Source organism: Macaca nemestrina, chromosome 7 (assembly GCF_043159975.1).
Source record: "Macaca nemestrina isolate mMacNem1 chromosome 7, mMacNem.hap1, whole genome shotgun sequence".
Classification (NCBI taxonomy): domain Eukaryota; kingdom Metazoa; phylum Chordata; class Mammalia; order Primates; family Cercopithecidae; genus Macaca; species Macaca nemestrina.
The window spans coordinates 95,753,874-95,898,052 of record NC_092131.1 but is presented as its reverse complement, the minus strand read 5'-3'; the positions used below and the strand labels follow the sequence as shown (position 1 = coordinate 95,898,052).

The 144,179-nt window shown below is 37.9% G+C and overlaps 1 long non-coding RNA gene across 3 annotated transcripts; it reads left to right on the top strand.

Moving 5' to 3' along the window:
• The first annotated feature begins 54,716 nt into the window (after window positions 1-54,716).
• LOC105479371 (uncharacterized) lies at window positions 54,717-99,570 on the top strand. 3 transcript variants are annotated; one of them, XR_011625400.1, is made up of 4 exons: window positions 54,721-54,959; window positions 68,768-68,850; window positions 95,288-95,510; window positions 99,039-99,570. It is a non-coding gene; the product is annotated as an uncharacterized lncRNA (long non-coding RNA). The 3 variants fall into 3 exon arrangements; XR_985851.2 differs by lacking the exon at window positions 99,039-99,570 and adding an exon at window positions 95,801-96,031 and having other exon boundaries at window positions 54,722-54,959; XR_985850.2 differs by lacking the exon at window positions 99,039-99,570 and having other exon boundaries at window positions 54,717-54,959; window positions 95,288-96,031.
• The last annotated feature ends 44,609 nt before the right edge of the window (window positions 99,571-144,179 follow it).

Sequence of the window (144,179 nt, the reverse complement as noted above, 5' to 3'; positions counted from 1 at the left end):
AGGATCCTCCTATATTATGGAGTTTATTGTGATAGCTAAATAGCTGAGAGGAAGGACATCTCATTTGTTTTAACTATGCGGTTTCCTGTCTATCTATCCCGTCAATCTATCAATCAATCAATCTATCAATCTATCTGTCTATCCCTGTCTATCTATCTATCTATCTATCTATCTATCTATCTATCTATCTATCTATATCTGTCTATATCTATCATGTATCTATTCATCTATCAGCTATCATCTGTGTATCCCTATCAATTAATCTATCTATCTACCTGTCCATCCATCCATCTCTATCATCTATCATCTATTCATCTATCACTTATCATCTGTCAATCTCTCACTTATCATCTGTCAATCCATCTACCTACCTATCAAAAGCAACACATTTTCTTCCTGACTTTAAAAATATTTAAGTGGACCAGGCGCGGTGGCTCACACTTGTAATCCCAGCACTTTGGGAGGCCAAGGTGGGCAGATCACGAGGTTAGGAGATGGAGACCATCCTGGCTAACATGCTGAAACCCTGTCTCTACTAAAAACACAAAAAACAAGAAAAAAAGTTAGCCGGGCGTGGTGGCAGGCGCCTGTAATCCCAGCTACTCGGGAGGCTGAGGCAGAATGACGTGAACCTGGGAGGCGGAGCTTGCAGTGAGCCGAGATTGCCACTGCACTCCAGCCTGGGCGACAGAGTGAAACTCCGTCTCAAAAAAAAAAAAAATAATTAATTAATTAATTAATTAATTAAAATAAAAATAAAAATTTAGTGACACTCTCTCCACTCTTTTGATTAAGGAAGTCTGATTTTTAGGCTTTGGATTTTATTAGGTCTTCAATATAATAGTTTTTCCACATATCTCTCCTAAATTGCCATTTAAAAAACTGCTTTACTGAAGTTTAAAGTGCACATTTTGATACATTTTGACACACATATACACCCATGAAATCATCACCACAATCAGGATAGTAAATCTATCCACTACCACCAAGATTTACTTGCACTCCTTTGAACTTTCTTCCCAGTCCCCACCCCCTTCCTATCCCCAATCCCCAATCCTCAAGCAATCACTGATTTGCTTTCTGTCGCTATCAGTTAATTCAAATTTTTTAGAACTGTATATAAATAAAATCATTCGATGTGTATGTACTTTCTCTGTTCACTCAGTACAATTTGAGATTTAGCTATGTTTTTGCATGTGTCAATAGTTTATTTTTTTATTGCTCAGTACTAGTCCATTTTATGGATACGTTGAAATGTATTAATGCAATCCCATATTGATAGGCATTTGGGTAGTTTCCAGGTTTGGACTATTACAAATAAAGCTCCTATGAACATTTGTGTGCAAGTCTTTTTATGAGTATATACTTTTATTTCTTTTGGGTAAATACCTAGAAGTGGAATGGGTGTATCACATGGTATGAAATATTTAAATTTTTAAGAGAATGCCAAACTGTTTTTCAAAGTAATTGCACCATTTTATATTCCCACCAGGAATATATGAGAATTCCAGTTCCTCTACATCCTCACAGACATATTGTATAGTCAGCTTCCCCACCTTCAACCTGTCTCACCTCATTTCAGGCATTTGAATAGGTATTAAATGGTATTTTATTGTGATTTAAATATCATTTCCCTAATGACTAATCAAATATATTTATACGTTTATTTTACTTTCTTTAAAGTATTTGTTAAACTCTTTTGTACGTTTTTAATGAGTTATATTCTTAATGAAGATTGAAAATTCTTCATACAGTCTAGAAACAAGTCCTTTGTTTTGCAAGTATTCACTTTCCAATCTGAGAAAAGGAGAGGGAAAGAGAGAGAGAGAGAGAGAGAGAGAAATCTTTGTGGCCTTAAAGATTTCTAAGGAATAATAAAAAAAAAATCGTGATCTTTAAAGGAAAAAAAAATTAGCTTAAAACATGTTTTCTTCAAAATACAGTCTACAGATCTCTCCTCTCCTCCCCTCTCCTCTCCTCCTCCTCCTTCTCCTCTCCCTCTTCCCCCTTCTCCTCCCCTCTCCTCTCTCTTCTCGTGCCCCCTGGCATCTCTGGCCCACTTATGACCATTACTTGCCCCAGAGTTTCTGATACAAAAAATTTCCCCTTGTGACTTCATGCAATATTCCATTAAAACAACAGCTGCTGCCTACCTATTGGGCTCTCCTGGAAACAGAGGCTTTCACAATCTCCAAGCCTGTGACTGTATGCCAAGTTTCCCGTCATGCTTTTGGTAATGAAAACTGCACTCCACGAGCTCAGTACAGCTACTGAGGCTTCCCTAGGACATGATGGAGCCACACTTAGGCCCCCTGGCATATTTTACCTGCAAGAGTGGGTAGCTTTGTCTATCCTCAGACTTGTGGCACATGCCAGAGTGCCGGAGGAGGTCACCCCTCTTACAGAGCCCTTGGCTATCTGGAAGCCCTTGGGATTCCCCAAGTGAACAGTAATGGGAGTTCGCAGACTGTGTGGATGACACTGCTGACCATCCTACATGGTAGAGCTCAGTGAAATGTTGCTGTTTTTCATCCCTTAACCAGGAGATCCCTGGTAAAGGACAGTACCCAAGGAACAGACTTGGCCAAGCTTCAGGCAGTCATCTTAGCCCTGGATGCCCTGGCCAACAAAAGGTCTCATCTTCACATTGATTAGAAACTATTGGGCCAGTGTGTAGAAATTGTCCCATTCAGGTAAAAACATCTGGAAATTTCTTGCCTCACAGATAACCAAAATATAACTCAAAACCATGTCTGCATATATACTATGGCCACAATAAAAGTTCTTATCCCAACACTTTATCCTTTTTGGAGTTAAAAACATTACTCATAATAAACAAGACACATTTTATTTTTCAAAATACTTAATCTGGGTTCTTGGAGGAAGCATTCAATAGAAGTTTCATATCCCTAATATGTCCCAGAGAGCCAATTTATCTGAGAGATATCATGGTCTCCTCATAAACTCCTTTTCAAATTACTGTCCGATAGATCTCCTACCAAATGAGCCTCTATGTTGCCCCAAGCCTTAACCTGGCTTGATAAGTGTTCACTCTTACCACCATCCCACAAGGGCTAGAGGCCAGATTGAGGTACATGCTGTCTTGGGATGCATTGACTATAGATTGTCCCATAGGCCAGATAGCCACTCATCTGATATGAGACCAATTTCAACTTAAACTTCCATCAATAAACAAAAACCAAAACCATGTGAAATGCAGCTGCACCCCTATCTGTTGACTGTCTTATTACAAATGTTCTGAGTGCCTTAATTTGTTTACAATTGGGAGGCCCAAATCCTCCAAATAAGCCATTGTTTCAACCAAGCACAGAAAATGCTGAGACCCACCTCAACCTGAGTGGGTATCCACTTGAGAAAGGGTATCTCAAGCTCTACATTCCAGATGGTGTCACCCTGACCCAGGAGAGCTCACTGCTGGAGATGCCATAATGTCAGATGACATGGCCCCAACCAACAACCCAACCAATGCAGATGGCTTCACTTCCTGCACCAGAGATGACTTCACCTGAACAGTAAAATCTCCACCTCTGTGATACCCATCAACTGTCTCTTGAAAGGCACCAACTGGACATAGGAGACTTTTGCTTTTCTTCCTTTAACTTAGACATTCCATTATGTTTCTGAGCTTGCTGTCTGCTCAGTCCATGATCCTGGCATACTGCTTGCTCTCTGCCAAGCATATACACTACACTCCCTTGCCTAAAGAGAAACCTGGTAGAGATTACTACTAACAGTGCCATTCTAAAAAATAACAGAGATTATTGCTTTCCCCAGAAGGTACCTGCCTTATATCAGTCAATTTCTTGACCCTTAAGGACAGGAGTAGTGCCTTCTCCGACTACACTCCTCCATTGTGAATTCCTGCCTTGCATCGCCAGCCATTACCATTCATTCCCTTGGATTACACATAAATATCACTAATCTTTATTAAATTAGGAGTCCATACCCTCCAACAACATAACTGATGGACCTGCCACCTTGATCTTAGCATATTTCTAACATGTTTTACAACTCCATCAAAATATTTTTAGAGACTCCCCAAAATTTCAGCTCTATTTTCCTGGATAATGCCATAAAAATGGGAAACTTAGTTATGGGGTGAACAACAAAGACTCTTGGTACTCCTACTTGTATTCCTTCTTTCCATTTTCATGATAAAATATTTTCTATACTGTTTAAAGAAACAAATGTCCTGCTTTCTAAATGTCTCTATAATCATCACCCCAAAGCTTCCTTAATCTGTTGTCAAAATTTCAGAGGACCAACTGCATTATTCATGTTTTTTATTTTCTATGTTTTATGTTGTTTTGACATCCTTAGGAGTCCTTGCTGGCTGGGGAGAGAATGTCCCTCCTAGGGCTAGCAGATTCCTAGAGAAGGGAAACAACTTGTCAGTGAGCCTGCCTTTTATATACAAACTACACAATCCAGAATCAATACCACAACCACCTTCTTCCTCTAACTCTCACACATCAGGCCAATAGTTCCGCTACCTTATGTCAACCCAGGGTCAGGTACCAGACAACCTGGGGTAACCCCTTCTTCCCAAAGCCTGCTGGAATTATTCAAACTGGCCAATCTTAAACTGTTGACTCTGCCTTGCCCTGCCTTTCCTGCAGAATATACCAAAACACTGTGGCCTATGACTTTTCTGCCTCCTAACCGACACTAGTGCTTACCCCTGTGAATTAATTCTGGAATGTTTCTATTGCTGTATCTTAAAATCCATTAATTGTTTTCTCTACGATATCTAATCTGCTGTCAATCCCACTGCTATGGGCTGAATATTTTTCTTTCCCCTCAAAATTGTACGTTGAAACCATAACCTTTAATGGGTTCTTTCTAATCCAATGAGATGGTACTTAAAGGTAGGGCCTTTGGGAGGTAATTAGGTTTCAAGTCACAAAGGTAGAGTTCTCATGATGGGATTAGTCCCCTTATAAGACAAGACCAGAGGGTTAGCTCCTTCTCTCCTCCATGTGAGTATACAGCAAGACGATAGACGTCTGCAAACCACAGAGAGATCCTTCACCAGATACCAAATCTTCTGGCTCCTATATCTCAGATTCTCAGTCTCTAGAACTGTCAGAAACAAATGTCTGTTGTTTAAGTCCCCCAGTCTATGGCAATTTGTTATAGTAGACTGCGCTGACTAATATACCCAGCCAGTGTATATTTTATCTTAGACATCGTAAAATTGTTCTTAGAATTTAAATTTGGTTCATTTTTATATCTCCATGTTTCTACTTACCATCTGAACATATGGAATACAGTATAATTGTTTTAATGTCTATGTCTGCCAATTCTAAAATCTGTGTTAGTTCTCGGCTGGTTTTAATTGATTGGTTTTTCTCATGATGATACTTTATGTTTTTCTGCTTCTTTGCATTCCTGGTAATTTTTGATTAGATGCCAGACATTGTGAATTTTACCTTGTTGGGTGTTGAGTCATTTTGTGTCACTATAAATATTCTTGAGCTCCATTTTAGGATGCAGTTAAGTTACTCAGAAGTAGCTTTTGTGTGTGTGTGTGTGTGTGTGTGTGTGTGCGCGCACGCACGTGTGTGTGTGTGGTTGTCATGTTTTTAATATTTGTCAGACAAGGCCAGAGCAGTGTCTAGAGCCAATCATCCCCCACTAATGCCCTTTTTAAATACTATATTCAGCAATTTCTTAATTATGAAATTTCCAACCTGGCAATAAAGGACAGACACTCTCCTCAATCCTGTTCAAACACTGGGTACTATTTCTTCTGGTCCTTTTTTGTAGTTCCTTTCCTGGCTTTGAGTGGCTTCCTCACACACATGCACTGAAGAAGAGTCCTCTGCAGATCTCTGGCATTCCCTCATGGTTCAGCTCTCTACGGCCCTTGCCAAATTACTCTCTCTGGGCGTTCATCTCTGTCTCAGCTCAGGAAGTAGGCCATGGTCTGCCTGGCCATGGTCTGCCTGGTTTATGCCCCCTATGCCACAGCCACAAAACTCTCTCAAGAAAGTAAACTGAGGCTGTCACAGGACTTATCCTCTTTGTTATTTGTCTCCTACTAATTACTGTACTTCATTGTCTTGCATCTGATACCATAAAAAACATTGTTTTTGCCTATTTTATCTAATTGTTCTGGGTTTCTTTTCCAAGGAAGAAAGTAAATCTGTTTCCTGTTACTCTCTCTTACCTTCCTTCTAACATAACTCAACAATATTTCTATTTAAATATTATTACCCCACTTATTTTCTTTCCTTGGCTTTAATTATATCATAACCTTCTTTTATAAAGTCCCATCAAATACAATATTCTGTCTTTAATTTAATTTCCATGTGTTTGGACTGATTTTCTCCTCCATTTGTCTCTTTAATTATAGAGTAAAATTATTTTTAATAAATTTATTTAAATTTACATTTATTTAATTTAAAATTGTTTTTTACTTGCCTAATTCTAATTCTCCACTTTTCCTATTACTTACCCAACTGGCAAGTTAATACATCAGTTAAGGCAATCCCTTTCTCCTTTATTCCCTGTGTGTATATACAAACTAAGATAAATATGTTTGTACTCAATTCGAAGTTAGGTGATCAGCCATCAATACTACTGATTCTACTCTGCATTGCACTAGTACAGAGCATGGCTAGCACATAGATACCATTTTCTAGGAACTTAGAATCAAACAAGGAGCTTAGACTCAAACATAATAGCTATGACAAAATATTAATTTTCTGTCACTACTACAGTAACTAATTAGACGCATGAAGTGGGAAAGTTACTTTTAAAATGGAAAATTGCTGGAATTAAAGGAGACAAGAAAAGTACCTAGTAGATTAGTTAAATAAATAATGGCATAACCATAAAGGGGGATATTTCTGAGATTTAAAATGATATTACAGAAAAAAATGTCATGACATGGAAAAGTATTCATGATGTGTGAAGCAAAAATTCAGTCGAATTGTTTATATGGTGTAATTAATATGTAGTGATATGCCACTAGCACAGGAAATTCTGAAAGAAATGCCTCATGTTCAATGTTAATGTTGGCTGATGTTTAACTCTAGATAGTGAATTCACAGATTGGATTTCCTTTATTCTCATATGTATTTTCTCAATTTTAAGAAATGTAATAAAATTATTTTTTATTTTGTAATTAAAAATATTTTTAAGTTAAAGTTGCCCAACACAGAATCTGCCACTAAGTATGCATCATATAATTTTGGTCATTTTCATCTCTTTTATATCTCCTTCCTTCTATTCTATATATTATTGCTTTATTACATGATGCCTTTATTTTTAAATGTTTCTTATGTATACATCTTAAGTAACTAGCAAGACTATAAACTACTTGAGGACAGGGTCATAGTATTCTTACTAGTCTTGATTTTAATTAGTGTAGTACTGGACTTCATAAAGAGATTAAATATATCTACACACACACTGTGTGTGTGTGTGTGTGTATATATATATATATAGAGAGAGAGAGAGAGAGAGAGATTATTTGGAGAACTTTTTCTTATTTTGTCCTTATATTATTTTACATTAGGTATTAAGAAGAATCCAACAAGAAACAGGATTTTCTTCAATATTCTGTAAGCTTTGTAGAGATGGAAAAATTTCTACTGATTCCTTTTCTAAACTTTTCAGAAACTTGCCACATTTCAGAAACTTGCTTCTATGTGAATATGTTTTTTACTTATAATATTAGTTATAAATACTTATTTTTCCTTACTTTTCTATACAAGTCATTAGATTTAGGTTTGAAGTTGTCCTAGGCATAAGGCTTTTAAAAATCTATTGACAAGATTCCACTTCTGCCTGCCCTAATCCAGATGAAGGAAGTGAAAATACAGGAGGAACTTGCCACTTCATGAAATAATTTCATTCTGCAGCCTAAACTCGTTACTAACGTCTGTAACCCTTAATTAATTAAAATGACTCCAGCCATGGGATTCTGTGGTGAAGAGGTTCCTAGTAGTTACATGTATTCAACCTGAAATTCAGTTAAATGTGAAAGATGCTTAAACACACATCAATGAATAAAAAATGAAAACCTTGTTGAATTCACTCAACCATTTGCCTCTTTGTCTCCTATATCTCGTTTCTTCCTTTGGGATTTAACAATATTTTTTCCTAAATAAAATTTTAAAAATACATTTGTTAGGTAGATTTAAAGAAGGTGTCAAATGTTGATGAATTTTTGTCCTGAGATAATTTTTTTTTTTTTTTTTTTTTTGAGATGGAGTCTCGCTCTGTCACCAGGCTAGAGTGCAGTGGTGTGATCTTGACTCACTGTAAACTCTGCCTCCCGGGTTCAAGAGATTACCCTGCCTCAGCCTCCTGAGTAGCTGGGACTACAGGCACCCACCACCACACCCAGCTAATTTTTGTACTTTTAGTAGAGATGGGGTTTCACCATGTTGGCCAGGATGGTCTCAATCTCTGGACCTTGTAATCCACTCACCTCGGCCTCCCGAAGTGCTGGGATTACAGGCATGAGCCACCGCGCCTGGCTGAGATAATTTTTTTAGTTAAAAATTTCAAAAGGGCAATTCCAATTTATTTCATCAAAATGACATCATTTGGAACAATATCACGCTAGTCTGATAAATGTGGCTATTGAGAGGAGCAACCATATCACTGATATGAGATTCTTGCTTAAGTAGCGCAGTTCACCAAAGAGTAAACTCATTTATATCTAGCTCCTGATGAGCTAGATCATCAGGACCTCTAGAACTTAGACAAGATCTAGTGCAACAAATGTTAACAAGGTAGCCTTAGCCCTTGAAATCTACCACAGCATCTGAAAAGAAGTGACTGATATTTAAAGATGGAGGCAACACCACAGTAGTATTTTGATATACCTTTGGTAAGTTCTCATCCATCGCCTCTTGAATTTTTATTCCCTCATCTGTAGCTGTGGTTGAGGCCCTGTTAACTCATGTTAGTGTCCTGGCTTCTTTCTCCTTCAGGACTTACACTTCTTTCCCCCTGATTAATCTTCCCAAAACTTCACTTACATCATCCTCAATAAACATTTAGTGCATTGGGATGAAGTGTGGTGAATTTAACCATCATTTAAGGTCTTCTCTCATCTTTTTCAATCTTTAATTTATACCAAACACTTTTCATTCCAATCAATTTGATTAACTGTCTTCTCAAAAGACTTCACACAAATATTCCACAAGTGCCTAAAATCATCTGGAAACCATGCTGAGTCCTGGAATTGTATACTCTAGGTGGGAAAACAGTCCCCAACTTCAAGAAACTTACAAAGTAAAGTAATGGAGAGGTAAATCAGTAGACTGTTTCAGCACAAGGTGATAGGTTAGCTCTACGACTGAGGTATACATGAAGCCTGCAGTTATAGATAGGACAAATAAGTAAGATTTGGCAGTGACAGCACAAATAAAATCTCTGGTGAGATTTTGTCATTTTTCTCAATCAATGAAAGCAATTATAACAAGTACATGAAGATGGGTGTAAACCCTTAATAATGTAATGGGGAAAATGGCAGTAATGGGGAAAAGAGCAGTGTAGATAAAACAAAGTTCTATATTCTTTAATTCAATAAGAAAAGTGACTTCTTACACTTTCCACTATGATCTCAAGTGAACACACAAAACAGGCGAGGCTTTATAATCATTTTCTTAACATGAAGAAATAGAGTAGTTGAAGTTTGACCACGGCCATCCAGCTTTGTACATGTGTAGCCAAATAGGCTTCACACTAAAATCTTCCTGCTATGAACCCATTATTTTTTGATCATACCAGTAGATGCAATTCTCATCCATTGCCTCTTGAATTTGGAGACACTTGATTGGACAGTGGCAGCTGTAGATTTCCAAGATTTAGTGGTTATACTTTTATTCATGTTTTGATCAATCCACATTTGAGATGCAAAATAAAAGATATGTGGAACTTGAGTATTAAGATTTATATTGTTGATTGAATATAAAGAATTAGTGTGATCTTGATTTGAGACATAGATTTGGTTGCCTAGAATGATGATCTGGATATAAACATTGATTGTATCAGTGAGTTTTGGATCTTATCTATGTATATACGTCTACGTGTATATATTTCATGATGCTCAATGGAAAGTACAGCTGTGTTCCATTTTATTCAGTCTCTACTATGCAGTTTTATTAGGACCACTGAACAGAAGCTGAAGCCATTAGTAGTGGCAAGTTTTCCCAAAGTCCTCCTGCACAAATGGAATCAAAGAAAGGCACACGTTGCAGGCAGTGCTAGTACCATTCAGTGTCTGAGCTGCACCAAAGGAGCGACACTGTGGAAGGGAACTGGCAACAAGATACTTGGAAAACCTGGAAGAGCAGCCAGGTGCCTCTAAAAGAGCTCGGAGTCGGTTTTCTTTTTTTTTTTAATTTCTCTTTTAATCCAAATAATATTCACAGATTATACATAATAAAGTGATGAATAAATATAATGAAAAGAAGATGATCAATATATTTCACCCATCATTCTGATACTAGCATCAATTAGAATGCTTTAAATAATTTTATTAAAATTATAAATTAATATAACAGTATTACAGAAACTTTAAGAGAAATCAAGAAAAATTGTTCATTATACAATTAACCTACGAATACACTTAATCTGTGTTTATTACCTCGTATTTTCTTATCCTAGGCATATATATTTTATAATTGTAATTATAGTGTATTGAGAATTTCATATTATGCTTTTTTTCACATTTAATTATATGAAAGTACTTTTACAAGATGCTAAAGTGTTTTCATAATTACATATTTAAACAGTTGTATGATGCTCAGTTAATTCTTTCCATTTTGCTAAGTTTAGGATTGTAGGCTGTAGTTTTTGTTTTTATCACTTTTTTGGTTTTGAAAATCATAATGTCTTGTTTTACACACAGTTTCTATCCAAATTCATGGGTATTGCTTCAGGATAGACCCTCAGAAATGTATCTGCTTTGCCAAAGGGTGTAAATATTCTACAAACAATTTAAGTATGTGCTGCCAAAATGATACCTAAAAAGAGTTGTTGGTTTATAGTGTATGCATATATATGTGTTTATTTACAGTACAGATGTTTTACAACATAATCGCCTTCAAATTAAAATTCAAACCATTATTAAAAGCTAAATCACAATAAGTAGCAAAGATAGAGAAGAAAAGGAAAGTTATATGTGCAAAAAAATACAATAAAACAAAAAAAATGGCTTAGTGAAAAGCAAGGAAATTAACAAAGATGACTGTGATTCTATCACAAGAACTCAAGGATTTGTCCTGAAGAGGCCAAAGACAATTTGTGAATTAATAAAACAAGTACAAAGTGGTTGTTCTGTCCTTCCCTGGACCAAGATCTAATCCAGGACCACTCATGTATCCTTGTAACCTCTGATAATTTTGAAGAGTCCTAATCAATGGTTGCATGACTTATTTTTAAAATTTAAAAAATGTTGATTAAGAATTCTCTTGGGAATTTAGAATTTAGTGTACAAAAGTCACTTTAGAAATTTGAAAATGCAAGTCCGGGTAATAGCTCTTTGGCAAAACAAGAGTTTTTTATTGCTCTGAGATAAACATCATTGGTTGTCTATTTGGACTGCTCTGCCATTTAACCTAATCTACATATGGCTTTATGATGTTGCATCTTATAATGAATAATTATGCTTAAATACATGACATCAAAATGTCATCTCCTAAGGAACCCAAATTGCTCTGACCTTGTTCTAGTGGCATTGGAGACAGGGACAGTAGTCCTGGTGTTGAGATCTTTCCAGGTCTCCCACTGTGTGCTGTCCTGCTAGCTGAAACATCTGGATTCCAGAGTGATTCTGAGGACTATAGGACATGCAGCGCTGGCCTCTGATAATGTGTGTAAATTAATATGTACAGAAAAAGCCGAGGGTCTTATGAAAGCACAGATTGTTGGCCCCCATGCCCAAGGATTCTGATTCAGTAGATCTGTGATGACCTAGAAACTTGCTGGGGAGAGTATAGATCCCTGAAATGATGAGTCCAGTCATTTGTACTTACTTGTGCAAAGCCTTCCATGCAAGAATTGGCATTTCTAACAAGATGCCAGGGAATGCCAATGCTGTCAGTCTAGGGACGACAGTCTAAGAGACAACAATGGAGGGGAACAGAGTCTCTAAATCAAATGAACCTGAGTTCAAATCCTTATTCTGCCTCCTACAACTTACATAATTTGGCTTTCCAATTTCTGTGTGTGAAGAGGAAATCCTAGTACATACTTTGTTGAGAATATTATGAAGCGTCAATGGAATGAAGTTTCTAAATCTCATGGCTCTCTGAAAGCAACTGGTGCGTCTACCTGGCAGTCACCCTGGGGCTGCGGTGGGCATGACCTGCTGAATTTGGTATGAAATCTGAATATTTGTCATGATCTCAGGTCATCATCTATGTTCAATTCCTGTTTTCAAAACACAGCCCAGAAATAGTTCAGGAAAATTAGCTCACTTACACCAAGATATAGCGCCACCTCAGCTCATTCCAGGGCCTCATCTCCAGAAACTCAGCTAATATTTCTGTTTCTAGGGGCCTCTCGAGGGTCCCAGAATACCCTACTGATGCAGAGGCATGAGCTCAAGGATCCCACACGGACACTGGCAGGACCACTAATTGAGCAGAGGCGAGCTGATATTTGACCCATGCATTACAATCAAAGGTAAGCACTGGCCAAGTCTTTCCTTACCATTTGGTATTTAAACCAACTGCAATGAAACCGTTCTCTCTCCTACATGCTTTCTGTGTCTTTCAGTTCGTCTTAGAGTTTTAGGACCAATCGTGCCTTTCTATTTTTTTTTAATGTTGTTGAATTATCCACTAAGCTCAAACAATAACATGTTTGCAATAACATAACATCCTTCTCCACTTTCAAAAACCTCCTCATACCCACCTGTTCTTCAAAGCACTTCCTCTTGCAGTAATCACCTAACCCTCTGTGTATGACTACCCTGCATCCGTCCCCATTGTTTTGGCCTGTGCAGTCCTATGTCTTTCATCTGGAAGTTCCCCGTTGAGAGCTTTTGTTGTTTGGACACATTATAATACCTCTTACATAGCTTGGGGCACATTGCTGCTGTGGATAATAACAGTGATCTTAATAAGGACCAACAGTAAATAACAAACACGACAATAGATACAATATCATATGACAACTCAGATCACAAAATTGGCCTTGCAACCAGAGTCCTTTGGGAGTGGTCCAAACCACTTTGTGAGAAATGGCAGCGGTGGGCTGTCTCCAGGCTTTTAATCCGGCCTGCACCAGAGGTCTCCGACCTATCTGTGATGTGAGGCAGAAATGCTTGGCTCTGCCGAAGACAAATGCAAGGCCACACTCTGTGTTAGGAAACGCTCTTGGCTTGGTGCTATAAATAATAATAAAGATAAATAATAAAAAAAGTGAAATGTTTTAAATGAAAGGTGATGCACTGTGAACTTAACACACTGACCCTCTAGCCTTTCTGTTAACAAGGTAATCTGATTGCCATTGATTTTTTTCACCTCTGTTACTAAGAAGGTGATGAAATGGTGTCTACACAGATGTATTGAATCAGATACTAAACAAAGAGCAACAATTATCAGCAACCTTGCTTTCAGCCTGCTGATTATGACATTACTGAAAAGACAAGGTCTGGGTGACTTAAAAAATAAAGCAGCAGGGAGGGGTGTGCAGATAAAAGGAACGAATGCAGGTAAGTTTCTTCCCAGTACTTACATGTTCATTTCAGAAGAATTTCACAAGGAGGCTTTTATCTGCTCCATAGCTTTAAAAGGGGCCATTGGTACTTCTGCAGTTTACTGATAGGCATTCTAGTGTGATCTAATTAACTACTTTTATTATGCCATGGAGAAAATAGCACGGTGGAGATGAGTCACTAATGCACATGTTTTTGTGGTATAGATTGTGGCAGGGCATTGTGCAGAAAGAATTGTTTATTGGTCTATTGGGGCTTTCCAAGTAGCCCCCATGAGTGAGGTAAGACCTTAAATTATTCTGAAAGGAAGGCCACAGTTCTGACCTGTCAAAGAACTTTCTAGATGGTGTGTGATGAATGATTAGGAAAATTGTTTTGAAATGTATGATAAAGATGGAATTAACCTATGAATACTGACTTTGTGGACTATGCCAGATTAACTTTCTAATCTCAAATATTTCCAGGTTTTATTGTTTATTTCCTTTTCATTAGCCCAGTTGCTAAAAGGCCATGGTAAAGATATGTATGCCTAAGCAATTTTCATATCTTTGAGCCTGTGCTTTTGCCTAAATATGGATGCCTCAGTTATCTTATGACCTTTGATGACACAAGCTTCTATGGCAATATCTCATCATGGCATTTTCTCAAGGGCGGTGCTCCAACTCTTCTGCCTTACCCCACATTGGCAGCCATTACTAATTGACTGTGAAAGGGGAAAATGAAATAGTGTGACAAGATCTCTTTTTAGAAACTTCAATGTAGTTTGGGGAAGGTAGTCAACTAGAGTGAAACAAGCTCAACAGTGTTATTCATATGATGAATCTAAAACACTGTAAGAAAACCTGTAAAGGAAACAACTAGTCGCCACGATCGATGACTATAATTTCAAATAAGTATTGAATGTGTCAAAAACAATATCAGAATTAGGATTAATCCAGAGATTTGCTAAGTATAAATTATTTATTCAAGTTCAGAAGTGAGAAAATGGCAACACTGACATTTTTGACCAAACCTGTACTGTCTGAACAAATGTGATGAATGATTAGGAAAGCTGCTTTGAAATGTATGATAAAGATGGAATTAGCCTTTCCATAGAACTTTGTTTATTCCCCAAGACCTAGACACCTGCAGTTCCATCAAGGAGGTGATCATAAAGGAAGCTTAGTGTATTATGCATACCATAATACACTATTCCCTTCAGCCTCTGTCAGGTAAAAGTCTTGTACAAATCAAACTTAACAATATGAAGAAATACAGAAAGAGGTATAAGACCTCAGAGGTCAATGAACAAGGGAATGAGTGCCAACAATTACAGAGTTTCTTCGCAGGTGACAGAAATGTACTAAAAATGATTATTGTACAATTCTGTGAATATCCTAAAAACCATGGTGTTGTACACCTTAACTGGGTAAATTGTATGTCATGTAAGTTATATCTCAAATAAAAACATTGGTTTAAAAAAGAAGAAATAAGAGGAAAATTGGAGAAATTCTTAAAAATATTATCTAAAGTCAGGTTAGAAGCAAGATAACCTTACATTTGACACGAAAAAATGATAAAAACACTTTGCCCTTACTCAAAATGAATACAGATATGCACATTACCACATTACTGGCTGAGGTTGAGGGAGGTGAAGTGGAGGAAGTTTTTTGGGAGACCATTGGTTCTCAATCTTAAGCATACCTCAGAATCACTGCAGGATTTGTAAATGGAATTGCTATATCCTACTCTCAGAGACTTGCATCTGTATTTGTAACAGCTTCTCAGGTGTGATCAAAGCTGATGGTAGTAGAACAATCTTTGCAGTATCTGTAAATTTTAAGGCTCTTGCCAGAGGAAATATCTTTGAAGTCCATTAATGTGATGCAAGTTCAAACAGTACAGGTTTGGTCAAAAATGTCAGTGTTGCCATTTTCTTGCTTCTGAACTTGAATAACTTATACTTAGCAAATCTCAGTGTACTCATCTGCAAAATGCAAGTAATACTTTCCATGCAGATTAAATGAGATAACTTATGTACAGCTCTGCACTCTGATTCTAGTAAGTGCATAATACACAAAGCTTCCTTTATGATCACCTCCTTGATGGAACTGCAGGTGTCTAGGTCTTGAGGAAGAAACAAAGTTCTATGGAAAGAACCAATACTAGTACATTGGTACACAATTCAGAAGAGGATAACTCATTTCACAAGTATTAATAAAAATTGTTTTCTCGGTCAGAGCTTTCCCTGGAAAACTGAGAGTGGCCACTGGAATCCAAAGGTCATGGAACCCCAGTAATTATTAGTAGGCTAAATACAGTTGGGGTTAATTGTTGTATTGTACTTAAAACTTATTACACTAATGACATTAGTGGTAACACATGTACTTTTATTTCTCATGGGGCATTTTTAACCATCTTGATCACCTGAGCCCAAGAGTTTGAAACCAGCCTGGGAGACATATGGAGACTCCATATCTACAAATAATAATAATAATAATAATAATAATAATAATAATAATAATTAGCCTGGTGTGATGTTCCACACCCATGGTCAGAGCTACTCAGGAGCTGAGATGGGAGGATCACTTGACCCTGGAGGTCAAGGCTGCAGTGAGTTGTGATTGTGCCAGTCCTCTCCAGCCTGAGTGACAGAGCAAGACCCTGTCTCAAAGAAAAAAAAAAAAAAAAAGGAAGAAGAAGAAGAATGTTTAAGCCAATGATACTAGGATTGAAATGGGAAAGACAAGATATAATTTGGAGTAAGATCACAACTATCAAGAAAGATGGAATAGGCTTGGATTCCTGCCCCTATCACTAACCAGGAGTGTGACTTAGAACCGATGGTTCACAACTGGGGCTTGATTTTGCTGCACAGGGGACAGCTGAAAATGTCTAAAGACATTCTTGATGGTCACAACTAAGGAAGGAGTGCCACTGGCATTTAGTGGGCTAGAGATCTTGCTAAACTTCTTACAATGCACAGGACACTCCCCACAGCACAGAATTACTTAGCCAAAAGAGCAGCAGTGCTGAGCCTTAAACAAATTCTGTAACTCCTCTAAATACGGGATTTTTTTCCAATCTAAAAATCAAAAATAGCAATACCTACAGAATACAATTGATGGGGAACTCAATGACATCATTCATGTAGAAAACCTAGTTTGACTTTTAGTCAATTCCGTAAGTTAGTTAATATCTTTCTATCTCTCTCTCTTTTTTTTTTTTTCCTGAGACAAAATCTCACTCTGTCACCCAGGCTCGAGTGCAATGGCGTGATCTCAGCTCACTGCAACCTGTGCCTCCAGGTTCAAGTGATTCTCCTGCCTCAGTCTCCCAAGTAGCTGGGATTACAAGCACCCACCACAATGCCCAGCTAATTTTTTGTAATTTTAGTAGAGATGGGGTTTCACCATGTTGCCCAGGCTGGTCTTGAACTCCTGACCTCAGGTGATCCATCTGCTTCAGCCTCCAAAACTGCTGGGATTACAGGCATGAGCCACTTTGCCCGGTCGTTGGTTAATATCATTTATCTATTAGTACTCATTACCATTTTTAGAAATAGGAAAAGGAATGGCGGCTGCTAAGTTACTTTTAGACTTCCTTCAATTTTTTAATTCTTTCCCAAATTTCTCCAAAGAACATGATGAATTGTATAAAGGAAAAATATTTAAAATGCTATTTTTTAAAAAGATTGTTTTGAAGTTAATAAATAAAAGTTAATTTTTCTTTTTACTAAGAAGGTGGTATATTTGAGGTCTCATAAAATATGGCAAACTTAGCAGTTCTTATTTTCATTTGGAAATTATTCAGATGTCACAACATGCCCAGTGAAGACTGCTAGCATCCCAGACCCAACTAAAATTATTTGTTTTTGAGTTAAACTTTGAGAGAATGAAGAGTCTGGGCATGACAAACAGCTACTTTGAGGCACCATTTTATGAAAGATTATCCTTATTATGAGAATAGCAATTGGCTAATAGTTCTAAAAAAAAGTAATGGTCATTTTATTGAGGGCTTACAATGGTCTTGGGGGCCTGCCCTGAAAAGAAAGAAAACAGGGCTGTGGCTGCTGCTGCTTTATGTTTTCCTCCTCCTCCTCCTCCTCCTTTTTCTTTGTGAGATAAGGTCTCACTGTCACCCAGCCTGGAGTACAGTGACATGATCTCAGCTCACTGCAACCTCCACCTCCTGAGTTCAAGCAATTCTCCTGCCTCAGCCTCCTGAGTAGCTGGGATTACAAGCACCCGTCACCAGGTCTGGCTAATTTTTTGTATTTTTATTAAAGATGAGATTTCACCACGTTGGCCAGGCTGGTCTTGAGCTCCTGACTTCAAAAGATCTACCTACCTCGGCCTTCCAAAGTGCTGGGATTATAGGTGTGAGCCACTACTCCTGTCCTCCTCCTTCTCCTCCTCCTTCCTCTTCCTTCCTCCTCCTTCCTCTTCATCCTCTTCTCCTCCTCTTCTTCCTCCTCCTCTTCTTCCTCCTCCTCTTCTTCCTCCTCCTCTTCTTCCTCCTAGTGTTTTTGTTCCTCCTCCTCCTTGTATTCTTCCTCCTCCTTCTCTTCTACATCCTCCTCCTTCTCTTCTTTTTCTCATCTTCTTCATCTTCTTGTTTTTCTTGTTCTTGTTTTCTTGTTCTTTTTCTTCCTCCCCCCTTCCTCCCCCTCTTCCTCCTCTTCTTCCTGTTCCTCTTCCTCCTCTTTTTTCCTCCTCCTCCTCTTCCTCCTCCTCCTCTTTCTTCTTTTTCTGCTTCTGCTTCTTCTTTTCTTCTTCTTCTGAACAGAAAGAAAAAAAATACTTGAAACGTTGACTTTGATGCCACAGAGTCTAATTTAATTAAGAATGTAATATAGACTGGTCTCGGTGGCTCATGCCTTTAATCCCAGCATTTTGGGAGGCCGAGGTGGGCAGATCACCTGAAGTCAGGAGTTCGAGGCCAGCCTGACCAACATGAAGAAACTCTGTCTCTACTAAAAACACAAAATTAGCTGGGGGTGGTGGAACATCCTGTAATCCCACCTACTCGGGAGGCTGAGGCAGGAGAATCACTGAACCCCAAAGGCAGAGGTTGCAGTGAGCAGAGATCGTGCCATTGAACTCCAGCCTGGGCAACAAGAGCAAAACTCCATCTAAAAAAAAAAAAAGAAAGAAAAGAAAAAGAGAATGAAATATAAACATAAGCCTTTGTATTAGTCTGTTTTCACACTGCTGATAAAGGCATACCCAAGACTGCGCAATTTACAAAAGAAAGACGTTTAATGAACTTACAGTTCTACATGGCTGGGGAGGTCTCACAATCATGTTGAAAGGCAAGGAGGAGTAAGTCATATGTTTCATGGATGGCAGCAGGCAAAGACAGAGAGAGCTTGTGCAGGAAAACTCCCATTTTAAAAACCATCAGATCTTGTGAGATTTATTGACTATCATGAAGATCATGGGAAAGACCTGCCCCAAGATTCAACTACCTTCCACCGGGACCCTCCCACAACACATGAAAATTCAGAATGAGATTTGGGTGGGGACACAACCAAACCATGTCATTCTGCCTCTGGCCCCTTTCAAATCTCATGTCCTCACATTTCAAAACCAAGCATGAATTCTCAACAGTCCCCCAAAGTCTTAATTCATTTCAGCATTAACTCACAAGTCCACAGCCCAAAGTCTCACTGAAGACAAGGCAAGGCCCTTCCACCTATGAGCCTAAAAATAAAAAGCAATTAGTTAATTCCTAGATGCAATGGGGGTACAGGCATTGGGTAAGTACAACTATTCCAAATGGGAGAAATCTGCCAAAACAAAGGGGCTACAGGCCCCATACAAGTCTGAAATCCAGCGGGGCAGTCAAATCTTAAAGCTCCAAAATAACTTCCTTTGACACCATGTCTCATATCCAGGTCATGCTGATGCAAGAGGTGGGTTCCCATGGTCTTGAGCAGCTCTACCCTGTGGCTTTGCAGGGTACAGCCTCCCTCCCAGCTGCTTTCATGGGCTGATGTTGAGTGCCTGTGGCCTTTCTAGGCACATGGTGCAAGCTGTCAGTGGATCTACCATTCTGGGGTCTGGAGAATGGTGGCCCTCTTCTCATAGCTCCACTAGGTGGTGCTCCAATAGGGACAATGTGTGGGGGCTCTGACCCCACATTTCCCTTCTCCACTGCCCTAGCAAACGTTCTTCATGAGAGCCCTGCCACTGCAACAAACTTCTGCCTGGACATCAGGTATTTTCATACACCTTCTGAAATCTAGGCAGAGGTTCCCAAACCTCCAATTCTTGACTTCTGTGCACTCATAGGCTGAACACATGGAAGCTGCCAAGGCTTAGGGCTCCCATCCTCTGAAGCCACAGTCTGAGCTGTACGTTGCCCCTTTTAGTCATGACTGGAGTGCCTCGGATGCAGGACATCAAGTCTCTAGGCTGCACACAGCACAGGGACCTTGGACCCAATGCACAAAACCACTTTTTCCTCTTAGGCCTCCAGGCCTGTGATGGGAGGGGCTGCCATGAAGACCTCTGACATGCGCTGGAGACATTTTCCCCATAGTAGCGAGGATTAACATTGGGGTCCTTGTTACTTATGCAAATTGCTACAGCTGGCTTGAATTTCTCCTCAGAAAATTGAATTTTCTTTTTTCTATTACGTTGTCAGGCTGTACATTTTCTGAACTTTTATGCTCTGTCTCCCTTTTAAAACTGAGTGCTTTTAACAGCACCCAAGTCAGCTGTTGAATGCTTTACTGCTTAGAAATTTCTTCTGCCCGTTACCCTAAATCATCTCTCTCAAGTTCAAAGTTCCATAAATCTCTAGGGCAGGGACAAAATGCTGCCAGTCTTTGCTAAAACATAACAAGAATCATCTTTGCTCCAGTTTCCGACAAGTTCCTCGTCTCACCTGAGACCACCTCAGTCTGGACCTTATTGTTGATATCACTATCAGCATTTTTGTCAAAGCCATTTAAAAGTCTCTAGGAAGTTCCAAACATTCCCACATTTTCCTGTTTTCTTCTGATCCCTCCAAACAGTTCCAACCTCTGTCTTTTACTGTGTTCCAAAGTTGCTTCTACATTTTTGGGTATTTTTTCAGTAATGTCTCACTCTACTGGTACCAATTTACTGTATTAGTCCATGACGCTGCTTATAAAGACATACCCAAGACTGCACAATTTACAAAAGAAAGAGGTTTAATGGACTTACAGTTCTACATGACTGGGGAGGTCTCACAATCATGGTGGAAGGCAAGGAGGAGTAAGTCACATGTTTCATGGATGGCAAGAAGCAGAGAGAGAGAGAGAGCTTGTGCAGGAACAGTCCCATTTTTAAAACAATCAGATCTTGTGAGACTTACTCTCAGGCGAATAGCGTAAGAAAGACCTTCCCCGATTATTTAATTACCTCCCACCAGGTCCCTCCCATAACACGTGGGAATTCAGATGAGATTTGGATGGGGACACAGCCAAACCATAGCAGCCGCTGTCATAGTCCATTTCTGCTGCTATGATACATTACCACACACTGGGCAATTTGTAAGTAATAGAAACTGAATTTTCACAGTTCTGAAGGCTGAGAAGTCCAAAATCTAAGTGCTGGAAAGTTCCATATCTGGTGAAAGGTCACTCTCTACTTCCAAGCTGGCACCTTGAATGCTGACAGGTGAAAGAGCAAAAATGGCCTAGGGCGCTCCCTTTAACCTCTTTTATAAGGTCACTAATTCCAGAGCCCTCATGACTTAATCACCTCTCAAAGGCCCCATCTCTTAATAGGATCACATTGCCAATTACGTTTCAGCACATGAATTCAGGGGGCTCATTCGGCCCTCAGCACCCTCCACTTGTCTGGTTGCTGTGCTGTTGCTGAAGCTCCATGAGGCCAATGGGAAGCAGCTGTGCCTAGGATTTGGGCTATGAAATAATACCTCTGATAAGTCAGTGCAAGTCCTGGAAAACAGGTAGGCAGAGTAACAGAAAGGTCTGGGAATTATCTCAAGGAAAGAATGTCTCAAATATAAACCCATGGGCTTGACAGGTACATGGAATAAGCAAGTATGTACTAGACCAGACTCTCCTCTCTCTTCTCTTTCTCCTCAATCCCCATAAAATTGTGCATACCTTCTATGCATCTTTTTTTATTATTCTATCTCCTAAGCTTGCAAATATTTCTTTTTTTTTTTTTTTTTTTTTTTTTGAGACGGAGTCTCGCTCTGTCGCCCAGGCTGGAGTGCAGTGGCGCGATCTCGGCTCACTGCAAGCTCCGCCTCCCGGGTTCACGCCATTCTCCTGCCTCAGCCTCCTGAGTAGCTGGGACTACAGGCGCCCACAACCGCGCCCGGCTAATTTTTTGTATTTTTAGTAGAGACGGGGTTTCACCGTGGTCTCGATCTCCTGACCTTGTGATCCGCCCGCCTCGGCCTCCCAAAGTGCTGGGATTACAGGCGTGAGCCACCGCGCCCGGCCGCTTGCAAATATTTCTAAGTTAACAACTATATTGATGGGAAAAATCAAGCCTTTTAATCATTCACTCAGTCTGCTTTTGAAGCTGCCATCTTAATTTTATCCTCAAATTAGCCACATTTACCAAAGGCTTCCTCTTCCTTAGCATAGATTTAAACTCTTACAAGATAAAAATCAAAAGGAAGATTGCCAAAGCCAGTGGTCTTTCCTCAGTCCTCACCCCCTCTGATTTCTCAATAATATACCACACTATTGTCTACACCTTGCCTCATTATATTTTTCATCAGAATTTCATAGTAGACCACCATTCTGTTGTTCAATTACCTGGTGGAATTACCTCTCTGTGTCCTTAGGTGGAAACTCTTGATTGTGTCATTTTTGACTTTCTATAACTTTTATTGTTGTGTCTTGACAATTTCTGTAACATTTGATTTATATGATGAGACACCCAATCTATGTCTACAGTCCTGGTTGTTCCATGTTTCCAATTTGTACCTAGGGATTTTACTCTTTAAGGCCATATTTTCGTTTACTTAACTTGCCAATACCTGCTCATCATCATTCTCTAATTCTCTGTGCTATGATTTTTCTAAAACATCTCTAGGTCTTCTCTCTTTTTTTAAATTTTTTTTTTGAGATGGAGTCTCGCTTTGTTGCCGAGGCTGGAGTGGCACCATCTCAGCTCACTGCAACCCGAGTTCAAGTGATTCTCCTGCCTCAGTCTCCCAAGTAGCTGGGACTACAAGTGCGTGCCACCATGCCTGGCCAATTTTTGTATTTTTAGTAGAGAAGGGGTTTCACTATGTTGGCCAGGTTAGTCTCGAACTCCTGACCCATGATCTACCCACCTCGGCCTCCCAACGTGCTGGGATTACAGGTGTGAGCCACAGTGCCCAGCCTGTTCTTCTCTTTTTCAGTCTCCACAAAAAAAGTAGCATTTGTTCTTTCCGTAATGATTTATCAAGTCTGCCTTCTTCTCTGTATTCTTTCTGCTTTTTATTTTCTTTACTTTTCTCTTGTGCATCTATAATGATCTCCTAACTGATCTGCTGCCTCCAATCTCACTCCTGTCAATCAAATGTATAAACTGCTGTTTGAGGAGGAAAGCAACTTCATGTTATGTTGCATAAGAAACAAGTCCAGAATTTCATACCTTAAAATAACAGAGGCATATTTCTTACTTAAGCAACAGGCTTGCAGCTGGGCTCTGCTCATCTTAGTCAATCAGGAACCCCAGTAGATGAAGCACCCACCATCTTAAACATTGTCAGTTGCTGTGAATGAGATAAAAGCAGGCACTATTGGGTCTTGCATTGGCAACTGAAAGCTCCAGTACGGAAGTTCCATGAATCAGTTCCACTCACAACTCATTGGTTCAAACTGATCATACGACTCATTTAAGCTAATGCCAGGAAGGGCAACAGTGCTGTGGGCCCAAGACATAAAGCTGGAGATATCTGGTAAGCCTGGTAAATGATTCTTCCACCCTATATACTCTACATCTGTGGCTTTCACAGGATATCAAAATAATAGATCATATATTCAATAAGGCACAGATGTTGTGACACGTGTTTAGGGTGGGTGATTCCACATAGGAGTGAAGTATTCAAAATTAGCGTCTTAGGGATCAGAATTGAGATGCTGACCTCATTAGATCTAACCATATCACTATGGCTAATCAGAATATTGATATAGTTTTCTCGTCAGGGCATAATAAACAGATATCTCATTAGTAAAATAAGAACTCGAAGGTGAGGGTTATTATATAAGAAATATTATAATGTTTTTTTACAAGAATATCTTAGCTAACAATTTAAATTAATCTATAGAGTATCTTTGTATATTTCTAATATACGTTTACTACATAGTAATTACTCCCTCATTTATAATCAACTTTAGACATCTACACTCTCATTCTCACTAAAATGATGGTTCATGAAGTTTGTCCTGTTTACCTTTGTATTCCTAGCAAATATCATAGTGCCTGGCACATAAGTAGGTATTTTCATTTGCTTAATGTTAAATAAATCTGTCAGGGACATTAAAGAAAAAGTTGACACAATATATTAAATATTGATACCTCCTGAATAGCTGAAATTACAGGTGCCTGCCACTATGCCCGGCTAATTTTTAGTAGAGATGGGGTTTCGCCATGTTGCCCAGGCTGGTCTTGAACTGCTGAGCTCAGGCAATCTGCCCACTTCGGCCTCCCAAAGTGTTAGGATTACAGGTGTGAGTCACTACACCCGGCAAAAATGTTAGTGTATTAAACATTACATTTTTAAAGACATACACACAAGCACATATTCATACCCCTACAACAAATGGGTCTATGCAAAGACGATAGAAGTATATGCAGTTAGTTTTACTAATTCTCATTTTTAGAATAACAAAAACAAATTTTTTCATGAAGTTTTATTTTAATATTTTGTGACTTATCATCAACTTTTTTCATCAACCAACAAGAAAGTTGGATCATGAGAAAACACCGAATTGCTGTGGAGCATAAAAAGAAGCAATAATTGATTTGAAATCTGCAATTAGTTCCCAGGAGAAACATACCTATATGTGTGTGTGTATATATATACATATATATATACACATATATACACACACACACACATATGTATATGTAGTACATGTACACATATTCATACACATTCCTTGGCATCCATGGTTCTAATTGGCTACTGAAAAAGGTGAGGATAAAATATGAAAATATAACTTTGATATAAAATTTATTTTTCTAAAAATGTAAATTAAGAAGACAGGTGAGAACATAGGGAAACAAAATATTTTCACATTTATTTTCAAGAACATCACTTTCTTTTACATAAGTGTTTTATGCCTACACGTATTCCTATATTATTTTTTCTGTATTAGTTGTAGAAGAGATGTGAAGAAATATTCCAGATTATTTATCCTCTTGGCCTTTTAAAGTGGACAAAAAACCTAGCAAATACCAGAGCTGAAGAGAAATGGTGCTTGTGGGAGTTTCAGATCACTTTGCTAAGCTAATTAAGCCTGATATTTTGGACCAAGCTAAAGTACTTGAACTTTGGGGTGGTTATTCACACCAAACCTTCAGCCTCATGAAGCGCTTTACTAAATATTAGTGTTAGAAACTGCAGTGTCTTACAGTGGCATTTGATAGAGCAGCTCTGGAAAAATGCCAGTCTAAACTGGGAAAAGCTTTTTATTTTATTTTATTTTTTTAAGTAAATTAAACCCCAGAATGGATTTTCTTCCCAAGATGTGTTCTTGTTTTATCACAATGACCTTTCTAAGAAAAGATGAAGCCAGCCTCAGGTAAAAAGAAATGGCCACATTTCATCTACAGTTAGCCTCCGTGACCCTTGAACTTGGTTTTTCTATCTGAACCTCTTTTCATGCACCATTTCTCCTGGTGTCTGATAAGGGACACTCAAGTGCTTGAGCAAGGCCAGACTGGAACTTTGACTTTCATAAAATAGCCAGTAAACAAATTCTGTCCCACTTTAATTGGTGAGGTTATTCTTCTATGTATTTTTTTTTCCAACACCACAGGAGGTTGATAAACTGCAGAATTCAGGGCAGTAAAATGGAGACATTAAATCAGGCTCATTACTAGTTGGAGATCGCCGGTTCTCCTCTATGTTATGTTATATAAGTGTGTGTGTGTGTGTGTGTGTGTGTATGCACATCCTCACATACACACAACCACACACTTCTGTGTGTTTATACACACAAGTGATACCGTCTCATCTTTTTTTTCCCCCTATCTCTAACACAAAAGTCAAGGGGTTTGGGAGCACGCACAAAAAAAGAGATTTCTAAGAGAGCAGGCGATTGGGCCAGGGTCATTCGAAAGGGTAATTATTGTTAAATGTCAGGTTAACTCTGAAGGCCTCAGCTCATCCAACTGAGAGCAGATTAGCCCAGATGGAGACATTTTCAACACGGTGCTGTCTGGCCAATCAGAGACAGCTGGGATTAGCCAAATACCTTCTCTCATCTGCTTGCTCACAGAAAGGTCAGTTTCTGCTCATTGCTTCTCTTTTAAGATGTGCTTTTTTTTTTTTTTTTTTTTCCTTATTTATGGCAGCCGTGTGCAGGAAATCAGGTCCCTTTTATCAGTGAATTAAATATTCAACATCTAAAACCCACTTTTTGAGAGTCAACTTCATTCACTTTCAAGACCACTTTTATCTTTTTTTAAGTGCTGAGGATATACTGGGCACATGTACACACTGCATATTTTACCCCCAGCCCTCCCACCAGGCTGGAGGTCTGCCTGTCATGTTTTGCGTATTTTTGAAAGCTTACTTGTTTCATTTCATGCATTTTCTTCTTTAAGGGCGACGGTTTATGTTTCCTATCATTTTCTTCATAAAAAGAAGAGGGGAAAATGAAACTAACCCTGGAGTGCTCTAAAAGATAATCTGTTTTTATGTATAGCTCTTTCTCCCCCTAAGCAACGTAAATGAGCACATGCATAAAAATCAGTGACAAAATGAACAGTAAGGGAAACAAAAATCAGGGACTTGTGATTCTTCAGACTGTGTGTGTGCCTATAGGTGTGTGCTTACACACACAAACACACATACCCATACACTGTAAATTATCCAGAGGAGGTACATCAATATTTGCTGAATATAATAATTCATAATTTGTAAATGAATATGTGTGTGTCCGTAGGATAAATATGTCATATCTTTTCTATATGCCTCTTAAAATGTAGTTATTCTCCTATTTTAGAATGCAATCAATGTGAGACACTAGAACATATCCTCTGAAGAGTTTATCATAAAAGCTGGGTAAGGACCTTGTGAGGAAACCCTTGCCTTGCTGTTAATATGAACCCGTTTTTGTTATTCTGCTTCAATCCTGTGAGGTTTAATTCACTCCTGCTCCATCTCCTCCCACTGTTTTTATGAAGGTGAAGGTATTTTGGACGCTAAGATAAAAATGATAGCTAAAACGAAGTCTCTTCTCTAGAAAATTAACTACAGTTTTATAAAACAGTTGCTTTGAACAAATATTAGAATAAGACACATGGGGCAATCATTAATAATGATTATTTCCTTTTAAGAATATGTGTTATGGTTAAGCTTCATTAGCCATGTATTCTATAGTAATAAACAAGGAAATATTTTTAAAACTCTAGAACCTAGCACCCAGATCTTGGTTTTTGATATCATTCTCCAATAAAAAGAATCAGGTGTCCTTGGAGAAATGGCTGTTTCAAGGACTAGGGCACATCAAGATCAGCCTGTAATGCTAGAAAGGAAATACCAAAATACAACCCACATTGGTGGAGGCAGGTCAAAGGGGCACAGAAGCCGACTGATAGAGACAAACAGCCAAAGCTGAAATAATCTGCGAAACGAAAGACATAAAGTAACACTGGATTAGAACTCAAAGCATAAAATAAATATCCATGACTCTACTGATATAAATAAACAAATAGGAGAGAATAGACCAATCTTCCATGAGGAAGAATGTATGTAGATACTTCACCCTCAGGAAGGGGAGCGTACGTGTAGGTGTGCATAGCAACCTCCTTTCATAAGTGTAGTACAAACATGATGAAAAACAGTAACTTTACAGTGAAGAAGCTTGACAAACTCTAGCCTGGTGAACAAAGTTAACATGAGCAGTTACTAAGTTATACTGACAGTACATACCCTTGATACAATATGATGAGGATGGCAATTTACATCTGTGTTCTTCCTACCAAATTCACACAACTCCACTTTAATGATGAGAAAAAGAACCCAAAACAAAACATTAGAAAAATCCCAATTGAGGACAATTCTATGAAACATTTGACCAGTATTCCTAAAAACTTTCAGGGTCATCAAAAGCAAGGGAAGTGGAGAAATTGGCCTAATTTGAAGGAGTCTGTGGAAAAATGATGGTTAACTGTAAGTAGAACCCTAGAACACAACAAGAACGTTAGGAAAAAAACTGGGAAAACCTGAATAAAGTATAGACTTTAGTTAATAATAATGGCTCACTGTTGGTTCATTGACTATGACAGATGTACTTATATACATAGTCATTCATATAAGATGATAATAACAGGGAACCTGGGAATGAAGTGCATGGGAACCTTATGTAGTAGTTCTTAATTATTCTGTAAGTCTAAAACTGTTAGGAAATAAAACAATTATTAAGTGAAATCTATTTTAATATCTTGATAAATGAATTCAAATCACATCACATGCCTATATTTTCCAGTATTTTCAAAAACACTTAAATATTCACATTGCATTGGAAGGAAACAAAGTATTAAGTTCCTTGGAATAAAAACGGAGGGCTGAAGAGCTATCCTGAGATTTCAAAGGAGGAAATATGGCAAAGATTTAAAAAAAAATCAAATCATAAATCTCTTCATAGATAAACTGACTCAAGCTCCAAACAACTTGTTTCCTCAGAAATGTTGATTCCAGCTAAGACAATCCACTCTCGCCCTACTCCCATGAAATGAGTTTCCCTCCTCCAGTCCACTCTGGGTTTGAACCTGAAGTTTTACCTCCATGGGACTTCAGTCCAAAAAGCTAGACCTAGGAAATGCAGAAGGAGTTAATATAACACAAACATTACCATTAAATACTGGCTGATCAGCCTTTTAAATGTTGGTACTAATAGTACAAAATACATAATGCCAGGAGACCATACAGATAATGCAGAAACGTGCCAATAAACATAAGAAGGGATCTCGATTATTGAAGTAGTACAGTAAAAGCACGTTAGATTCAGAGGACATTAATATCTCAAGGCTTTATTTTATTTTATTTTATTTTATTTTATTTTATTTTATTTTATTTTATTTTTTGAGATGAAGTCTTGCTCTTGTCGCCTAGGTTGTAGTGCCATGGCACGATCTCAGCGCATGCAACCTCCACCTCCCAGGTTCAAGGGATTCTTCTGCCTCAGTCTCCTGAGTAGCTGGGATTACAGGCGCCTGCCACCATGTCTGGCTAATATTTGTATTTTTAGTAGAGATGGGGTTTCACCACGTTGGTCAGGCTGGTCTTGAACTTCTGACTTCAGGTGATCTGCCTGCCTTGGCCTCCCAAAGTGCTGGGATTACAGGCATGAGCCACCACGCTCAGCCTATCTCAATGCTTTACACATTTATGGGTATATATAATTTTCATGACAAATTTCAACAAAGTATTTCTCATTTCGTTAATTTGAATTGTGCTTCCAATTGTTATACTTGCTTAATTACTAAGTATGTGTTTTCTATGAACTCCACATTTTCTAAATATCTTTAGGTAGTTGATTCTCAAGAATTGTCAAATGTGAATAAATGCTAATGTCTGTAAGACAAATTTATTTCTGACTCTAAATTGTAGTGGATATAATGGTCCTTTCAGTTACCTTTAGTTTTCAGACCTAAAAATGCATTTGGCTGTTTTTGATTTTTTTTGGAAGGGGATGACCTTCCTTGCCAAATTAACATACAGAGATTGAAGCACATAATAACCATGAGGTTACAAAACTTGAAGTCTTTAAGACCTTTATCTTACTGGCATTTGAGTAACAGTAGAAATTCAAAATCTCAGAATAGGAGTTTACTTAGACAATGTCTATAAGAGAGCTGGGTAGGAAGTTCACACAAGAAACAGAAAATTCCTGAGTTTGCCCATTGCTCTTTTGTAGCAAAAGAAAACCACAGAGAAATATCTTTTAAGGCAATAAAAGGAAGGTGTCTTCTAGTAGAGACATATTTCAATTGTTATTGTTTTCTGAACTGACTGGATGATGCCGGATAATAATGGCGATATTTTTCACAGCGTCTTATTTATGTGTCTCTGAGTTTGCGTGTAAGTGTGGGTAAGTGTAGGTACTGCACAAATCAGAGTAACATTTAAGGTTAATATGGTCGAAATGAATTTGTTTACTCCCCAGTTGCATTGATTTCTAGATTCCTCTAAAATGACTAAATTGTTCACCCATTACAGAGCTTATTTACAGAGGCAGCTGGATACAAATAAAAAAAAAAAAGAGGATTACAAAAATGAGAATCTCAAGGAAGAATTGAGGTCAGTTTTATTTTTTGAACCTCTCAAATTTTGCTCAAAGTTGTTGAACAAAATTTACATTAATTTATTGGAGAAATGATTTAATATATAAAAGTATTCAAGCAGTTAGCCTTTGTAATGGTAGTATGTATATCAGAGGAGTTGAATTCACTTAATATGGGAGTCAAATTTCTGCAAGACTTTACTTAAGATTGTATTGGTTTGCAATTTGAGCTTGAAGTAATAATCTGTGAAACTAAAAGGCAGTGGAAACTGACTAGCTTTGACTGGCATAGCTATGCTATTATTTTGATTTCAGAAATTCATATGAAGGCTAATTTATGTAAGTGTCGGAAGCAGCCTGATGGGTCCCAGAGCAAACAGTGCATCTGTCCCCCCAGATTTACTGAACACATACTATATAGCAAACCACTTACAGCAGCCATCCCTAACCTTTTTGGCACCAGGAATGGTTTCATGGAAGACAATTTTTCCACGGACAAGGAGGGGGAAATGTTTTCTGGATGAAACTCTTCCACCTTAGATCATCCGGCAGTAGATGGAGCGGATAGCCTAGATCCCTGGCATGTGCAGTTCACAATAGGGTTCTATGAGAATCTAATGCACTGCTGCTGATCTGACAGGAGGCGGAGCTCAGGTGGTAATGCTCGCTGGCACACCGCTCACCTCTTGCTGTGTAGCCTGGTTCCTTTGGGTCTGTGAATTGGTACTGATCGGTGGCCCAGGGATTTGGGACCCCTGACTTATAGGTATTGAAAAATCAGAAAAATTCATTTTGCCTCCAAGAGACTTAAAGTGTGCTCTGTGTTTTTGTGCCATTCATAAAACTTGCCATTTATGCTTTAATTGCTTAATTAATCATGTCATACTTGCCCATCTCTGTAGGTTATATGCCCCCAGATAGCAAAGTTCATTCTCTCCTTATTTCCAGTTCTAGCAGCGTCTAGCACATAGTAAATATTTAAGAAATAGTTACCTGAACTAGAAGAAGAATAAATGAATGGGAGATTGCTAGTTGTAAACACAATATATGTTCTCTTTTTTTTTCTTTGCTATTGAAACATTTCACAGTAGTTCACTGGAAATACATTTCCTAGCCTTTCTTCTAGCTTCTAGTTGGTTGGGGAGCTTCTGAGAATCTTCCCTTTGCTCCTTTTTGCCCTACCAATCCTGGTTCTTGCTTCCAGTTTGATGCTTTAGCAACCCAGCTGGCATTCCACAGATACCCGGGAGCTGGAACATGAAAGCCAAGTTCTATGGATGTTGAAATAAAAAGATGAGGCCCATGACCCTGACAGTACCATGGAGCCCCCAACCAACAGGGAAGGCCTCTTTCCAGACTTCTCTAGAATAATAGACAAATAAGCTTCTCTCTTATTTAAACTACTAGTATTTTCTGTCTCTGTTACCAGTAGCTCACCACCAATTCTTCTAGTTCATTCAGACCACCATAAGCTTCTATCGCCAATAACTGGATATGTGTGGCAGATAAATTAATCCAAGTAAGAATAGTGTGTTATATTGTTCACAATAGCAAAGACACGGAATCAACACAAATGCCCATCGATGATAGACTGGATAAAGAAAATGTGATACATATAACCATGGAATATTATGCAGTCATAAAAATGAATGAGATCATGTCCTTTGCAGGGACATGGATGAAGCTGGAAGCCATTATTCTCAGCAAACTAATGCAGGAACAGAAAACCAAATACCGTATGTCCTCACTCATAAGTGCGAGCTAATCATGAGAACACATGAACACAGGGAAGGGAACAACACACACTGGGGCCGGTGGAGCAGGGCAAGGAGAGCATCAGGAAAAACAGCTAATGCATGCTGGGCTTAATATTTAGGTGATGGGTTGATAGGTGCAGCAAACAACCATGGCACATGTTTACCTATGTAACAAACCTACACATGTACCCTGGAACTTTGGAACTTTAAAAAAAAAAAAAAGGAGAGTGTGTAATAGTGTATTATTTACTTCCCCCACTATTAAAGACCTTTTCTGCTTGGGTTCAATCAGTGGCTTTCAACTGGGAGTAATATGCCCCCAGCCCCCAGGATACCTGGTAATGTCTAGAGATGTGTCATTATCACAACCTGAGGCTGATGTGGGGGTTGCTACTGTCATCGAATGGGTCTCTACCCAGACATGCTGCTAATGTCTTACAGTGCATAGGACAGAGCCTTACAACAAAAAAATCATCTGAACCAAAATGTTAATAGTGCCAGGATTTAGAAACGCTGGGTGAAATATCATATTAAATAAGTTGCCTAGTTGCCTACACAGTTCATCTAACCATTAACTTTTAATTATTATTTTTTAAATGTAAGTCTTTGTTGACTTTGTCTACACAGAAAATGTAGATTTTTCTCCTCAAATCATGAAATAATGTTTATTAAATAAAGGTATATTTTACTTTGGGTGATTAGATAGGGGGTGGGGATAATAGGCAAAGTATTGGCAGATGAATTCTCTTACATAAAAATAGTGATATGAGGAAACGTGACAAAGTGCCAAATAATGTAAATGGATCAATGGTACACAGACCCAGCAGTTGAGAAAATGGTGTTGCAGAGTGAACTAAAGATGGTTATGCAGCTTAGAAAACTTTTGATTGGAAATGAAGCTACAGTTGAATTGGAAATGGACACATAGGAGTAGTATCTCCTCTATGGGAAAGTGAGTGAAGTTGATCCTCTTGGATCCAAAGATGGAAAAGAGAAACAAAGAAAGGGAAGGAAGGGAGGAAGGAAGGAAAGAAACGAAGGAGGGAGGGAGGGAGGAAGGAAGGAAGGACATAAAGAAGAAAGGAAGGAAGGGAGGGAAAGAAGGAAGAAACAATTACCTGTTATTAAAAAGTAACTGAACCTATGAGCAATAAAACAAACCAAAATTAAACTAAATAAGAAAAAAATGCACAAAACCAACTTCAAGTATAGAATGACTCTGTACTTTCCAGCAAAATAAAACCTCACCTAGCATTAAACAGTTAATATTTATAGGTAAGTTTATAATCATTGCTATCAGCAGAAAATGCCAAGATAATCCGATTGCCATCACTTTAACCAAAGCCTGTGTCCTAAACCTTGTAATTTTCTGCTGTCATGCTCAGCCACTTTCAACACATTTAAATTAGAAAGGACTATGCTAATTTTGCTTCATAGCCAGGGTAATTGTTGTAAGACATAATTATCTTTTTTTTCCCCCAGTCGTTTTATTCTCTAGTTTTGTTTAAATTCAGTCTCAGTTACCTCATGTCCTTTTAAGCCTGAGCCATCTCCGGCCCCCACCCTTTTGGAAATATTCCTTTCATCTTCCTTAGCTGTAAAGAGCTTAGATGTCCTTTTCCAATAACTGTGTTATTCTTCTGTGATCTTCCTGAGGAATAGTGTGAGTCTAACTTGGTGAGTTAACTCTATATTTAATTTTAAAAGACTGCCCTTTATTTTTCTTATATTAATGCTTAACATACCACAGAATTGACTTAAGAAAAAGTAGTGAATGGATGACATTTGAAACATTTGAAAAGAGATATGGGAAGTGGGGCGGGATTATTGCTGCTTTAAAATACTTGGAAGTTAGATTTCTATAGCTTCAGTGGACTAAACTGGGCAAATGAGTGGAATGAACAGGGAAGAATATTTGGTCTCCAAGTAAGAAAAGAATTCCAGCCGCTGAAGCTGGAGTGGGTTTCCTTATGAAGCAGTGAAGTTCACCACTAGCAATATTAACCCACTGGTTAGGGACTGCCAAACTTAGAGGGAAAAGAGACTGGCAAGCTTCCCGCTTTGTATAGGCCAAGAATAAGGAACTGTGCAAAAGTAATGTTGATATTGATTAGATAGAACCAAAACTGACCAAAAGGGGAAAATAGATTCGTGAGGACTAAATAATATTTTACCAGTTCAGTGGGTAGTGTATTAGTCAGGGTTCTCTAGAGGGACAGAGCTAAAAGGATAGATGTATAGATGAAGAAAAGTTTTTAAAGGAGAGCTGACTCCTGTAATCCCAGCACTTTAGGAGGGCGAGGCAGGCGGATTATGAGGTCAGGAGATCAAGACCATCCTGGTTAACACAGTGAAACCCGGTCTCTACGAAAGAATACAAAAAATTAGCTGGGGGTAGTGGCGAGTGCCCATAGTCCCAGCTACTCAGGAGGCTGAGGCAGGAGAATGGTGTGAACCCAGGAGGCGGAGGTTGCACTGAGCCGAGATCGCACCACTGCACTCCAGCCTGGGCGACAGAGCTAGACTCCGTCTCAAAAAAAGAAAAAAAGGAGAACTGACTCACAGGATCACAAGGTGAAGTTCCACAATAGGCCATCTGCAAGCTGAGGAGCGAGGAAGCCAGTCTGAGTCCCAAACCTCAACAGTAGAGTAGTAGACAGTGCACTCTTCAGTCTGTGTCTGAAGGCCTGAGAGCCCCTCGCAAACCACTGGTGTAAGTCCAACAGTCCAAAAGCTGAAGAACTTGGAGTCTGATGTTCAAGGGCAGGAAGCATCCAGCACGGGAGAAACATGGAGGCCAGAAGACTCAGCAAGTCAGCCTCACCTACCTTTTTCTGCCTGCTTTATTCTAGCAGTGCTGGCAATGGATTAGATGGGGTGCCCACTCAGATTGAGGGTGTGTCTGCCTCTCCCAGCCCACTGACTCAAATGTTGATCTCCTAGGCAACACCCTGACAGACACACCCAGGAACAATACTTTGAATCCTTCATTCCTATCAAGTTGACACTTAATATTAACCATCACAGGTGGGTATCTTCTGTGTTAGCACTGGATGTAAGAGAAAAGAGGAGTCTTTAAATGCTCAATCATCTGTGAAATCTATATCAGCTGAATTCACCTCTATTTTTCCAGTGACTACCTTCAAATTCTTGCTAGTGATCTGCGGTGTCCCTAGCCTAAAGCATCCTAGCTCCCTGTCTCATGGCAAGTAAGCCACCCTCACTCCCATCAGGAAGAAGAGTGTCACTGTTTGCGTTGCTTTAAGATCCTCAATGGGTTGACTCATGGCATGTCATAAATGTATCATTTACATTAATGTTTAAAATAATCACCTGGGCACGGTGGCTTATGCCTGTAATCCCAGCACTTTGGGAGCCCGAGGTGGTTGGATCACCTGTAAGGAATTCCAGACCATTCTGGCCAGCATGGCGAAACCCCATCTCTACTAAAACTACAAAAAATTATCCAGGCGTGGTGGTAGGCACCTGTAATCCCAGCTACCTGGGAGGCTGAGGGAGCAGAATTGCTTGAACCAAGGAGGCGGAGGTGGCAGTGAGCCGAGATCGTGCCACTGCATTCCAGCCCGGGCCACAGAGCGAGACTCTCTCCAAAAAATAAAATAAAATAAAAATCACCAAGCTTTGAGCCTAATCATGAGGAGTCCAAGTCCAAGTGTTAAGTTTCCTGCTATTTATACGTCCAGCATCAAAGGAGGGGCGGACATGTACATGGCATTACTGCTGAGAGCCTCTGCTCCTCAGTGAGCTTTGCCCATCTCTCTAGTGTTCCTTTGAATGCTGCTGGAGTTTGAGTTGGAGTGAAGGGTACAAATGCAAGGACAGAGGGTCACTGATTAGTCATTGAAGCCCCAAATCAATCACTAGATGGCTCTGAATATGCTAACATATGCCGTTTGTTGTCTCATGGATTTAAGAGAGAACTGGACAAAGGAATTCAGCTCAGTCTGGAGACCTTCAGATTTGAGTAGGTTCTTGTCTTTGCAAAACACATTTAAAAACTGTGTTCAAGTTAAGTTCCACAACCTAAAATCATGTTCATTATACATATGCAGCCAGCAAGCACACATGCACATTCACATGCATTTATTTAAGGCCATGTACATTGTTGGCTCACTATTTAGATAAATACATTGTAGTGAATGTATTTTTTTAAAAAGTGGAGGCATTTTCTGGATCTCTTGAAGTTAGTACTTTATCCCTGTAGATATTGGCAAATAGGATGCAGGCATAAACTGACTTGGAAAAGAGAAAATCTGCTTTTTAAAAAACTGTATGATTAAAGGCCCTGGCACGTTATTCTTCCTCCACTGCTGTACCTCAGTCTCCTCACCTGTATAATGGGGGTGAAACCGTTGCTTTCTAGCTCTCAAGAGTGTCTCGAAGATTTATGAGACCAGTTTTCTAAAGCATCGTGAACTTCTTGAGAAAAGGTACTGTGAAAAATAAAGCGTCATTATTCATTTTGTTCTGGGACAGGACCCTGGAGGGGGATCCCTGAAAAAGAACAAATAGAGTCATTCTTACGGGAGACAAGAGAGAACTGCTGTCTTCTGAAATCTCAAATTCAGCAGAAAACAAGATTGCTGAAGACCCTGGTTAAGTTTTGTCCTTAAAACACTCTTTGCATGTACTTTTCCCTGTGTTTGACATCCTGGTTTATTATAATATCAACTCTGTAGGTAACAGAGCACATGCTGGGGGTGTGTGTGTGTGTGTGTGTCTATGTGGACGTGTGTGCGTGTGTGTAAAGGAGTGAGAAGGAGAGAAAGAATTAAAGGGTTTTGTAAGCAAACATGTTTGAGGAAATCCATCTTGGTTTATCTGAATTCCTGTGGAGTACCCATTTATAACAGCTTCTGGTGCTGCCTAGCTGTCTACTTGAAATTCAGAAAAGGTGCTTTGCTTTGGATGGCTTAATTTTTTATTTTTCTTTCAGTAGAGGAAATAAAAGTTATATGGACCACCAGGAAAACATCGGTATTAAATATATTTCCATTCATGGCAATAGGCAACAACTGCACGAAAATAAACCTTTTTCTTCCTTTTTGATTCTATGATTATAGGGCACTGATAGCAGGCACTTCGGAAAGTAAATACAGCTTTGTGAAGAAATAGTTTGGCAGGATTTTAAACTCCCTATTATTCTTATGCTCGCCCCCTCCCCTGAGGAAGTACCCAAAGGCTGCTGTGGGTTTCCTGGGGTCTTCTGTGGTGGCCTGGTGCATTCTCTTTTTCTCTTTACTTCACTAACTGCTGAACTCTGAAGACTCAATTGTAACTCACCTTTGACCTGAAGTGAGAAAAAGAACCATTAAGCCTCCTTTATATTTGACATTACAAGTACTGTAATGCCCCTTGGTTATTATCCAATCATGTAATAGAACCTTTAACGTTTGGTTTTCTTTCTTAATTTAAAGGATCCTAACACTGGACAGCTTGACAGTTCTGAGCCTGGAACTGCCCTGTTTAACAGTAGGGCTGTCTGATCTCCAGCTCCCTCTTCCCATGGATGGCCATCGGTACAGCTGTTTATAGGCTTTGAACTCTACATGGGGCTTTATAGGTTATTGATAGCAGAGAGCCTGATTCTACCTACTCCCCGCTCCTCCCCACCCTTCAAGAAAGGAGCTCGCCTGCATAACTCAGTTGGCAGCCTCAGGCAAGGACCCAGCTGCCCTGAGTGGGCCACTTGTCTTTCCTCCTCCCCGGGACATGCCAAATTTGTCATCACTCCACTGCACTTTCTCCTCTCGCAGCACTACACTATTGTGAGCATGCCAGGCTGCAGACATCCTGCCCAGTTCTAGAATCATATAAAGATCAGAATCAACCTCAGGGATCATCTAATGTCTTGCTATTCAAACCATGGTCCTTAGACCTGCAGCATTGGCCTAACCTGGGAGCTCATTGGAAATGCTGATTCCTAGGACCCTTGCAAACCTAGTAAATTACTCTCTGCTTTTTCTCAAGATCCCCAGGTGATTCATAAGCACATTACAGTTTGAAAAGCACTGACCTAATTTAACATGCCTTTTGATTTAATAATTGTATTGAATTCTGGCCTGTGCAAAGAAATAATCTGGAACTCTGAAAATTCTGGTTTAATTTTTTTGCCGGGAAATAAATATATTGGGCATCACTTCCTCATGTGATTACGATGTGCCCCTGGAATTTGGAAACATGGATAGATCTAAAGCAGTGGCTCTCAAAGTCTGGTCTCAGGACCACTAATAACAGTACCTCTTGTTAAAATGCGCATTCTTAGGCCACCCCCTAGACATAGGAAATCAGAAACTCCAGGCTTGGGGCCCAGGAATCTGTGTTTTGACAAGTCTTCCAGGTTATCCTGAAGCCAGTTCCGTAACCACAGGTTTAAGGTGTAAGAATGCCCCAACCCTCACCTGAGAAAAATAGGCCAAGACCTGCACTGTCCTATAGCTATTTTAATGGACATTCATTTAAATTAAATAAAATTAAAGACTTAGTTACTTAGGTGAACTGGCCACGTTTGAACTACTCAATAACCACAGGCCTACTGGCTGTCTGTGGAGCATACAGAGTGGCTAGTGATTACACATGGGAAAATACAGATATAGAACATCTTCATCATCATAGAAAGTTCCGCTGGACAGTACTGATTTAGAATTTGGATTAGAGGAAGACAGATATTAATAACAATAATAACCATAACATAAACAAGAATAGTAAAAATAGCAATTCCCAAATATGGAGTGGTTAGTACAGGTCAGATATTGAACCAAGACAACAGATGACATGTCCCTTTTCCTTACTGATGTCCAAATTATGATCTAATTGTTGTTTTTGAGTCTATGAAGGATATTGTTGGCATTGAAGAACAAAAAAGAAGAGCAGAAACAAGAGAAGCAAGAAAAAGACTTGCTTTCTCCATCAATAAAAAGACTTATTTTGAGGCATTGGGTTGGCTTTCAAGCGAGAGAACCGTTGATGGAATACAAAGAAAATGTCAAACCAGGATTGAGTTAAACCAGAAAAATATCACTTCTAGAACCTTTCCTTCTCTCCAAGACTAGAAAGTGCTATGGAGTGCTAGACCCCAAGAGTAATTAGTTAAATTGTCCATTTGGAGATCTCTTGGCTGGACCCTTTTGGAGTTTTGCATCTGGGGTTGAATCTTTCCTCAGTTAATCTCCTATAATAGCTGTATATCCACCTGTGACTAGGAAATACAGTTGCTCTCCTTTTGTGCTCAATGTGGTACCACACAAGTCCACCTACATTAACTCCCCTCCACTTGTCCCTTAGTTCCTTCTGCAGGCTTCCACGTTACTGACTCACCATGCCATGTGGCAAGTCCACTCTGCCACCTCATTTTGTTGCAAAGCTTTGCCAACTCCTGGCATGCAGGCAGTCAGTTCATGCTCTCTGAGACCTTTGAGAGCTAAACATGCAACTGTCAACATGGCAGCCCCTTCTCTGTGCTTGTGACCCCTATGCTCTGCTGATGACCCTTACCAACAAAATTCCTTGGGCACAATGGCTGTCTTCTCTGGACTCTGGGAAGGCATGCATACCACTTTTCATAATCCTTCATATCACTTTTGAGACTTGATCAGGCATTTACAAGCACCTTACCAAGACCCTGGGGTGAAGGATGAGGATGGAAATGGTGATATCAATCTAGAAGCCACAACTGTTATAGAAGTGGTGATCCACTTGGGCTTTTTCTGAGACACAGCTTTACCAACCCTCCTGATTTTCATTACTAGTCAGGGAGCTTAATATCTCCTTTGTAGAACTGAGGCTTCTCCAAAGATCAAAAGGTTAACTCAAAGGTCTCATGAAAGCAGCGCCTTCCATTATAAGCAGCAGGTCTGTCAGAAAGGCAAATTCCAGTCTCCTCCTAGAAGGCACAAACTTCTGGAAAGCCCCCAGGGTAGTTTCCCAGCCTCCAAAAATTAAGGTTTGGTTTTAATTACACTGGCGTTTTACCTTTTACCTTCCACTCATCCACTTTTCCTTCTCCATTTTATTTTGCCTTTTCACAGTGAGAAGTGAAGACGAGTACACAGGGGAAGTGTGGGGGCAAGGCAGCTTCCAGGCTCCCAGGAGAAACTAACAATTGCTCCTACCTGTGAATAGGAGAGTATGTGTCAACCCTCCCACCCATTTATATATATATATATATATATTTTTTTTTTTTTTTTGGAGACGGAGACTCGCTCTGTCGCCCAGACTGGAGTGCGGTGGCGAGATCTCGGCTCACTGCAAGCTCCGCCTCCCAGGTTTATGCCATTCTCCTGCCTCAGCCTCCGGAGTAGCTGGGGCTGCAGGCCCCGCCACCCAGCCCGGGAAATTTTTTGTATTTTAAGTAGAGACGGGGTTTCACCGTGTTAGCCAGGATGGTCTCCATCTACTGACCTCGTGATCCGCCCACCTCGGCCTCCTAAAGTGCTGGGATTACAGGTGTGAGCCACCACGCCCGGCCATATATACATTTTATCTTCTGTTCCATGTGCCCATTTCCTGGGCGCCTAGTAATAGACTCATAGAAGTTTCAAGCTGAAAGAAAGAGTTCTTGTAGCCCAGTGGATTTTCAGATGTGCTTTAGTGGCAAAAGTCTCCCTTCAAACCAAACTTTACACAGACACATATAAAGCAGAATAAAAAATAAAATAAGCATTGTTTAATGCTTATCTATGTAATAAATGCCATGTACTCTGTTAGGTGTTTTGCATGCATGATCTCATTTGTTCCTCCCTACAATAGTAAGAGAAGGTTGAAACAAGGAGGGTCGGGGAAGCCCTCCCCCTACTCACTCTCCCTGGGACAGACTGTTAGGCTCTGTTTAAATCATTGATCTGGCCCAGCCCTCATATCACACATGGGAACTCTAAGGCTAAGAGAGGTTAATCCACTTGTAGAAAGTAAGTTTTTGACAAGCCTAAAACTAAGGCTAAGGCCTTTCAGTTACCCATCCTACTTTCTTTGGGTTGCCTCACAATGCTTTTAATAGAGAGGTTGTTCATGTCCTCAATTAGGAGGTCTCATGAATAAACAGTTCCTTAGCTATGAAACTGGAAAACTCTTGACAAGATCACCCAAAATCAACTACTTACCTAGTGCTGACTTTCTTTTCTTTCTTCACCCCATAAGATAGGTTGCCATAGAGTCTTTAAGCTTTAGGATCAGAGGAAAATTTGTAGGTAATTGTTCCTGTAACTTGGGGTAAATGTCATTTTTTTTTTTTTTTTCGAGACAGAGTGTCGCTCTGTAACCCAGGCTGGAGTGCAGTGGCACGATCTTGACTCACTGCAACCTCCACCTCCTGGATTCAAGCGATTCTTGTGCCTCAGCCTCCAGAGTAGCTGGGGCTACAGGCACACAGCACCATGCCTGGCTACTTTTTATACTTTTAGTAAAGACGGGGTTTCACCATGTTGCCCAGCCTGGTCTCAAACTCCTGGCCTCAAGCGATCCACCTACCTCAGTCTCCCAAAGTGCTGGGATTGCAGGCTTGAGCCACCACACCCAACCAATGTCAAAATTTTTGACTGAAAATTTTGCCTTGAGCTACAGAAAGACTTTGGGAACCCTGTAAGTCTCATCAAATGCTTTCACCTATTAATGAAATGGTAATACTTTCCTTATATACACTAAATTGTATACTCTATGGAAAACATTCTATATGCATTTACTATGTTAAGTGTCTTGCACGCACTATCTAATTTGTTCCTTACTACAACACTATGAGAAGGTAGAATTACTTTCCCCATCTTACTGATGAAATAATAGAGGTTCAAAGAGACATTCATGGTCAAAGGCATGTGGCCAGTAAGTGAGATGGATATAGAGATATAGATTGTCTGGCTCCAGAGGCTGGGCTGTTGCTAACTTTGATATGCTGAAAATTGGGATACACAGCTTCTGAAATGTTATCTGTATGATCCTCATTTAAAGCAGTGGCATAGGGGGGAGCTTCCTTGTTCCCTCCATCTTTACCCACGCCATCAGTTCTGCAGAATCAACCCACTGGTACCGTGGATAGATAGTCTACATTGCTTCAATAAGGAGCAGCAACTTCTGCTGTTTCTCTTTTCTATGACCTAGACTTGCAGCTTCAAGTTGGATGAGGAATAGTGAGACTACTCTGTCCTCAGACTGAATGTCAAGCTGAGCCTCTTTGTCATGAAGGATATCATTTCTATCACCAGGACTGGCTCATTAACAGGTTTAGAAAAAGAGAAACCATAGGCATTGGTAGGGAACTATATATAGCCAAAGAATTGGAGAAAGCCACTGGTTATAACAAAGCTTGTAGACAGATGTTCAAATAATGCATGGCAACAGGTAAGGAAGAGACTCAGTAACTTTAATAACTCTTTTAAAGCACATTTTGATATATGTCCCCACTCTTGATCCCACATCTCCTTGTAGTTTTAACAGTTTTTCTGCTCCCCTGACTACAAAATACTCGGAAAGAGTAGACTATGCTCACTGACTACAATTCTTTTCCTCCTTATCTCTCAAGAGAGTTCAAAAACACACTTTAATCAGATTTTCATTATCTACTGCAGCTCTTGTCAAGGTCATCAGTGACTTTTACATTGCTAACCCAAACATCAGTTCTCAGTCCTCAACTCGAGCAGATCTCACAGACTGGTCATTCCCACTTCGAGACGCTCTCTTTACTTGGCTTCCAAAACATCATTCCCTCCTGGTTTTCTTCCTGCCTCCTTGGCCACTCTTACATGATGCTCCTTTACTCATTCTGACTAATGTTTTCAGCCTCTAAACCTTAGCATGTACTAGGAATCAAATCTCAAAACTTTTCTCTACCTACACTAACTCTAGGTAGTCTCAAGAAATTCACCAATATACTGATATCTCCAAAATGTGTATCTCTGGTTCGGAATTGGTATTCATTTTTCATTGAGTATGTAATAGAAACTTCAAACTTAACAGAAACCAAACTCCTGGTGCCCACTCCATCCAAAGTGTAACCTTCCCCTTCTTAAAAAAATGGCAACTCTGTTCTGCAAGTTGCTCAGGAAAGAAAAAGAAAGAAGAAGCCTGACACCATCTTTAATTCCTCTCATTCTGTCATAGACTACAGTCAGCACATCGAGAAAGTCTAAAGGTCCTATCTTGAAGATAAAATTGGAATCTGACTACAGTTGCTCCTTGGTATACATGGAGGATTGGTTCCAGGACCCCTGTAGATACCAAAATCCATGCATAACCAAGTCCTGCAATTGGCCCTGCCAACCCCTGTATGGGAAAATTTAGCTCTCTGTATGTGTGGGTTTTGCATTCCATGAAAACTGCCTTTTGTTGAAAAAAAAATCTGTGTATAAGTAGACCCAGTGTCCACCTCTCCTGCAATCATTTCTCAAAGGACTTGATAATTTTTCTTTACTGCACAAACATTTGTGAAATACTTGTTCCCTCTCAGGCATCACAAGTACAGATATGAAAGGATGTTTTCTCTTCTTTCAGTGCAGGGAGATTGAAGACAGACAAGAGAATGGAGAAAAACACTTGGGTTGAAAATCAAACTTTGATATAGAATGTTTAAGGTAATTAAAAAGTTTACAAACAGTAAAGTTTTTCTTACTGTTGTTTGTTTGTTTTTGAGATGGAGTTTCGCTCTTGTTGCCCAGGCTGGAGTGCAATGGCATGATCTCGGCTTACTGCAACTCGGCTTACTGTACAAGCGATTCTCCTGCCTCAGTCTCCCAGGCAGCTGGGATTATAGGCATGTGCCACCACGCCCGGCTAATATTTGTATTTTTAGTATATATGGGGTTTCACCATGTTGGCCAGGCTGGTCTCAAACTCCTGACCTCAAGTGATCCACCCGCCTCGTCCTCCCAAAGGACTGGGATTACAGGCATGAGCCATCGTGCCCAGCCTATTTTTTAAAAATATAGTTTAAGCTGTATTTTTAAAAATATAGTTTAAGCTGTATTTTTAAAAATATAGCTTAAAACATTTCAAAAACAATGAAGTTAGCTTTGTTTGCCTTTTTTTCTGTCATGACTTGTGGAGAAAGGAGAAACTGACAACGTGTGCATCTTCAAGTGGAAGAAATTTTGGTCCACGGGTGGTATGGACCAAAAGTAATAAAACTTCCCTGGCTTGACCCAAAGATAGACCCATGAAAATTTATGAGGAAGTATAATGATATCACTAGCACATAAAATAACTCCACATTTCTGTGGCAATCCTCCATTTGTGATCCTAATCTCTCACCAGTTAAGAATGACAAGATTTATCAATAATGCCTTCCACTTCCTCTTATCCAGAACAGGATATATCCACTTTTTTCACACCAATTATACCCTGAGCTCAAGAACAGCCATAATTGCACAGGTGTTTTTACCTCTTCCTAGGACTGACAAGGTTGAATATATAACAAAGTTTTGTAATTCTCTCTCTCGAGATCCTATAGTAACTAGTAGACCAAATCACCCATGAAAGGGAGATGTATACAGTCTGAAATTTGCCCCCTTCCATATAGGAATGAAAACAGGTGACAGTCCATCAACACCAGGCACAACCTCTTCTGGCTGTGCGTTACCATTGCACACTCCTCGGTAGCATGGATGGTGTGGATTGGTAATACACGTGCTGTACAAAGGAATCTGCCTGTGGTCTGGAGACAGCCATGAACAGAGCTCTGGAGTCTCAGAGGAAAATTTACAGCATACAAGTCAGGGCCCAGATGAGCTCTTACCAGCAGGTGCAAATGCAGAATGAAGGGACACTGGAGTCACATTTTGGTGACACACACCACCCTAAGCTCTCTACTCTTTACTCTGAAGTTTTTTATGCAGATTTGCATCATTAATTGATTGATTGATTGATTGATTTCTGGAGATGCTTATGATTCCTAATCCATGGAGAAAGGGAGAGAGAAAACAGGAGAGAAAGAGTGAAACAGAGGGGCTGTCCAGAGACACAGCAGGGAAAAAAAAAAAATAGGAAGGTGGTGATTATTTTTATCTTAACTTCATGTGGTGCTTGCTTCCCCTGGGGCTGTCTTCCCCGAATGTTTGAGAGAGACGGCTGGAGGGATTCTGTCCTCCTGGCACTGCTGCCCCACCAGCCGGAGCTTCCTGCTTGCTTTTAACCTTAATGGGTTAACTTCATAAAACGGCAGCTCTTTATTCCAGCCTGAGATTTCCCATCATACTTTAGGACCAGCGAACCGTCCCTTCTTTGATGGCACCTTTTGGCTCCACAATAGAAGCCAATTTGTTAGACTTCTTTACAGGTCAGGGGCTGCGTGAAGATGTGGAGGGCGCAGCAGTGGGCACTGGAAAATGAAGTTGTATTCGCTTGGCAAATTATACGTCTGCTGCACTTTATGGGCCCTGATTTCCTTCCCTCTCCTTTCGCCTCACTCTCTCTGCCCCCTCCCCATTCCCTTGCCTTTCCTTTAAACTGAGGAAGCGTGTATGTGAGATATCGTCACATATCCAGTTAATGTAGGTTAATAGATTGATTCCAGTGACACGGATCATAATGAACAGTAAATTGTTTTATCTCTTAAGTCTTATTTGGTCAGCCAGGAAAACATATGAGGTAATATGGCTTGGACTAAATGGACCGTATAATAGATCTCCTTCTAAAGAATCAGGACAGGGTGACAGCACCTCTTATGATTAATGAAAATAATAATGGTCCTGAAATTGAAATTTTTCTAATTTTTTTTTCCCTTCTCCTCTCTTGACTGCCACCAAAAACTTCAGCCAGGAGATGATTTGTGTACAATAACTGCCTCTGACTTCTTCTTCAGCTAAGAATATACATTTAGGGAGGGGGGAAAGGGAGGGAGGGAAGCAAAGGAATGAATTGGTTTATAGAATTCAAAATGTGCCACTCAGAGGGCCAGGAGAGCCTTGGTGCCAATTTGTTTTCCATAGAGTTTCCCTGGAAAGCCTTCATATACAGCATGAGAATTTGGGTAAATATCTTTGGCATCAGATATGGTAGAGGTCAGTCGATTATTTACCTGGATTAAAATCTATTCTGTCTTTAGATGTTTTCTGAAACCACGTCATCTTCCCCCTTCTACCTCCATTTCTCTTTGGGCAAAAGAGTTTTGTTTTCTTCCATATCTCTACATCAAGGCCTCTGTCTTCTCACTTTCTCAGAGAAAACAAGTGCATTTCTCAGTTTCTCATGGAGTATTACTTTGAAAGTCTTTGGGAAGAAAAGGGAAGGAGAGAAATTTGATTAATTGTTTTATCAACAGACACAAAGGCATTACCCCTTTTGAAGGAAAAAATGACAGCAAGTTATCCTGATACGTTCTGTACCAAGAGACTTGCTCCAGTTACAGATAATGAGGATCCTAATGAAATTTGAGAAGGTTCCTGTTCTTTGGTAAGAGAAAAAATAAAGAGATCCAGTGAAAGGAGTAGGACCTTCAGCTTCCACTTGAATAAAGACCATTACCTTCGAGTCATTTCTTCCACACTGCAGGTCACATATCATTTGGACAGCAGCCTGAGAAATGTGTTCAGGCTGTTTGAGGTGGAAGTGGCATACAAAACTGAGACTACCCATCTTTCTCTCAGACTCTGTTCAAATTCTGTTCAAATTGATTTCCTAAGATTTTGTCTTGCACAATCTTAAGTAGTTGCTTGTAGAAATTCTTCATGGCAATATGATCTATTCTATTAGGTTTTACCACAGCAAAATAGACAATCATGGAATCAGGCAATTCCAACAGGTATAATCTTTCAATGCAGATCTTTGAGGAAGTGTTGCTTTGGCAAAACACTTGCTTACCTATAGAGAATACAATTAAGACAGTGATGTAAATCCTATATAGACAATTATTTAGTGTCTCTTTGAAATAAATCCTTCTTCAAATAACTCCCCAAATTACTTCATTGAAATTTTTACTTTTCTACCAGTTATGATTGCAAGATGCAAAACTAATGTCTCCATTCATTTATAAATAAAAAATGAATAAAAAATTAAATCTGAAGATATCAAAAAATATGTTTTTAGTATATTTATAATTCAAAAAAGCAGATTGCAAAATAACATATGACATGATTCTCTTTGTTTATGGTTACAAGCTTATGGTTATATATCTTTATATATAATTCATATATGTATACTTATATTTAAATTAGATATACATGCTTCTGTATGTCACATCATGAAAAAATGAATGATCAAACATTTAACTGTTGTCACTTTCTAACAGATGAAATGTTGGAAGTGGAATGAGAAATTGTAAATTTTCTCTGTAATTTTTAGCATATCACCATAAGTAATTATTACTTTTGAAATAAAATAGAAAATCAACAGACAAGGCTTGGTGGCTCATGCCTCTAATCCCAGGGCTTTAGGAGAAGGCTTTAGGAGAAGGAGATCACTTGAGGCCAGGACTTTGAGAACAGTCTGCATCACATAGCAAGCCTCCACCTCTACAAAAAAAAATTATATGTGTGTGTGTGTGTATATATAATATATGTATATATGTGTGTGTGTATATATAATATATGTATATGTGTGTGCATATATATAATACATGTATATATGTGTATATATATAGTGTGTGTGTATATATATAGATATGTGTGTGTATATACACCAGGCATGGTGGTACATACCTATAATCCTGACTACTCAAGAGGCTAAGGCAGCAAGATCACTTGAGCCTAGGATTTCCAGGCTGCAGTGAGCTATGATTGCCCCACTATACTCCAGCCTGGGTGACAGAGCAACACCCTGTCAGAAAGAAAAGAAGGAAAGAAAGAAAGAATTGATTTAGAAAAGTGGACAATATTCTTTTAAGAAAAGAGCCTTTTGAAATGTGTTTGAAAAATGCCTAATTTTTTGGACCCATTTGGTATATTTCCCTTTCCAGGGTATTTCTTGAAATTAAATGAGAGTATACTGTTACAAAATAAATTTGATCTGCACTTAATAAATGAAATGACCTATTATGCGTTCTGTTGTGCTGTTTTTATATCTATTATTGCATTTTATATGTTTAGTCTGTCTCTGTAAATATATTTGGGATATTTATTCCTAACCCTTTTTTAACAAAAAAGTATTTTTTAAAAAACTTATTATTTTGTAGACAAAATCTATACTACTAGAAGTTGGAAAAACCTAAATTGCACTGGGAATGCAAAGTATACTTAATAGGAAGGGACTCTTGGGCCTAAAATAAATGCTGTGAATATTTTGTAGATGGTTTGGAGCTGGAACTAATTCATATTGGTCTGAAGTGCTCACTGTTCAGCCTTCATGAAACCACAAGGAGAGCTACCCTATTTGAGAAATCAAGTTGAAGCCTGGAAACCAAAAAGAAGTTCTTAAGTTAAAGGCTGAAATCTTCAAACTAAAATTAAGTGTCATATATATTCTTAATTTCAAGTAGAGATGATAGAATTATTTATGATCCATGATGCTTGATTGCATTAAACAGCTTGGAAACTATCTCATCCCAGAAGTCATTTCACAACATGGTGGAAAATGTCAATAAGTGCCATAACATCCAAGTAGTTTGTGGGAGGGGCAGAATCTATTCATTTTAGTTCATGCTTCTAGATGTCATCAATAGAGCTTCCAAATGATCCCAAATATTGTTTATTCAGCTGAAATGTTTCTTTCCTTCATTTTTTGTTACCAAATCAAAACATCCATCCTGATTTTTAATTAAGCTCCTACCTGTTAATGTGTACAAATCTTTCTCACTTTGACTTGCAATCATTTATTTGGTGCGTACTGAAAAATCTTGAGGATTAATTTTTGAGAAAGTGATAAAGAGGAATTGATAGATACCTTGGATATCTATTTGAAATTGATACCCTAAATTTGAAGAATCTCAAGGGATTAAACTTTTGCTGCGTCCTTGATATCAAATTTTAAAATATTTAATGACCATTGTCTTTTGTCTTGGCATTCCCTGTAGAGTAGTCCAATATTTATTTTTAACCATCCAAAGTACATAGGTAGGAAAAACAGGAATGAGATTTTATTTGTAATGGCATACATTTGTAAACATCCAGAGGATTTGATTCACTAAATTTGTGTGTGTGTAACCAAGTTCAGTTAACCAAGTCCTCTGGACACGTGTCTGTGCGTGTGTGTGTGTGTGTGTGTGTGTGTGTGTGTGTGTATATGCCACTTAATGAGAAAGAGGATAAAATCAATCAATAAAAGTATATATATACTAATCATGATTTTGTAAAAAACCAAACACACACATAGAATAGGAATTAGGAAAGACAGTAATCATCCCCAACTGTTAGGATTAAGGATTAGATTTAGGGGTAAGAATTTTTTTCTTTTTAAATATATTTCTGCATCCTGCAAAATTTTAGCATGGTCATATTACTTGCATGACTGAGAAAACAATAATAGCTAACTGTTCTTATGTGTTAGGGACTGGTATCAATACCTTACATAAAATAACACTTAATTTTCAAAACCACTCTTTGAGATAGTATTATTTTTACCTTGATTTAGAAATTAGGAAGTCTAGTGTCACAGAGGTTGAGTAACTTGCTCAAGGTCAGATAGCTGGCACATGCTGGAGCCAGGTACATACTGGTACGTGACGGAGCCAGGATTTGAACCAGCTTGCCTGGGTACAAAGCATGAGCTTTCAGGACACTTTCTAAATAAAACAGGTTGTCCGAACAGCATTTTTGTGATCATATAGTCACTTAAATGATATTACCAAGGAAGATAACATTACCTCTGGCAAACCCAAGTGTAAGATATCTAAATCTGAATAAAACAAGTACATTAACATGTTTCTGATGTCAAGGTTCAGAGTTGTTTAATTTTATATAATTTAATTTTCTTTATTCTAATTGTAGACTTTGCTAACATGTCTATGATGGGCAGTTTTGACCTTCTGGTTTCATGCTCAAAGGGGACATGCTATTAAAACTGGGCTCTTATAGCTGTGTCTATCTGGCATCAAATCAAGTAGTGGTCTTCTGGTTAGAAGATCAATGTAGATAGACTAAATATTCCAAACGCCCAAAGGAAACAATTTCTTACTTAATGCCATCAAATTAATTATACAGTTGTTGAATCTTTACTTCAGTTCAAAATGTGCATGGTCATTAAATAAAACAAATACCTGCTTTATATATGTTTGCTCTGATGAAAAGAGCTTAGTTCAAAGAACAAAAGCTCTAGCCATATAAGAAAGTTAATTGCACGAGCCTATTGGCGCCTAGTTTTCTTGGCAGAGTCCCTTCAAACTCTAAAATTCCAAATTTAAATAAGCCCCCACCTTCTAAAATATCTATCTATCTATCTACATATAGATAATCATCCTCTATCTACATCTATCTATCTATAGATAGATAGATAGATAGATAGATAGATAGATAGATAGATATTCTACTATCTGGAATTTAATACACACACACACACACACACGCACGCACACACACACACACACACACTCCACTATTTGGAATTCTAAGCAAATAGAATAAGCAGTAGTTGCAAACCATGCTCTCACCTCCTACATAACCCAAGGTTATGCTCTTGCCTGCTCCTCTGCCCTACCCACGAGGTACACAGTACCTCCCGTCGTGCCTCCTTCTGAGTCGTAGGAGCTTTAGGGTAATTATAAGGGCATGTTCTTAGACCCAGTCTTCTTCTCTACCTGCCCAGAGGATGTAGAAGACCAGGAAACTCAGCCTGTTCTTTTGTGTTTCTGTTGTCTCACACTGCTCAGTTCTTTCTACCCTTGGCTATTTTGTTCTGACCTCTGCTCTACCTGGTATTATTTCTTCTGTATTTTCTTCCAGATCTTGCCCATTTATACTTTTCTGTCCCCCTTATCCTTCTGCTCTTGGAGAAAATAAATAAATTTTATTTTTAAAAAAGCTAGTTATGCTTGATTATCATATGTAGTCCTTATCTGTATCTGGGAAAAGGCAAGCTATACATTTTTTAAGTTAAGCTAATCATAATGAAAAATAGCATCAACAACCATTGAAGCTCTTCTTGTAAGTGTACTAAAAGAGCTCTGGAAATGTTCTATAAAACATTTGTCGTCATTCTTCTCTAATTCTAGTTATTTTCTTTAAATACCAAAAGCATAAATAGCTTCACAGATATCTCTTATTACGTATATCTATCGATGTTGCAACAGAATTGCTCAGATTTCCATCCATATTGTAGGTTTTTGTGTTTTTTGTTTTTAGTTAGCCTGGGAGCCTATGTGCATTTAAGCATTCCTCTAAGGAATTCTCTGTTCTAGATTTCAAGATGCCAATATATTCTTTTAGCATTCCCTAAATTTTCAACAGTAAACTCACAGCTTTGCAGATTCTCATTCTGGTTCTTGGAGAGAATGTACATCTTTACATATTTGTAGATTCATGTGTGAAACTTTAGATTAGCCTTCGGGAACCTTGTGTTAATTAAAAAAGGGAAATCAATGGGCCTGTGAATCCACCTTTTCCTGGGGTTGATTAAAATCCACGAAGAAATTAAGACCAATCTAAACAGAAAAACTACATGGGTGGGAGAAATATTTACCATGTAAACACAACTCTCTCTCAAGCACACATAAAATACATTATTTTTTTATTGAAGAAAAAAGATATTAAAAAATCCAGTGACTGATTTTGCTTCCTGAACCAAATCAAATATTTTTTTGTCAGAGCTCTCATAACTGCAGCCTGCAGAGGTCACGGCCTTAACTTTCTCCTTCAGATGGTCTGTGAGTGGAATGTCCTTACCATTAAGGCTCCTTTTTGTTTTCCTTGGGAGGGTTTTGCTTACACTGGCAAGCAGCTGAGACGAACCAAGGTTCTCTAGACTCTGTTTATTAGGTTTTTATCTTCTTATCAGAGTCTTCCTTCTTAAATCATGTCAGCATTTTACCACTCTTCAGGGATTCCTGGTGTTTTATTGTCTATGAACTGCTTGGGGGGTGGTCAGGCAGGGAGCTCGCCTAACAAATATAACATTTATATAATAGTAGAACCAGAGAGGATGCTGCGTTCACTTATTATTCCCACACTCACCCGACGCTTCCTCTCCCCCTGCTGGTGAGGAGCCCCCGGGAAGCCCCTTGCCAGCTCAGCCCACGCTTATTTGTCAACGAAGTGACATGGCTTCTCTGTGGACAACCTGCTTTTCAGTTATTTTGAGTGGCTCTTTAAGCCCATATGTACTTGCTTAAGCCATTTTCAATCATCCGAAGAGACCATCGGGTGAGTGGGCGATTACTTTGAACTTGAGAACATTATTGGGTTTCGTTCACAGATGTCATCTGGATGTAGGGGGTCCATTTCTATACCTGCTTTTCCTACCACATCGGATTCAGACTTTAAAATAACCTCACGGCAAAGTATCCAAACTTCGTAGTCTAAGTACAAGGTTTGGAGGGAAGGTGAGAAAAATTGCCTAGCTTTAGCTAAGGCAGGGGTTTTATGGGGCAGTGGAGGGAGGTGGCCGGAAACCAGGAAGGCAAGAGGAACGCTCACTGCTGGGAAAGTGAATCATCTCTTTTCCCTTTCATTGCTACCCACATGACTCATAATAGTATTATGTTTTTAACCATAGGCTGATTATGTCTAGTCACATGTGTTTAAAACAAGTTCTAAAAATAAGGTTAATTAAGAAAAAACACCTCGTCAGAAAAAAAAAAAAAGATCCACATCTTTTCACTGAGGTCATAAAGTGACTTTACTGTATTGTTATTAATACATATTGGTTTCAAAATTGGTAAAAACAACAAGACAATGGCAACAAAACAACTTCTAAAGAGCATGAGGTTCTAAGGCAGTAGGTTATGCTGATAAACAAATTCTTTTAGATATAAATTAATCTATTTATTAGGTTGGTGCAAAAGTAATTGTGGTTTCTGCCATAAGCTCATATAAGATGTGAGTTTGATCTACAAGGGGGGACTATAGTTATTAAAGAGCATTCAACTGCTTTCTAATGTTCATCTATCTTTTCAAAAAATATTTGTTGAGTGCTTACCTATGTAAGGCATTGTTTATCTGGGAATCTCCAGTCTACTGGGACATGGGAATAACTGCCTGGTGTACATACTGGTCTGTGTACTCTTGTCTTAGTGCACTGTCCCAGAGAATATAAAATTCTCTTTCTAGTGGTGAGTAACTGTTTACTCCTACTCTTTGTTAAGACCTCAGGGTATGTTCAGTATTCCACAGTAAGGAAGTGTAAATTCGATGGAGAATCACGTGGGTTTCTTTTTTATTTTTTTCCCTCTAATGAATCTTGAATGACATTTTTTTTCTTTAAGAGCATTTTCCCTACTTATTAAAGCAATAAGTTCTTGTGGAAAAGTGCTTAACATAACAGTTTCATGGCCAGTTTTCCCTTCCAGCTGATAACATCGCAGAGAAAGACGAACACAAGGCTTGGAAATTTGGGACTAAATACTACCATGATTTTTCAGATAAAAATGAATAGAATAAAAGATGTTTGAAATTTTATCATGAAGACTTAAGTGCATTTTTCAACTGAGTTTCTACTTAGTTTTTTTTTTTTTCCCTCAGTTCTCTTATCACAGCAACTCAAATTTGAGAGACTTACCATCTTCACTAATCCATCACTTGAGCTTCATTTTCATGATTTTCTATGACTTGAGTACTCCAACTATTTAGGGTTCCCTGTACTGCCTCAGCATCAACATAATTTTGCCTTCATAATTGATTTATTGTACCCTTCACAGAAAAAAAATATGAATAAAGTCCTGGATTTTACTAGAATATAAATGATAATTGCTGATATAAATAAAACACTTGGTAGGACTACTGCTCTCATGAAGTTTAAACTTCCAAGGCTTTCTAAACTTAGTAAAATGATATTAGACATCTCCTTGTTGTTATTATTATAATAATTTCTTAAAGATACCATGGTTGACTCAGGGTTATTCATTTTTTCATCATTCATTCAGCTAGCATTTATTTATTAGCTACTGTCTTCCAGACCTAGTGTTAGGTATTAAAAGAAAGAAGAATTAAACATAATACTTATTTTTGTTACGAGCTCCTACTTGAGTTTCCTAGAGTTTTGTTAGCTTGTAAAGAAATATTTACAATACAGTAGATAAGAGCTATATGACATCACAATGGGGAGAGCCATGGATTTTTTGGAGAAGACCCAGTCAAGTGGAGAGTTAGGTCCCAAAGAAAAAGGAATTTAGGGGAAGAGTTCATATTTCAGACAGAGAAGTGTTAGGTTTGGGCATAAGGAAAAGAATATAAGGAAAATAATTGCCCTGGGGAAGGCACAATTTCCCAGTAGCTGGCAGGTATTGGAGGAAGAGATTGGGGGGATATTAAGGGTTAGGATATGGTTTAGTTATGAAGGGCCCCTGTGCCCTGCAAGGAGACTTGTGAGGTTTACCCCATCCCTCTGCATCCACCCCAATGCAAAGGAAATTAATTTTCAGACTCTTATGTGGTCAATTAGCCTTATTAATTACAAACATTTTAGTACTTTTTGAGTTTAGCCAGGCACATGATCATATCCATTTTATCTGTTACTGTTTTGTTAAGCCATTGCTTTTTATCTAGGTAATAAGAATAAGACAGTGAAAACTACCCTTCTATAATACAACCAATTGCTGCAGTCCCCCTTAACCATAGTTTTGTTTTCTGCAATTTCACTTACCTGTGGTCAATGGGGGTCCAAAAATATGACATCACTACTTGTATGCTTTGGGGCCATTATTAAGTCAAAGAAAGGTTAATTGAACACAAGCACTGCAACAACATGACAGTCAATCTGATAACAGATCACTACTAAGTGAGTCACGGGCAGAGAGTGCAGACAGTCTGGATCTGCCTCTCCGAGAAATGATTCATGTCCCACGTGCGAAGGACCAAGATGGCCCAAGATTTCATCACACTACTCAGAATATGGCACAATTTAGAATTTATGAATTCTTTATTTCTGAAATTGCTCATTTACATCACAATGCCTATAACTATGCATCCCTTTATCTCATGACATAGACATTGTATCGTTTCACATCATCACAAGGAAAAGGGTGAGTACAGTACAGCAAGATATTTTGAAAATAAGAGAAAGAGAGACAACATCCATATACCTTTTATTATGTTATATTATTGTCATTGTTCTATTTTACTGTTAGTTGTTGTTAATTTCTTACTGTGCCTAATTTATAAATTACACTTTATTATAGGTATGCATGTATAGGAAAAAATGTAGTATATATAGGAATAGTGTATATATGTAGATAGTGTATAACTATCTATAGTTACAGGCATCCACTGAGCGTCTTGAAATTTATATGTATCCCTATATTATAGATATATCTATATAGATATATAGATATATAGAGATATTATACATATATAGATATACATATAACTACATATTAAACAAATAATATAATATATAATGTATTTATTATGTTATATATGTAATATATAATGTTCTACTATGTATTATATAAATATATTATATATAATGTATATAATAAAACATATATAACTCATATTCACCACAAAATGAGGTGTGTTTAAGGTTTACCTATGATAATAGTACTTGTCCCAATTAAAAATAAGATTTAATATTTTAGTTGGTATAAAAGTAAACTTGAAGATAGAGGCAAATTTACGACTCAGGAAACAATGCAGAATGTAGAGCACTGAGGAGATGGAACTCGATGAAAAAAGTTTCAGGTGTGATTATCCAGATTCTTATTTGGATACTAAAATATCAGGTAGATTTCACCCATGCCTGAAAGTCACAGAAATGCTCTGATAACATGAAATTTTTCACATGTGCTACAAATGCAACTAACCAAAGGATTATGATTCTAAGTGAGAATAAACATAATTTAAATGTATAGAGAACTAGAATAATTTTTAGATTATAGGACAAAAAGTCAACTGCTCTTTTAGATACTAAATTCAAGGGAAACTTAAGCTTATTTTGTTTCTCAAGGTGAACAACTTAGAAATCTTCTAAGCTGCAACTCTCTCTCTCATATATATATATATACACACACACACACACATATGAATATATATACATGTGAATATGTGTAAACCAATGAGCATTAACACACTGTCAAATGTTCTTTTGTGACTTTTCTCTTAAAATCCTCAAACAACCATATGTTTCTCTATTTCCTGCACAGGTGATTTTGCAAACTTGCTGAAATGACACTTATCAAAAACACAACCTATTTGGAGAAAAGGCAAATGTAGTAGGTACTATCATTGCATGAGATCTACTGCAGTTCAGATGAAAATGTGAAGAAATTCCTAGTAAAGAATCATGTCAAAAGTTTACATTTGAACTGTTTCCAAAAGATCATGTGCTTTAACTTCAAGTTAAATGGTGTATGGGCCATATCTCATCTTTTTTCCTCCTCCCCTATTTCAACCTTGTCCCAAGTAATGCCACATCTCCCATACTCACTCCTTCACACAAACACATAAACACACACATACCACCCCTTCACATTCCTTCTCTCACACACACTCCACACACATATACACAAGAACACACACATTCCATTCATTCACACGCATACATACGCAAATAGACAAACACTACTCCACACTCACATACACATACACAGACATACACCCACACCATGCTTTCAGATGTGCAAACATAAACACAGACCTTTTGGACCTACTATTTATTATATTATGCATTCCTGTAGGGTTATGGCTTGGCTATCACAAGAGAGTTTTATTTTATTTTTATTTTTTATTTATTTACAGACAGAGTCTCACTCTGTCCCCTAGGCTGAAGTACAGTTGTGTGATCATAGCTCACTGTAGCCTGAAACTCCTGGGCTCAAGCAATCCTCCTGACTCAGCTTACCAAGTAGCTGGGACTACAACACCCAGCTAAAAGTGTTTGGAATTGAAAGTATGCAGAGCAGAGAATCATGAGACAAAAAGAGAAAAGTTAAAGAATAAAATTATTGACAATAGGTGCCCATCAAATTCTCATTCCTTCCTCCATGCTTGACAATTTCACATAGGCTGGCAAAGATCGGTTCTTACTTAAAAGTATATTGGAGAGATTCATGCCAAAGACTCCCTTACCCCAACCTTGAAATTAAAGCAAATGCTATCTGCTGATGAAAGAAGACACATGGGGTATGGATCATGTAGAAACCAGTTTAATTTCAGCCTCTTCACTAAATAGCAGTTTGGAATTTTCCTAGGAAGAGTTTGTATTTGCTTTGCTTTGTTACATTTTGTTTTCTAATTATAGACTTAAAAAACAAAACTTAGAGACTAAAGGAGATAGACGGCTAGCATGAATGTAAACTAACAACTACTTTTTATATAGAGCAAATGGACAACATATATCAGAAGGCTTTATAATATAAAGCCCACTGATTTAGTAAGTCAGGTCTTTCAAATACAGACCAAGGAAGTTAATCTAAGTAAAGAAATAAAGTTTTGTGTCTGATGCTCTCATAGTGATCAATATTATGCTGTTTACAGTGGCAAAAACTTGGATATAAGAAAATATCCAACAACAGGGAAAAGATTAGTAAATAATGACGCATCCTCATAGTGGAAAAATAAATAGTCATTACATTTCTATCAAAAAAAATTTTTTTTTTTGAGACGGAGTCTCGCTCTGTCGCCCAGGCTGGGGTGCAGTGGCGAGATCTCAGCTCACTGCAAGCTCCGCCTCCTGGGTTTATGCCATTCTCCTGCCTCAGCCTCACAAGTAGCTGGGACTACAGGCGCCCGCCACCTCGCCCGGCTAGTGTCTTGTATTTTTTTTTAGTAGAGACGGAGTTTCACTGTGTTAGCCAGGATGGTCTCGATCTCCTGACCTCGTGATCCGCCCGTCTCAGCCTCCCAAAGTGCTGGGATTACAGGCTTGAGGGGCTGCGCCTGGCCCAGATTTTTTTCCAGTAACAAAAAAATGCATGTAATAAAATTCAAAGTGTACGGCCAAATTTAAAATCCTATATACAGACTGATCTCGATGAGACAAAGGCAAAATAAATAAATAAATAAAAATAAAAGATTGAAACCAAAATACTAGTGGAAGTCACCTGTAGGAAATATGATTGTGGATGTTTTCTTTTATACTTTAGAGTACTTCCCAAATTTTACACAATAAAAATGAAATTTTTATAATAAAAATGAATTAAATAAACTTTATTCCAGAAACACAATGGGATTGATTAGCTCTATTTATTCAGCTACATTGGTTTCCATTTTCCCAGTGGTTTTGTTATTTAAATTACATTATGAATAGTGTGAAACGCTTAGAGACAACACAAGTGCTCTTGATATGCTGAAAACATATTTCCTAGAAAAGTCTAGATGTTAGGAGAAAGTACATCAAATGCAACTTCAGACTTGTAAAATCTAGCTTAATACCAGTTTCTCATAGCTGGCGTCTAGTTCCTAGAAAATGTGGGATGTTTTTATTATTGTTTGCAAGTTTTGAATACTCTTAAATATTACCAAAGTTATACCAAAAATTCTAATAGTAGAAAAAAACTATTACATTTATTTTTATATCAAATGCAAAGTATGCATATGAAATGGATTAATCACTTCTTCATTTACAAATCACTAGAGCTAACAAAATTATTTATAAATCACTAAGGCTAATAAAATTATTTTCTTTTTAGGATGAAGGAGACAAATATTAATTAAGGGCTTACTGTTCCAGAATGTGTTAGAGGTGCTTTAAATTCAGAGGTTATAACCCAGAGGTAAAGATCTCATCCCCTGTCAATTACACAAAGCTGGGTTTAGTTCCCAGCTCCAGTACTCAGTGTGACCCTGGGCAAGTAATGTATCAGGTGCCGAATTCCTTAGTTACAAAACTGGTATAACAATGGCAGTGATTTCATTTGAGCCAAAGACAGAAGAAGCCATTTGTGCAAAGCCTCCCCAGAAACGCAGCCTAGGGCCCATTCCTGTGAGTCATCCAGGGAGGCTGGAGGTTAGGGTACAGGGGGAAACAGAAGAGGCAGAAGGTGAGGTTAGGCAGGAGGGCACTGGATTGAATGTCACTAGGTTTCGCTTTTATCCTGAGGGCACTAGGGCACCATTGACTGGATGAAGTGAGAGGGATATGCTCTGTAAACATTTCTGGAATTATGGTGCGGGGTGCTAAAAACTACTCTGCTTAAATGGCCAAGAACACACGTATCTTTGGTGTAGGTCACAATTGTATAGCATGACATGCTATAAAAGGTACAGAAAGTCTTTAGGGCAGCCTTTTTGACCTCCTGAGTATTGGGGAAATGAGGAAGGGTCCCGTCCCTGGCTTCATGTTTTCCTGTGGATGGAGGTCCCGTGGCAAAGCTATCTAGTCCTTTCCCTCACTCCTTCCTCCCCAGGGGTGGAGCTAACTTACCTGATGAATGATGAGCCTGGCAGGAGGAACTGAGCCCACCTGGCTCAGCTGCTTCCTGATCAACCACTCCTGAAAAGGATTTACATTCTCTTGACCTTGTAGTTGACTTAGCAGAGAAGGCCTTGTCCTGACCAGGAACTCCCTGGTTTCCAGTGCTGTCTGTCACAGAGTGGTGAGTTGAATTCAGAGAAGAACCACTTGGCTACCAGACCTAAGGTAACCTTCTCCCACCCAACCTGAATAAAGGTAATATTTTGATCTCCAGCTATGCAATTCCTATCTTTCTAAGTTAGCTCAGAATTAGCCCTCCACAAACCCCCACAACGGTTCTAAGAGCAAACTCTGTATCAGGAACTTCGGTTTTGAAGGTGCTTAGCACAGAATGAATATATGCTGCCAGTAGAATAGAACAGCTTTTGTTTGTTTGTTTGTCTTGTTTTGAGACGGAGTCTCGCTCTGTCACCCAGTCTGGAGTGCAATGGCATGATCTCAGCTCACTGCAACCTCCACCTGTCAGGTTCAAGTGATTCTCTTGCCTTAGCCTCCTGAGCAGCTGGGATTACAGGCACCCACCATCATATCTGGCTAAATTTTGCATTTTTATAGAGACGGAGTTTCACTTTGTTGGACAGGCTGGTCTTGAACTTCTGATCTCAAGTGTTCTGCCCACCTTGGCCTCCCAAAATACTGGGATTCCAGCCATGAGCTACCGCGCCTGGCCAAGAACAGCTTTATAATACCCGTTAGAGAGCACATAATAGCTGCCTTATATGCTAGGCATATTACAGTATGGTCACATAATTCTCTTTCAAGAGATGAGATAGGATTTATTTTCCATCTAAATCCATGTAATGATGAGCTGTGAGAGCAGACGGTCCTTCTGAATATAGGAAAATACCACTGGGCAGAACTGTCTTGTTCTTGCATGCTATTAAAACGCTGTCAATTTGCAACAACAGGATGGCTAAACACCCCTGATGTCATCATACATTATGCTAGCATCAGCCAAGGAATCTCGGTCAATTTTGTTCATAATGACCACAGTGTGTTCACTGCTCTAGAAAGATATGTTAGGGCTGATGGAATTTTCACTAATATAATTATGCTGTTTGCTATGCATTAATACCCAGTGGATGAACAAAAGATCAAGTTATTTTGCCAAATTCATAATCGACAATTAAAAAGTAACCACTGTTTTGCAACTGGTACCAAAGCTGATTCAGCAAAGCATGACCTTAGTTCTTAAGGGTTTTTTTAAATCTTATTATGCGGCATTTCACCCATGGAGAAACACTATCGACATTTTACAAAGTTAGGCTGCAATCAGCATAATACGGAATTTGGGGTGTCATTTAGAGAATTGGGACTCACTCAAGGGAGTTTGTTCCGTAGAATTAGTTTAGTAGCATTATAGGAATAAATGGACTGAACAAATCACTTTGAAAACAGGATACTTATACCAAATTTCCAAACTATTTTAAGTTGTCACATTGAATTTCTATGCTAAACAACAAACAACCAAACTGACCAGTAAGATTTCAGTGACTAAAGAATGTGTGTTTTCCAGTTCTCTAACCTGACACTGGAGATTCCTTCTCTTTCCACATTAACAGGTTTTATATTTCTAAGTGACATGATGAAGCACATTAAATTGTCATTATGCTCCTGGCTTCAATCCACCAAATTTGGGGAGAACAAATTATATTCTTTATTTTATCTGTCTTGCTGACGGATTACTTAAAATATCAATTGGTCCTCTATCTAGAGTAACAATAATACACATACACATAAAAAAGACACAGTTTTAAAGAAACAGCCAGAAAAGTTACCTTTTCTCCAAATTTTCATCACTTCTTTAATTTTGCCATTACAAGGCTATGACATTTCATAATAAAAACAGTCTTAAACAGTTGCAAAGAATTTGGACACCTACAATAGCATAACACCGTGTTTCAGTAATTTAGCAAGGGCATGATTAATTCAATAGTGGCACTACCAAAAAAAGGAACAACAATTACTCTTTTATTGCAAATACAAATGGTTGTCTATCATCCTTATTAATTATTGTTATTATATTATAATAAGAGTATTTGATGGATTCTGGATGGTTAGGAGGTGAGCTGTGTTCTTTCCCTCATTCAAATACAGCTGCTTTCTTTCTTCCACGGAGGTTGTCTCTACACAATGTTTTTGGTATACCTCTTTTGCAATGAATGAATTTGCTTACAGGTAGAAAATCCTTCTTTACTATACATAAGGTCTACAGATTTTGGACAGAGTCATATTACACTTCTTATATTTCTTCGAAGTTATGACCACTCTTACTTATAATTGTGTATATTGTGTTCCCTCGCCCTAAAACACTCTTCCCTCTCTCCTCTATCTAGTCTCTTTTTGTCTAGATAACTCCTATCTCATCTGCAGGCATTAACTCAGATATCGTCTTCCTTCCTTCTGCTCACCGTGTTAATTTGCCCTCATAGGCAGTCTCACAGCATCACTTGTGAAACTTACAGAGCAATTGCTGGTACTCATGTGGAGTCATTACCCTCTTCGGGAGGAGAAAGCCATTATGACAGTTATCTTAGCATATGTATCGGGTCTTCTCAGCTTCACCTGTGTTCAGAAACTTTGGCTACTTATCTCAGCTAACACTGGAGAGACCATTTGTGGGAGGACTCTTCCAGGCATTACAGAGGCACAGGCTCACTTCAAACCTATCCTTCACCAAGTCTTCATAACTGAGGCTGATACATATCCAAAAATACAGGAGAATTAGCACTCTGTGTGGCCAAATTTTGTCCAGTGGAAAACTTGAGCCAATGGATAAAGTCTTCTTCTTTCCTCCTCTAGATGTAACTATTCTGAGGCACAACCATTTAAGTGATTTCTTGGAAAGCAGTTATACAACATCAGTGATAATAGCTAGCTCCATAAGAAACCCTAATATGGGTTCTTCTTCTTTTCCCCTCTGTTCTCTTTTTCTCTCACTTTTGCTTTCCTAGGATTGTACTTCATGACAAACGGAGCACATTAAGCCATTGTCTGAGGCTCTGTCTCCTGAGGAACCCAGGTTATGACAGGCAGTAACTAGAATATAGTAGTTGTTTAACAAAGGGTTGTTAACTAAATTAATAAATACTTCTAAAATCAAATATACCTTCTTAAATATTTATTGATAGTTCAGTATCTCATACAGTGAATGCAGGGGAAGAAATGACTTGGTCTGTTGGGCACAGTGGCTCACACCTGTAATCCTAGCACCTTGGGAGACTGAGGCAGGCAGATAACTTGAACCCAGCAGTTCTAGATCAGCCTGGGCAACATGGCGAAATCTCGTCTCTAAAAAATAAAATACAAAAATTAGCCAGGTGTGGTGGCGGGTGTCTGTAGTCCCCGCTGCTCGGTAGGCTGAGGTGGGAGGATCACTTAAGTCTGGGAGGTCAAGGCTGCAGGGAGCCGTGATTGTGCCATGGCACTCCATCCTGTGTGAGTAATAGAGTGAGACCCTGTCTCAAACAAACAAACAAGGAACTAGACTTAGTCTTAGAATTAGCTAACGTCAAATGTATAATTGCCAGCATGAAATTTCATATAGGTATACTAGATACCCGCAGATAGTGCTTTATGCCTTGAAAATTTACAAAAGTAAAACAACTGGTAATTCTTAACTTCCACTGATACTTTCCTTAGGATACCCAAAGGGTTGGAGGAGCAATTTGTCATAACACTTGGATATCAAACATATGATAGAGAGTAGGTTACTGGCAAGAAAAAACACTGGGAGACACTAGTGTGGTTTTAGTCACTTGCTTACCCACTAACACCAGGGACTTGGTCATGTCAGTTAAATATTTTGAGATATGGTATCCTCACCTATAAAGTGAGAAACCAGATGAAATTTGTCTTTCTCAACCTAAACTATACTGTGTCCTTACAAACTAGATCCATTACCAAAATTCCAAGTCTGGGGTGAGAATGTGAGAAAAACAGAATACAAATGACTAAGATATAAATTTCTAAGGGGACTAGTCAGAGTGGAGAATAGTCATAGAGCAGTACAGTTTTGTGAATCTTTGCCTGGAAATATCAGAGAGGATAATGACACCCATTCCTTTCGGATTCAAAATTCCACAAGTTGTTGGAATACTGGCAGACGGCAGAGATGTTGCCGGTTCAGTTCCAGACCACCACCATAAAGTGAATATTGCAATAAAGCAAATCACACAAAGTCTTTGGTGCATATAAATGTTTTGCATGTAAAAGTTATGTTTATACTGTACTGCAATCTAGTAAATGTACAGTTGCATTATGTTTAGAAAACAATGTGCACACCTGAATTAAAAATCCTTTATTGCTAAAAAATCCTAACAATTATCTAAGCCTTCAGCAAGTCATAATCTTTTTGTTAGAAGAGAGTCTTTCCTTCATGTTGATGGCTGCTGACTGATCAGGATGTAGTGGCTGAAGGTTGGGTGGTTGTGGCAATTTCTTAAAATAAGACAACAATGAAGTTTGCTACATTGATTGACTCTGCCTTTCATGAAATAGGACTCTGTAGCATGTGACACTGTTTCACAGCATTTTACCCAAAATAGAATTTCTTTCAAAATTAGAGTCAGTCCTCTCAAATCCTGCCACTGCTTTATCAACTACGTTTGTGTAATATTCTATATCTTCTGTTTTTATTTCAAAAATGTTCATAACATCTTCACCATAAGCAGACCCATCTCAAGAAACCACATTTTTTGCTCATTCATAGGAAACAACATCTTATCCCTTTCTGTTTTATTATGAGATTGCAGCAATTCAATCACATCTTCATGCTCCACTTCTAATTTTAGTGCTCTTCCTATTACCACCACATCTGCAGTTACTTTTTCCACTGACGTCTTGAACTCATCAACATCATCTGTGAGGGTTGGAATCCACTTCTTGCAAACTTCTGTTAATGTTGGTATTTTGACCTCTCCCCATGAATCAGTAATGTTTTTGATGGAATCTAGAATTGTTAATCCATTTCAGAAGATTTTCAATGTACTTTGCCCAGATCCATCAGAGAAATCACAATCTATGACAGCAATAGCCTTACAAAACATAATTCTTAAATAAGAAGACTTGAAAGTCAGAATTACTCCATGATCCACGAGCTGCAGAATGGACATTGTGTAGCAGGCCTGAAAACATCAATTTCCTTGAACATCTCCATCAGAGCCCTTGGGTAACAAGGTATACTGTCAATGAGCAGTAACATTTTTAAAGGAATCTTTTCTTCCGAACAGTATGTTTCAACAGTGGGCTTAAAATACTCACTAAACCGTGTTCTAAACGGATGTGCTGTCATCCAGAGTTTGTTGTTTTATTTATAAGAGCACTATAAGCAGAGTAGACTTAGCATAATTCTTAAAGGCCCTAGGATTTTGGGAATGGTAAATAAGCATTGGCTTCAACTTAAAGTCACCAGTGGCACTAGACCCTAACAAGAGAGTCAGCCTGTCCTTTGAAGCTTTAAATCCAGGCATTGGCATCTCCTCTCTAACTATGTAAGTCCTAGAAGGCAAGGGTCTTCTTCCAATATAAGGCTGTTTTATTTACATTGAAAATCTGTTGTTTGGTGTTTAGCCACCTTCATCAATGATCTTATCACTTCATTGATCAATGATCAATGATGAGTTTAACCACTTTGATCAATGATCATAGCTAGATCTTCTGAATAACTTGTTGCAACACCTGTATCAGTACTTGCTGCTTCACCTTGCACTTTTATGGTATGAAGACAGTACCTTTCCTTAAACCTCATGGACCAACCTCTGCTAGCCTCAAACTTCTCTTTTGCAGTTTCCTCACCTCTCTCAGTCTTCATAGAATTAAAGAGAGTTAGGGTTTTGCTCTGGACTAGGCTTTGGCTAAGGATGATGTTATGTCAGGTTTGATCTTCTATCCAAACCATTCAAACTTTCACCATATTGACAATAAAGATGTTTCACTTTCTTATCATTAATGTGTTCACTGGAGTAGCACTTTTCATTTCCTGCACAGACTTTTCCTTTGCATTCACAACTTGGCTGTTTGGTGCAAGCAGCTTAGGTTTTGCCCTATCTTGACTTTTGACATGCCTTCTTCACTAAGCTTAATCATTTCTCTCTTTTAGCTAAAAGTGAAAGATGTGGGAATCTTCCTTTACTTGAACACTTAGAAGCCATTGTAGAGTTATTAGTTGACCTAATTTCAGTATTGGTGTATCTCAAGGAATAGGGAGGCCCAAGGAGAAGGAGAAAGACGGGAGAACAACCAGTTGATGGATCAACCAGAACACACAAAACATTTATCAGTTAAGTTCATCTTCTTACATGGTTGCAGTTCTTGGTGCCGCAAATAATTAAAATAGTGTCATTAAATGTCACTGATCACAGATCACCACACTAGATATAATAATAAAAATGGTTTGAAATACTGTGAGAATTAACAAAATGTGACATAAAGCCACAAAAAAGCGTATGCTTTTGGAGAGATGGCACCAGCAGACGTGATCAATACAGAGTTGCCCCAAACTTTCAATTTGTAAAAACTGCACTACCTGTGAAGCACAATAAAGCAAAGCAAAGTTAAGTGAGGCTTGCCTGTACTTCAAAAAATGTCCTATCTAATTGGAAAGAGTGAATTTACATAAGTAAGAATAATTTTAAATTTTTGTACTAATAAATGCTGAAAGAAAATATTCAAAATGAAGAGAATGCAAGCCAAAGAAGACTAATAAGTCACAAAGCCTTTTTCAAATGTTTAGCATATTATCAAACACACACACACACACACACACACACACACACACACAGGCATTCTAATAAGAGTTGGCATTCTTACTAAGTCTTTGTAAGAGATAAAGCAGCTGTTGTTTACAGTTCAAATCAATATTGGGCCAATACCTCAATAAAGGATGAAGGATGTGTTTAGGCTGTTTTACTAAATCTACATTTTAGATCATTGTAACTTATTCTCTTTTACACCCACTTTAAGCGATCATAGATTGATTAAATACCCTAGACAAAAATTAGAGTCAAGTTATTTGAAGGCAAGAGGAAGACTCATATATAAGTATTAGTTGAAAAGAATTCATGTCAAGATGGCAGCTGAGCACAGGCTAAAGCTTCCCCACTCCTACTTCAAACAATAGAGAGGCTAAATAAAATATTTTAACATATAACATTGAAATCCATGACAGAGCTGAACCATAAAGATGGGAAATCTTCACAGGCTAGAAACAGAAAGAAAACCTATTGGTGGGGAGTATATAAACCAGCAAAGTCTACAGTGCAGAAATAGGGTATTTTTAGTCTGGCTATAGGACATGAGGCTAGAGTTCTAATATCGAGGCAGGAAAAACTAGATTTGAGGTTTTGGGCTTCACGCATATAAGGAATCTAAAATTGAGTTTTCTACGGACAGTTAGTGCTGGTCCTACAACACAGGTTCACAATCTGTGATGAGGAACTTCAATATTCCTACCTTCCAGTTAGAGGGTTAGCCCAGATATATGCAACACATATATGACTATGGTAGAAAAAGATTCACTAAAATGAGATTGGGACATTTAGCCTGCATTGCAGGAGGATTGATATTTTGAATTTCAAGACTGTAATTTAAAACTAGATTAGAGATGATATGTTTTGGGATAGGGCAGAAGCATTCTCAAAACTGCATTATAGAGAGCACCTGCAATTCTACCTGAGATAACTAGTGGAAGATAACCTCACCTATCAAGAATTACAAAATTTGAGGAGATGCAATGCCTTTTAAAATAATATGCATACATCCCAAATGGGTGAATTCACTCAGAGAAACTAAAGAAAGGAAAACAGCAACCATAAAGGTTTTACTTAAGTTACAAAATTAAAGATGAAACACATCTTTTTTTTACTTGTGTCAAAGATGCAATAGAAGGGCTAACACTCACAAAACAAGAATAAGGTATTATAAAACAAAATCTGATATATTTAAAAATTAAGTACAATTCTGAAAAAAGTCTACTCATTAAAATAAAAAATACTGAAAAAATGGTTGGAACAGATTAGACACCATAGAAAATAAAATTAGAGAACTGGAAGACAGAAAAAATTACAGAGACATAAAGTGATAGAAATTATGGATAAAGGACTAAGAGCTTTGGAGGATAGAAACAGCAGCTCTAATATATATGTGAGGGAAGTCCCACAAGTAGAAACTAAAGAGACTTGTGGAAAGTCAATATTCTAAGAGACAAAGAGTGAAAAATTTTCAGAAAAAAGAAATAAGTCAAGTAGTCAAAAGTTATGTCAAGTACTAATTAGGATACATGTAATTAAGTCAGCACCTAGGTATTGCTATCACAACACCTCAAGGATAAAGAAAAAGAAAGATTGCCTATAAAAACATGACAATTAGATCAATCACAGACTTTAGACACATCCTTGGGTGTTACTGTGGGTTCAAATTATTAAGCATCAGATTGAAAAACGTAGGAATACAGCTTTATACAAATTCCTACATTAGGATTAGAAACCCTGTGGCCTAGTTACCATTCACTCCTTAATTGGGATCAGAAATTCCCAGTGAGAGGTTGAGGGTCATGAATCCTGTAGCTTGGTAGTTTCCTAGACTATTCTCTTGATGAGCCTCCTGCTTAGGTCACACCCTCACATCCCCCGATCCTCTTCGACTGCATCTTGCTGGTCTAGTGTCTTCTTCCATCTACATCCTCAAAGGGCTCTAGGTTCTTCACTGTGCTTTTTCCCGGGCCTGGGCCACAGATGAATGAAGTGAACCTTTGGTATTTCAGGGCAACTACTGGTTTTAAAATCAATTCCAAAGATTGTGCATCCCTTCCCATCATCACTGCCAAAAAAAAAAAAAAAAAAATGGCATTTAACACTACATGAACAAGACCGTTTTTTATTCACAGACTGGGCTTCATAGGGCATGCAGAGTTCAGAGTTTGGTGTCTCAGATACTCATTATAGAAAGGACTAAACACACACATACACAGAGAGAAAAAAAATGCATGTCGTTAAAATTCGTTCTAAAGTAAAAAAAAGCTCATTCTAAAGAACCTTGGTGTAAGAATGTAAGAATGAATGTTAATTATGGATTTTTTCCTTTTAATGTAGCAATAGATTTCATCAGTCAGTCAAGGCAATCTGTAGGTTATATCTAAACATAGTTGACCCTTGAACAACATAAGGTTAGTGTTGCCAATATCCTGTGGAGTTGAAAATCCTCATATAACTTTTGACTCCCCGAAGACTTAACTACTAATAATATAAATGGTCAATTAACACATATTTTGTAGGTTATATGTATTATGTACTGTACTCTTACAATAAAGTAAGCTAGAGAAAAATGTTATTAAGAAAATCATATGGAAGAGAATATATATTTACTATTTAGTAAGTGGAAGTGGGTCATCACAAAGGTCTTCATAATTTTTGTCTTCAGGTCAAGTAAGCTGAGTAAAAGGAGGAAGAGGAAAAGTTGGTTTTCCTGTCTCAGGCATGGCAGAGTTGAACAAAAATTTGCATGTAAGTGAACCCTCACAGGTCCAACCTGTGTTGTTTAAGTAGCAACTCTACATACAATATCTAAGTATCTATATTTGTGTAACTAATGGATAATTTTGCAATTGCTTTTTATAATTATTATATAATACCTTCTAAATGGAATCAGAAGGTACAGTTTCCTACATGTTTTGTTACAGCAAGAATATTATCTCAATTTCAGTATTATCGAAAAAGTCACCCTGAGTAAGAAATGGTTCACACTTTTCCTTTTTACCTACACTAGAAATCTAAACCCTTAGAAAAGAAGCTTTAAATAAAAGGAGCTGTTAGTTAGCATCATACAATGACAGTCATTACAATTTCAAAAAATATCCAACTATTACAATTTTCCAACTAAATGAATGAGGATGCTTTGGGTTAAGTAAGATATTATTGTCAGGAATTTAAAAGTTCTTACATATGATAAAAATCTGTGAAGATTGCAGAACCATACATATATTTTTGCTCCAGAAAAGTCAGGTAAAAATCAATCAGATATTTTGGACAGCAGTGAACAAACAGCTGCCTTGAGTCTTACAACCTCCAGACAAGGACTCTGTGACCCACCTCCAAGTCATAGGCTTCTTGTTTCCCAAGCAGCATGTGTGTAAGGAAAGTAGGAAAATCAGACTTCTCAAAGATGTAGTAGACTGTTAGCTGTTTGTTTAAACCTGCTTTCTGGGATTAGCTCTATCTTACTTTGTGCATTTGGGGCTGAAGGTTAGACAAGGGTCAAGTAGGAGATTTCAACACATCTGATAAAGGTTTGTTCTTCATGAGAAGAGGAGAACTTTTCACCAGTTAGGCCTAATGCCCTCATCTTAACCTCTTCCTATTATTTGCCTGTGTAAGGAGGCTCAGGACAGCATAGGGCCATTTTAAATCTCAATGCACAAATCCATAACATTCATTATTATCTAACTTCGGAACTACTCTCTAGCTTGAAAGCTCACTGTTCAAATATGGCCTTGCATTAGCACCGGCCAGTTCATCCTGGACTGTGTTTGTGGATTAGGGACAAAGTGAAGACATTTTTTTTCCCTTTCAAACAGAAATTATCACAACTAAATATTTGTGAAAGCCAAACAAAGGAATATTCTTAGATATTTAAATGCAATATGTACTCCCTATTCTTCAAAAACAAGTCTACAATGATCTTAAATTTTTTTCTAAGATGATTGTTCATTCTTTAAACATATTACTGTTTGTGGGGGTAGATTCTAGTCTTAAAGACTTATAAATCCCTCTGATTGGTACTAAAAGTTCCCCCATCTCAATGACATTGTTTTCACAGTTATATTTTGGGAGAGAGAGGAAAAAAGTATAAATAGGAAGAAAAGTTGTAGAGAGACAGGAGAGCTAATTCGTGTCTCACATTCTCAGTGTTTGCTTTGTAAACTGCTGCCACACAAAACTATGGTCATGTCTAGCTTACGACAGGGATACAGTCTCAGAAATGCATCATTAGGTAATTTTTTTTTTTTTTTTTTTTTTTTGGCTCACTGCAATTTCCGCCCCCTGGGTTCAAGGGATTCTCCTGCCTCAACCTTCCAAGTAGCTGGGATTACAGATATGCGCCACCATGCCCGGCTAATTTTTGTATTTTTAGTAAAGACGGGGTTTCACCATGTTGGCCAGGCTGGTCTTGAACTCCTGACCTCAGGTGATCCGCCCACCTCAACCTCCCAAAGTGCTGGAATTACAGGCATGAGCCACCGCGCCCAACCTCATCAAGTAATTTCACTCCATGGTAACTTCATAGAGTGTGCTTACACAAACCTAGATGCTATAGCATAGTATATACTTAGGCTATATGGCATAGGCTACAAACCTGTACAGCATATTGCTGTACTGAATGCTGTAGGCAGCTGTAACACAATGCTATTTGTGTATCTAGCCATATCGGAACATAGAAAATGTAATGTGCTCTGTTTATACTGTTAAGATGTTACAAAAGCTACACCACCACCAGGCAATAGGAATTTTTCAGCTTCCTTATAACCTTAGGGGAAATACGTGGCACACAACTGTACTTGCTATGCCCCAAGGGGATTAACAGATGGGGAATAGGGAAGGGAGATGTTCTCATATTGGTGTTCCCAAGTCTTTGCAATGATTTGCACTCCTGCCTCCAGGTCTTAGTTAGTAGACATTTTCTGCAAGTCTACTGACTGACGAGTTTTAACATTACACTTATCACTCTGTATTTCATCTTCTGATTCCTTGTCTATCTCTCTCGATAGACTATGAACAACTTGAGTACAGAGTCTCTGTCTCATTTGCCTCTGTATCTTTGGTGCTTGACACAGTTCTGAGAACAGAGCACATGCTCAATATTTAACCAGAGAATCAATGAACACTGAAGTTACTCCACTTCCCTTCACCCTCTGCATACACTTAGATACACATAATATTTAGAGTTCATTCAACTGAATTCCACATACTTAATTAGCTGCATTTTCTTTTGCACATAACTATTCTGTCTTTCCATTGTGTCCTGGGTTAGTGCACCCCAGCTCTGCTTTCAAAACTTTTCTGTTACTTCTCTGTTCCTGAGTTATGCAAGGCATCTTAAACACCTGGAAATAAAATATTTATGTGCTTCTTTCCATTCTTCACACCATAACCATAAGTGAAAGAGGGAACTATTTTAAAATAATGCAATAATATTATAAAGTCAAATAGCCTTCTGTGGGGAAAAAAAAACAGATAGTAAATAAAAGTCAAGATAGCCATTGAAGTTGTCCAAACTCCAATACTGAAAGGAAATAAGACAAATGTTTGAATTACATGACAAATCAAATTGAATGCAACGATATCATAATTTCATAATTATTTTCTTTTGCATTACTTTCTAGTTAAATACCAAAGCTAATCGCATTTTAAAATACTTCTCCAATATACTGCGGTTTAGAGGCCTGAGCTAGTAAACAACTCATAATGTTCTTTACTTCCTGTATCCTTTGTTTTATTTTAAACTGGAAATAGCCAGGTGTAAAACTGTGCATTGCATTTTTCTCATGCGGTGTGATTTTATTAGATCGTTTGGAATTAACCATATAATTAAAATTATAGCCTTTACCTCATCCTATTAAACAATGGTTACAGAAAAATGACCCAAATGCAATATAAAACATGGTGGATATGCTCCTATGCTTTTTACCTTAGGATCCTACCACCTTCTTAGCTTATTTTATATGTAAATAAGATCCTCCTTGCTCATGATGCTTCTCTGTTTCTTGTCAGTTATTTGTCATTTTTTGAAACAGGATTAACTGTTTCAATGACATAGAGCATATGTCTTTAATTCCCCAGCCTAACTTCCCTTGAACTTGATTTTACTTTTAAATTTTACATTTTCTTTTCTCAGTGATTCACCCTCTATTCCTAAATATCACAATCAGAACAGAAGACAACTCATTTACCCTTGATATTTTAAATAACCTAGACTTCTCGCTCTCATTGTAGATCACAAACATCTTTTCCTGGAGCCTCACTCCTGCCATGCCAGATCTCATTTTTGCTCTGTCTAGCCACCCTGAAACGTCTTTCCTGCTACTCTCTATCAACTCAAAACTTACTATTTCTTAAAATTGGCTCCTGTCTTCTTTTGCTTCTTGACAGCTTTTCCAAACAAAAGCAATCTCAGAGACATATATGCTTCTCAGTTAAAATGGCAATTTTCCACCATCTTCCCATTTAACAATTAGGAACATACTGTCTTCCATTGCTCATTTATTGTTTTACGGTTATTAGTAGTGGCTCTTCCATGAGATTATAACAGGGGTTGCAAACTCTTTCTGTAATGGGCCAGGCAGTAAATATTTTAGGTGTTTCATGCCTTACAACATCTGTCACAACTACCGAACTCTGCCATTTTATATGTGGACAGCAGCCGTACGCCATATGTACATGAATGGAATGACTGTGTTCCAACACAACTTCATGTATGAACTCTGAAATTTAAATTGTATGTAATTTTCACGTGACATGAAATAATATTCTTTTGAAAAATTTCCCAACTATTTAAAAATGTGAGAACCTTTCTTAATTCACAGATCACACAAAAAGAGATGGCAGACTGGGTTTGGTCTCTGAGCCATAGTTTATTGACCACTGGATTATAAACTTCTTGAAGGCAGAAACAGATATTACAGGGTTTGAAGTCCAACAGTTGTTCATCATTTACCTAGCCTAAGGCAAGGGACCAATGATTCTAGCCATCCAATCTGGGAATGTTTGGAGGGCCTGAAAAACATTTTAGAAAACAGATAAAAGAGGTTGAAATCTCAAGGAAGAGGGAAGAAGAGGCTCCACTTCTCTTTCCACTTCCTAAGTTCTCGGGACGTCTGTGTTCAAACACAGTATTTCTTTGAACTAAGCAGAAATCTTTGAAAGGGCAGAAGGCAGGCTCAAAGCCGCAGATGCCATTTTGAATACAAGCTTCATATGGTCTCCGTGGGAGTCTGTAAAACCCAGCGCTCTCCTCTGTGGGAGTTCTTCACTTTTAGCGTGATGGCTCTGTATTTAATTACACTGTATATTTTCTTCTTTAGTGCTGTGATACAGAAAGACAGAGACACAGAGAGTGCAGGGGGGAGAGAGAGAGAGAGAGAGAGAGAGAGAGAGAGAGAGAGAGCTGTACTCCAGCCCTGCAGATTAGGAATGTCCTCAACATTCAACCCATGAAGCACACGAAGATACTCCCCCTTGACATTATTTATCTAGAATGTTCTCTTTGAGTTATAGTACCAAAGGGGGGAAATACTCATTTAATGAAGAGAGAGTTTCGTCCAGTTTAAAAGCCATAATTTTGTATGCATGTCAGAAAAACACATAATCTGAACAATAAATTCACCCAGCCAGACTGAGGGCCCACTTGCCACTAGAATCTGTTTTTCTTTTTACCATAATGAGGCGACATCCCTTTCCTTGGAGAGGAGAGTTCAATAGTTTAATTTTTGTTAACTGAGATCCCTTGTATGAAGGTAAATTACATTGCCTTTTCTATTACTAGCTCTGTTAATTGTCAAGCAATCAGAGTTTATGCACTCATCCAAGACAGCGGAGAATTTCCCATAATGTTACAAAATAAAACCTGACAAAGCACAATAATCTTTAGTTTATTGATGTGCTACCAGGCTGTTGAAAGCATCAGATCAGTAATGTGCTTTGGTTAGGAAATTGGGGTCTAGGGAGAAATATTGGGAGTTAGAGAGAGAACATCAGGGCTTGCAGAAAAAATATATTAGGAGTTAAAAGGGAAAAAAGATGTTTGTGGTGGGATTTTAGATTTTATGAAAAAAACACTGAGATCTTGTAAGGATTCTGAAGAAAAACACATCTAGGGTGGACAGATGAACTTTGGCCCTAGTGGCCAAAAAAAGATTTATTTTTATTTTTTTGTTGGGAGAGGTGCTGCATATCATAATATAAATAACACACACAATTTTCAGAGTTCCAGGAAAGGCACATTCTGAAGATAGTCATTGCATGGTTTAATAAAAATTGTAGGTAGCCAGGATGGCAAAACGAAATCTAGATTTGGTTTTAAAAAAAGCTAAAAATAGGAGCTCAATAAAATATCCCAGCTGCTTTTCTAGTTTCCTTCAAATTCTACCTGCAGTGATGAGAAAAATAACTCAACATTTGCTTAGAGCCTTGGGAACTTTTAAGATTTGCAAAATTTATTTGTGGAGAGTTAAAGCCCTCTCTTCATGCTCCTTCCTGTGCTGTTCTCTTCTTTCCCCTGTTCGCTATCTGATAAGGGATTCTGCCTTGGACTTGTCATGCCGGACACCCCTCAGGACTTCCAGGTATAACTTATGATGACAATATTCTGGCTGTTGATGCTGAGAGAAATGAGAGTGTGTGGTCACGAGTGCTTCCTTCTGAGTGCTTGAAGGGTTTACGTTTCCATTTTTAAAGTTTGACTTTAGTAGTCCTATTGACCCTAGGAATTAAGATTTGAGCCGCATTATTAAATTGTCCCCATAGATTGGGATTTTGAGCTCTAAGAAGCTAAAGACTTTGCTTGCTGACAGAGAGCTTATTTGGGAGCCAGCTTTACATTAATATTGTAATCGTACTCAAACTTATTTTAGGAGTCAAAGGGAAACCATGTTAAAAAAAAAAAAAAAAACCTCCCATATATCAAAGGAAAATGCTGATTAAACAACTATCTTCACAACCCCAAATTCAAACTATCTAAAAGCATAAAAGAAAATAAATTTCTTATTTGGCAGTTTGATATTTTAAAAAATGAGATGTATTAAGTGTAAGAGTGTGTAAGTGTGTATAGGAGGTAAGTGTGTATACGTGCAGAGGTGTGTGTGTGTGAGAGAGAGAGCAAGTGAACAAGAGATTGAGATTCTCTACCTTGCAATAAAAGATGGCAAGGTGATAAATTAGTGCTCTCGACTGAAATTGATTACACTGTGTTCCCATCCAGTTCATGTGGCAGCCACACAGATGCTCTGAAACACCTTAATGACACATTGGAGAAAACTTCTCAAGCGGGCCCCTTGTAGTGTTCTTTCCCTTCCTCCCCTCATTGACTCCCAGAGTGAACATTGTGGATGCTGCGTACATTAGGGAAAGGGGCATGCAAACATTCCTCCACTCCCACTTGCACAGAAATGTCTTTATTTTATATCTCAGGAATCCTTTAGACAATCCTAGGAGCCTAAATGCTAAAATGACAAATGTAAGTGATTTTGTCTTCTCAATGCTCAGATTTATCTATTCCCAGCTCTCTGGAGAGGCAGCACATATAGCAAAAAGATGAAGCAGCATCGAGCCACCTAGAGGCAATCTTATCCAAGCCTGCCCAGCAAAACAAAGTTATGAGGCTTATTGCCATAATTGTAGATTAAATGGAATTGCCTACTTTATGCTCAAGGATTGAAAGGAAGAAGTTACCAATATACTTGAATTAAAGGAGTACTAGGGAAGATGGACCATTACAATGAAGCCCTCAGTTTTAAACAATTCAAGAAGTCTTATGGTAAAATCCCTAATGGGATATATTGATAACTGCTGAAATGTAATCAATTCCCTTCCATTGAAATTATGAGAATAACTGATAATTTAAGAAATTTCAAAAATCTGTGTGTGTATATATATATGAACATTTTTATATATTTGTATATTTATAATACATAAATACTCCAGAAATTTTAATAAATATTAAATGCTCAGTTAATTTTGACCAGTACAAAAATAATTTAAAAATAGTATTTTTCCACTTAAGAGTATTACAGCTTTGAAAGGAGACCCAGATTTCAATGTCTATGTAAGTCTGTAAATGGCTTTATTGAGCCCTGCAAAGATTAATCAAAAGTTCTATGAGTTATTTATATGTTGTTTTCTATATGATTAACAATCTATATCTATGTGTTGAATTATTATTTGTGCTTAATAATTTTGAACCTGTATTAACTACTTTTTAAATATTCTGTAGGATTTAAACCGCATTTACTGATCATTTCCATTTGGTGGCCTTAAACACTGAAAAGTTGTCACAAGAGTGATGGTGATTTCATTGACTGTGGTCAATGCAGGACATTCTAGTGGTCAATAGGCACAGGCAATGGTACAAGCTCCTTTAATACAGGTAAAGCCTACAGCTTATTACCCAAATGAAGACAAAAGCCCTCAAGCCCCTTCCAAGGAAAGTGCCTCCCTCAAACGAGATCCTTCAATTTCCTGAAGACATTCAATCTTCTCACCCTCAGAAAGTTCCTTTCCTGTCTTGGCACCTTCTCCAACTTTTCTGAGCCCTACCTCTATCCCTTCATGCTTGCCTGCTGCAAGAATCATTCCCCCTGTTACATTCCTGAATGTGAGACTAGGTGATACAAAGATCAGAGTTCTTATGGCCCCATCTTCTAGCAAGGCTGGGTGACAGGCATCCTTTAGTCCTGCTACTGCAAAAATACTGCAGTATTTACCTTATTGAGGTCCACATAAACAAATGTTCCAGAAATGTATATATTTCTTTTCTTTTTCTTTTCTTTCTTTCCTTTTTTTTTTTTTTTTTTTTGAGACAAAAGTCTTACTCTGTCACCCAGGCTGGAATGCAATGACTTTGATCTCGGCTCACTGTAACTTCTACCTCCCGGGTTCAAGTGATTCTCCTGCCTGAGCCTCATGAGTACCTGGGATTATAGGCATGAGCCACCGTGCCTGGCTATTTTTTGTGTTTTTAGTAGACACACGGTTTCACCATGTTGGCCAGACTGGTCTCAAACTCCTGACCTCAGGCGATCTACTCACCTCAGCCTCCCAAAGTGCTGGGATTATAGGCGTAAGCCACCGCGCCCGACCAGAAATGTATGTATTTTTTAAAGAAAATCTTAAAGCATATGTTGTTGACAAAAACATTTGTTGCCTGCAAAGTAGTAGTCTCTTATTAAATCAAGCAGCATCAAAACTTTCCCACCCTTATTCCTCATCAGTTAAATAAATAATCCCTCAATTTTGTAAGTTTAAAAAACTGCATTGTTAATATCTTCTACTTGAGCAGATCTTCAAGTTTAAAAGACCCACGTAACTTTTTTAAAAACCGCCCAAAATGTTAAAGGATTTTTGTCTGAGTTTATGTACCAAAGAGATTAGACTAGTTTACCAAAAGCAACAGTGGCAAATATAATAATAACTGTATATCTTGCTTCTCAAAATAGTTCCTCAGACATTAGCTTAGTGGCTAGTATATTCTGTATTCACAGATGAAGATACTGAACTGTCAAGAGCTCAAATGAGTTGTCCAAACTGGCTGGTGACTGTGCTTGGCCAGGTATAGTTAGACTATAATACAGGGGAGAGATGGCGAGAAATTGGCGGTGGTGTCACCAGTGTGTCTGTGACAGTTTTTTAGCCCTACACATTTGGCACTGTGACAGAAAAAATAAAACTATGACCTGCATAACATAACTTGCATAGAACTGTTTTCGTGTAATTCTAACAGTGTTACTGCATTTATGAAGTTCTGTCCTTTCTTCTTTGTGATGGGAGTCACATGGCCCCTCCAAGCCCCTTGATTTACCTCCTAGCACCAGAATAAAGCCTAAGCCTTTGTATCCTAGTATGTCACTGCAGCTAAAAAAGCACACATTTGGAGATTTTTGAGGGAGGATGGAAACAAGATTGAGGGAAAAAGAAAGCACATATCTTTGCACCTTGCCTCTCATTATGTTGATCATTACCAGTGTGTTCGATTTTGCCCAAGAGAACTACAATATTCTGAACAAATGGTTTTAAAACATGTATTTTTTTTTTTTACCAGTAGGACCTTTTTGTAAATGAAATCTTATGTTGAACCCCTTTTTTATAAAGAGACAAATACCAAGCTTCCCTGGATGTAGATAACTCCTTGCTCTATTTTAAGGCTTCTTGAGATCCCCGCTTAGAACCCTACAACTCAGGAGGGTCTAATTTGAAAATAATTCTCCTAAACAATTGAATTAGAAACATCCTCCCTTGAGCAGAGGCCTTTTCTTAACCATATGTTATTGAGGGGTTGATTCAATCTTCCTCACCTCATTCGTTCCCCTCTTGGCATTTCTCCCCTTGAGCCCAAACTGAAACTGTCTTTTTTGTGTGATCTGATTAAATATTTCCTCAGGACACTGACGGAATTCTCTAGAAAAACTCCCCTTACCTTCACTGTTGTTCAGCCTTGAAGAATACTCTTCCTGTTCAATAATAACTTATTGAGTATTTTCTCTATGCCAGGTACTGAGAAACCTGCAGATTTGTGTTTGTAGTCAGGAGATTCAATTCCACTTTGTATAAATCTGCCTTACTTTGCTTCTTACTTAAAGAAACCTTGGAGATTTTTTTTTCCCCAGAGATTTTTAGCCAAAAATTAAAAAAAAAAATCAAGAAGATAAGAATTGTCATTTCCATGGGAATCTTCAATGTAATGGTACATACACAATTGAAATAAATGGGAAGTCACATACAATTATACTCAGAGAAGTGTAAGCAGACTTTGTAAAATAGTTGTTGCATTTCTTCATATTGAATAAAATAATAAATTATTTGAATAGTTCCATTATCTATCCTTAACTGAAACATACAGTGCCTGTCCTATTTCTTCAAAAAGCTTGTTAATATGCAATCACCTAGTACAACTGCTAAGTTTTGAAAGGTCACCCATGTTTTATTCATAAAGGGTGGTTTTCTGGAGGGGAAAAAGGTTACAATGTCATGTAATACCATATTCTGATGGAGGCTTTGCTTTCCAAGGTAGGTTCTAATGGATTGGATGGGGAAAGAGCGAGATTTGGGGACAGGGAAATAGCTTGTTTCAGAGCTTCAGTAAAACTGCATTTAGAACAGGAAAACTTTGAAATGGGGGCAGGGTGGGGGGAATTTATTCTACTTTTAACCATCAAGTAAGCATGACAGCCTCTGTTACTTACGCTCACAAATACTTGACTTTCCCCTATGGCCAGCTACCTGGAAGGAAATATTTCCAGCCCCCTTGAAGTTAAAACTGTAGCCATGTGACCAGTTCTGTCCAGTGAAATATGAGTAGACGTGATTGTGTCACCTGAAACTGAAGCATTTTATTGACATTATTTGAACCACCCGCAGCTCCTCCTTCTGTCATGGTCATGAGGAGGGCAACGTTCTAGATGAAGAGATTAGTATCAGGGGTCTGCTTAAAGGACCACTGTCCCAGTAATTTGCACAAATGCAAATTTGCTCAGAATGATTCTGCATGGGAAGGAAATAAACATTTACTGTGTTGAGTCACTAAAATTCTGAGGTTGTTTACATAGAACATTATTGCCTTTTCCTGGCTAATATATGGACCTAGTCATATCTTTTACACATATAAAAAGTCAAGTCTCATCTTTTCATGGCTAAGCATAGTTAGCAAAAAAGGCCCTTATATTTACCTAGTTCATCACCCTTTGATGGCTGTTAATCCAACTTTCCAAGGTCATATATATTTACTGGAAACAGAATAGAAAATAATTTAGCTAATCCTAATCCAAAACCCTTTGTATAGCATCTAGTCTGTATTTCAAGATGAAATTATAGCAGTTGCTGTTTCCATCCTTGGGTAATCTTATCCTTTCCATTATTTTAAACTGCTCTTCTATGTAGAAGACAACAAAATTATCACCTCTAAGAATTTCTCCTTAAATTCCTCAAGGTATCTCACACTCAACCACCGAAACAACATCACACTCACCTTCTAGGTGCCATGATTTATGCATCACTTGACTCTGGACAATGTCAAATATATTTCTTTGTAGTAGGGCTCAATAAATGTTTCAATTTAATTGAATGAAAAATTAATTTCTATTTTTTTCACCTTGATTCATTTGCACTGCATCTTTCTATCTGATCAGAAATCATCTGATTTCATTGCACTGGACTTAAGAACCTCAAAGTCATCTTTGATTTCTTCTTCTTCCTCAACACTAAAGGCCAAATGACTGCCAAGACCTTTCATGATATTTTTACTACATCTCCAAAAATCTACGTTCTTCTTTTCTATTATTTCAGGCCTTCATCTCTCAAATGCAACATATCTTTTCCATTTTAATTTCTGATTATTCCAATTTTTGTATTGGTTCTGGAACTAAATCATATTTTCTTCCTTTTATTTTATTTATGTATCATTCTTAAAATTTTCCTTCTGGTCAGAAAGAGCAATTTTTGTAGAAAGGAAGAGAGAGTTTGCAGTGTATAGGTTAAGGAGAGAGGTTTTAGAGCCCAACTCATCTGGGTTTACATCTTGAAATCTGACTTTTCAGTTGAATGGCTGCATATCCTTGATCTCTTCAGTTAGAATTTCTGTACTTCACTTTAGTCATGTAGACAACTGTGGCCTGACCTTGGCACTTACCGTTTTCATGATTTTCGAAATCTCCTAATAAAACCTACTTATACACAAATACAATTACAGACACCCCCCTCACACACACACACACACACACATACATTGGTAAGCAATGTGAAAATTATGAAAGATTTCTTAGAGAAGGTGAAGGAAAGGCCCTACAACGCATAGCTCCCAGCAGAACCCTTTTTTCTCTACCACTGTCTACTCACTTCTATTTGTTCTCTTATTTATTCTCTTCTGGGCTTTTTCCTTCTGGTATCTCAAATTTCTTGTGATTTTCCTTATGCAGAGCAAATTAGCAACCATAATTTTCTTGTGGTCTCACCCTTACTTTTAAACAGCTTCTAGAAGTGTATGTTCCAAACATATGCATTGTTTACCCTATAGTGATTTTCATTTAAGGTGTTCTCTCCATCTTTAACCTGGGATGATATCACTGTCCATATGTTTTGTGAGTATCCAATAGTTTAATGTATGTAAAAGCTTGGGAAAGAACCAATCAAATCCAAGTATTCAATAAAGGTTGGGTATCAGCATTATTATTATAGAAATATGAGTGTCTTATTTGGTGAGATATTTGTACATGACAATCACTACTAGCACTTCTGGGGTCTAAATAGATCAGGATAAATATCAGGGGACAAAATACAGATAATTGCTAGATCAAGTCGTATTCTGTTTTGTTTTGTTTGGTTTCTGGAGATGGAGTCTCACTCTGTTGCCCAGGCTGGAGTGCACTGGTGCCATCTTGGCTCACTGCAACCTCCACCTCCTGGGTTCAAGTGATTGATTCTCCTGCCTCAGCCTCTCAAGTAGCTGGGACTGCAGGCACACACCACCATACCTAGGTAATTTTTGTATTTTTTTAGTAGAGATGGGGTTTTGCTATGTGGGCCAGACTGGTCTTGAACTCCTGACCTCAAATGATCTGCCTGCCTCGGCCTCCCAACGTGCTGGGATTACAGGCCTGAGCCACGGTGCTCAGCCTCAAGTCATATTCTGATGCAGGTCACACAGGTCTTTTGGGGGCTCTCATCTGAGCAATAACGAGGGACCCAGGCTTTTTCCATCTTGTGTTGCCATGGGTGGAAAGGAGCACAAAAGATACACGGCCAGGCTGGAATAACCAAACATCATTTCTGCTTACATTCCATTGGCTAGAACCAGTCATTTCCATGCAAAGTAGGCTGAGAAACAGTTGTTTTCTACTGGAAGAGGAAATGGGATTGGTGATCCAATCCTTGATGTAAGGTCTGTGTTATTACAAAAGTAAAAACTGTGGCTAAGAAAATCTCAAGGTAATACGCATGAGTAAAATTTTTGTAAAACTTTTGTACAAGATTAAGTTAAAATAAGATTTATTGACAAGGAGATATGAGGCATACCTTTTGCTCTACCATTTTCTTACCCACACATTTGAGGCAGGCTGAACTGAAATGTACCCCATCGCCCTTGTGCATGATTCTCACTTTCTGGTATTCACTTCCTTGTGTAGCCCTCTCCCCTTGAGCGAGAGCTGGGCTGGTGATTGCTTCTAACCAATTGAATATGATAAATGTAATGGGATTTCACTTCCATGATTAAATTACAAAAGATGAGATCTTCCTTTTGTTATCAGACTCTTTCTGTTGCCTTCTGGATTTATATGCTCTAATAAAATAAGTGATCATGTTGCAAAGGCCAGGTTGGCAAGGAATGGAGGTCCTCAGTCAAACAGGTCTCCAGATACTAGGTTCTGCTAACACCCTGAATGAGCTTACAAGTAGATCATTTCCCTGAAGTGGGACTTTCAGACAAGGCCCCAGCCCCAGCTGATGTCTCAGTGGAAGCCTAGTCAGAGACCCTGAAATACAGGACCTAGTGAAACCATGCCTGAGCTCTTTACCCACAGAAACTGGGAAATAATAAATGTATCATTTTGAATTGCTAAGTTTGCTCTAATTTGTTACACAGAAATAGACAACTAATGTACTGTTCTAGTTGGTGTTAAGATTGCCTAACACATATATGTATACACGTGTGTGTATACATGTATGTATGTATTAACATACACAAATGTATATATGTATACATATACATATATGTGTATCTCCAGTTTGAATTCAACTAAATTGTTTTAGAATGCATCCATATTTTATATAGAGAAATTGATGCTTCCAAATCATCAGAGAGCATGCATTAGTACGTTTCAACCAATATGAGCCAACATAGAAGATGAAAAATACACATTTATGGTAAAGTGCAGAAACAGACAAAGTTAGGGTTACAAAAAAGGGAAACCTTAAGATATGCAAATATTAGTTGTGCTAAATAAGAAAGGTGAATCTGAATCAAAGTTTAGGAAGCGTGTGAAATACTAGCACAGACTCTGAAGGTTGATGTGCCTGTTTGTTTCTTTTCCCTTAAAGCAGCTTAAACAGTTTGATGAGGGGTTTTTAAATCTATATTCATTTCCTTTTTTAAAAAAGCCAAAGTCATACATTGTCTCAATTTGTGTTCACAAAAACCAGATGCATTTTTCTGAAAAGGATGCCTGCACTCCTGGCTCCCTTCCTCACTCCTCTCATAGGTTCAGATAGAGCCCCAGTATTATATCATAGGCCATGAGGTAAAACCTAAACTGTAACGAAGCTGCACAAGGTAAAGCCTCCAGTTGAAGTAATAACATAAAATGCATTGGTTTAGAGGTGAGGTTTTTATTTGTTACTATGGTTTCTGTTATATTTTAAGAATATATTGTAATGAATGATTTAATTATACTTCTACCCAGAGGCTTTGCAAAAAGGATGCAATTTTAAAATGCAACAAATGGATTAAATGGCTTCTGCGTGTGTATAACACACACTTTATGTGACTCTGTGTGAAGAGGACAGTGGGATCAGTGATTTGATGGTTGATAGTAGAATGTTCAATTCAACCTCATTCCATGTTTTTTCCCCTTGGACCCAGAGGACAGTGCCAAAAAATTTAAGTTGACCCTTAAGCAGTTTCAGGATTTTTCTTTTAACTTATTAATAAAAGACAGGTGGCAAATTAGCTATTTTTGAGTTTAATAGCAGAGTTCACCAACAAATTTATCCATGTTTCCTCAACTCTTACTCCATGCAGATAAAACTAAAAGGACCATTTTAACTTGAACTTTCGATTCTGTGACAAATAGATACTCTTAAGGTGCTTTTACATACACTTTTATGTATCAAGGCCTTTTCCTGTGTAAATGGATAAAAGGAAGAAGGTATCCAACCCACCTGTTCTCAAATGACTGTATCCAGGATCCTTGCTTTGATTAGCTCAATCTCCAATTTAAAAATGCAAACGTGCCTGTGAGAGTTAATGTGTCAATACAGCCATACTTAAATATGGATGAGTTTAGTCTAAGATGCACTTCTGAACAATTTAAGTGAGATACATAGGGTTGGGGAGAATGGGACTTAGGATAAAAAAGAACAGGAAGACCATGATAACTTAGAGGAGGAAAGTGCCATTCAATGCACAGTGCAGTGAGTGGGGTAAGTGGTACGGAACAGCTTTCAAACACTAGGACAGGAAAGAAGGGCTAAGAACAGGACCACCGGTGTATATGTTTATATACTGGAGCCTGTAATTGCAATCTTCCCAGGAAAAGAAACAAAAATGAATGGTGATTTGGGGTGTGCAAATTCAACTTCCCCAGGTTTTCAGATAAACATTTTTAAGTATTCTTTTTCAAAACTATTTTAAATTATTATTGTGTGTGTGTGTGCATGCACACGTGAAATCCTAAAATTCAAATTATTACTGCCTTGATGGATTTTCTGATTGCAAAATTCTTGATAAGCTCTGCTAAGCTGATCTTTCTCTCCTGCTTCACTGGTGCCCCAAACATGTGCTTTGGCCACCTCTGGCTATAAATATATTATTGTTTCAAGTTCTTACAAACAGAACACCAAAAACAAATTTTTCTGACCATTGACTATGTCTTCAAAACTACCATTTTTGTCGTCTTCACCTGACATGTTCTTTAAAATATAGTCTGTTGAGAGTGATTTAATTTCTTCACCAAATACTAACTTGCTCAATCCTTGCAACTTTTCTACTACATAGGGTTAGCAGATAAATAGTATGCCTAGTTAAAATCAAATTGCAGATAAACAAATACCATGTTAATATAAGTATGTGCCAAATAGTTGCTAAATCTGGCACCTACAACCTCAAACTTGAAAGTGTCCATTACAAGTCTTTATGGACCATTACATGCAATGGTGGGACCATGCGTGGACCAGACACACAACGTAGAATCTGAAGGACCATCTGCCCCATTTACTCAGTGACTTTGGACACATCAAATATTTCAGAACTAATTGGAGGCACATCTTCTATGTATACAGTGTGTGCTCTGAGTGTCAGTTTAGGTGCTGGCCATAGCAAGATAAAGCAACAGCCCAGTAGAAAAGCAGTGCTTTTGGACTCTGAAAATATAGTATTCAAGTTTTACTATTTTCAGGAGGCATTTATTTTTCTCAACAAAAGTTTAAAGTGGAGGTCTAATGTATGCAGTATACAAAAACAGAACTTCTGTGTTTGAGAGCAGAGACCGACTTTGCAAATTCTTGGCTCCTCCTTCATTGAAGACCATGGCAATCTCCAGTGACTTCTATGGAACATCTAGGGCTCTAGCTGACACAGCATGTAAGCCAGGCTTTTAATCCACTAGCTTGAGTGTAATGCAGAGAAGACACTGAAGAGAAAAGAAGAGGTAAGAGATACCTCTTACGGGTGTTCTGGCCTCTTTTGCCACATTCTCTGTTAAAAGCCTGCATCGTTCACTTTGGCATGAATGCCATCAAAATAAAGGTTTTTTATTTTTTGCTGTTTTTTTCTTCCTGTTTGGCAATATAAGGAATTCTCTTGGCCATTTAATTATTTACTATGTACAAATTCCCATGTCCAGATTTGGTGAAACAGCCCATCTGAATCTGCCCTAGGCAAAGAAATAATATCTCTGGCTAGATATAACATCAGTGTAAAATATCTTAATATGGTTGGCCAGATATGCAAATTCCCTGAAGGTATATGACCTAAGGGTCATATAAGAAAGAAGGCAACTAATGGGCCACCGGGAGAAAGATTTTGTTTTGGCCAGGCTTCATTCAGGACAATTTTTCAACCTCACTTAGCTAAAGGCAATGCTAAAAGCCACTTAACTCAAAGATCTGACTGTGTTGGTGTAAGTGTTTTATTATTACCACTTTATCCAAGTCTAAGAAACGTGACTCTGAATCGTAAGTGAATGAAGTAACTCTTTACCCTTTACAACCAGTCAGGTCTTTGGAGTTATTAAACCAGCAAAAAGAAACAGTTTGTTCCAGCATTTAGATGGCAAGTGTGCTCACTAAATAAATCTCAACATAAATAAGGTTCTAAATCTATGCATTTATTAGGACTCTTTACCAGTGGTGACATTTCTTTGGCCTCTCTTGGAGTTTCTACTTTACTCTTTTAGTTGAGACAATCACACTAGGAGGAAATACAGCATTGGTCATCTCCAATCTTCAGAACATGCCCTTCTTACAGAAGTATAATTCAGTGAGTCTCGGAAACATTTCTATCAGAACAAAGGGGTTGAGTAGGCACAAGCTGAGAACATTCTGGGGAGGAACTACTTTATTGTGTTAAGTGTTTACCTGGCATTCTATGGCATCTTCATGTTGGCTATAGACACACTTCAGCCACAAAGCTAAAAAGAGCAAATGTGCTTGTCTGGCTGCCTTTCCAGGTCTCATTATCTTAAACCCATCAAAGGTACATTTATTTTACTGAAAACTTAGTAAGTCAGTGTCAGAGCTACTCTTCCCATTTTTACAAATGGAATCATACATCAACTTTCAATTACCAGGGATATCTGGTAGAACAAAAAAAATTCACAGATTAATTCTGAATCTTAATTTGGCAGTTGATTTCAGCCTTCCCTTCTTCAGGACAATTCTCAGTGAGCAGCCGGATGATCTAGAAAGTGACTGAATTGAGTAATAATAGTATCAATATTAATTATGTGACTATGATTTTCAAAGTGTTTTCACATTCATCATCTCATTTAGTTTTCACAAACTCTCTGTGATGGAGATAGAAAGTGTGAGCTTTATTTCTCTTTCAGTGTAAGAAAGCAGAGAATGAAAGTTCAGATCACTTGCCTAGGTATTTGGCCTGATCCTCTCTCTATAATACTATACCTACATAATCCAAGATTTAGCAACCATAGCACCACTTTGTTATCTGTACATTTATATTTGGTGAGCTGACAATGAGCTCATGAATTGAGGACATAAATACAGCAAACCTGGTTTTTAACAAACTTTCACAGGATTCCTTCCCAAGATCCTGGGAACTCAATTTTGTGAATTTCCTAAGTACTGTATGAATTTACTAAGCCCACCTTTCTCTTCTTTCTTTTGTTCATGGTTGTTTTATTCTAGTGAGTAGTCTAGTCTATAGAACAATGTAAATCTTAAATGGTTTATACATTTTATACTGTTAACTGGCCAAAATACAAGGCATCATTTACAATGGAAAATGGAATAACAAAGCTTTGTTCAAATGAAAATGTCCTAACCTATGCTGTTTATATTCTAGATTCAAACACATGATCTAGAAATTTAGAAGTTTGCAGAGAGTCAGATATCCTGCCTAAGGCCTTTTCACTTCTTCTTACCACGTATAAATAAAAGAAGACATTTTTGAGGCATGAAACACCGAATCTAACACACCGAATCTAACACTCATTTGTCCTCTTATCATCTCCCTGTCTCTTCTGGCTCAACAGTATTCCATTCCTAGGTTTGGCAGAACATGAGAAGCAGAGAAAAATGAAATGGAAATATCAATCAGAGAATACTTGCCTTTATTGTATTTTCTTTCCTAAAACTAATTATTCTGGCTTGAGAAGGAAAAGAATGATAAAACACTGTGAATCCTTACTTGATTTCAAGATTTGCTTAGAGCCAAAATATTGGGTAGGGCTTAGTTTTCCTTATGTTAGCTACAAGTTCAAACCCTTTCATGGGTCATTTTTCCATTATTTCATAACATATTTCCCCCCTTTCAACCAAAAAGTAAATACTCTGGTTTAGAAATGACAAATTTGGTTTTCACTTTCAAAATAGAGCTAGAATGTAATTTGAAGGGTCAGGTAAAATGATATTGTCAAAAATGCTAGCGGCCAAACTCACAAATTTACACCTCAGCCATTTCCAATATATTAGGAATTCTAAGTGTCTTGTCACCTCTTACATATTCTACTGAGTCCACAGTCCTGGAAGGGGAAGCCTTCCTGTGTCGTTTCCACAGCTTCTCCTCCTCAATAAATGTTATTTATCTTTCAAGATTCAGTTGACGCATCAACTTCTCCTAGCCCTCCCTGACTTCTCAATTGTGTTGTTAGCCTCTTGTGGGTATCTCGAAATCCTAGACACTTTTCTTGGTGCTGTTTGCACATGATTAAACCTGCAAGGTGGACCTCATTTTTGCCACTTGACACATACAGAAGCCAAGGTTCAGTGAGGCACAAGAACCTGCCCAAGGTCATGGTTGATTCAGGATTTATTTGTGGTTTGAATTCAGAGCTCATCTGTAGACTGTGTGCTCAAGGACTCTACCTGGGAAGGCAAGTTGGTTTATGTTACATGTACATGAAGAATCCTATCAGGGTTATCGGTCAGTTTGGAAATGCTCACTAGGGAAATGTTCTAGGCTAAAATGCTAACCAATGTGCTACAGGACTCTGCCATAGAAAGCTAGTTCAGTAAGCTACTTCATGGAAACAGGAACCCTTAATTGAATCAGTATTGGAAAGCCATACTATTCTTGGATATTTGCAGCTCACATTAGCCTCGTTAAGGCTTTAAGAAATCCTGCAAGAAAACAACTGGTTGAACCTTGTTTTATTCATTGGCTCTCAAACTTATTTATCATAGAGTATCCATATCATCCTTTAGAAATAATGCTTCCTGGAGAAAACTGTGTTGCAAGGTAGACCCTGGGGGCCTTGAGGAACAATTTCTCCATCTGGAGCAGACTAGGAACAGTTTCTGAGGAAGACTTTTACTCCTCTAGGCTGAGGTGGAGGACATAGCCATCATACAATTAAGTAACTTTCCCACTGCTCAGCACAGGATTAGTTGTCAAGGCATTAAGATGTTCCTTTAATCAGCTCCACATGGTATGTGTACTTCAGGTCTTTACCCAGGATGGCCTCCTGAAATTCTCTGCTCTCTTTTATGCTTATCCAATATCTTAATGTGAGGTGCACTACTCGGAAGTCTCATGTGTAACACGAATGAAAAACAACAGTCCCTGTGTTGGGAATAGGAGTGTGGATATCTACTCCCTAGAGTCATTTTCCACCACCTCCCACATGCACCAGAATGATCACTTCCATGGGGTTTGGTTTAAATGCACTTTTCTAAATTTTATAGTAGGTTCAGGCAAGATGAAAAGAGAGTTAGATTTTTTTTTCCTGCAATATTTTACCTATTCACACACTTGCTTTTACTGTATTTTACCTGGATGTTAGGTCACTGGAATACTTTAAGGACCATACAATGAATGGTCACATCAAAGTGAATATTTTAATTATTGTGTAGATGTTGGCAAGCCTCCCACCTATCATATAGCACAGTGTTTTCAAATTGAGAATTCATGGGACAATTTTCCCTCTCATCTCAATAACTGCAAAATCTCTTCCACTTGGTTTTAGCCAATAGCCTGTTATCTTACAAATCTTTGTAACTGATCACATTTCCTACTTTGCTTGGATGTCTCAAAAGTAAATTTAATGTCAAAATTTTGTTTATTTTCAGCAACTTTGTAATATCCCTATGGAAGTTATACCTTGCATATTGGTCTTATTCTGTCCTAACTTTTTTCTTATCTAAGTTTTTCTTTTACCAGAAGTCCTTCCATTATTTGTATTCATCCTATATTCACACACACATACATATATACATACATACATATACACCTATGTGCACATATTTATGAACAAATTTAAATCCTTTGTGGAATGGGCTGGGGCATAAAGAATTAGTGTGTGTGCATATCTCTCTCAGTGTCTAGCTTAGTGTCTTATGATAGAAGGTACTAGATAAACATTTCCAAATTAACAAGTGGGGAGATGAAATTTATTTGAAACATCTTCTATGTCAAATTCTCCAGTAGCTTTATTAATGCTAACCTTTCTATTACATGCATGCTGGAAAATGTTTCTAAAGCATTTGCCTTATTATCACTTACCAAAGGAACTTCACAAAAGACCCTGCTGGTGTATAACTGTGCGTCGCTGATGACGGCTGCCAGGGTGCAGTGCTGAGAAGTGCTGAGAAGGAACTGGGGCTGACTCCAGGCCTGGAAAGAGCAGGGTTGGTTAATGTTGTCTCCATTTGATACAGAAGGCGAGAGTTGTGCACTGCCACCAACTCACCATTCCTACCTAACGGGAATGTTGTCCACAAAAGAACTTCTTTGCCTATATTTAATCCATGACATAGAAAAGAAACCAGTGTTCTCTTAAACAAAGACGTATTTGGCCACTTAATAATTTCCAAATTTTCATTTGTTTCTGCAGTTATTCCTCCAATTGGTGTCAAAATCAATTAAAGAAAGAATCTTCAGCTTGGCATAGTTTTAATTCTGTTAGCACATTAATCTTCTATTGCCCTAAAGGTTGAGGATATCACTAAAACTCTCTCCCATTGATTCCCACATGTATTTTTCACACAAGCAAGATTAAAATATATGTAAGCATGTTTCCGAACACGCTGGTATAAAAACAGGGATTAAATTTTACTCACCACACTGCTAACTAAATTTCACAGATGTTTTATGTGAATTAAGGATTGTAAAACACTTAGAACAAAAGAGCAAGTGCAGTGATTACCTTAAACTCAGTTTTAATGCCAGACAAGTTATTGCATCTGTTACCAAATGGAATTTCAAATTAACAAATCTCTACAACCTGTTCATACCATTAAATGGAACCCTGGTATTTAAATGTCTAAATTGTAAAAATTTCAACTCATAGGCATGAATTAATTTGTTTTGAAATTTAATACTTTATGGAACATGCACAACGGAAGGAAAATCGTTTCGTGTAAGACAAATTATTTTCCAGAATTCTAGCCTGCCCTAGTCTTTAACAAAATCATGTGACCTTTCTAACTGATTTTAATATTTTGGTTCAGTGCCCATAGAATAACCTGCCCACTGCTGTTTCACATAGAGTTACTTCATTATCACCAAGAATCTGTATTAAAAACCTTCTAAAATTCTAATCTTGGGGACAAAATTAAAGCATAGCTAGGTAGTAATCATTTTCCATGGAATGGTTGTATTTCTGAGTGTTCATAGCATTACTTTATCCAAATAAATCACATAACTATATTCCCTGAAAGGTATAAAATAAAGTGGATTGAGATGGATTAGACTAATTAATGGATATGAACTGGCCTTTCACCCCAAGAGTTGTGGATAAGTTAACTCTAGGAACTTAAATCAGGGTTTGCTGTTCTAAGCCCTAGCAGACATCAATTCACATCATATAATTTGGCAGAGCTGGCCCAGAAATGAACTTGCCGTGGATTTGATCCTCCCAGTCATAGTTGGGGCAGCACAGGGAAAGAAAATAAAAGCATGTACAGACACACACATCCAAACCATTACAACTGTCTGAATTTTGTGAAAAAGATCAAAGGCTCCACTTTAAAATGTTCTACTTGAATGTACTGGCTACCAATGAAAATCTTATAAAATAACATTATATTATAGTTCATCACTCCACTCTTCATTCAGTTGAAGACTGAGAAGTAATCTATTTATTTATACCCTCATTTAAGCCTACTGGGTATTCATCCTGTAAAACAAATAGAATTTGAGGCATATAAGCATCATCAACTTTTACCTGAGTTTCTCTGTAGCCTGATTAAAAATAAATTCCATAAAGAAATAACATTTTCCCAAAGAACATACCTTTTCTGAAAAATACATTTCTCATTGCATTTACATCAAACTCATTGTAAATATAAATAAATGTACATATGTGTGTTTGTATTAGTCTTATTTATAACTAGCCTGTGAGACAGCTTTTCTGTGAGTCCCCCACTTTCTGTCCTAAAAAAAAAAAAATCATGGACAGCAATCCCAATGGTGAGAGTCACCAGTCAAGCCAGGACAGAAGGTCCCAGAGGAACCCCCTGCCAACTGAGTACTGCAGGGCTTGGGGCCACGGGTCAGACAGCCAGTGAGGGCACTGGGCTGGTTTGAATAAGAAAGCTGTGAATGACAGAGGGGCTGATGGATTTCAGGGAAGCCTTCTGTCACGGTGACCATGCTAGCATGATGAAGCACTGCTCGGGGTCTTGGAGAATAGGATTGCTGTTAGTGAATATTTGTACACTTGGCAGTAAGAATATTATTTTACTGTTAATGCAATTTTCTCAATACTTGGTGGCTGAAATACACAGCACAACCTTTCGTTAAAGGTCACATATCCAAAAAAAAAAAAAGAAAAGTACTCCTATTTTCTAAAAACAAAATATTCTTTCGTTAAAAAGAAAGAAAGAAAGAAAAAAAAGCTATGTGAAGTTCATACCGGATCTGAAGAGTTTTAGCTGAAACACTTATTTGTGTGTAGTCAATGCAAAATTTGTTATGTGTTTTTAAGTTCTAAATACAGAATCTATTTGAATAGATGTTAGAGGCCTCTACCTGAAACATCCACATCTAGTAGTAACAAGTGTGATTAGAATACATTACAGCAGCCTCCTAGCGGATTTAGCTTAAATCAGCTCTGCCTCATCTCTGCATTTCCGTTTTTAGGGAATTTGAAAATATGTTCCATAAAGTCACAAATAAGTTGATACCAAGATATTTATAGGTCTTATTAATAAAATTAAAGCATTGTACATAAGGAATACTAGTTAACACTCCTTAGCAGTAACTTTTGGGCTGTTCCTTAGATTTATAGCTGACGATTGACTGATTTAGGAAGGGTGAAATAAAAATTATTATGTGATTTTGTAAGTATGAAATTTTATGAAAAATCAAACCGTGCACACAGAGCAATGGAATTTGGCAAGTAACTTACAGTGCAGCATTCTATTGTAATTATCAGATAACTATGCTTTCTGTTTCTGATCTGTAAAGGGGCCAGAATAAATTGTTCTAGTTTACAAGCTCTTTCCTATTATCTGTCTTAGCACCTCCCAACCCACTGTTTTTTCTCCCCTAAGCTTCAGTGGGATGTAAGCCATCTTTGTGTTCCTAATATTAAGACAGAGAATAAGAAGTCATAAAGAGTCTACACATTTATAAAGATCAATCATGTGTGTTCTTTTTCCTTTAATGCATTGTTAAAAAGACTTTCTGCATCAAAGTCTATGATAAGTTCATTCTGATGAGAAAATTAGAAAGTTGGACGTGTTTATACCAGTCATGGGGAATGTGCATGTAGTTAAATAGGTCATTTCCAATTTTAACAATTCCACCCCCAATTTCATTCAGCATCTTTGACACAGAAACCCAGTTTAACTCCTCCTGGGAGGGGTAAAGCCCTGGAGCAGCAATTCCCCGAGTGGGGCCGGCGCATCCCTGGGATAGCTCTTTACTTAAGGAGACTTTCTCCAACGTGCCTGCTGCTCCCGGCAGATGTGCTGGTGAGACACTAGGGAAGGAAAAATTATTTAAAACATAAAAGGAAATTCACAAAATGTATTAACTGCTATGGCTGAAGGAGACCAAAGAAACACCAGTTGTTAAAAAAAAAAAAGTAAAATAAGGGGCCCAGATTTGAGCTCATGTATGTTTATTCATCTGTAAAAACATTTAGTGTGCTACCCATACCTTTATTTCCTTTCTAATTTTATATGGCGTGTTTAAGCTCCGGGATTTGTTTGTAGAACAATTAGTTTACAATTGGCAAAGATGCCAATGACTAGTTTCTTCTCATTGGAGAAAGTTAATTAATTTCTTCCTCGTTGGCTTCTGCTAATGGAGGCAAAGATTGCATTCAATACCATTTTTGCTGTGTTTACCAAAAGCCAGAGAAGCCAAAACCTCTTGCCAAGTTTCTTCAGTCGCAATCTGGAATCACCTTTAACTGCCCGCATAATTTGTTGAGACTACACACAGAAGAAATAATGTATGTAGTAAAAGTCTTGCAAGGCATAACAATGGTTACTGATACAGAGGCGGATGGCAGAGTAAATTGGGTCATTGACCTTGAACCTCTAAAGGCCCGAGGTTAGATCTGGATTAAATCACGAGTGAAATGATCACAGAGGTTTTGCTTCAAAAATTAGCACTCAGGTTGATTCACTTTGACAGGAAAAGGCGAGGGTGCCAGTGACTAAATTAAATAGAATTAGATTGTTCTGCCTAAGTGGGGCATCTGCTGAGGATGAAGCTTTATTCTCACACATCTTAACCTACTGAATACCCAAGTTGGATTTTTTTTAATAATATATGGTATAAAAATAGTTTTGAGATGGCATAAAGGATATCAAGATAGCACAAGAGGCTAAAAATGTACAGTGGCTGCACTAATTTGGCAAAAATAGCTTAGAAATTAATTACAGTTGAGTGCCAGTCCTTGGAACAGAAAGTATTCTGTTAAGTTTATATTCAGTTTCCCCCGTTACCAAGTCTCTCACCAGTATTTGGGAAAATATCTCTAGTCATCTGATGAATGCTGTGATTGTGTAGGACCTAAAAATCTCAAAAGGAAGACCTATTTCAAAAAAGAAGTAAACCTATATCTGATAAAGAGGTACCATTTTTAATGAGTATTTTGAAAGTTCTGGAAACTATGTAAAATATTTTACTATTATAATTATTTCAATTGCTTTCCAGAGTATAGCATAATAAAATTTCAAGTAATAGAAAAACAGAAATTATGCAGTTATAAAGTCATTCTTTAATTTTAATTATTTCACTTCAAGAAAATTGCATTTTATTTACTCTTTGAATAAGTATCACATTCACTTTTTAAAAAGTAAGTATCACATTCATTTGATTCACATTTCAAAAGCTAGTACAATAACAATTACCCTTTTACCCTGTGTTCATTTCATTCTTTTCTTATCCTATAAATATTTTTGTGAATCCTCTAGAGATATTTTTACTCAGATGCAGTAATCAAATGTATATATGTATATGTAGACTATGTGTGTGTATATGTATATTGGATACATTGTTTTGCTTTAACAATACATATTTAAAATTATTTCATATCAGTAACAAACAGCCTTATTATGCTCTTAATTAGCCATATAATAGTTTACCTAGTTTTCTTTCAATCCTCAGTTGTATAAAGGGGAAAGTATTGGTGTGGTGTCAGTATTTCTAAAGTGACTTTTTAACATGTCCCAATCTCTCTTTCTTTTATACAAAAATAAAGATAAAAAGAAAAGAAAATAGATGGCAGGGATGTACATAATCTTAAGAAAATTAAGGCAAAGCTCTGCCGTAGTGAGATAAGTAGGAGCCATGAAATTCAGTAACATAAGATGTGGGGTTATGTTACAGGGAGGATGTTGAAGAGACCTGGGCCAGCGTGCACAGTGATTGAGCCAGGAAGTCTCAGAGTGTCACCACGGGATTCCAGTCCACCCACGTTCCACATGCACTTTGGTACCACCTGATTGCACTTGCCTACTCTGACTTAAATATCAATGAGGATCCTCCATCCTTCAGCTGGCTGGAATTTCCAAGACAGTGGCCATGATTCCAGGACCCTCCCACTTAAATGGTATCCATGTTGTTCACCTGATCCAAAGAGATTCAGTCAGAAGACTCCTAGGAGAGCTGCTATCTGTGCCTTAGCTTCCCAAGACCAGATAATTTACTATTTATCTTCCCTATCTTGTCCTTGGCATCGTATTTCACTACCCCCATCTTTGAGATAAGAACTCTTCAAACTGCATAGGTCCACCATGAACATCAGCCCTGCACAAAACTATATTCTCCATACAAATTGATTGTGCATGCTCTGTTGATCAAATATTCTGGTGTAACTATCTGTGTTATTACCTTCCTTAGGTCTGTCTATAAGACATCTTGAATGAGGACTAAAAGACATGGAGATGCGGTGGTCTTTACAGATGAGATGCTACTAGATTCATGGTACCCAGACTCCCAGTGCCATTGCCTTTCAATCCCCATATTTTTTAACAGTGTCAGGTGTCTTTCCTCACCCAGATGAGGGGCTCAATGTGATTATATCTTCTATTTCTTCTGTAACCACATCCCAATGAGCTTGACCTAAACATATTTTTTAAATGCTTATCTAATACTTCACGTATAGTTGGTACCAAATAAATGTGTGCCTCCTGTGTGACTTTCTCCCTTCCTTCAAAGCATAGGTTCTGAAGCTAAAATCGCTCTTACTAGATAAACAATCACCTTGTTGGCAGGCACCAGTGCCTGACACATAACAAGCACACAATACATGTTTGTGGAACCCAGTGATTTTGAAAGTGAATCCACAGTTTACTGGTCTTTACTAAAACTCCGAATCTCAACCTCTCACCCTATGAAAGGGGTATTATAAGTACTTACTTTGGGAAGGGATACAGGGAAGGGAAAGGGAGGGAAAAGGAAGACACAGGAGTGGAGGGGAGGGGAGGGGAGGGGAGGAGAGGGAATACAAGGGGAGAGGAGGGAAGGTAAGAGGAAGAAGAAAATCTCTTATAGTTACTGTATATAGTAGATGCTATATAGTACCTGATGTATATAGTAGGTGCTTAACTAAATGGGATTCACATTTTCACTTTCTTCAATATCCCCTCTATGTGTTAAGCCATCTCCCTTTTTTCTCTACTCTTTTATTCATAAGTATGAATGATTATCCCAAGAAAGCCCCAGGGGCTCATGAAGTCCTACAGTTAACTAAATTCAGCATTTAGTAAGCTCAAATATGTTCCTAGGTAGCAACAGACAGTCAACCAAAAAGTCCCAAGCTCAGGGAAAACTACATTTTTAGTAGTACCCATGAACCCCATTTATAGCTTCACTACTACTCAAGGGATCCCAAAATCTGGCATAACATTTTGGTTTGTAATAGTCAACAACACCGAAACTCATAATCACCAACAGTAGAACATCTTTTTGCCTAGTCTGTCTTCTATAAATTAGAATTTTAAAACTGTTATTGTCAACATTGATTATAAATGAAGACATAGGAAAGTCAGGAGTTAGGAACGTTGATGCCCTGGGTCACCGTGAGTGGACTAGAATTTTCTGTTATCCACAATGAACAAAAGTTTCCCCTACCCTTAGCTTTTTATTTTGGAAATGTTCAAGTCTATGAAAGTTGTGGAAGATTAGCACAATGAACACCTAAATACCTAACAGCTGGATTCACCAATGATTAATATTGTGCTGAATCATGTGAAAGTAAGCTGCAGATATCAAATTCTGCACATCTAAACCCTTCATGGAGCATCTCTTCAAGTGCAGGGGCATTCACTACATTAAGTAGTTATCCCACCCAAGAAAGTTAACATTGATTGAAAATGCCTTCCAACTGCATTTTAAACCACATTCCAGTGTGTGCTTGCCCTGGGGGATTTTACTCTTGGAGAATTCTGCTCTATTAACTATGATGATAGATGCTCAGAATACCACCCCTTAATAGAAACAGAAGGGCAGGGAATTCAGAGGAAAGAACAGTCTTTGAAGGTGCATAAACTTTGATTTGAAATCTAGCTTTGCCATATGGTATCCATGAACTTGACCAAATTTAACCACAACTAGCCTCCCTTTTCCCATAATAAAAGACAGGGATAAGAACACCTATGTCACTTGACTGCGAGGAGATTACATGAGACAAGGGATATGAAGAAGCTGACCCATCGTTGATCCTCAATAAATATTGGTTGTTTTCTTATGTGGTCCATACCAACAACAACAGCAAAAATGACCACACCTTGGAACTTTCATAGAAAAAGATATCAAAAAGACAAAGGCAAAAACAGAACAAACAAACAAACAACAACAACAATAAAGCAAACTTTTCCTGAAGTTTCACTTAGACCACAGAAAAGGGGCTGAATGAGAGAGAATACTTGGAACTTCTCCATTGATGTTCTCCAGCTTGCCTGAAACAAAATGACAGCAATTGTGCCAGATCTCCCCAGTTGGAGAATGTGTCAGGATTTCAGGAATAACTATATGTGTGTGTATATATATATACACACACATATCCTCTCTCTTCTCCCACCCTCCACCCCCCAATAGGCCTCAGTGTCTGTTGCTGTCCTCTTTGTATCCATGAGTTCTCAACTTTAGCTTCCAGTTATAAGTAAGAATATGTGGTATTTGGTTTTCTGTTCCTGCATTCGGTTTTTTAAGGATGAGGACCACAAGCTCCACCATGTTCCTGCAAAGGACACGATCTCATTCTTTTTTATGCCTGCAGAGTATTCCATGGTGATTATGTACCACGTTTTCTTTATCCAGTCTACCACTGATGGGTGTTCAGGTTGATTCCATGTCTTTGCTATTGTGGATAGTGCCACAATGAACCTATGTGTGCATCTAAATTTAATAAAACATTAATAATGTAAGTAGTGGTGGTAGAAATTAGCAGGAAAACCTACCTTCTACCTATTCTATTTCAATCTGAATCTTGCCAGACAACAGAATGAGCTGCAGCTTAGGTAAAGTGTTTTATTGATGTCTCTAAAAATCCCAGTGTGTTAAAAGTATCAGGTCTACATTCTAAGGTGAGTAACCAAAAAGAAAAGGGCATCAGTGAAGTGGTTCACATTTTCTAACGCATTTTAGGGACGAGTTACCATCTAAACGCTCCATACACATTTTCAATTAATCCTAATTAGACAACCTGTATGCAAAGGTACCACAAACAAGCAAAGTGAAGCTGAGAAGTATTTATTTTAGAATGGTTTTAAAAAAATGTCAATAATTCATCTTTAAGCTTTTTGAGAAGACTGAGTTATCTATTTCTTCCTTCTTCCTTTGTTTAAATACATTATGTTCATCAGAGAAGTTATAAGACATTATGTTTTATATGAGCACAAGAAGTAACTGAAGCCAGTGATAATGCCTAATGTTGTTTTAATTAAGCCCTCAATTAAGAATTTTAAAAGTTCCAACCTCAGGTCTCTCTGTGGCTGGGTACCTGACCTTGGGCAATCTTTTCCCACATAACAAGGACTCCATTCTTTTAAATAAAAATGTCTCTTTTTTAAGGAACTCTAGTAGTAGCATAGTTTTAAGTAGATAATAGCTGACATGGACTTTTTTTCCCCTTTAGGACCACCAGAAAATTAAATATTTTTGAAAGTCAAAACAATGTTGCTATGACTTTCAATGAGTTTCCATTTCCATGCTGCCTCCAAACTTCCTGATTCCAGCTGGGATTGTGATCAAAAATGCAAAAACATATGTAGAGAAGTTATTCTTCTGGAACATCTGACCGGAAGCAGGAAATGCAAGATATCTCATGGGACTGCCTGTTATCAAAATATACCCAGTCCAGCACTGCAAAGACAAGAGAAGTTTGTTTGTTCAACACCCAGATAAAGAGAATTATAGAACATTCTGGTATAGATGTAGCACTGGGAAATGATATAGGACAGAAATGCCCCTTGTAAGTTCTAGTCCCTGACTCACCCTGTATCATTATGTGACCTTGCAAAGTCCACCTTAACCTCTGCCTGCCTCATTAAACACTTCTACACAACAGACTTTTACAATAATAACTTTAAAGCACATCTCCCTTAACAAATCTTCTAAATGGGAAAATCCTTTTATTATCCATGGGTAAAATGGAGATTTATACTCATAGTAACTGCTAAAGGTTACCATACACTCCATCCTAATGCTCAAAAACAAAACTGACTTTGTTATTTGAATTTAAAATTATACATTTTGTTTTTCCTGTAAGTCCTGGAAGTATTTACTTGAACTTTTTCAATAAAATCAAATTTCACGAAAACATGTATTTTAATTACATAATAATTAAGTTTTATCCTCTTTTAAAAAAAATAGAAGAAATTGAAGGGAAATATTCTTCAAGAATTCTAGCCAGGTATTTTAAACTCATCCATCATAAAATCATTGGCACACAGCAGGCAACTGGAAAAAGGATACCTTTTAACCTCAACTGGCATAAACGTGTGTATTTATTTTTAAGAAGTGAAATATAAACAGACATGCTGAGAGCCAAGTGTTTTATGAATTAAAAAAAAGATTTCATACACACACACACACACACACAAACACACACACACACACATACATATAAAACTTTCCCCAGTGGGCCACCGAGGATTTATGTGGATGTGAACTCTATTTACTGTTAGTATTAAAGAAATAGTGGCTTTTTAACAAGTTACTCATGCCTGGAAAAAATCCCAGTTTTGCAAGTTATCCAGGATTCTTTGCCAACTGTCCGTGGGAATCACTGGGATGGGAAAAGTTCAAATTTGTTTTAAAAGAATTTGCTTAATGGAAAATTTTTTAAAAAGTAGAAGAAAACCAGTAACCCACTGTGCTAATCTTTTGGTTAAATAAGAATAAAATATGGTCTAGTTACTTTATTTTTCTTCGATATTATTTTAAGAAAAGGAAAAAAACCCCAAATTTTCCATTTTTATGTTATCACATAAAGTCACATTTAGGACTTTATTTCAGTTATCCAAGGGTCTGATGACTCGCTGGCTTTGATTAGCCTAAGATTATACCAAAAGGGGCTTGGGGACTTTGGTCAGAGGCATTAAATCAGATGACTTGACATGGCTTATCTTATGTCATTTTCTTTAAGATCTTTTTTTTTTTTTCTGTTTCGATCAAACAGCACAGTCTAGCTACATTATTGCTGTCAATTTCAAAACTACAAAAGACTAAAAAAGCCAAGATTAAAAGTTGTGTCATTTACAGTTAGAAAGCCGGAATAATTGTATATTTTCTGGAACCTAAAAGGTGCCCAGCAGTGTTCCAAGTTCTTTTATATATATTAACGCCTTTCAAGTTTCCTTACAACCGTATGGTTTTACTCTCCTTTCACAGGTTTGGAAACTGAGGCCCAGGGAGGTTAAATAATTTCCCCATGCTACACAAACAGTAAATGGCAAAGCAAGGGCGGAAACCCAGGTTGTCACGTTCCAGAGTGCTTGCTTTAACCTCATAAATTATACCGCTTCTAAGAAAATACAATGCACAATTCTTTTGACCAAGAGATTTTATTAGAATATATCACAAGTTAATGTGATTTTAATTTGATATGACAGAACCCACTTTTTATAGAGTAAGAAATCATAAAATGGAAACCTTGCTTTTCCACTTATGATATAATAGATGTGAAATAGATTCTCTTGCAGCCATCCATGCAATGGGTGTGCTTGTTCTAGTTTTATTCTGCAAAAGGACCCTCAGGCAAAAGCATCACATATAACTGGGCTCGTATATAGAGAGTTCTCAACTAAGTAAACAAACAAACAAACAAACCCTTCTTCCTCCCAAAAATAAATCCATAGATTCCTGTCCAGAAAAGCAAAATAGTAAAAGGAAAAATTCTACATATTTTGTATTTAAAAAATATTGTTAAGAAAAGTGGTTCTCCTGGGTAGACATTTGATTAAAAAGAGTTTTTCACTCTCTTAATATTTATATTTTTCAAAGATACAGTTGAGCATATTCTAGAGATTCTGTCCATCAATTATTTTTAGCATTCATACTCTTAGAAAGAAATAGTGCTTCAGGTTCTTTTTTTCTGTGCATTTATATTCTTTGATTTTTTCAGAATTTAATATCTAGGTGATTGCTTTTACTTGGCACGATTGGGAAACACTGCCAGTCTAGATCTAAATATTTTCACATACAATAATAACAACAAAACTGTACTCTGCTAAGCTCCGCTGATTTATAGAGCTTCAAAAAATGGGTTTCAGATGTGATTTTGCCAAGTTGTAAACCAAGAAGTCTTAATTTAAATTTTTCCTGACAGGAAGCTAATTCTTCATCTGAGATAAAGTATTTTAGTGTTTTCACACACACAAAATAAGGTTTATAAATTGCATTCAAGCTGGTATTATTCGCACGATGGCTTTTTTAATACCTTGATATGCAACATAAGTGTACAATATTTTCACTGGGTAGAGTCCCATTGGAATGACTAGGACAAGGTTTATGCTACTGATTCTAGTTATAATTTTTACAGTAAAATACTAGTCAGCATTATTTTATATTATTCGGTTGAAATTTACATACACTTGAGAGTTGAGATTGCAACTTAAGTTATAAAAGGAAGCCTAAGTTTCTAATTAATATCCATGAACTTCTCTAAGAACCATACTATTAATGGAAGTAATAAACATGTATGCTTATTTTTAAAAATTAAAATTAACAATATTAGCTTCACAGCTCACAGAAGAATGTCATGTATGCCATGATTATTTTGCATGTTGCTGTTAAAATATGCATAATAAAGGTGGCATTTCAAATTCAATTTTGAAAAATTGAATTATTCACCAAATCCTGTTTTATTGGCTATCAGTGGGCAAAAAAAAAAGTTAGATTCCTTCTTTACATAATTTACCGAAATAAACTCCAGAGATATTAAAATCTAACTAAAAAGAAGAAAGTGAAGAAAAAATGAATAATTATTTTCACTCAGTGAACATGTCTCTTAGCACATAGTAAGCTTTCAGCAAATGTTCGTTATAATTATTGCAAGAGTAAACTCTTTCTAAGCAGAAAACCAAAGGAACAATGACTGATAGATTTCACCATACTAGCAAAACAAAGTTTGAATTAAAACATCACTGTAAGAAAATATAAGGCAAATACAAATCTAGGTACAATGTTCAAAATATTTGACCCACCAAAAGATAATATCCTTTATAAATAAAATGGTCTTACAATTTAATAAGAAAATGATCAGCATTTGGTCAGTACAAGTCCTGTTCAGTACGAGGCAAGTACTTGGTCAGTACATTTGTGACTATAGATAAAATGTCATAAGTCAAAAAAGATAAACTAATTTGTTACAATTTCTACTTTTTCAGATTGGAGTTAGTGTAAGACAGTGAGGTTTTGTGTGTGGTGATACGAAGTGATAGAAACTTTTCAGAGCACAACATTCTTTAACCTAGAAATTTCACTTTTAGGAATGTATCCTATAGGAAAAAAATGGGGGATATTCACTAAAACATAGGTTGAAGAATTCAGAGCACAACATTCTTTAACCTAGAAATTTCACTTTTAGGAATGTATTCTATAGGAAAAAAATGGGGGATATTCACTAAAACATAGGTTGAAGAATTCAGAGCACAACATTCTTTAACCTAGAAATTTCACTTTTAGGAATGTATTCTATAGGAAAAAAATGGGGGATATTCACTAAAACATAGGTTGAAGAATTCAGAGCACAACATTCTTTAACCTAGAAATTTCACTTTTAGGAATGTATTCTATAGGAAAAAAATGGGGGATATTCACTAAAACATAGGTTGAAGAATGATCATTGCAATATTAGGTACAACAGCAAAAGTTTGAAAACAACTTAGGTTTACAAAAATATTAGATTACATGCAGAAAGTACAGAAAGCATACAATGAAGTCTTATCTAAACAAAAATAATATCTGTAAGTTTATTAAATGGCATAAACATTTATTCACATAAATAATATAAACTGAAAGATCTAGTTGCAAAACAATATGAACATGATTTTATGTACAGGTGTATAGGTGTGTGTAAAAGATAATCCCTCCTTTAACCACACACAAATTTGTAGGAGAAACAAAGTAGAATGGCTGAATTCTCTTCCTCTTCTTTCTCCTTTGTTCTTTCATGTTTCTGCATTTTCAATTTTTCCTCAATTGATCATATATTGCCTTTGTGATTTTAATGCAAGATTTTAAGGCTATTGCTTTATTAACTCAGAGTTTAAAACACTCTCCAATTGTTTACTATTTTATAAAAATGAGTGCCTGAATACTGTGAAAACTCAACAGGTATGAAAAGTTTTAATCATATTTTTTATCATAATTCAAAAGACTAGTGGGACCCACATTGATTCCTATGCAGATATTTAGTGTCCTTATGGTCAGAGTCTTAAAAAAAACTTTATATTACATGAATTAACAATTTAAGATACATGAAGGTGGAAATCCAGGAGTCTACCCTTAGTCTTCTTGTTTCTCAGCTCTTAGAAATTAGAAGCCAATGGTGTTTTTAAAGTTAAAAGCGACATGTTTATGGAAACCCAGGGTAGCCATTAAGTTATCAACTACTACTTTTTTGTGTTTTCTTTAGAGGGTCACAGTATTATTTTAACCAAGGTTAGTTGGGTTTTTGTTTTTGTTTTTAGTATTTTTTTTCCTGGTCTTACTTTGTTGATGTGGAAAGTAATTTAAACTTTATGGCCCATTTGAAACAAGATTATTTATATCTGTGTGGCAGTGTCTGCGTGTGCATGTAATTTATACACCACTGCTATCGCTTCTCAAATTCCTCCTACTTGGTTGAATTTATTTCCATTGTAAGCTTGTTATTTTTCACTTTAGTTAGTTAGAAATTAGAAAGTCGGAAGAAAAGTTTCCTTAACTAAGGATGAACAATTGTGTTGTGTGTGTGTGTGTGTGTGTGTGTGTACTTGGTTCCTGCTTGACTTTTCTCTTTTTGTTTAGTGTTTGAAACTTAGCTTTTCTTAGGTAAGAACTGAAAACTCCAGAGTGAGTGCTATGATGTTAAAGATGGCTTTAATTCATCTATTTAAACATTAGTTTAGAAAATTATGCCAAGAATATTATGATGGAGAATACACCAGCAAAATATTTCTTTGAAAAATTGTATATTTAATTAACAAGGCAGCAGAATATGTATAAATCAAATTGAAGTTTTATATCTTTAGTACAAATGAGAAGTCCTTCATATTAATTTCAATTCCAGAACTTTGAGTTCTACGATTCTAACTTATCATACTACAACATAGAGACATTTTCCCTCAGGAATTAAAATGTCATGCTTAAATAGAGTCATATTTCCAAACATAAAATCATTAAAGATGGTCTGATACTATATTTGAGACAAGAGAGGTTTGTGATGAAATGTTCACTGTGATCACTGCATTTTTCGATGCTTCCTCACAAAATTGCTTGTCATTTCCTTTGAGTTGGTATGCGTAATCATGAACCATTTTTTAAATGTTTTCTGTTTTTGGTGTCTGTTATTATACAACACGGTTGTCTGAGGAAGAAATTTCACTGAGCCTCTAGGTCTTTAGGGATGTGCACCATGACCTAAAACCCTTTTCACCCTTTCTTCCTCCCTACATCCTAAGTGTATTAAGCCAAATGTCTCCAAATGATATCTCCAAATGGTGGCCTCAATACGGGAAACATAAACATTGGTAAGGGTAGGCCTTTATTTCTTTAATTTCATGTCTCCAAATGGTGACCTCAATAGAGGAAACATGAATATTGATCAGGGTAGGCCTTTATTTCTTTAGTTTTCACATTCTCAACTTTTCCATAATTTGAAAATTTCATGATACTCTCTTTCTCCATGCCCCTCTCTGATCAGGCCTGAGATTCCAATTTCACTGAATAATAAAGTTTCCATTACAAGCGCCCTCTAATCTTTTTTGTTCCTGAAAGATAAACAAAGAAAAAGGGTTAGCTGTTCAAAAGGAAAATTGAGATAAATTCCAATATTCAAAGAAATGTGAGAGGAACAACAGAAAAGAATAAATGACTTTTTCTCCTCCCACATCCCCCACTAAACCTTGAAGAAAATGGGATTATTCAAAGGTCTAGTGATTTCCATCTGAAGACATCACTCCTCCCATTAGGAAGAAGAACATGAGTTTCAGTGGCTTGTAGTGAAGAACAACTCCAGGAGTAGGATGTAGCGTGGGGTATTGGTAAAAACATTCCTTCTGCAGAAATACTAAAGGGCCCCACTGTGTGGTTTTAAATCAAACTTATTATAGAAGAAATCTCTTTTGTTTTTCTAAGTGGCACCTGATCCAGATAAGAGAACAGCCTGATCTAAACAAGTTCATTGAGAGTAGCATTAATTATCGGCCTTCTTTTTTCTATAAACTTATATAAAACTTGTAGCTTTATGTGTTTTGTTCCTATTGACAACTGAATCAGGCTAAACTTCTAAAGAAAAGATGAAGAACAAAAATAGAACAGAGAATATAAAACAGTGAACATTCATCTTTTTGCTGTGGAGAAGCTGTTGCTTCCAAGTTCTGTGGATGCATTTTATATAAGTGTTTACGGTTTATGGTTGTAAACTTGGATTTCAAATGAGAAAATTTCTTCCTAAATCTGATTCAGCCCCTCAGCTGTTTTAATTATTATTATTTTCTACAAATCTGAACACTTGACTTCTCCTCCTCCCTATTGCTTAGAACTGTGCAATAACATTTCCATAGGATGAATTAATTAATAAAACCGTACAGTATTCTGTTTTCCAGAATAAGGTATAGCAGCCATTTTAGTATTTAGAGAGAGACAGGTTCCCAAAATAAACTCCATGGGGGAGAAAAAAAGCTATCACTCTACAAATGCATTTGCAAGGCATTATGATTAATATTGATATAATGCCTCTATATATCTACTTGGCACCTGTTGAATTGTTGTACTTACCCATTAGCACTCCATTTAATACCAGAAGGCAGTTAATAAATTCTTCCTTCCTGTGCAGGAAATTGACTAAAAGACACAAAATTAGCTTTTAAATTTTAAAGAATTAAGATCTCTACTGCTGACTTTTTCCTTTATTCAGTTACCTTGAGAAGGAGCGTTCAACCTTATTCTTTGTGTAGCTAGAACCTGTTAGATCCTCAGACCTCAGACTTTGCTTCTAAAAGGCACAATCTGTGTCCTTTCTCAGATCTTCCCTGCATCAGTTCACAGGAAAGATCTAGGTTTGGATGATTGTCTGGGCCTTAGGCCCCAGAGGCCACAGAGTTCAGGCTTTTGTACTGAGAAGTTGCCTGGATTTCTTTACATTCTTTGTCTGATAAAAGATAGCAATGGCTTTTTGTACCACGCACACTCCACCCCCAACTGTAAGCACAATGGCATGCCAACCAAAAAGGGGATAAGCCAAAGAGGTACATCTTTATGGCTTCCATGGAGATTTTATATGGCTATTTTAAATTTCAGAAACAAAAAGGCAAACTGTCAAAAAAACTCGAATGCAAGAGTTTTGATTCTTTGCAACAAAGTCTCAATATAAGAAAAATGCATATTTTGAAGTGTAAAAGTAGCCCCTTCTAGTTGATAAAATTCTTGTAGAGAACAACTTATAAATCTTTTTTAAAATACAAGATTCACATAAATCTCACGAAATGGTATTACAGACACTAACAGGAAAAACTGCTGGTATCCGGAAGGATGATGTTAGAATAGTGGTGGGTTCTCTTGTTTGTTGTTGAACAGTTTAAGTGTTTATTTGTTTATGATGTCTGTTTAGTTAGCAAGAAGAGATATTTATTATTTTATGCATTTAGAGGAAAATCTGAATTATTTTCCTCCACCATCTCAACATTCTTCAAAACTTTGGAAAACATGCATATAGTTAGAAAATCCAAAAGAATTCATCACTTTTTTCCTCGAACATCAAGAGTCTTATCATCTTTCCCAGGGTCCTTCAATGTAGTAGAAATCTACAGGAAAAAAAACAAAAAACAAAAAAACGGCCTCTACTTTAGAACAGGAGAATTTATATCTCCCAAACAAGAATGCTCCCATTATTATCAGAAACACACATAAATTGTGAGGGCACCACAGAAAAGAAGGGCAGGTGTTTACATTAAACCTTCCTCAAAGCTGCCTTGCCCATCTGTTGAGTATTTGTATACTTGGTTTTTGAAAAAAAAAAAAAATCTGTGTAGAGACTAGAGATAGATGGGGGTAAAATAACAAATAAATCCATTTTTATTCTTATATTTTAGCTTCATCTATCCTTTCTATTTTAAAAGTACTATAACAGAAAACCAATTCTCTTTTTAAGACTATCTCCCAGAAATTACCGATTGCTACCTCTATGACTCTTCGGAAATTTCCTTTCACATCACAGTGATGCATACATTAAAAAATAAATTTCTCTTCAGTAGTGATAACAGATTTTTCAAATATTTAAAAATGATGAATTACCATTAATTGCCCTAAAATTCTTGGGCTTATTGCATTAGATGAGATTTGAGCATTCAGTCATTCCTTGCATCTTATTTCTTTAGCTTGTTTTTTTGTTTTGTTTTGTTTTAGTTTATTATTTATTTATTTAGAGATGGAGTCTCACTCTGTTGCCCAGGCTGGAGTGCAGTGGGGCAATCTTGGCTTACTGCAGCCACTGTCTCCCAGGTTCAAGCGATTCTCCTGCCTCATCCTCCCGAATGGCTGGGACCACAGGCGTGCACTACCATGCCTGGCTAATTTTTGTATTTTAGTAGAAACAGTGTTTCACTATTTTGGCCAGGTTGGTCTCGAATTGCTGGCCTCAAGTGGTCCACCCACCTCGGCCTCCCAAAGTGCTGGGATTACAGGCATGAGCCATAGCACCAGCCAAGCTTGGTTTTAAAATCCCATTCCTCCAAACTGATTTTTTTATAAGGCAAGCACTGTTTTCCAAAGCTAGAACCACTCAACGACTCTGTAGCAAGCACACGTTACAAGAATTTTCCCGAAGATTTTGGGGAAGCTTACCAAGGTGCCTATGCCATTGGGCAGCATTTCCCAAGTAACTATCTGAGCAGGAACGAACAAAGGTGGGGCAAAACCAAATCTTCAAGGATGGCCCTTCAGAGGGTAGTGCAGAGCTTTCAGCGGCTGCCACAAATGCCTGGCATTTGCCAATAGCACTGAACTCTCTGTTGACTTTCTGTCTGAGGCCTTAAAGCAAATGGACTGTTCAACACTGAAATATTGCCTTGTAGTGGTCCTAACCACAGCCAGGGAGTTGTCACATAACGCATACCATGCCATCTAAAGGAAATTCTGGTCTTTTCTTGGGCAACAGCCTAAATGTTTCTGGGTCATGTCCACAACTGCTCATATGCATCCATCATCAGGGTTTCCAATGTGCCATGGCTCTTTTGCCCTGGCCTGAGGAATCTCAATCATTCACCCATTTGATAAACATAGTAAGTTCCTACTTTATTCCAGGTACTGTGCTAAATGATAAACCTACAGTACTTAACAAAACTGATGTGTGTGTTACACCAATACATAAGTAATACATATCAATCATATGCCTCGGAGTGTGATAGATACAAGAGAATCCAAAGGATTCCCCTGCCTTTGCGGATTTTATAGTCTGATTGAGAAAAAAATGATGTTTACATTAGAAACCATTATGAGACAATACAGGATGGTATTATTTTCCCCATTCTACAAATTTTCTCTTCCTTCCACATGTTACAAGAAAAATCCTATTCCATTTTTGTGAAGTTATTCATTTCTAGGACAATGCAGAAAATTAATGTGTCATAGATCCAGGGAGATTTTAGAACATTGTCTTTTCTCTGAATCTCAAGCTTTCTTGTGCAGCTAAGAGACCGAAAAACCTGCTCTTACTCCTGCTGTTTATTGCCTAAATGTTAAGCCAAGAGTGTAAATTACCATCTTCCTAATTCACGAATGTGTTTTCAGATTCTTTTAAAAAGCATAGCTTTTGTGGATTTAGCGAGTTTTAGAAGAGCCATCAAAATTCAGATTAGCTTAGTTTGTGGCCAAGAAAGAGGACAAGTAGTATGAGTTCTAAGTAGTACGAGTTCTTTGCTAACAGACAAGTTTTGGCTTGCCACTGGACTAAAGGCAGCATTTATATTTTTATGAAATGTTTTATGTTGTCCTCAGATTTAACAGACGTACTATTTTTGGGCTTATCTTGGACTTGTTTTCACTGTTTCCTCAGAACCTGCCCCTTACTTTCATCTATGCATCTCACAGGAGTTTCATATTCTCTTCAATTCCCATGCATTTTGGAAATAGTTACTATGGCCAGTCTACAATGAAAAGCTGGAAGCTCCAACTCCCAAGGCCTCTTTAAGTCAAAGCTTATTGGACAATGTTATTCTACTTGATCATCATTTTCCTGGGCATGGAGGAGAGGAACTCAGGAATGTTCATCTGGCTACCATACACACACACACACACACACACACGTACATACACATACACATACATATATATACACACACACATATATATACACATATGTATATATATCCCTAGATATATGTGTGTGTGTGTATATATCCCTATATATATATGTGTGCATGTGTATGTGTGTGTATATATATATCCCCTTCTATATATATAGGTAGATAGATGGGGATTTCTTGCTTTCTTGTTTTTAACCACTGAACTGCTGCCCACAGTCCACTCTGAGACTTAGGGCAAATTTGAATCCAGAAAACATTGATTTCCTCACTGTCATGTTGTTGAAATCATAAAACTACATAACAAGAGTGCAGAAAGCCATATTTTATAAACACCCTAATGTATGGCACATGACTAAAGTGATAAATCTTGACACGTTTACCAAACAAAGTAAAAATCTTCATTTGTCTTACAGAAAGAGAAGTACTCCCATGTGTTTGGACATCTGCACAGTCAACATGTGGCAATTATTGTGCGAAAAATAGAATCACTGTAATTGCTGTTGCAAATTACGGCCTCATTGATTAGTATCTTACTCCCTCTCAAACTCTCCACCTCATCACAAATAAGGAGACACACACACTCAAGGCCTTTTAGGAGATTTTCCCCAAACCGTTTTAGAATAGATTTACTCTCAGCAGGCTCTCCTACACCATTACACAGTCTTTGCTTTTTGTTTAAGGATATCTTCAGAATTTCTTACATACCCTTCCTGTATGTTTACTTAGGCACTAAAATAAAGTACACATAATGAAGCCATCTGCAGCAAACAGAATTAATAAATGGAATACCATATTGCTGTGAAGATGTATATTCAACAAATATGTAACATACACCGTTCTCTGCGGAACTTGGCATTTCTCATGTGTTACTGAGAATATTTGAATGGGTCCCAAGTTATTTTAGTGTCTGGGGATTGCATACTGAGGCTGGAAACCTCACCAATAAGTTCATCCTATAAAATGTTTCTGACTCCTCGTACCAGACTTTCTATCAGGAAACTAATGTGATATACACATATCATAAAGTTTGGGGGATTGATCAAATGAATATTATAAAATGCCAATCATTACTTAGTCTAAAGATGTTTCTTCTTAGATTTCCATGCTGTTTTTTCTTCATATTCACCAGACCTAATTTGGGGCTGATTATTTTTCAAGACATATGCGAGGGACACGCCCAGATGATGTCAAACTGCCCCACTACGTTTATCAGAATTTCTTGGAAAAGCAAAGAAATAAAGTATGAAGCAATCATCCATGAGCTGCACTTGGCTTCTATATAAATATACCAAGGATTGATTATGCCATTTCTGTCAAGCTTGTGTTTGTCTTTATTTTACAAGCAAATTCGTATTGTGCTGGAGATGCTACAAGACCTAGCTAAGGTAGGCAAATGGAATTTAGTCTTTGAACCAATTGCAGAGGGGAGTCAACCTGAAGTCCAGATTCATTTCCTTCATACCACCCTTAGATAAAAGAGGACACAAGCTGATATGTGTTCAACAGTGCTCCTGGTTTGGGAAAGGGAGGATATCTCTGACAAGGAAGATGCACTCTATGGACCAGCTCTTAATAAGCAAATGTGTGCTAACCAGGACTGACTTTCTCTCTGCTTGCACAGCACAGCCGTCCTGTCATAGCAGCTCCACCAGAAGATTTGGCTGGGGGAGAAGGGGAGATGTCACTAGGACATTTGCCATCGTTGTGCAAATTTTTTCATCAAGCCATCCTTTGATTTGTATAGCAGATTCCTTAAGTCCATAAATACAGATTCCACAAATAGCACACAAAAGGGAAACCCTGGGCTAAACATCTGCCACCTTCACCAGAATATGGCACACTTATTTTCTAAATTGCATAAGGATCTAGACCAAGGTCAGCATTTCCTCGGGACAAGGCTTCAGGTTATGTTGTTGTTGTTGTTGTTGTTGTTGTTGTTGTTGTTGTTGTTGTTTTTATAGATCTATCTTCTTTCAACACGTGGGTAAAAATTCCAGCCTGCAGCCACTTGCTTTTTCCACTCACAGAAGGATTCCCATGGACACAACAAATGACACCAATTGAAAGGCAAGCCTGCTCTGGAAACTGACCTCACCTGCCTTCCTTCCCCTCCCACCCTTGAAGCTTCAGCTCAGCTGGCCCAAGTTCCAGGGGAAGTTTCCCAATGGCTTCTTAACAGTGTGGATCTCACTACAGGACACAGTGGAAGACGGTTTCTCTCTAGAGATGACTGAGGTGAAGAACTTAGCCTTCATACTTACCATCTATTATTACAAGAGGGAAGGAGAAAGAAGAGGGAGCAATCACTTGTTAAGCACTCACTCGTACTACACTGAGCTAGGCACTTAGACAGAGTCCTCATTTAATTCCCTATTACCCTGTGGGGAGAATGTTAAATTTACAGATGTTAAAACTGAGGCTCATAGAGACAGCCAGTGAAAGATCTTGAACTTGATTTTATGTTTTTCTAAATCCAAAGCTTATATGTGTGTGTGTGTGTGTTTGTGTTTTCTTTTTTCTTTTTGCTTCAGATTGCTTCTTATTGTTTTTAATTATTTTTTAAATAGCCCCACCTATACCTCATCATTGGAGAGTCTTACCAGGACAGTTGAAGGTTAATTATGTGAAAAATCTGCTGCGTTATGACAAAATGCCCTAATGTCAGAAGAGAAGTTGGCATTCAACACGCTAGTGAAAGAGCAACCCAGCTGGCAAAGAGGTATCTAAATTGCTCCGTAATTGACCTTCTCCATGGCTTGCTCTTGTATGACCTAAATGTGATAAACTGTATAAAGGGCTTAGCTCAGTGCTTGGCAACCAGAAGACATTTCCCTGTAGTTGGGGTCCCAGATGTAGCAAATGAAAATTCAGGCCAGCCAGTGAAATTGTAATTTCAGATTAAAAAGTGAGTAACATTTTATTATAAGTATGTTCCATGCAACCTCTGGGATAGGCTTATACTAAAATCTCATTTAATGTTTTAAATCTGAGATTCAATTTGAATGAGGCATCCTCTAGTTTACTGTCAAGGCATTCTATAGTTTACCATACCGGTAGCGAGATGAGTATTAAAGCCCAGTGTGGTAATCATACTCTCTCTAGAGAAAGATAATTTCCTTAAGTAATGGAGATAATAGTGCCTACTTCACAGGTAAATGGAAAGATTATAGGTGTACCTATACATAAAACACTTAATATATAGTTGGGATTTAGTGTCGAAAACTAAATTGTTTATTCACCCTTCGTTCAGAGAGTTTAAAGCTCTGAGGTCATCTGAAGCCACACCTAATTTGGGATTCCTAGGGGAGAAAAAGGAGAGCTGACTACCCCCCCAAGAGTCATCTCTGGTATACTCTGTAAATCTCAGAATCTCTGCAGCAGTCAAGACCACAACTTTTAATAACGAAAACCTAGTAAAATCTGTGTCAGATGCTGTTCTAAATGACTAACCTGAATCAAATTATTTAATCATCTCAACAACCCTGTACGCTTACCATCTTTAGTTTTACAAATTGTGCTTGAGGCACAGAGTGGTAAAGTAACTGGCCTAGGGAATCTCTGACAGTACAGAACCAAGGCAGCCTGGTTCCAGAGTACAAACTCTTACGCCTACACTAAGACCCAGGACAATGACTGATGCACACGAATTGGGACTTTCTCATGCTTGATTGCCTGGGGTTCTGTGGTGGTCTGGCATCTGCTGCTTCCCACAGCATCTGAAGACAAGGGTTGAAAAAAGGTGGAGTGTGCGCAATTGTGGAATTGCCCGTGGATGACATATTAAATCTCCTCTTGTAGAGACTTATCTTAAGGGATTAGCTGGGGACCTATTTTCTGTGTGCTGAAGAGAATACTGGTCGTGTGCCTGGGAAACCTGTTCTTGAACATGGGACACCATGTGTGGTGGTACAGCCAGCACCACTACTGGTGATTTGCTACATCTCATGCTGAAACATGTGTGTTTCAGTTGGTTCTTCCTGCTGCTGAGAACATCCTGACATAGAGAGGGCCACAGCGTTGCCAAGTGGGCGTTTGCTCAATGAGACATAGCCATTCAGAGGCTACTCTGCAAAAGAGCAGTCCCAATCCACTGTGCCAATGATCAGCTGATTAGCTAGGCATTAGGGGTCTGAAGGGCCTCCCTGAATCCAAGTGGATTTCAATTAGGCCCCTTTTTCAATACTATTAAAAAATGTTTACTTAAAACCACCATTAAACTACAAATGCTGCAAGAAAATCACATCAACTCTTAATACAACCACAATAGCCAGAGGATAGTTGATGGATCACTGAGGCACTGTGCTAGGCACTAGGGGAAACATCCTATATATATTTCTCAGGTAACCTTCCAGTTACACTTCAGGGTGGAAGGGTGATGTTAAGTGCTTTCCTTGCCATGGGACCAAAGGTAAATCAGGAAGGAATGGGAACTAATGAGTGCCAAAGTGACTACATCATGAGCCCGCAATAGAGTTTACACTTCCTGATGAAAAGATTCCAAGACTTTTAGTTGGAATAACTGCCTTTAGAAAACAAATATGCATAAGCTACCACATAGATTTATCTTGAGTACACTGTCATTTAACAATTATGGAAAGTCCATCGGGGAATGTTTAGAGAACACACAGCTTGTCCATTTCTCCCCAAATTCTATATTATATCTATCCTCTGATCAGGCCAAATCAGGTGACCATTGATAATTAAATTATACCATATTTCTCTCTTCACTAAGATAATTTCTCCCAACCACCAGTGCACACTGGGAATCTCGGAGAAAATAGCCCAGCATTGCTCTTGTCTCATCCGTCAAAAGATTGCCTTGAATATTGTTCACTCAAGTGTACGGCTTTCCCCCTATGAGACTCCCAGGGAGAAATACTTGTCTGGAATTAGTACCAATAATAGTTGAAAATCCCAAAAGCTGCTGGTGATTACTTATTTCATGGATGCTATAAACTATGTATCTGAAAATATTTCTCTTCACTTTGGCTTCTAGGAAGCTGAAAGCTAACTCTTAAATCTGCCCAGAGAATCAGTAAATACATTGTGGCCAGTCTTATTGGTATCACTTTTCCACTATACTTTTTTTTCATGTTAATTTTAATTCATTTACTCATATTATTTTAAGTGCCCTTTAAGGCAGCCACAATACTTTTCAAAAGACAATAAAAAAGGTAGGAAGGGAAAGGAAGAATAGGCAATATTCTTGAGAATGGCGACGTGTGTGAGAGCATGGTGTCAATTGTAGATTGTTGTGCAAAAGTAATATATTTACACTATTAGTAGTAGCACTCATATCTAATAATTGTGTTAATACTATTACTGGCATTAGTATCCCTAATTTGGTAAGACAGTGATGAGTGACAGGAAAGAGAAGAAGAGAACTGGCATTAAACCAAACTTGGTGCTAGCTGCTGAAGGCAGGTGATGACATCCATTCTTCAAGAACAACCCATGAGAGTAGGGTGTTCACATGCTCACTGTGTAACTGAGGAAATGGAGACTAATGAAGCAAGCTGGTGGAGCACCAGCATTAGTGGTGCTCAGGTCTCACCGCTAATGCTGGGGTTGGTGTTGCTGTCAAGTCTATCTGCCTCCGCCTTTGCACTCTTTATAGCACTCTATGGACAATGAGGCCAATATTCAGTCCTGTTTATTTGCATACCTCATTTGTCTCAGAAAATATTTAAGAGGGTAGCACCTGTTACTTATTTTACGCTTAAAGCTCCAGAAAAGATTTCCTTCCTTGCAGAAGTCTTTCCTGGCTCAGTCACTTCCCTTCCATGTTCTCCCACTATCACCGCACACATCATGGTATGTTCTTACCTCGACTGCCCACTGGCTGGGAGCCTCACGAGGACAGGATGGCTCTCCTCTCCAGCACTGTATTTGTGGGCCCCTAGCAGACTACCTGGCTGATGGCTAGTGCTACTCAATAAATGTTGAATAAATGAGTGAGTGACGACTGGAAAGTCTGAGGCTGCCAAGGGCTGTGTGTCTCATAATTTCTTCTTTGTGTCATCTTCTCCTCCATTGCAGATGAAGAGCCATCTTCTTTCTTTTTATGACTAGACCACCCACCTTCCCATTGACTGACTGTTATGTCGTCTGCCTCTTTAAATATCTTGTTACTTTCCCACCAACATTTTCAACCTCTCACCCCTTTATACTAAGTCCTCTACCAGTGACAAAGTATTCCTGGGTATCTTGTGTCCAGTTGTCCCTCACCCTAGCTGATCATCCAAACTATCTGGAGAAATGTTGAAATCTGAGCCTCACCTTGGATTACTAAACTGGGATTTCCAGGATTGGGCCTAGGTATTACTCTTTAAAAAAAAAAAAAGAAGAAGAAGAAGAAGAAGAAGAAGAAGAAAAAGAAGGAGAAGGAGAAGGGAAAGGAGAAGGAGAAAAAATAAACCCCACCAACAATCCTTTACTCCCATAAATAAGCCTCCTTTGTGGATGTAGAATCAATACTCGACAGCAATAGCTCACTCCAGATAACTACTCTGGAGAGTTCTGCTTTGAGTAATTTTCTCTTGCTATTATTTCCTTCCAGATTGAAGTTTGAAGACACAATTTTTCTTTTTCACATAAACAGTGAGTTTATCATCTGGTCCCATCCCATTCTTCTGAATGTGCATAGACAAAGGTGTCTAAAAAGGTATAGTGCTGAATGCTTTCTCAACTGGCAATCTGGGAGAAAGAGAAATAGGCAAAAAGGGAGAAAGGGCAAAGCAGAGGAGCTCATAATATATAGATGAGCCCATTTATGCCCCATATTTCCCAGCCTCTTCAGGGAAGGTTGAAGAATGAGATTCTTGCCAATATTGAGAAAAAATAACAGTTTCACTTTCAGTTGAAGGTTTATAAGCAAGGGTGTGAGTTCTCCACACTCATCCTTCTCTCACCACAGAGACCTTGAAAGATATGTGTCCCAAAAGCTATATAACCAGGTAAAAGCCCCATGAGTCCCTCAATCCTCCTGGAGAGCTGCTTCTCCTCTACAGGACTTTGAACAAGCAAGAAGCTGTCTTTCATGTGATAGGCCACTGAGAGCTGGAAGTTTATTATCACAGTACAGCCTTTCTTATTCTTATTAATATAGAAATTGGAAACAGAAGTGAGAATCGCTCACAACAAAACCTAAGAATAATTGCCATTGGCTGAGCAGTGGGGCAAGGTGGTGAGAAAATGAATATCATATTTGGGAAATAATTGAAAATATGGAGCTGCTTATCATGCAATGCTCAATATATTATATATTTCAAAACTGCTTAAAGAGTGAATTTTAAGTGTTTTTGGCACAAAAAAATAAGTGAAGTGATTGATACATTAATTTGTTTGATTTAATAATTTCTAAATGTACACATATATCAAAATATCACATCATACCTTAAAATATATACAATTATTGTCAGTTAAAAATAAAATAATAAAAAAGAAGTAACTTTAAACATTTCAAAACATATGTACAGAAAGCCTGTTACCCATGTTCATTTGGGAGATGGACGCTACCTACTGAAATAGGAGAAGACTTTGGAAAACAGAATATTTAGCTGCTCTTAATTGAATCTGGCAAGATATTGTAAGAATGAGATGAGCTCAAGAGAAAAACAATGCCAGTTTGAAGGCACCAATGCAAAGGAATAGGGTGATTTAAGATATTCCAGGACCTATAAGATTGGAGAATATGAGGACTTGTAGAGATGAGGTTAACAAGATTGGAAGGACAAGTGCTAGGCGAACATTTCATTTGTTAAAAAATACTTCCAGGGCAAAGGTCAAATTAGGTGTATAGAACCCTCTTCATTGATTACAGTACCTGATGGCAAAAGTCATACTATAGTTATGTCCTCCTCTGTGAAATCAAAAAGCCACCAAGTAGCTACCATAGAATAGAAGGAGGAAGGCCTAGGAGAGAGGCAGACGAACAGGAAAAGAAATAAAACTGTGAAGATGCTTTGGAGAAAATCTTGGGTATGATTTGGGCACAGAAAACAGTGAAGGCAGGCCAGGCACAGTGGCTCACGCCAGTAATCCCAGTGCTTTGGGAGGCCAAAACAGGTGGATCACCTGAGGTCAAGAGTTCAAAACCAGCCTGGCCAACATGGTGAAACTCCATCTCTACTAAAAATACAAAATTAACTGGGCATGGTGGTACATCCCTGTAATCCCAGCTACTTGGGAGGCTGAGGCAGGAGAATCACTTGAACCTGGGAGGCAGAGATTGCAGTGAGCTGAGATCGTGCCATTGCACTCCAGCCTGGGTAACAAGAGAGAAACTCTGTCTCAAAAAAAAAAAAAAAAAAAAGAAAAGAAAAGAAAAAAGAAAGCAGTGAAGGCACCATTGGGTACCTTGGCAGGCCAAGAACTCAGCAATGAGAGACACAGTAGAATAAAACACATGGTAGATCCCTTGGGATCCACCCAGACATGGACATAGAATACTGAGAATTGCTATAGCGTATGAAGGGCTTACGAAGTCCCAGCACCTGGAATAACTATTTGTATTTATCCTCATTTTATCCCTGTGAGGTAAATATAATTATTCTCATTTTAGAGGTGGACAAAATGAAGGCTTAGAGGAGTTAATTTCCTGAAGACCTGTTACCTATGAAGCAGCAGACCTAAGATTCCAATGTTGTTGAAGAGAAAGAGCACCAGTCATGAATTAAAGGAGGCAAGACAGGTTTTATCCAGACTACTGCAATGGGAGAGAGAGACTCCAGTATAAGCTGAACTCAATGTCAACTAAGATAAAGATGATTATGGTTATTAAAGGGAAAACAAAGAGAAAACAAACAAGGGTTATGAGGAAATTTTAAAAAGAGAAACAAAAAAGAGACTGGGAGCCAGGTGTCGGGGGAATGGAAAATGATGGAAGATGTGCTTTGCATGGTTTGGCAGCACATATTTCCTTAAGCAAAGACTCAGCATAAGGTTTGGGAATCCCTGTTAGGGACAGAGCCTAGTACAGGTGGAAGCCAGGATAAATTTGGTCCAGTCTCTTAGAACAGTGTTAGGGCAAGACCTTTGTGCCATGTGGGAGTGCACAGTTCACACTCTTGCCTGGATGACTTCAAAAACCATGCTTTTAACCTTAATTACATACCATCTGTGGACAAATGGATAGTTGCCAAACAATTTCAAAAATGATGCAATGCTACAGTAAGGTAACACTGGATTGCAGGAGGGCATCAGAGGGCGAGGCATGGAAGTAGAATCTAAAAAAATGCATAGTTGGTGTCAAATGGTTTAATATGTGGCTCAAGATGAGTTTGGCATGATAAGCAGAAACTAGAGCTCAAAGGTATTTGAAAGTCAGGCCACAACATTTGAGTTTTCTCCTCAAGATCATGGAAACTGCTGTTCTCTAAAATGAGTGAAGATTAATTAATTACATCAGCCAAAATTAGGTACCATGTTGATCTAAAATTGCCATCCCAAAGTAGAAGTGGCCACTGACCAGAGGCCATAAATAACTCACACCACTATAGGAATCTTAGATAACTGTAGAGGTTAAGTTAGAGGGGAAGGCAGAATTCTGTTGAGAACAATTTTAGCACACCCCAAAAGATTTGCCCATGAATGTCACGTATACATTTTAGACTGGAAAGTGATTTTCTTTTTAGACCCATTCATCACACCAATTAATCAAGTAAAGAATATGAGATTGATCATTATTGGTCCCTTTGTCTCAAATCCAGAGGTTGGCTCTCATTTTATTCCTCAGGCCACCCATCAAGCCAGAGAGGAAGCAGGAATCACAATGCTCAGGATCTCCTGATGCTAACCTCTATCCTGAGACCACCAGGCTAGGCTGCCTCACCCTGAAAGAGCTATTTTATCCAGAGAAAGCCAAGCCCCAAAAAATTCTATGCTGGTCTGTTTTCTATGAAGTTCCCAACATTGCGGATGCTTATCTGAATGCTATCTGAACTATTCACATCTCCAGGGACAGCATAATTGGACTGGAAATTTCCTAAAAACAAACTTTCTGGTAAACGTTTCAGGCTGCCCTGGGTTGGGTCAGGCCAGAAATATCCCTTCTCTAGCCCTCTGGCCTGAATTTTGCACCTCTGAGGATGAGGACAGTTGAGACAGAAGAAGTAAGGCCCTGGTGAAAAATGACAGGGTGGCCTCAAGTCTCTCAACACTCCCACAACGTTTTGATACTGGGTCCTATCAAGATTGGAAGTTTTCTCATCACCTAAAAAAGAAGTCCCAGGTCCTTTGGGCACATCTCCAGGTGGCCTCATTAGTGGTAAATTAAATAAAAGCATTTTCTTACTTTTCCCCGTAGAAAGTAATGATATTTTAATAATGCTATGCCATTACTTTCTTGGGATAACAACAGAGAGGAGAATAGCAAGGAACATTAGGCCTGGAAAACTGCCCAGAATATAGTATTAGGTGGTTAAGCCACAGAAGAACTGAAGAAGGAAAAAGAAGGCAAAGAAATACTTAAAACATGAAGACAGGAGCTGAAGAACAGCTATGCGTATGTCACAATGTTAAGTCATTATTTCTTAACATTGGCTACTTGATGAATGATTGCTGTTTGGCCATCACAAACACACGCCTAAGATACCTTCACTTCATTTTTTTTTTTTCTTTTTCTTATTTGGATTTAACTACAGACAAACAGAAATGGCTTCTCAGGGAGCCATTCTCCTCTTAAAATGTAGACGTCAATTTTTGTGTTTTTACAAGGTTTATTGATCACTTTCTAAACAAAGATAATTCAGAGAAAATTGAGTCAGCCTCGTTTCGCTAATAGTTGGTATTTTCTTTGCGGTGGTGGCATGCAGCTGGAAAGTGTGTGGAGGTATGAATTTTCACATTATTGCATCTGACTGTTGAGTGAAGTCTGCTGGGATTGTTGGTGATTTGTGACAAGCTAAGGAATTCCTTTCTCAGCCTGCAGTAAGCGTGAAGCACATTATTTAAAACCAACCCAGATCATTGATATATTGTCATCTTCTGCTTTTAAGAGGGTCCTTTCCCCCAGAACATATAATTTTCTGTATGGCCTTTAGCTTTTCTGTTTCAAATCTTACTCTTTGGTGTTATGTTGCTGTTATCAAGATAAAGGGCCTATTTAAAATAGCTATCTATTTAATAATTTGATTATAGGTGACTTTTTGCTTTCTGTTGTCTAATTTATTTCAATAAGCATTTACTTAACTTTAATAATGAAAGTAACAAGTATATAAGTATTGTAAATGACTCTTTCATCTCTTTTGCCTTGTCTTATAGGTGAAGACTTCTAAAGCTGGAGCTCACACTGATTCTATTCTTCTTTGAACTGCTACAGTCCTTATTTGTGTTTTTTCATTTTAACTATTTTATATACTAGCTGTTAGTTGCCAGTGATGCCCCCTGAGTAATCATGGTTTCAAGTGTTTCTGGCTTTGTACAGTAGCCTCCTGCACCAAATGAAAGCTGAGCCTTCAATTAGTGTTAATCAGTAGAGAGAGGTGCTTAACCAGTCTTGAGTCAGTGGACAACGCCAGGCAGATTTGGCTGCTGCAATTCTGGGAGACTTGAGAGTTGAAATCTGGCTACGCTGTGGCTATTTTAAAATACTAAGTTTTGAGATTACTGCTCATGTAGCAATAGAAGCACTCATAGATACCGAACTTTCATTTCCTTATGTTTTGTCAGAAGGTCAGTGACTTTTTTGTCGGTTTCTGTATGTTAGTACACGGCTGAGTACCACACACATAGTAAGTTGTAAATAAATATCAAAAGAACAGATGAACTAATGAGCATATAAATGATGGAATACTATTAGAAAAAGAAGTCAATCACAGAGTGACAGGGGATTTTATCTGAAATATCTAAACACATCATTCAAGTTCAAGTCTTATTGTGTCATTGTGAACTCAATCCAATAAGAATAATGTAACTTTTACCTACAATGTATCAGTCTCAACTCCTATTATTCTCACTATGGTAGGGGATTCAAAGCTTCCACATCATCTGGGACCTGACGAACAATGCAGAATCTCAGGCCCCACCCCAGATCTGCTGAGTCAGAATCTGCATTTTAGTAAGACCCCAGGTAACGTGTGTGCTCACTGAAGTCTGAGAAGTGGGACTCTAAGGCACCTACTTTTCTATGTTCTTTGTGAGTCTATCAAATGCACATGCTGAATAAATGCTTAAAAACATATGACAATAAATAGGATTCTTTGAGGAAGATATCATTTGTGATTGACTGTGTTTTACAAACAAGTACATTCTGATGTCAACAACATCCACATTCTCTAAAGGCTCCCAGCGCAGCCACAGTGTCACCCAGCTGTGACAGCCTGAGTGATTTCAAACACTACTGATTGACATCTTAAACGTTGCCTGGAAATGCCGCGCTCTGCAAAATCCTTCATCACAAGAACACATCTGCCTTAAAGTCGGCTGTCCAAATGGAGGGGCATTTCCTCCAGAAAGCAAAACACCAGCCTTTCATCTCTTCAAAGCAAATCCTCGTTTTGGGTACAAAGAGGAGTTTTCCCACCTCCTTCCAGTCAGTCGAGTGCCCCTCCCGGGTGAGCACCAGCCCTTTGCTTTGGGCCCTGACTTAAGAACAGCTCCACCATGCAGATGATAAATCTCAGCGCTACCAAGCAGTTGCCATATTTCCCGGGATCATGTTGTGTGAATGGCTGACGGGAAAAACCCAGGGGTATCGCGTTACAGGAAAGAGCTGCAATTTATTTATTTATTTTCTTCCTTCTGTAACTAATTCCAAAAACAGACCCCTGCTTGGGAGCCGGAGTACCAGAGAACAAGATAAATTCTGCAAAATTCTAATTGGGGAACAGTTGACTTAATTGGTGTCCGTTTGGCAGACAATGGGAAAGGCTCTCCGGCTGGGCTGGGAAAAGACTCTGGGGGAATATAGCCTTGCAAGAAGCCCCAAAGCTCTGGGGACCAATTGTTTCCTGAGGTGAAACCTGGAGACCAGAGCTTGGATTAACTCTACAACTGTCAAGCTCCATTAGGGGCAATCAGAGGAGACAGAGCATGGGTTAAACACAGGAAACGGAGCTGACAATAGAGGCATATGTCTCTGAGAGCAGGGAAGGGAGAGGCATATCTACGTCTAATAACAAACATAAACATTTTTCTTTCAGGTTCAGATGTAGTACTGATGGGTCAAAGATATTCCTCAGTACGGGGTGTTAAATGTCAAATATTCAGAACCTAAGCTGTTCAGTTGCACATGCTTATTTTGTGCAATCTGATGGTGGTGAAGACCTTTCCTGAGCATCTCAAGTCTATGGAGAATTAGAGCGGGTGGCTGAGTGTTAAGAGCCGAGGGTTGCCTGGAGGAGGACACAAGATGACCCCAGGTTCCACTCCCTGCATTGTTTTTTTTTTTTTTAAATTATTATTATACTTTAAGTTCTAGGGTACATGTGCATAACGTGCAGGTTTGTTACATATGTATACATGTGCCATGTTGGTGTGCTGCACCCATCAACTCGTCAGCACCCATCAACTCGTCATTTACATCAGGTATAACTCCCAATGCAATCCCTCCCCCCTCCCCCCTCCCCATGATAGGCCCCGGTGTGTGATGTCCCCCTTCCCGAGTCCAAGTGATCTCATTGTTCAGTTCCCACCTATGAGTGAGAACTTGCGGTGTTTGGTTTTCTGTTCTTGTGATAGTTTGCTAAGAATGATGGTTTCCAGCTGCATCCATGTCCCTACAAAGGACACAAACTCATCCTTTTTTATGGCTGCATAGTATTCCATGGTGTATAGTGTATATGTGCCACATTTTCTTAATCCAATAATAAGAGCTATTTATGACAAACCCACAGCCAATATCATACTGAATGGGCAAAAACTGGAAAAATTCCCTTTGAAAACTGGCACAAGACAGGGATGCCCTCTCTCACCACTCCTATTCAACATAGTGTTGGAAGTTTTGGCTAGGGCAATCAGGCAAGAGAAAGAAATCAAGGGTATTCAGTTAGGAAAAGAAGAAGTCAAATTGTCCCTCTTTGCAGATGACATGATTGTATATTTAGAAAACCCCATTGTCTCAGCCCAAAATCTCCTTAAGCTGATAAGCAACTTCAGCAAAGTCTCAGGATACAAAATTAATGTGCAAAAATCACAAGCATTCTTATACACCAGTAACAGACAAACAGAGAGCCAAATCATGAATGAACTTCCATTCACGATTGCTTCAAAGAGAATCAAATACCTAGGAATCCAACTTACAAGGGATGTAAAGGACCTCTTCAAGGAGAACTACAAACCACTTCTCAGTGAAACAAAATAGGACACAAACAAATGGAAGAACATACCATGCTCATGGATAGGAAGAATCAATATCGTGAAAATGGCCATACTGCCCAAGGTTATTTATAGATTCAATGCCATCCCCATCAAGCTACCAATGAGTTTCTTCACAGAATTGGAAAAAACTGCTTTAAAGTTCATATGGAACCAAAAAAGAGCCCGCATCTCCAAGACAATCCTAAGTCAAAAGAACAAAGCTGGAAGCATCACGCTACCTGACTTCAAACTATACTACAAGGCTACAGTAACCAAAACAGCATGGTACTGGTACCAAAACAGAGATATAGACCAATGGAACAGAACAGAGTCCCTGCATTGTTTTTATCCTTCTGTCTGCCACTGGATGACTTCTCTGAGTACTCTAATCCTGGTTTGGTCATTTTAAAAATTGGGAGATTATTATCAATCATGTCTAAGGACCCTTCCACCAGTAACATTTCATTAATTTATATCTTGCTTGATTTCAAGAAATACAGAATCATTTTCTCTTTGTGTGTGTGGGGGGTGTGGCTATGTAACCAGCATGTACGGTGTGTTTTTCAATATATTGCATATTGATAACATAGCACAAAAGTTTGTTTATTGTTATTCCATAATATTTTTAAGTATTATGAATAATTATAATGCATTACCAAAAAATCACAAAATATGCCATACCAATGGCATATTATTAAATGCTTAAATATGTAATTATATTTTGTAAATGCTTAAAACATCATAACTAAGAGTTAAAATCACATTAAATGCTAGCATAAAGAGAGCATCTATAGAACAATTAGCTCAAAATTCAAACAACCCTTATCTATGAAGGATCTGAATGTACTTAGATTCTGTGCTTATGAAAGGTGTACTTTTCATAACTTTACACAAATGATTCATCTCCCCCAAAGACAGAGACCTAAAACCATCTTTTTGCAAGGAATCCTTCTACTTGGCCATGCACTCCTCAAGAGCAAGTACTGTGCAGAATTCTCATTGTATGGCCAGGATGCAGGATGTGAACAGAACCAGGCCAGATATGTGCACATCGGTTCAAGATGGCAGAGGCAATACCTTGGTTCGTGAGACAACACAGTAACTTTTCACTTGATCTTTAAAGCACTCCAAGAACAAACTCCAGAGTGAGTACATGATCTGACAGGTGAAAGCAAGAAGGTGGGAGCTGAATTTCACCAGAGGGTGAATGTATAATCACTGAATGCAATTGACATTGCAACCCAGAGCAACATAGAATGGAAGGAAAGGGCACCATTTTTTTTTCAGAATTGTCCAAAATTCATGGATTAAACTAAGCATCTTTGCTCCACCTCTAGAATAGAACACATGATAGAAAGTCATTTGACTGTCCTGCACTCAAGGCATCGATCCATGTATAGTTGAAGTCCCAGAGAAAGCAAGGGAAGAATTCTCTTCTTTTTTTTTTCCTCATGGGCATTTCCTGAATGTTGGAAATGAAGTCAGGAGATTTAGACTGAAGACATAATGCTAGTCTGCAACAACCTTGGTCTTTAAAATGGAAGGTTGGCAAAATCCATTTTGATCTCAGTTCACCTGTCTGCCTTCCCTCCTCTTCTGAAATGTCAATCTTACAGAAGAATTTGGTTTTGAGAGCTATGAAAAAATCTTTATAGGCAAAACGGATATTTAAATGCAAGACTTCTTTCCCCTCTCCTATTAGATTGACCAGTAAAAGACAGCTGCGAGATTGTTTTGTTTTTCTTTTTGTTTTTGCTTTTCTTTTTATCCTGCAAGTCTAACTTCGAATTAAGGAAAGTACCTTCACTGTCCCATGAGGAGTAATTAATTCAAAACAGGCTTTTCTTATTTGGGTCAGGATATTTTTAAAACAGGTGAGCTGTTACTGGTGATGATATGAGATGAAGAAACAGGAAGAAAACCTTTGTGACTGAAGATGAATTAAACTGAAACATAAAAGCAACAGTAAAGTGAAAGTATAGCATTCTGTGGTCCAATTAAGTCTTGATTATGCAATAGAATCATTTGGATTTTCCTCCTAATATTAGAAGGAAAGGCTGTTTTCTTGTTCCCTCCAGTTTAAGCACTTTTTTCTTGCCATTTTGTATTTTGATTTTGCATTCTAAGTACAGCATTCTGCCTCACTCCTCTTATTCAACAGCTACTTCTGTTTATCTTTTATTCTCTCTGTCCCGCATACCTGTTGTGCACCTTTATCTTTGTCCATTGCATCTCTTAGACCAGACCCATGCTAGCCCCAGGGCTTGTCAATTTTATGATTCATAGCTATATTTTTTCCCAGTCTCCTACAAAGAAGGTCTTGGAGTAATTTAAAAACAGATATTTCCACTGGCAAACTGGATTGGGGAAAAAAAAAAATCCCTTATTGACTGATCTTATCTTGTATAATGTAATCTAATAATAAAACCTGTTCTCAGAGGAAATATTCAATAGATATTATACTGTTAAAGCAGATTTTAGACAGTGTGCTCAAACACATTAAATACAACAGAGCTGTCCAGTTAGTTTCTATTTATCAAACTGCTTAAAAATAAAAGTTGTGATAATATTTTTCTCAAAGTCTAAGGGAGTCCCCCGTATGTTAACATTCCACAAGTCTGTAATCCTAGGACGTGCATTATCTTTACACACACCTTTAGACCATAATTAAATGGTCACTCATATAGAAAGTTCTTGGCAGTTGTTCTGGTAGTTAAATGCAGAATAGCAAGCCAATTTATTTATAGCAAATGGGTAAGAGCAGCTTCTTTCATCTGCCAGTAAGTTCTTTCATCAGCACCATTTTCTGAGTGCTTAACATTTTGGAAAACACCATGCAGGCATGATTTCCTTCAACCATGCCACCCTATGAACTGGTACCATGGTTATCTCCATGTTACTGGGGATAATAGAAAGGAAAGCATGTAGTTGATGCAATTAAATGGTTGATAGGTAACAAGAGTCAGATTAGGTTTTATGCATTCAGCCTCCATAGTTTATGCTCTTAACACGACACTATCCTGGCAAGAATTTTAGACCTTCAGTCTTTCATTAAACTCTTTTTTTGTTGTTGTTATTGTTGCTTTTTAAAAAATTTTTAAATTGTTTTATTTTATGGGTACATAGCAGGTATATGTATTTGTGGGATACATAAGATATTTTGATACAGGCATACAATGTGTAATAATCACATCAGAGTACATGGGGTATCAAGCATTAATCATTTATTTGTGTTACAAACAATCCAATCATACTCTTCCTGTTATTTGAAAATGTTCACTAAATTATTTTTGACTGTAGTCACTCTGTTGTACTATCAAATACTACATCTCATTCTAACTATATTTTTGTACCCATTAACCATCCCTACTTTCCCCTCCCCTCCCCACTACCTTTCTCAGCGTCTAGTAACCATCATTCTGCTCTCTAGCTCCATGAGTTAATTGTCTTAATTTTTAGCTCTCACAAATGAGTGAGACATGTAAAGATTATCTTTGTGTTTTCACTTAACATAATGGCCTCCACCTCCATTCATGTTGTTGCAAATGACAGGATCTCATTCTTTTTCATGGTTGACTAGTAATCCACTGTGTATATGTACCACATCTTCTTCATTGATTTATCCATTGATGAACACTTACATTAATTTCACAGCTCGACTATTGTGAGTAGTGCTGCAATACACATAAGAGTGTAGATATCTTTTCAATATATTGATTTTCATTCTTTGGGGTATATACCTAGCAGTAGGATTGCTGGACATATGGTAGTTTTACTTTTAGTTCTTTGAGAAACCTTCATACTGTTCTCCATAGTAGTTGTACTAATAATTTACATTCCACCAAAGTGTACGAAGGTCTCATTTTATACACATCTTCCACTCACATATGTTATTGTCTATCTTTTGGATAAAAGCCATTTTAATTGGAGTAAGATGATATCTAATTGTAGTTTTGATCCACATTTCTCTGATGAATAATGATGTTGAGCACCTTTTCATACACCTGTTTGCCATTCGTATGTCTTCTTTTGAGAAATGTCTCTTCAGAGATGTGCCCATATTTTAATCAAATTGATTTGTTTTCCTATTGCGTTGTTTGATCTACTTATATATTCTGGATATTAATCCTCTGCCAAATAAATAGCTTGCAGATATTTTCTCCTATTCAGCAGGTTGTCTCTTCAGTTTTTTTGTATAATTTCCTTTGCTATAGAGCAGGTTTTCAACTTGACATGATCCCTTTTGTCTATTTTTGCTTCGATTGGCTATGCTTTTGGGGTATTACTCAAGAAATCTTTGCCCAAATCAATGTTCTGCAGGGTTTTCCCAATGTTTTCTTATACTAGTTTTACAATTTGAGGTTATTGAATTCAGTGTTTAATCCATTTTGATTTGATTTTTGTATAGGGTGAGAGATAGGGGTCTAGTTTTATTCTTCGGCTATGGATATCCAGTTTTGCTAGCACTATTCATTGAAGAGACTGTCTTTTCTTCAATGTATGTTCTTGGCACCTTTGTAAAAAATTAGTTCACTGTAGATGTATAGATTTATTTCTGGGTTCTCTGTTCAGTTCCATTGGTCCATGTGCCTGTTTTTATGACAGTACTATGCTGTTCTGGTTACTGTAGCTCTGTAGTATAATTTAAAGTCCAGTAGTGTGAATCTTCCAGTTTTGTTCTTTTGGCTCAGGATGGCTTTGGCTACTTCTTTTCTGGTTCAATATAAATTTTAGGACTATTTTTTCTATTTCTGTGAAGAATGTCATTGGTATTTTGATAGGAATTGCATTGCATCTGTGAATTGCTTTGGGTAGTATGAACATTTATAACAATATTGATTCTTTCAATCCATAACAAGGACTTTTTTCCCATTTATTTATATCCTTTTCAATTTCCTACATCGGTGTTTTATAGTTTATTTTTAAGAGATCTTTCATTTCTATGGTCAAGTTTATTCCTAGGTATTTTATTTTATTTGGAGCTATTGTAAATTAAATTACTTTCTTAATGTTTTTATTATTTGTTGTTGACATACGGAAATGCTACTGATTTTTGTATATTGATTTTGTATCCTGTGACTCTAGTAAATTTGTTTGTTAGTTCTTTTAGTTTCTTGGCTGAATCTTTTGGATTTTCCAAATATAAAGTCATATTACCTGTAAACAGGATAATTTGACATTTTCCTTTCCAATTTGGATGTCCTTTATATCCTTCCCTTGTCTGATTGTTCTAGCTAGGACTTCCAGACTATGTTGAATAACTGTAATGAAAGTGGGCACCCGGGCTTGTACCAGATCTTAGAGGAAAGGTTTTTGCTTTTTCCCCATTTAGTATGATACTAGCTGTGAATGTGTTGTGTATGGCTTTCATACACCCAGTTTTTTTGAGGATTTTAATAATGAAAGGATATTGAATTTTACCTAATCCATTTTCAGCATCAATTGAAATAATCATGTGGTTTTTGCTCTCCATTCTATTGATATGATGTATCACATTTAATTGACTTGCATATGTTGAATCATCCTTTCATCCTTGAAATAAATCCTACTTGGTCATGATGAAAATTTTTTAAGGTATAGTCAAATTCAGTTTGCTAGTATTTCTGTTGAAGATTTCTGTTATCAATGTTCTTCAAAGGTACTGATCTGTAGTGTTCTTTTTTTGACATGTCTTTGTTTGGTTTCAGTATCAGGATAATTCTGGTCTTGTAGAATGAGTTTAGAAGCATTCCTTCCTCCTCTATTTTTTCAGAACATTTTGAGTAGGATTGGTATTAGTTCTTCTGTAAATGTTTGGTAAGATTCAGGAATGAAGTTGTCGAGTCCTGGGCTTTCCTTTGCTAGAAGACTTTTTATTCAGCTTTGATCACACTACTTGTTATTGGTCTATTCAGGTTTTGGATTTCTTCACTGTTCAATCTCATTAAATTCTAAACCTGAATATTTTATCCTGGAACTAGTACTTGGAACTAAAAGAGAGAAGTGTGGCAGGATGTAGCGTTTACTAAATATGCACCATATACCTGACACTGTGCTCAGCACTTTATGTGTTACCTTGTTTAATTCGTACACAAAATGCCTAATTACATATACTTCACAAGCAACAAAACTGAGACAAGAAGAGCTAAAGAATTTGCTCCAAATAAAACAATATCATTTATTAATTGTAAGATTTAAACCTAGAAATAGTTGTCTCTAGATCTCATTCTGTGTCCATGAGATCCTCATGTGCCCACTGCTTTAGTCTTCTCCAATTTGATTTCATGAAATAAACCCTTGTTTGCAGGGATATTCTCTTACTCTGTGACCAATATTCTTAACTGGCTCTCTTGATTTTATTATTTCTTTCCTTCATTCAATATGTCTTTCCTTGGTCCACTTACTGTGAACCACACATATGTTTGCCAAAACAGAGATGGTGGCCATTTTCAGAAATCCAAGAAAACTATTCTGTGCTGTTGATGAAAGATAAAACATTTTTGAGTTTATTACCTCCCACCATACTGAAAGGTAGTCCTGGCCGGGCGCGGTGGCTCAAGCCTGTAATCCCAGCACTTTGGGAGGCCGAGATGGGCGGATCACGAGGTCAGGAGATCGAGACCATCCTGGCTAACACGGTGAAACCCCGTCTCTACTAAGAAATACAAAAAAAAATAGCCGGGCGAGGTGGCAGCGCCTGTAGTCCCAGCTACTCGGGAGGCTGAGACCGGAGAATGGCGGGAACCTGGGAGGCGGAGCTTGCAGTGAGCTGAGATCCGGCCACTGCACTCCAGCCTGGGCGACAGAGCAAGACTCCGTCTCAAAAAAAAAAAAAAAAAAAAAAAAAAAAAAAAAAAAAAAAGAAAGGTAGTCCTTTTGTAAATATTAATCAAGACCCCACAGTGTATGAAATGCTGTGCACAGACCTTTCATTAGTTATAAACAGAGGTTGTTCTCATTCTCCCAGACATACATGTTTTCTAGACACTGTGTGCCTGCCATAATGATCTTTAAAGAAGTCCCAAAAGCTGATACATACTTGTGTCAGGGGATGTATGGTAATCTTCTTCCCATTCCCTTATAGACCATGATCCAGGTACATTAGTAACTACTCAGTAAATGTGGCATTGAGCTGAATTCCCAGCCTCCCAATCTAGAAACCTTGAGGTATTTAAACCTTGAAACTTTAAACTACCATTTTTCATACTTTAATTGTCAAGTCCTAAAATGTTCCTCTCCTTGAAAGCTAGTTAAATCCATCCCTCCTTTTTCTTTCCTTACACTACTGCTTAGTCCCTACCATCACTGAGTTCACACTCCAGCTTTATAACTTATCTTCTGATGAAGGTGGTACCCTCCATTATCCATCCCTCGAGATAGATCAAGCTGTATCTTTCGATGATGTATATTTTACCAATATATATTTTCGATATATTGGTACAATTCCCCACTGGCGAACTTGTGAGGATACCTCTATTTCCCCACAGCACAAATGGCGGTCGTACAATGGTAGTTACTGAAGAATCACTTATGATTCTAAAATAATGGAAACAAAGCATAACACCAATTAACAAGAGACTGTTGAATAAATTATGGTACATTCTTACAACGAAATAGTGTCCAGCAATTAAAAAGAATGAGGTTGTATCATAAATGAAGAATTTCCAAGATTTCTTTTATGAAGAAAGCAAGAAAAACTACCATTTGTGTTAAAGGGAAAAAAATACTTGTTTAAATACTTGAATCTCTTGGAAAGCTCTACCAAAAACTGCTAATGATGCTGCCTCCAATGAAGAGAGAACTGGGAAGAGAGAGAAGCTTAGGTTTCACCATGTACCCTGTGGGAAAATTTGCATTTTTTTATTATATTCCTGTATTAGCCATTCAAAAATAAAGCATTTCTTTTTGTAAAAAAGAAATATTTTGCATAGCTTTTAAAACTTTTCTTGCTTTGCCTCTATCCTAACTTGTTCCTTTTGTTGTTGTTGTTGTTGTTGTTGTTGTTGAGACGGAGTCTCGCTCTCTCGCCCAGGCTGGAGTTCAGTGGCGCTATCTCGGCTCACTGCAAGCTCCGCCTTCCAGGGTTTATGCCATTCTCCTGCCTCAGCTTCTGGAGTAGCTGGGACTACAGGCGCCCGCCACCTCGCCCGGCTAGTTTTTTTTGTATTTTTTAGTAGAGATGGGGCTTCACCGTGTTAGCCAGGATGGTCTCGATCTCCTGACCTCGTGATCCGCCCGTCTCGGCCTCCCAAAGTGCTGGGATTACAGGCTTGAGCCACCGCGCCCGGCCCTAACTTGTTCTTAAAAGCGAATGTATCAGTGAAGACTTTACCAGAGCATAAATTTCTTCAGCTGAAAATTAGCTATTTTTTATTGTGATAAAATATATAACACAAATGTTATCATTTTGATCTTTTTTAAGTGTACTGTTCTATGGCATTAAGTATGTTAACATTGTTGTGCAGTCATCATTCGTAGCTACCTCCCGAAATGTTTCATCTTCCCCAACTGAAGCTCTGCACTCATTAAACAACATTCCACATTCTCCCCACGCCCCAGTTCTAGGCAATCATCACCAGTCTACTTTCTGTCTACAAATTTGACCACTCTAGGTATCTTATATGAATAGAATCATACAGCATTTGTCCTTTTGTGTCTGGCTTATTTCATTTAGCATCATGTTTTCCAGTTTCATCCATGTCATAGCCTGTGTCATAATTCTCTTCCTTTTCAGGGTTGAATAGCATTCCATTCTATGTATATGCCACATTTTGTTTATGCATTTATCCATCAATGAACATTTGTGTTGAGCATCTATATTACCATAGAGCATCTTTTTGATTAACTATGTTTCTAGGTGGAGCCCTTTTAAAAAGTTGGAAGGTTATGAGGTCCAGATAGGTGTCAATGTTGTGCTGGTGTGATTCTTTCCTGGCCACATCTAAAACATCAGTTAGCATTGTGTGAGTGAACACCCTGAGAATGATTATTTTTAAAGTTGTTCCTAATTAACATTATCATCAAATTAATAAATCCTTTCTGAATGTGAACACTAACTACAATAGTTAAAAACATTAGCTTAAAATATTTAACACAAAATATGAAATATAATTGAAACAGTGCTCTAAATTCACAATTTAGATATCTTATGGGCCTTGTAAGCAGAAGGATCTTAACCTGTGAAATATTTAAGTACCAATCTTAACAACTTACCAAGAGTTTAATGTGAAAAAGTGGCTCTTCCAACATAAACATATTTTTATTATATTGTACTTTTGAATTGCCAAAATTTAGTTACTGCATTTTATAAATGTACTGTGCGTATAAAAATTATGCCATTAATTTAAATGAAGCTCCTTTTGGAAACTTACTTTCTTCATTACCATAATTATTATCACGATTATACATATTTTACCTGGAAAAATTCTGACACGTCTAACCTATTTGGGTCAAACAATTTAAACAGAATAGGTCTTGACATTTTAAAAATATGTATTAGGAGACTGAGTAACTAAATTATAGAGTCATTGGACATCAGAAAGAATCCAGCCTTAGGCCAGACACTGCTATTGGATATGATATGAACGAGGAATTATTTAGCTATTTTGTTTGTCCACCAAATTCTATTAATCATTTCAGTCTGCATTTATCACTCCTGGTTTTAATAATTAGTTACATGTCATATACGTGTCATTTCATACATGTAGCTTCTTGAATAGTAGCTCTGTTGGCTAATTTTACATTTTTAAATTGCTGCACGTGTGAAATGAAATCAGCTTTAAGTGAAATCTTGGTATAGAAGAAAAAGCACAAGCTCTTGAATCAGAGAAATTGGTATTTCAAGCACAGCTCTAATACTGATCAGCTATGTGCTTGGGAAAATTACATAAACTCTGATTCTCTGTAAGCTGGGAATAAAGTCAGAAAAAGTAAAATGAGTCCACACAGAATGGTTGTAAAATAAGATGAGGCATGCAATGTGCCTAGCACCCAGTGAAGCTAAGGACACAGTAGGCATTCAATAAATGTTGGTTCTCTTTACTTGCCTATTATTATTTTCATGTAATTCTATAGTAGATCCCCTTAAAGAGTTACTTTTATTAAAATCCAGGATATTCAGAAGCCCAGAAGTGCCCCTTGTTTCACCAAATTCAGTTGTTTGCAATGGAAGTTTCTGAAATTTTCTACATTGATTTATAACCTTAGAGGGGGAAAAAAAAAATCTTAATTCTCCATGGTTTCTGATCACTTAGACTTTTCTGGACTGGGGTAACACAGCATGCCACATGTTTTCCTAACAAATTGCATTCGGACACTTTCCGACACTTTCATTATTTTAACTCAGGTAATAATTAGTCACTGTCAGAGGAAGGACTTAGGTTGTGCAAATCAGAATAAATTTACCTTGCCGTAGCAGCAGTCACAAATGAAGCAATAAATTAGAAATAGCAAATTGTTACGGACTTAAGAGATCACAAATCAAAATTGCTCCCTGAAATCCAGGAAAAGGTAGAAGACTGCCAAGATTTCTTTGAAAGCTTAATTTTTTCAGATAAACTTTTGAGTTGGATCAGTTTGTGACAAATCCCAGAGTGGTTTCCAACACTGATCACAGAGACAACATCCTGGGATTCCACCATGTCACATAAGCTATATTATAATGTTGCTAATTTAAAAAATAAAGATTTTTTTAAAATTTTATAATATTAGGAAATTATTAATTCTTTATATAAACATATATATGTATATATAAAAATATAAGTATACACATACATACACACACAGCCCTATACACATGTGCAAACACTAACACACACACAGACTTACAGAAAAATGAAGAACTCTTCTCGAAAGTCCCTTTGAGGACACAAAGCCTTTTCTGGTTTGCCCGTGATCAAAATGACAAAATTTGAGATCATGAGAGAGTTCTGGACTTAGCAGAACATCTGTTACCAGAGGTGGCTAATTAGTGAATTGAGGCCACTGAGGGGATACAGTTCTCGGGGATGTCATGCATATTGTGTGCTCAGCCTTGTCTTGCTTCACATTTTTATCCAGGATCAGAAAAACAGTATAGAGGGTGTATTGATGAAATTTTCTTACATGGAACCAGAAAGGAGCTGGAGTGAGTGCAGTGAATGATAGAACATGAGTGGATATGAATGATGAGCAGAAATAACGTAAGTGGAGCAAATGTAAGGCCTTGCACTTTCATTCAAAGAAGTAAAAGCCCTAAAATTGTTGGAAGAGAAACCTGCAGTTTAATGAAAGTCTCTCTGAAAAAGAATAGTGGATTAGGTTTTGAAAAAAGAGCAGTATGTGGGCCAGGCATCATGGCTCACGCCTGTAATCCCAGCACTTTGGGAGGCTGAGGTGGGCGGATCATGAGGTCAGGAGATCGAGATCATCCTGGCATAGAACCTGGCATAACATGGTGAAACTCCGTCTCTACTAAAAATGCAAAAAAAGAAAAAAAAAATTAGCCGGGCATGGTGGCGGGCACCTGTAGTCCCAGCTATTCAGGAGGCTGAAGCAAAAGAATGGTGTGAACCCGGGAGACAGAGCTTGCAATGAGCCAAGATCCTGCCACTGCACTCCAGCCTGGGCAACAGAGCGAGACTCCGTCTCAAAAAAAAAGGAGCAGCATGTGTTAACTATATGATGTGACAAGCTAATATACATCTTTAAGGAGGTGATTATCTTACGTAAGCCCTGGTCAGGTAATGACCAGAGTATTGTAGTCATTTATGAGTGTTACTTCCTAAGAAACCCACATAGAAATACTGGAACAAGATACTAAATGGGAGAAAATTCCAGTTCATGCCATGAGCACAGCATAAGGCTGTATCACACAAAGAAGTTCTGGGTCAGTGTAGAAATACATGAAGGTTATCTTCCATTGCTGAAAGATTTGCCATGTAAAAGAAAGAATGGGTTTGTTCTCCATGGAACAAAGATGAAGAACAGGTACTGGCCCAGAACATTGTAACTAAAGCCAAAGGTTATATGTCTGGTTAAAATGGCCACTTGATGTTGAACATCTAATTATTTCCCAGGCGTACCGCCCACTAAGGTTATTAGTAAAATTATCCAAAGTTTTTTTCTGACTGGGAAAAGCCTTCATCATCCATGGAAACAGAGGCAGCCATAACAGAAATTTTGAGGAATCCCTGCTATACAAGATGACGCACGTATGAAAAGGAGGACTTTAAGAGTCAACTCATGGTTCTCCTTCCCGAGAGGGTAGCACAGCATCATGATGAGTAAATAGATAAGCCTGCAGATAATCCCACTAACACTTCTTTGTAGGAGATAGGCTAAATGAACTCTCAGAAGCTTGGGTGAACCCAGGAATCCACTCAGTGCTGCTGCTATTGTGAGAGGGTCTAGATAGCTGCATAGGAAAAGCTGGCAGGGTCTGCAGCTGGCAATCTGATGTGATTGATGGCTCCTTCCTGGTGCAATGGGAAGCAGCATCAGGGAGAAAGTTCCCATATGCACATTGCATAGCTGGCACAGAGGGTAAGTTTATAGGAAAGGCAGACGTGGTTTTCTGTTCCCCAGATGCTGTTTTACCAATATTGAGTCCATTTGGGCTGATATAAAAAAACACCACAAACTGGGCAACTTATAAATAATGAAAGTGTATATTTCATAGTTCTGGAGGCTGGGAAGTCCAAGATCAAGTCACCAGCAGATTTGGTGACTTGTGAGAATCCTTATCCTGATCTATAGATGACTCTCTTCTCACTCAACCCTCACAAGACTCTGCCCTCATGAACAAATCACTTCCCAAAGCCTTACCATCCCCCTAGTATCATTGCCATGGGCATTAGGATACCAACATATGAATTTTGGGGAGACTATAGCATTATCAAATAATAACTTCCAGAATTTCCCAGAGTTCTAACTCTTAGCATGTTGTTCCCAGATTTCTGGATCAGGGATCAGGTAATGCAAAGTAACATTAACCTGCCCACTGGCCTACAATATGACAGGATAATTCTAGATGAAAGTGGCTGGACATTATGAAATGAAAGGAGAACTCACCTGCCAGATTCATGGCTGATGTGGGCTTCTCATTGTAAGTTACAAAATCAAAAGTCTATATTTTTTTAATTAGTAAAACATGACCATGGAGAGATTTAGTAAGATATAAGAAGGGAAACAAAGCACTCACAGGGAGTATTAAAATCATATTTGAGGGGAAAAGTTATTATAAGAAAAATAATTTTATATAATATACATTTTACGTTAAAAAAAAATAGAGCTATGAAATTGAAGGCTATACAGAAAACAAACTGCCCAGAAAAGTAAGCTGTCTAAAAAAAAAGAGCAGATATAAAATGAGAAAAACTCTAAGGGGACAAAAATAATGCAATATAAATACAAAAATTTTCACTAGATCAATTAAAGTGAAACATTCATCACCAAGAAAATTGATCCTGTAGTGAAATTTTCACTCAGAATGCAGAAGACAGGTATGAAGAGTTGGAATTTATAAAAGAGGCTATCAGAGATCCAATCCCCTAATAATCAGCATTTATTAAAAAAAAAATTATAAAAATTGAATTAAAACAACAAAATAAAAGTTGTATAGAAAAAATAGAGATAACTATGGAAACAGTAAAATCTGAAAGATAGAAGAAAGCTTTGAATAGAGTCAAAGGAGAGCTTGCATAGAAAGGTGCTGATAAAAAGAGATCAATATCTATGTAATTTGGCTAAAACATTAATGCAGAAGGATAAAGAAAGAATCCTACAAATATCCAGAAAGAAAATATAAATTAAATATTTTGGTATGTAATCCCCCAAAATCACTTTGGCATCATACTTCTTTTCTGCAACTTTAAAAGCCAGAAGACAGTGGCACAGTTTATAAGATTTGAGAATAAAAGAACTGTCACAAGAACCCTAAGTCAAGTTGTCACTCCTGTTAGAAGGCAAAACAACCAGTGTATAGAAACACATTTTAAAAATTCAAAACAGATAATGATTAGAAATACATTTTAAAACTCATTTTAAATACATTTTAAAGCCACTTCCTACTTATCTTATTCTACAACTTTACATTTCACGTCTCAGATCAGTAAAATGCCTAACAAACTTATTGAGCAAACACAAAAAAGTCCAAGTATGATTTAAAAGGAAATTGTCAATGTTGTTACTCATTCTTAAATGAAGATTTCTGAGGTAAAACTTTCTAATTCAATCATTGTAACTAGGATCTAGAGTCATACTTTATATTTTTAGACAAAGTGATTTCTTAGTTGCTTCAAGGCGTTCATGAACATGCTGAAGGGGGATTTGATCTCACAGATAGGATTCAAGGAAAATGGCTTGGGAGGTCATGGCCACTCCAGTCTTCCCAACTGTATTTGATGTTTTTTTGCCTAGACCACTGTAAAATTGCATTAAGAGTTTTCTTTTATAGCGATGAATATGTTTTGGCTTATATTTGTTTTACTTACTCTCAGCTACTTCGTTAAACTTCTACAAGCATTTAAGCTCCATGAAAGTAAAGTCTATATTCTGTTATCGTTTTGTTTTGTCTTTTCTGTATTCTAACCCCCCTTATCCAACATCTAAATGGCTCTAACATCTAGAAATTATGGATAAATACTCATTGATTTGTGTTCAACTATAGGCCTATGGAATATCCAGCAATGTGCCACTTATAGGAATACAAACTTCAGGAGGAGAGTTACATGGCATAATGAGAGAACAATATAATGTAACACAAAAGGAAATACGAATTTGAATATAGATAATTGTCTTATTGTATAGAAAAGTTATAGTGTAACATGGGTGCAATTCGACAGCATGGGATGATACTGTAGCTGGCTGAAGTTTTGTTGGAAGGCATCACTGAGGAAGTAAAATTTGAGATAGAACTCAGAAAGTTAGTAAAGTTTCCCTGACAAAGAGATATGAAAATAATCTTTTAAGGGAGAGCTTTAAAATTTGAAGGCTCTCTAGGGGAAACAAAAATTCACACTTCTAGCCATGCACGGTAATAAAAACCACACATATTAGAAAAGGGAGGATAGATTCAAGGGGGAAGAAGTAGATAAGAATACTAGCCACACTAAAGTGGTTAAGGATACTCACAGGCTCTCAGCGGAGACAGAGCTCCCTTCCATTCTCATTTGCTTTCTTTGAAAATAAAAATACTCCACTCTATCCTCCTCCTACTTATGTCAGCCCAGCTTACTCAGAATCCTATTGGATGTGTTTCACCCCAGAAAGTTCCCTTTATAAATGCTATTTTTGGGCTGGGCATGGTGGCTCACGCCTGTAATCCCAGAACTTTGGGAGGCCAAGGCGGGGGGATCACGAGTTCAGGAGATCTACACCATCCTGGCTAACAGGGTAAAACTCCATCTCTACTAAAAGTACAAAAGATTAGCCGGGCGTAGTGGTGGGCGCCTGTAGTCCCAGCTACTCGGGAGGATGAGGCGGGAGAATGGTGTGAACCCGGGAGGCGGAGCTTGCAGTGAGTGGAGATCAAGCCACCGCAGGCCAGCCTTGGCAACAGAGCAAGACTCCGTCTCAAAAAAAAAAAAAAAAAGTTATTTTTAATATTATATTTAATTTTTATTTTCTGATAGAGTCTCACTCTGTCACCCAGGCTGGAGTACAGTGGTGCCATCACAGCTCACTACAACCTCCAACCCCTGGGCTCAAGCAATCCTTCCACCTCAGCCTCCAGAGTAGCTGGGACTACAGGCACACCACCACACAGGGCTATAAATGGTTAATTTTTTGACTCTCCATGTTAATTGACTAAATTATACCTATACATAAAGCATTCTTAAATAACCTGTGGTGTTTCCCTAGGTACAAAGTTACTGTTCTATTTTTTGTTCTTATATACTTTATATTTAATTAGCATCGAAGCCTTGTTTGTCCCTTCCATCTTAGCTCAGACTGTCATGATTTTCCATATAGATCTGCTGCCACAATCTCCAGCTCCCAGTGTCCACCTATCTAATCTATCCTATGTGTCATTGTTGGGTTATCTGCTTTCTAAAACATACTCTAAGACACAATAATTAAATTTTAAAGCTGCTAGAGACTGTGGACATCTACTCCACGGTTTTCTAAATTTTCACCCTTACAAGACAACACTGGTTGCTATAAATATTCTGCAGTAAAATGTTTCCCATAACGTTTGGGAGCTACTCTTCTCTAGAGCTTCCGTTCGAGATTCATAATGCCTATTAGCACTCTACAGACCAACATGTGCTTTGCTAAAAAAAGTCAGCTGAACTTTGTGTAATCCAGGTGACTTCCAAGTATGTTAAACCACACTCTGTGGAGAATCCTTTGGTAAATATTACTATGGTCCAGTCGCCTCATTTTGCAATTGTTCTCAGATCAAGTGAACTTGAGAAACTCAGTGTAACTTTTCCTGACTAACACCATTACAGAATATTGTTGGACCTCTTTTGCTGCCTTCCCATAGCTCTTGGCAATTGCCTTTCTTCCCTAGTGGATTCCCATTTCCTTTGAGGGCAGAGTCCATGCCTCCGTTTTACACTTCTCTCCAGCAGGCAGTAGGTGATCTATAATGTTGAACGACAGCTTGACCAATGCTGTTCGAGTGAGAGTTTGTGGGCAGGGTCTACATGATACCAAGCTACTCCTTCACCTTTGCAGAATTATAGAACAGCTTTCCTCATCCAATTTGGATACATTTGTTTTAGAATGAGGTGACCTCCCATTGTGAGTGTTACATAGCCATAGGGAGTCCTCAGCTTAGAAAAGTCTCATTGTCATCTCAGCTATGGGGAGATGTAGCTATATCCAGGCTGGGCAGACCCTAGGATTAAATTCCTATGTGTTTCTGGAATAAACAAAAAAATGAACAAACAAATAAGGACCCTTAGACCACCAGCTCCATCTCACTTGGTAATGACTCCAGGTAATGAGAAAGAGAAGGTATAATTTGCACTGAGTGTTTTCATTCACCTGTTGAATCATTTGTTAGGCAGCACTGGTCCCGTTGTGTCCCTTGTTTGATGACAAACAGCCTTCCAAGATTTCACATAGGTGTCTCTTTCCACTGATTTTTCCTCCGTCTTCTTAAACCCATTACCTTGAGCCTCTCACTCACTTCTTGCACCTGTTGTTCCCTTCCTCCCACTCCTTTTAGCTATGGAAGTGATGCTATTTGTGTACAGTAGGAAAATCCCTGCACATGGAGGCAGAGAATTTGCATGTAAGTCTCAGTTCTTTCTCTTAGGAAATCTGTGACAAGGCATCAGCTCCTCTGAGCCTTTGTTTCCTTCTGTTAAAATGTTCACACTAATGTTTGCCTTACCCACAGCATGAAATCCTTGAGGGGACCCACTGAAGCAATGTGTATCAAATTACATTGTTAGCTAAACAGCCCTCTGTATATGAAAGTTTTCCAAAATTGTCCCTAATCGTTGTCTCTATTCATGGGAGAAGCTCTATGAAAGTCTCCAATATGCTCAAGAAACCACACATACTCTATCCTTGTTTAACATATCCATGATGCTCATGAGGAATTAGAGGTTTGAATGTCTGCAGAAAAAAAACCTGTTTGACCCAGAGATTCCCCCAAGTAATTTCATCAAGAATTCCTTCTTTTCCTTTTTTTTGGGGGGGGGGGAGGGGAGGACAGAGTCTTGCTCTGTCGCCCAGACCAGAGTGCAGTGGCACGATCTCGGCTCACTACAAGCTCTGCCTTCCAGGTTCATGCCATTCTCCTGCCTCAGTCTCCCGAGTAGCTGGGAATACGGGCGCCCACCACCACGCCCAGCTAATTTTTTGTATTTTTAGTAGAGACAGGGTTTCACTGTATTAGCCTGGATGGTCTTGATCTCCTGACCTCATGATCCACCCACCTCGGCCTCCCAAAGTGCTGGGATTACAGGGTGAACCACTGTGCCCGTCCAAGAATTCCTTCTTCATTTGGTTAGTGTAATAAATATTAACCTCTGGTAGACACTACGGTTCCACAGAACACACTTTGAGAAATGTTGTCCCTGGCTGATGTAAGGTAATCTCATTGACAGTGTGTGCTATGCCTCAAAAAAACTCGTTTTTGTTTTGTTTTAAGAACCGTTGCTTCTTAATTAATTTGAGTGAGAAGCAATGGGCTTGTCAGGTGTACTGGCAAAGGAGATGCTTGGGAAGAAGAAACCTTCTGGTCCATTGGAGAAGGCAGACGACTGACACCCTGTCTTGTCTAAAGGACCACTCCTGCAGAACCCAGCGCATGTCTGTTGGCTCCTTTCTATCCCTTCAATACAGCCTAAGCCCTCATTCCCTCTCCCACAGACGAGCTTAACAGCCTTCTTTCCAGCTTCTATGTCATCTGTGTTGCCCTTAGCTGTTATAGGTCATCCTTAAAACTTTGACCTTGTCCCTCACTTGATTAAGAATCCTGTGACCCACCTTCTTTGTTTTTGTTTTTGTTGTATGGAATGACGCCTAAACTCCTTAGCAAAGGAGTTACGACCTTTCATGATCTGACTCTAACCTATCGTTGCAGGAGTGTCACCCCTGGTGTGACCACACCTATACCTCAACTACTTTGACAGTCAACTATTCTTAAATGTGACAATGGTACCAGGCCTTTGCAAAGGCTGCATCTTCTGCCCAGAATACAACCCACCAAATTTCTCTTTTTAGTGCAAAACCTAACATAAATATTCACTAATTTATGACAGCTCCAGACAGTTAGCCTCTCTCCTCTCTGGGGTTATTGTACTTACTACAGTGAATATGGCTCATATTATGGATCAGCCCCTGGCATTGAGATGAAGAGCACTTTAGAGTTTGTCCTTAGTCTGCTCAGGCTGCCATTACAAAACACCAAAGGCTGAGTGGTTTAAATAATAGAAATGCTTTCCTCACAGCTCTGGAGTTTGGAAATCCAACATCAGGCATCAGTGTGATTGGTCCCTGGTGAGGACTCTCTTCCTGGTCTGCAGATGGCTGCCTTTCTGTAGTGTCCTCACATGGCAGGGAGAGAGAGTGAGCTCCCTAGTGCCTCTTCTTATAAGAACACTTATCAGGCCAGGTGAGGTGGCTGACGCCTGTAATCTCAGGACTTTCAGAGGCCGAGAGGGGCTGATCACCTGAGGTCAGGAGTTCGAGACCAGCCTGGCCAACATGGGGAAACCCCTGTATTTTCTCGACTAAAAGTACAAAAATTAGCCAGGCATGGCAGCGAGCACCTGTAGTTCCAGCTACTCAGGAGGTTGATGTAGGAGAATTGCTTAAACCTGGGAGGCGGAGGTTGCAGTGAGCTGAGATCATGCCTTTGCACTCCAGCCTGGGCAACAAGAGCAAAACTCTGTTTAAAAACAAGCAAACAACAAAAACAATCCCATCAAATCACAAAGGCCTCACACTCCTGTAGCCCTAATTGTCTTCCAAAAGGTTCTAGCTCCAATCCCATCACACTGAAGGTTAGGTTAGGAATTTTTGAACATATGAATTTTTAAGGGGACGGGAGGCACAAACATCCAGTCCATAACAGTGTTATTGACATTTGTACCCCAGTATGCAGCACAAAGTACAGTGGCTGACACATGGCAGACATCTGGTAACTTATCATGGATAAACACAGGGACAAGTAAATAAGCAACATAATTCTAATGAAGAAGGTGAAGTAACAGAATCCTACAAAGGGGAGGGAAATGTCCCTATTATCCCAGTAGGCAATAGCATGGAGTATTAAATTGGCAAATAAATCCATTTAAGAGGTCTGGAGCAGAAGGAGGTTCGAAGACCAAGTGCTGGGGAACCTGAAAGTGACCAGAAATATGTCTCTCTTGGATGTCAGAAGCGATGACAAAAAATGGCTTTATTGGACATCATGGATTTATGTATCAGTGCAGTGGGGTTGATATACTGTGTTGACTTTATATACTTTTAGAATATCAGTGCAAATATTTTTGGCTTTCTCTCTCTTAAAAGGAAACAAAAAGATGTTAGGCAGTGAGCAAATG